This window comes from Lepidochelys olivacea (genome assembly GCF_965140295.1).
Source record: "Lepidochelys olivacea isolate rLepOli2 genome assembly, chromosome: 9".
Classification (NCBI taxonomy): Eukaryota; Metazoa; Chordata; order Testudines; family Cheloniidae; genus Lepidochelys; species Lepidochelys olivacea.
Window position 1 is genome coordinate 36,744,037 of NC_140419.1, and position 144,179 is coordinate 36,888,215.

General features: G+C 42.8%; 2 protein-coding genes across 2 annotated transcripts; both read left to right on the top strand.

The window, feature by feature from the left end:
* Positions 1 to 32,503: 32,503 nt before the first annotated feature.
* Positions 32,504 to 71,421, top strand: SERPINE2 (serpin family E member 2). Its single transcript, XM_084639032.1, has 9 exons — positions 32,504 to 32,660; positions 54,659 to 54,934; positions 59,590 to 59,817; positions 60,662 to 60,859; positions 65,776 to 65,974; positions 66,114 to 66,214; positions 69,375 to 69,461; positions 70,206 to 70,289; positions 70,770 to 71,421. Exons 2-9 carry the CDS (start codon positions 54,679 to 54,681, stop codon positions 70,805 to 70,807), a joined length of 1,191 nt encoding a protein of 396 aa, XP_084495158.1. The 5' UTR covers positions 32,504 to 32,660; positions 54,659 to 54,678; the 3' UTR covers positions 70,808 to 71,421.
* A 28,388-nt stretch (positions 71,422 to 99,809) lies between these two features.
* Positions 99,810 to 140,674, top strand: WDFY1 (WD repeat and FYVE domain containing 1). Its single transcript, XM_084639622.1, has 12 exons — positions 99,810 to 100,041; positions 112,208 to 112,275; positions 117,942 to 118,015; positions 119,255 to 119,309; positions 120,908 to 121,058; positions 125,660 to 125,772; positions 129,815 to 129,941; positions 131,913 to 132,018; positions 135,157 to 135,258; positions 136,431 to 136,561; positions 137,377 to 137,485; positions 139,242 to 140,674. The coding sequence occupies exons 1-12, from the start codon at positions 99,905 to 99,907 to the stop codon at positions 139,299 to 139,301; spliced, it is 1,233 nt and encodes a 410-aa protein (XP_084495748.1). The 5' UTR covers positions 99,810 to 99,904; the 3' UTR covers positions 139,302 to 140,674.
* The last annotated feature ends 3,505 nt before the right edge of the window (positions 140,675 to 144,179 follow it).

Consider the following 144,179-nt stretch of genomic DNA (forward strand, 5'->3'; position numbering starts at 1 on the left):
TATTAACTATAATGCCATCCATGCATCTAGTGGCATTGCAAGACTAAATGGAAAAAGAGCTGAAAATGGAAAAATTACTAGTGATGATAATGAAAGGGCAGAAACCTACAAACTGGGAAAGCTCTTGATCAGCCTGGAATAGATGAGCCAAGACTTTATCTGGACCTCAGACATAGCAAAGCAATAAGCAATTAGTAATTTCATTTGTCTACTGGCCGCTTGGAATGATAGAACTATTGGTCCAAATGCAACTGCAACTTCAGTGGAGTTCCACTCAAGATTAATTAGGCCCACTGCACTTGCATTTCTCAGTGGAGAAAAGAAAGGTCAAAATATTTTAAATTAAGCTTTCAATCCACCTGGATTTGCCTGGCTATCTCAGGTAGAGAAAATCAAAGCAAAACTATACCACAATGTTGAAAGCTTAGAAAGCATCATATATAATACTACCTTTGTGCTATTTTTGTGGAGGGAGCTAACAAACAAGTACATGTTGCTAGGTTCAGGAGAATAATAAAGAGGGGTTAGAACAGAAACCAGAAATTAAATAGAAATAAAATTTAGTCATACAAAGACCTCGCTCACAGATTTGCAAGAGGAAGGCTTAATGCTAAATTATAATGATATGACAGCTATGACTGACTGAACAACAAATTGGCAGAGGTTTTAGGGAACGGCAAAATATTGAGGAAGATCTACATGGAATCTTTGGCTCCAACTGCACTACTGAGATAGCTGGGAGAACTGGTTATCATGATGCCAGTGCATAGAAAAGAATAAAATATGGAGAGCTAATCACACACGTTTCATTTCTTCAATACTTAAGTGTGCCAAGGGAAAAAAAATAAACTTGCTGGTGGCTGCAAATGCTACAGGAAGAGTTGCTTCAAAATGGGACTCCTGTTATATCTGCATCAAAGGTATCAACAGATACCCAGCAAATGGGACATTCTCAAATATCTAAGGTATTTGTATGCCCCTCCCCCATTACAACAGTATCTGAGCACCTCACAATCTTTAATATACTTCTCCTCAGAACACCTCTCTGAGATAGGGGAGTGCTGTTTTTCTCATTGTACAGATGGGGAGCTAAAGGGTAAAGACAATGACTTGCCCAAGGTCATACTGGAATGGAACCTGCATCTCTGAATCCTAGGCTAGTACTTTAACTTCGAGGCCATCCTTCCTCTTGTGAATTATAAAGGCCATGTTGGCCATTTTAATAATCTGCAGGATTAGTTAACTTGCCCTTGTAGCATCTTTAAAGGCTTTAAGCTATCAGTACCTACTTGTGTGGCGGTTTGTCTAAATTAGTCATTTCTTTAATCGAAAACAAACTGTGCCTCACTTCCCAATCTTCTGCTTTAACGCTGAATTCCCTCTTCCCACCCCTGGTCTGTATTGTCTCTAAAATGTAAGCTCTACAGGGCAGGGATTGTTTCTTATGGTGTTCGTACAGCACTTAGTATAGTAAGGCCTCATTGTTTGGGGAAGTACAATAGAAGCACTAATAAGGGTTGTCACTAATACATCTATGGAAACGAAACAGATTGCTGGGTGTTTGAGGTGTTTTCAGAGAACCTCCACTGAGTACTCTACAAAGAATAGGGAGGTAGCTGTAACACTCCAGATATGCCAAGGGAAAGATTGAATGCCAGTGCCCAGAAAGGAGTTAACAGCAAAGCAGATGACTGATCAAGAGCATATTTGCATTTGGAGAAGGTGTGATTAGAGATGTTGTTGTGGTGCCTCATGATGCCATACTTGTCAATATCAGAAAACATGCTTAATGGCTGTCAGTTAGACACTGCAAATGCTGTCATGTTGCAAGCATTGCCCACCTAGTTGTGGGTGCTAAATCTGTTTGCACAAAGGCAATAATTTAAACGGAGGTGAGACGAAAAATGTGAAGTATCTAATGACACAAAAATATTGAGGTTTCAGCAGGACTCTAACGGAAGTTGCTATGAGGAAATAACAAGGGGAAAACGGCATGGTGCCATTTGCCACTATATGAGCTGTGCACATGTGATCTGGTACTATAGAGCACTAGTGCTCATTCAAACAACAGCTGTAGCATCAGCTACATGGTCTGGAGTACTATGAGCCAATGCTCCAGGGCAAGCCCAACTCTCTCCTCAAGAAACCAGAGGTTATAGTGACAGTGAATTGGGGAGTGTTGGGCATCACGTTGCAGCTATGTAATTGTGGTGTGGTGAGCAAGAACTGAAAGTAGAGTATCTCCCCATTTGTTTTCCCCGCTTCAACACCCTAGCCTTCAGACAGCAACTAGGACTAGCTCGTCTCTCAAAGGAATAAGCTACTAATTCCAAAAAGCTTCTGAGAAGAGACATTGACAGTAATACATAGAGTCACTTGGGAAGGGAGTTGTGTAAAAGGAGAGTTCAAAATATTGTATGCTGACCAGATGTGAATTACCAAATTAATATGCAATGTGTTAACCATTATGGGATGAAGCACCTAAAAGAACCCATATTGCTGCATGTGGTTCTAAATGAGACTTGGCACAAGATTTTGTTTGAGTTACATGGAATGAATTTTTGGTTCTGCTGGACTGTTTTCATTGTTTTAAAAATTGCTTATTGAAATTAGGAGCCAGATTTCCATAGGCATTTGTGTGGGCACCTAACTTGTAGGTGCAAATTGGGCATTTGTGTATACAGCCAGCAGATAGTTTGATGCCTAGATGATCATATGCATGTACAGATACCACTTTTTGGCCACACAGTTATTGTATTTATGCAAACAGATTTAGCACCCATAATTGGATGTGCATACATGCATACTGTCACCTCTGAAAATCTGACCCTGAAGATGTTACTGATTGAACATGTGATAGCTTTTCAGAATAACTATGATAGTGAATTGGAAAGATGAGTACAATTATGCAATAGTTTTATCAATACATGTCATGATGTACATCATGATGAACGGATACCCCAGATCTCATTCTCCACCTCCTTGCACATTGTGTAGCTATATAAAACAGTGCAAAATGAGTATAAAAATGCTACCAAATCAGAACTGAAGGATGCACTTGTCACTTACACTAAGAGAATCAGATCCATATTGGTTTACACCCACTTTGCACTAGCTTTGCACAGGCACAAATGACACAAGTTACAAGATAGTGAGGAATCAGAGCTCTGGTATGCAAATATAGCCAATCGGGTAGGTTTTGGTACTAAAGCCTGTATTTTGATTCTGTTTTTAGGACATATTTTGTGAAAAGAAGTAGTATATAGTATGTTCTTACTCTGTGCATGATTTTAATACAGCAAAAATGGATTACAAATTGTGAAATATTAGGCTACTCAACGTCTGTCATGAGAGAGCATGCAGAAATTGGGTACCTGGCGGTTTACCAGGATAATCTGTAAAGAGCTACCAGAGAAGACTGCTTTTACAAAAGATAAACCAATCTCAAACAAGCATAGCACAGAGAACTGCTAAAGAATGTGCTTATGCTAAAAAGTCTGTTCCACCTTGTAATTAGATGTGACACACTGAGTACCTTTCCCAGATCTGAAGAAGAGCTCTGTGTAGCTCAAAAGCTTGTCTCTTTCACCAAAAGAAGTTGTTCCAATCATATTATCTGACCCACCTTGTCTCTCTGACCGGAAGAGACTTGGAAAATGGATTTCCTAGAGGTAAGGGAAATTTACAGTGCTCTGAATGAGTTGATGCATGTTGATAACTGGATGCTCTTAAAAGTATTAAAGCCCAGTTACCAGCTTTCCTTCTGCAAGTCTTTTAGAAAAATACTGTAGCTGATATATATGAATACTCAGCAGCCAGTGATAATTCTTTTTAAACAAATGGTAATTAATTACTGTAGACAGGCAGACATAGAGCAATACCACTAGTTTTCTTTTGGCTTCTCACTCAAACTAGGAGTTCACAAGAAGAAAAGTGGAGCTGCATTGTGCAGCCCTGACTACCATTTGAGATGCATTTCTGGGCCTGCTCAGTAACTGCTAAATAAGCTAGAAATGGAGTGAAAGCAATATAAAATCTGAAAAGAAGGAAAATGTTATACAGCCATCAATTTAAAAGAAGAATCCTCTGTGGCTAGTACTGCTCAGCCTCAGGCCCCGCCCCCACTCCACCCCTTCCCCCAAGGCACCATCCCTGCTCCACCCCTACCCCTCCTCTTCCCTGTCTCTTTCTGCCCTCTCCCCCGAGCGCACCCCGTCCCCGCTCTTTCCCTTTCCTCCAAGCGCCTCCTGCATGCCACTGAACAGCTATTCTTCAGTGTGCAGGAGGCTCTGGGAGGGAGGGGGAGGAGTTGATCAGAGGGTTCCCGTGGACCCCCTTGGAGTACCCTTGCGGACCCCAGTTAGAGAAATGCTGAAGTAGAGTCATGCCCTTTCTACGGTGTCACAGACCAATACCATATTGTGGTAATGTGTAGATCCTCAAGCGCCATTGTGCTAGCCATTGTACAAATATATAACACAGATGTTCCCTGCCCCCACAGAGCTCATTGTGACAGGTATTGCAAACCCATGCAGTATCTTTGGGGGCCATTGTTTTAAATTTATGAATGGCTTATGTCTGTGTTCTACCCCATGGGGGAGAGTTACCACAACTCCTCCAAGATCTAAAATGAAGGGGGGAAGAGGGGATTAAGGCAAGTCACAGACTGAACAACCTCTAGAGAGGTACCACCCACTGGAAGGGTTTGGATATACTGGTTCTAACTGGGTTTTCCAGAGACTGAGAGAAAGGACTTGGGATATAAAACGGCGGGGTTTAAACTAACACGGGGCCTTCTTTTGATTCAGCCAACAGACAGGGAGACCCTGACCCTTGTGGAAGTGTTGGAAAGACTTTGGCATACCAGGACTCTTGGGATTGATGGATGACCTCTGGTAAGCTTTTAGCGTGCATACAGGAATTTATATAATTTGTAATGCTAAGAATAAATGATTGTGCTTTGCGAAGGCTGGTTTGTAACTCGTATACATAAGACAAAGGCCCAAATATCAGGACTGTCCCTATAAAATCAGGACATCTGATCACCCTATGGTGATGTATAGAGGTTACTGAATCTAAAAAAAAGTGGAGTTATCCCCTCCTTAGGTGTTACCACAGACTGCAAATCAATCTTCACAAGTTAAGATGCTGTTCTATCTCAGAAAATAAGACAATAAACCAGTTTAGCTTGATATTATTCAATAATTTCCTTCAAGAATGGGATTTAGATCATAAACCATTTAGTACTCAATCCAATAGATTCAAAAGCAGTCCAGCCATGATTAATAATTAAAAAGAAAAAAAAGACCCTTATTTGGTCTTTTACACTTAGAGCAATCACTTGCTTAACCCTTGAAGGGCAGAACACTCAGAACCAAATTATCCACATCATTTTAGCTGTTGCAGCACAAAGTGGTGCAAGGAGATGTCAAGCTTAACTAGAAGCAAGAGAGATCAAGCTAAAACCTTTTTATGAAACAGAAGAAAAGCACATCCCACGCCTAGAAGAAGCTGAATAAAAGAATGCAGGAGAGAATGGAAACCTGTAATGGTATTGTAGCTTCACAAAGCACTCAGGTCACATCATGTGGAGACGGTAGAAGGCAAAATATAACAATAGAAAAAGAACACAAATACTCCTAAGCTCTAGAGAAGTCACACAGAACATGACTGAAGAGGTGGATGCAGAAGAATGTAGCTTGGCATTTAGTTCCACAGTAAAAGGTTATTTTTAAGTGAAAAGTTCTGTTGAGTAGCAAAGAAAGAAAACAGGTTAGATAAGGGACCTACTTGTGTGCTGTAACAATTATGAAGGACAGCATGTTAAGCAAAATCTCTTAAAATACAGAAAGGAAAATAAAATGTAATTGACACAAAATATACCATAAAAGGCCTTTGAAGAAATAGCAAACAATAATGACAGAAGATGGAATAATAGGAATTTTACTGTAAGAACTAATGTCAGCTAATTATTTGGCAGGGAGGAACTGTTTAGTATGAACACTAGAAAGGACTAAAAAGCATGAGATCTGCTATCATTATCTGTAGCACTGTGGCAAAGTGAAGAAGTGAATGGATTTATAACTATCATAGAGAAGATGGAGCACCAATAGAAACAGACAGTAGATAGCAATCCTAGTCTAGTACTGAGTTAATTGATCTATTAAACTCTTATCTAGGAAAAGTGATCAAGGCTAGGTATGGGTTGGCTGACCTATGTAGGGGTAAATCTGCTGGTGTAAAGCTGAAATAGCCACCTTCAGTGCCAGCTATCACTCCTATCCGAAATAGTACAAAATATAGCAAACTCTCTCCATCCAAATTTAAGATGCCTTTATGTGTAAAGCTAATTCTGATGGTAAGGTAACTACCATGTGAAAAGACAGTGGGGTACAACATGTTAAATGTTGGTCATATGTGAACATGCAGGTGAACCTGGAAGGATGGCTAATAAGAATGTAGTAACTAGCGCTGGTCAAAAAGTATGTTTTGCAAAAAATTGATACAAAAATCAGATTTTGAAATGGAGCATTTTCAGATATTCCTTGCCCCACTTTTTTATTTTTCCATTTGTCTCTACATATAACTAAAAATAGAGCAGCTCTGGCAGAACAAAGAATCAAGCCTGAGTTTCTCAAACGATGTGTTGTATAAGTAAGTGAACAATCAGTGGCTAAAAGAGTTTGAAATGTTTATCAATTGCTCATCTTGAATAAACTAGTTTATATGTTGTGCACTTCCCTCCTTAAGGATCTAATCCAAAGTCCTTCGAAAGACTTCCCTTGATCCCTTCAGTGGGATCAGGTCCCAAATGATTCACTGGCATTTTATTTTGCTATACTATCTGGTCCAAATCCAGAGTCCTTGCTCACTGTTTTACTCATTCCTTACTCAGATAAAAATCTCATTGAATTCAAAGGTTTTTTTCCATGGTATTTCATTTTTCATGTGTTAGAGCACTGTAACATTCAGGAAGATGAATTCCCAGAACAGCACCGTTTTCATTTGCGTGGCTCAGATTTAATATTCAGTAACATTTTTCCTTTATTGCAGACATCTTGTGTGTCTTTAGGGCAGTGAGTCATTTTAGTGGTGGCACAGAACTAGATTTATTTATTTTAAATGCCAAAAAAATACTTTCCCAAATGTGAAACGATCACTGAGAAGAATTAAGACACTGGATGGCTGCCCTAACTTAAGTGAAAAAACTTTGTTAAACAGTTTTGTTCTGCTTCTCTTCAGCTATTTTCTTTACTTTCTTTGGTTCTTTTCCTTTATTTGCTCCTTTTCTGTCTCTTTTGGACAGAAGGATGCTCTGGGGCTCAGGAGATCTGGAGTCTGTTGCCAGCTCTGCTACAGAGTTCCTGTGCAACCTTGGGCAAGTCAGTTAACCTCTATCTCGCTCAGTTTCTCACAGTAAAATGGAATAATATTGCTCTGCCTCACGAGGGTGCTGTAAAGATATATCCATTAATGTCTGTGATATACACAACTATTAAGGTGATGGGGGTCATATAAATAGAGATACTTTCTGTTAAGACATATTAGTATTCATGTAAAATACCTTAAGTTGCATTTTTTTTTCAGATTTTATCCTGTAAGTGTAATTCAGAAGCATGTGCCACAGGTGTTTCCTTAAGAGTGATGCAAAGTGACCAATCGAGCATGCTGTTTTCATGCTGCTCCATTGTTGCTTGCAGTGTAGTTGTAGCCATGTTAGTCCTATGATATTAGAGAGGCAAGGTGGGTGAGGGGACCAACTTCTGTTGGTGAAAGAGACAAGCTTTTGAGCTACCCAGAGCTCTTCTTTAGGTCTCTTCTTCATGCTGTTCAGAGAGCTCAGTGCCTAAATTTTCATCTCCTAAATCACAATGGAGTGTGTTGTCACTAGGCTACCTAGGTTGGACAGCTTTTCTTCATTTCACCCTCTGGACTGTTCAGAATTACTCTTTCAACAGTAACATTCGTTCCTGGTAAGGCACAGCTCCCCAATGGATATTGCCATCTCCAGGTTCACCAGAAAGTCTGACCCTTTCTCTTCAGCATTATTTATCTTTTTATCATCTCTAGGCTAAGCTATTGCAATTCACTTCTAATTAGATTCCCTCACTGGGATCACAAAGGGTGGAACAGGTGCAGCATGTGGCTGCTTATTTGCTCCTTAGCATGGAGGTGGGAAAACCATAAATGCTCACTTTCTTTGGCTTCCAATGGCTGCCAGTAAGCCAAACGATTCAACTCAAGAATTTACTGGTCTATGTATAACCCTTAATATAATCTAGGCCTAATGTACTGTAATGGATATTTCACTCTATATAATAACACTTAGTCTGGTGCTAAACACTAATTATTTTTTGTAATACTCCTGTGATATAGGTAAGTAAAAATTAGCTTTGTTGTACACATGGGGAAACTGAAACATAAAGAGACTAGATGGCTTGCTTGTGGTCAGCCAGGAATTCTGTGGCAGAGCTAGGGTTATAATTCAGGAGCTCTTGACTCCTAGTCCTGTGCTCTGTCTACTAGATCACTGTGTCTCTTTCCCTGTGTCTGTACAAAGCAGTTAAGATTGGCCAGGCTCCCATGCTCTTCATCATGTGGTCTGTCTGAAGTGAGCCAGGGGCAGGACCTTCTTGCTGTCAGGACTCAAGACCCAGCTTTTTAAAGCTTATTTAGGCATTGCTCCACCCAGCATTGCATGGCCTAGGGTCCAGATCCTCAAAGGTATTTAGCTGCGTAACTCCCATTGATTTTATGAATGATAGGCACCTAAATACTTTTGAGGATCTGGCCTCAGTGACTTAGATGGCTAAGTCCCATTTTCAGAAGTAACTTAGGCATTTAGAAACCTAAATCTCATTGTAAATGGGATTTAGACTCCTATAGTCCAGATCATCAAAGATATTTAGGCACCTAACTCCCACAGTTAGACATCTAAATACCATTGGAGGATCTGGGCCTAAGTGACTTTTGATAATGGAACTTAGATAGCTAAGTGCAATGCAGAGCAGCAGCAGCAAATTCACATGGCTACACATGGTGGTGCATAGAATGGACTTCCATCTTGAATTGTCCCTTGTAAGTCTTTTTCCTTTGGCAAGAGTCAATGTGGAAGAATTTAGGCTTCTTAAATCCCTTAAAATTGCACCTTCCAACCTCATTCGTGGTCAGCCTTATTTTCTACTTCCTTCAAGCTCAGCTCTGTAAACCTTCTGTAAAAAGGTTATTTCTGCATGTTGGACATGAACATTGCAGTCATCTTGTTCTCAACTGCTGCAAGACTGCAACTTGCTGGGATCTTCTAAGTATCTCCTCATTTGTGACAAAATCAAACCAACAGATGTTCAGAATATACCATAAAACTTTTGAAACTGAAAACTGTTTAGTTTCCTCTCTTCAGCTGTTTTAATGACAATGTTTCTGCTCCATATAACAGAGTTATCACCATCACATTAAAAACTCGCACCTTAGTTGTCATATAGACATCCTGCCATCCAAACAGATACCTCTGAAGATGGTGAAATGCCATTGATGGAAGACCAATCCAGCATGTGACTTCTTTTGTTATAGAATCTCCTGCTGTCAACTGACTCCCCAGATAAATTAAATTATTCATCCATTCAATGTCATTATCATCTTTATGCAGCACTGGCAGGTCATTCATTTCCATTTTATAGGAAATAAATAGCTTTGGTTTTATCATGGCTGATCTTAAGCCTGATTGATTCTGCAGTTTTTTGCAGCTCTTCCAGCATTAGCTGTAGTTGGTCAGTAAGGCTATATCATCCACATACTCAGGATCCTCTAAAGATAAATCTTTAACTTATTTCTGGATTAAATTGTAGTTTACATCTTGGTGGGGGTCTGTTCCATTAATTCATAAAAATGCTCAGGCCAACGCTTAAGTTGTGTTTCAATATCCTGGCAGTATTTTCCTTTTTGTTCTTAACTGGTGGAAGCTGTGAGAATGGATCATAGAACTGAAAGGGACCTCGAGAGGTCATCTAGTCCAGTCCCCTGCACTCATGGAAGGACTGAGCATTATCTAGATCATTCCTGACAGGTGTTGTCTAACCCAATGGTTTTCAAACTGTGGGTTGCGACCCAATACTGGGTCACGGAATGTAAGGCACTGGGTCGCAGTGGCTCTGGTCAGCACCACTAACTGGGTTGTTAAAAGTCCCATCGGCGGTGCTGCCCAGCTAAAGCAGACTAGTCCCTACCTATTCAGACACCACGCTGCGCCCCGGAAGCGGCCAGCAGCAGGTCCGGCTCCTAGATGGAGGGGCCACAGGGCTCTGCGCGCTGCCCGAGCACCTGCTCTGCACTCCCATTGTCTGGGAACCGGCCAATGGGAGCTGGGCGGGGGGGCGATGCCTATGGGCCTATGAGCTGGACCTGCTGCTGGCCGTTTCCAGGGTGCAGCATAGGGCAGGAAGCCTGCCTTAGCACCCTTGCTGACCGGGAGCCGCCCATGGTAAGCCTGTGCCATAACCCTGCACCCTGGTCACCTTCCCCAGCCCTGAGCCTACCCCCAAACCCAGAGCCCCTTCCTGTACCCAAAACCCCTCATCTCTGGCCCAACCCCAGACCCTGCACCTGCAGCCCAGAGCCCTGACCCCCTCCTGCACCCCAACCCCCTGCCCCAGCCCAGAGCCCCCTACCACACCCTGAACCCCTCATTCCCGGCCCCAACCCACAGCCCTCACCCCTGCACCACAACCCTCTGGCCCAGCCCTGAGCCTTTCCCACACCGCAAACCCTTCATCCGCAGCTCCATTGGGTCACAGGCATCAACAATTTTCTTCAACTGGGTCACCAGATAAAAAGTTTGAAAACCATTGGTCTAACCTGTTCGTAAAAATCTTCGATGATGGAGATTCCACAACCTTCCTAGGCAATTTATTCCAGTGCTTAACCACTCTGACAGTTAGGAAGTTTTTCCTAATGTCCACCCCAACCTCCCTTGCTGCAATTTAAGCCCATTGCTTCTTATCCTATTCTCAGAGGTTAAGGAAACAATTTTTCTTCCTCCTCCCCATAACAACCTCTCACATACTTGAAAACTGTTATCATGTCCCCTCTCAGTCTTCTCTTTTCCAGACTAAACAAACCCAGTTTTTCCAGTCTTCCCTCACAGGTCATGTTTTCTAGACCTTTAATCATTTTTCAGAGGGGTAGCCATGTTAGTCTAGATCTGTAAAAGCGGCAAAGAGTCCTGTGGCACCTTATAGATTAACAGACGTATTGGACCATAAGCTTTCGTGGGTTCACTGAAACCCACAAAAGCTTATGCTCCAATACGTCTGTCAGTCTATAAGGTGCCATAGAACTTTTTGCCACTTAATCATTTTTGTTTAATTTTCTCTGGACTCTCTCCAGTTTGTCAACTTGCTTTCTGAAATGTGGCACCCAGAACTGGACACAATACTCTAGCTGAGGCCTAATCAGCGCAGAGTAGAGCAGAAGAATTATTTCTCGTGTCTTGCTTACAACATTCCTACTAATACATGCCAGAAGGATGTTCAGTTTTTTTGCAGCAGCATTACACTGTTGACTCATATTTAGCTTGTGGTCCACTATGATCCTCAGATCTTTTTCCGCGGTACTCCTTCCTAGGCAGTCATTTCTCATTTTGTATGCATGCAACTGATGGTTCCTTCCTAAATGGAGTACTTTGTATTTGTCCTTATTGAATTTCATCCCATTTATTCAGACCATTTCTCCACTTTGTCCAGATCATTTTGAATTTTAATCCTATCCTCCAAAGCACTTGCAACCCCTCCCAGCTTGGTATCGTCTGCAAACTTTATAAGTGTACTCTCTATGCCATTATCTAAATCATTGATGAAGATATTGAACAGAACCGGACCCAGAACTGATCCCTGCGGGACCCCACTCATTATGCCCTTCCAGCATGACTGTAAACCACTAATAACTACTCTCTGGAAATGGTTTTCCAACCAGTTTTGCACCCACCTTATAGTAGCTCCATCTAGGTTGCATTTCCCTAGTTTGTTTATGAGAAGGTCATGCAAGACAGTATCAAAAGCTTTACTAAAGTCAAGATATACCACGTCTACTGCTTTCCCCCTATCCACAAGGCTTGTTATCCTGTCAAAGAAAGCTATCAGGTTGGTTTGACAGAATTTTGTTTTTGACAAATCTATGCTGACTGTTACTTATCACCTTATTATCTTCTAGATATTTGAAAATTTATTGCTTAATTATTTGTTCCATTATCTTTCCGGGTACAGACGTTAAGCTGACTGGCGTGACGGGGTCAGGCCAGATGGCTACAGGAGAGTGCTATTAAACTGATAAGAACAGATTTAAGATTTTTATTAAAGCTAATGTTAAAATATATATATATATATATATATATATATATAATACATAGGTTGGGAAAAGAGTGTCTGTACATCTGGGTATAGTGCTTAGATTATCCATAAATATAAAGTTAGTTTTTAAAAGTCATATGATACAGAGAGTACATAATCAGCAATTACCCAAATTTAGGTGAATAGATTTAACAATACAATTTAGATATTAGAAGCCGAATACTCGGGTACATCACTCATGAAAATTTGTAAGGAGATTTGGTTATGGAAAGAAAAATATATCAATGAGAGATTGTCCCGCCGTAATTGAGAATTAGGTTGCTTGTCCATTTAGAAAATACAATCCATGAGGAAAATATTTCAGTTACTTTCCTGACTGTGCTTCTCATCGGCACTCCAGCTCATCCCTCCTGGTATTGCCAATGTCCAGTGATGTGTTCTATGTAGATGTCCCTCGACCACCTGATCACGTCTGACACCATGAGTTGTTGCATCAGCCGAGCGTAGCGTTGACCGATTCTGCTTTCTCTCAGCACTTGCTTGCTACTGGGGTCCCGTGCACCCAAAGCTCCAACGATCAGCCCGTGTGTCTGGACCTGGTAACCCTTAGCTTTCAAGGTTTCAGCCAGAGGGGCATATTTCTCTACCTTTCGAGCTCGGGCATCGTGGAAGTCTGGGGTCCTGTTCTCGATGGCACTGTGACGTCCACCATCATGATCTTCTTCCGGTTCTCGTTGGTGATGACGATGTCCGGTCAAAGTTGGCTGTTGGTTCCGGGGATGGCAGAGTTTACATCAACCTTCCCCACAGATGGCGGGATGGCTCTGGCCAGGCGATCTTGGATGGCGTTCTGTCGCAGCTGCCAAACTCTTGAATGGGGCTCGCAGCTACACAGGATGCGGGGTAGCATCTCATTGGCATAACCACACTTCCTGCATCACTTGTCCCGACTGCCGTGGTGGATGACTCCATTCAGTTGGACGCAGTTGAGACGGGCCCTGTGGATGAACCTCCAGTCGGTAAATCAGGTGAAGCTGCCCCTGGGGAGGAAGTGTTTGCTGGCGTCCCACTTGCATATCACCTCAAATGCCTTGCCCTGGTCTGGCTTCCGTTTCAGGTTTTCCACATATTGGCAGTGGATGGCGTCCTTCAGGGTCCTCTCCAGCATGGTTCTAGCTCTCGGAGTGATGATAGTGTGATCTGTATTCTTCACTTGTGGCACCAGGACTCCCAGCTCCTGGCGTTCCTCACACTATGTCCACTGGCAGCCGATACGCTCTCCAGTCATCGCATAGTGTTGCGAGCATGAGTCCAGAGCAAAGCAAAGTCTCCCCCATTTCTTCCAAATTCACCTTCCAGTGAGCCGCTCAGGTAGATGGCAACATCTTGGTTGGAGGGGGTCCTGGCGATTCACTTCTTGATGGCATCCTGCAGAGCACTCTCCACAATGTTCCTCACTATGGCATCCAGCCACGTCAGAAGGCAGAAGGCGGGAGTGATCACCCATTTGAGGGACATTGGAGCCGCCCTGCCTGTGCAAGATGTACACCAGTTCATTGCTGGCCCTCTGGGGAAGAAACATCCACTTCTTCACCAGCTGCCGGATGGTGCTGTCTGCCTTGTTCAGAGGTACCTTCGCCACGGCAGATCCCCTCAGGATAAATGAGATACGGGGGATCAGGAAGGTGTTCAAGGCATTGATCTTCTGCCATGGTGCCAGTAGGGTGAAGTCGATCCTGGCCACATCTTGTAGGATGTCCGCAATGGTATACTCAGATGACTGCTGGATGAGGAAACCCATCGCTGTGCTGAGATGTTGGTATGCCTGCCAGTCCTCGAGGAAGATCATGGGTTCACCTTGGATCTGAAAAGACGTCGCCTGGACCGAATTCCTTCTACTGCCATCAACGTGAAGGGATGCACACTTCCTGGCATTGAAGCGGAGTCCCTTCCAGTTGGCAGCCTGGCTGGTGATTTCACGCATTTGTTGGAGACTCTCGGGGTTGTCTCATCTCAGGACCAGATCATCTGCGTAGGCCATAATTTTCACTCTGTTGTACAGATTGAAACCACCTAGACTGCTGGAGATCGCTCGAATGAGCAACTCCATGGCTAAGTTGAAAACAATGGGGCTCGGGGGCAGCCATGCTTCACACTGGTATGGATAGGAATTTCGGTTGTCTCTCCTTCCATGGAGCGGATGGGAGTGGTGCAGCCTTCATACAGTTCCTGGACCAGTTAGAGAAAGTTTTCAGACATCCTGAACTCTTGCCGCATGGCAAAAATGTGTTGGTGGGACATCAATCCAAAAGCGTTAGCCAGGTCGAGCCATGCTATGGCACATTGCCTCTGTGCCCTCCTGGCCATGTGGATGGCAATCTGAAGGACAAAGTTGTCTTTGTAACAGCCTTCACACAACACGAAGTCTTTCTGGATGGAGCTCATGGAACTCCTCCGTTCACCGACCAGTCTGTGATCCTAGCCGCGAGGCAGCTGGCATACAGTTTGTACATGGTGAAACAGAGAGAGATAGGTCTCCAGTTGTTGAGGTCATCTCGCTGGCCTTTCTTGTAGACGAGCACCATCATACACGTCTTCCAGGAGCTGGGAGTACAGCGGAACTGATTGCATTTGTTGAAAATGGCAGTTAGTACCAGGCAGCTGGGGTCTCATTTCTTCAGGAAGTTGTATCGAATGCCATCTTTTCCTGGGGCTGTGTTTTTGGTCTTTGTAAGTCTGGCCTCTTCTTCCCATGATGTAAAATCTTGATCCAGGTCCTCTGCATAGTCAACCCGGGGTAAAAATGAAGGCGCTTTGGACGCTGCATGTCGTTCCGAGCTACATGGTCAAACACCCCCTTGAAGTACGAGAATAGTCTCTCTGACGGGATTGCACAGTAGGATGAGGGCCCATAAAGGATCTCTCTCATACCCTTAGGGTGGTTTGAGCGGTAGAGCTTCTGGATCCTAGCTGCTGCTGCTGGGTTGTAGCTGTGACTGATGTTCCTTCTCCTGGGTTCCCTCATGTTGTTTTGGTTCTGTCAGGACGCAGAGCTCTGTGCACAGTTGGTGTGTTCTCCTGAGTTCCCTTCCTACCAGATACGATTTCTGCAGACAGATCTTTAGTGAGTCTGTCTACAAGGAGGTCAAAGTCCTCGAAGGAGGCTGTACTCGCCAACTCCTCCATCCAAGCAGCTTGCCATGGTGTGGCGGCCCTCACCATGGGCTGCTGCTCAATCTCCGCAGGCTCAGGCTGGAAAACTGCTGTGGAATTAGCCTGTTGTGTTTTTCTCTCCTGGTGTTGAGAACTCCATTTGGCCAGATCTTCCAGAGCGAGGGCAGTGTCTTCCCTTACGGATTTTAGGGCAGCACTGGTCCTTTTAGGAAGGACAGTTTTAGAGGTAGCAGTACTGGCCCTTTTAGGGATGCCGTCTTGCTTGGGAGTTTCCGGAGCAATGCTGGCCCTTCTGTGGATGAGTTCTGTCTGGTGTGTCTTTGATGCAGTGTGAGCCCTTCTGGGGACAAGGTCCTGTTGGGTGGTCTTGGAGGCCATGCTGGTCTGCCTACAGGTGGGGTCCTGTTACATGGTCCGAGCAGTGGAGATAGCTCCTCCACTGGCTGGGTCTCATTGGGTGGCCTGTGAGATCGTGCTAGCTGTTCTGACGACAGGATCCCGTGAAGTTACCTGTGTGTGGGGAGGCGCTTACCCTTCTGACTACGGTGTTGTGCTGGACATACTGCAAGGAAGCACTAAGCTGTCTGGAGATGGAGTTGCCTTGTATAAGCTGCAAGGGAGCGCCAATCCTACTCTTGGCAAGGTACAGCTTAGGGATTTTCGAGGCAGCACTTACTCTTTAATTGGTAGTATCCAGTTGGGCTATCCCTGCCCCTTGGACCACCCTTTCCTCAGTAGATGGTTGGACCACCTCTTCTTGCTGTGGTTCTGGAGGAGTTGGTTGGGATGCAGTAGTCAGAGTGTTTGGGGAGTTGGAAGCCGGAGCTGGAGCATGTGGTGTTTCTGCTTTCGGAGCAGAGATGGGGTGGTGGCAACACAGACTGGTAAAGTTGGACTCTTCCAGTTTGGATGTCCTTTGCAGGTGACTTAATGAGACTTACATTTTATCTGCGTCTCGAAAGGCAGATCGCAGAGGGCACACCAGAAGGTGATCCGCTTGCTATGGATTCTCTTGAGGTGTATGCTGAGACTGCCAATGTACTGGAACCCTTGGATAGCAGAAGGGGAAGAGGAGTGTGTCTGTAGGGAGGGGATACTGGAGACAGATGCAGTCATTCTCCTTTTCTTCTCCCTTTGTTGGATGGACTTCAGTCATATCAGCGGATTCTCTGGATGGTTCTCGTTGCTAGGTTCGACTGGGCAGGCATCTAGTGAGATGTTGAGGTCCTGCTGGATGGTTTCTGAGGTCTCGCCAGTTGGGGTCGCTTCCAACACAGCAGGACAATGACCAACATCAGGATCCTGGGCAGTTGAGGAGGTGGGAGAAGTTCTCCTTCTAGCATCCTTCTCCTGAAGAGCAGGCAAGATGATATTTGTCCTAGCTGTGATGTCCTGGAAGGCCGTCCTCGAGGTGCAAGATTTCCCTGCAGCAGCATCTCCACAGGTTTTCTTCAAGGAGGCGCTGCTTTTCCAATCAATGCTGCTCATCTGCGATGTCCTGGAAGTGCTGAGAGTCTTCTTAGAGGCTGTTCCCCATTGGGCACTCCATGGAGCAGCAGCGGTCCAAGCAGCAGTTGAAGATTTCCGTGGAATCGGTAAGGGAGCGATCATCTTCTCAGTCTGTCCTAGAGTCTCCAAAGCAGCATGAAGATTTTCTTTTGAAGTAGCGGCAGTAGAATCCATCTTCAAAGTGGTAGTCTTCCTCAGGATAGGCAGTCAAGTCTTCTAGAAGGTGCAGTTTCTGCCTCAGTAATTAAACTGATAAGAACAGATTTAAAACTTCTATTAAAGCTAATGTTTAAGATCAAGTTTACACAAGTTAACACAAGTTAAGAAAGAAGGTACTGTACATCTGGGGTCAGGCTTGAATTATGAGAAATTACAAGTATTGGTTACAAGGTTCACGAGATACATACATAGTATATAACCAGCGTAGACCCAGATTGGGGTGCAGGAGTTTTTAAAGCATCAGTGAATAAGTAATCTTGGGGGTATGCCACCCATAGAATGTATTTAGAGTCCAAGTCAGTATTGGTGTAGCGAATAGGTACATGGGTGGAGTGTGTCCTTGGTTCATCAGGTTAAGGAAGTGGGTTATTTCCCTGACCAGCGGTCTCGTTTACTCCTCCTGGTACTGAAGGTGTCCCGTGATGTGCTCTGTCTCTTGACCACCTGATGATTGTTGGACACCATGAGCTGTCTCACGAGCCGGGTGTAGCACCAACCGACTCTGCATGCTCTAAGCACTGGCTCGTTGTGGGGATCCCAGGCATCCAGGGCTCCCACGACCAGGGTGTGTATCTGGACCTCGTAGCCCTGGGCTCTCAGGGTGTCGGCCAGCAGGTTGTATTTCAATACCTTCTGAGCTTGGGCCTCATGCAAGGTTGGGGACCTGTTTTTGAATGGCCCCGTGATGTCCACCATGAGGACCTTCTTCTTTTCCGCGTTGGTCCTGATGATGTCGGGTCACAGTTGGCTGTCCCGTTCCAGGGATGGCGGAGTCAATGGTGATCTTCCCGAGGGACGGCGGGATGGCTTTCACCAACTGGTTCTGGATGGCATTGTGGGTGGTGCCACCAGGCTCCAGAGTGGTGCTTACAACCACACAGGATGTGGGGCAGGATCTCATTGGGGTAGCCGCTCTTCCTGCCGTCCTTGTCCCGGTTGCCACGGCGGTTGGCTCCATTGAGGGGAACACAGTTGAGCTGGGCCTGGTGGACAAACCGCCAGTCAGCGAACCTGGTGAAGCTGCCCTAGGGAGGAAGTGGTTGCTGGCGTCCCACTTTCTGGTCACCTCGAACACGTTGCCCTGGTCCGGCTTCCACTTGCGGTTCTTGGTGTAGTGGCAGCGGATGGTGTCTTTCAGGGTCCTTTCCAGCATCGTTCTGGCATTTGGGGTGATGATGGTGTGGTCTAATGTACTCCCAGTTTCCGGCGCTCCTCACACCACTTCCAGCAGCAGCCAATCCTCTTTTCTAGACATCGCAAGGCGTTGCGGGTGCAGGACCAGAGAGAGGACAGGTCTCCTCCTCTCTCCCAAACTCAGCTTCCAGGGTGATGTCAGAGGGGGGCCCTGGCGATGCGTTTCCTGACCACGTCCCATATGGTGCCATCCACTATGCTCCTCACCATTAGGTCCAGGCATGTCAGGAAGCGGAAGGCGTGGGTGATCATCGTCACGTCACACAGGTCACCCATCCGAGGCACGTTGGCGCTGCCCTGCCTGTGAGAAATATTGATATCGGTGCTGGTCCTCTGGGGAAGGTAGAGCCATTTTCTCACCAGCTGCTTGATGGTGCTGTCAGCCTTGTTCAGGGGCACCTTGGCCATGGCCGATCCCCTGAGGATGAAAGAGTTGCAGGGGATCAGGAAGGTACTGAAGGCATTGATTGCCAGGGGGAAAGCAGGGAGGAGTCAATTTGGGCCACGTCCCATGGGATCTCTGTGATGGTGTCTTCGGGGGTCTGTTGGACGCGGATTCCTGTGGGTGTGCCCAGGTGCTAGTATACGTCTCCCTCCTAGAGGGAGGCCATGGGCTTGCCCTGGATCAGGAACCATGATGCCCAGACCAGAGCCCTGGCGCCGCCGCCACCGTCGATGTGGAGGGAGGTGCACTTTTGGGGGTTGAAGTGGAGGCCCATCCACTTGGCGGCTTGGTTGGTGACGTCAAGCATCCTCTGGAGGCTTTCCAAGCTATCGGTGACCAGGACCAGATCATCCACATAGGCCAGGATGTTGATTCTCTTGCCACGCAGGTCGAAGCCGGCCAGGCTGCTGGAGATGGTTCGGATGAGTTGTTTCATGGCCAGGTTGAAGATGATGGGGCTGAGGGGGAAGCCGCAGCAGATGGGGAGAGTGTCCATCTCTCCATCCGTGGTGTGGATGGTGGTGATGCAGTCCTTGTAGAGGTCCTGGAGGATCTGGAGGAAGATTTCCGGCATCCTGAACTCTCCAAAGGTGGTGAAGATGTGATGGTGGGGTATGGACCCAAAGGCGTTGGCCAGGTCGAGCCATGCTACGGCACATTGCCTCCTAGATCTCCTGGCCACCTGGATGGCCATCTGAAGAAGGAAGTCGTGCTTATAACATCCCTCACAGGACATGAAGCCCTCCTGTGCTGAGCTGACGGCGCCCCGGCACACTGACCAGTCTGTGATCCTTGCCGTGAGGCAGCTGGCATACAGCCTGTAGATGGTGGAGAAGAGAAAGATGGGCCTCCAGTTTCTGGGGTTGTCTCATTCGCCTTTTTTGTGGATGAGCACAGTCCTGGATTTTTTCCAGGAGCGGAGGGTCTGGCGAAACTGCTTGCATTTATTGAAGATGGCGGCGAGCACCAAGCAGACGGGGTCTCGCTTCTTCAGCAGGTGGTAGCAGATGTCATCTTTTCCAGGGGTGGTGTTTTTGGTCCTCGTCAACCTCACCAGCACCTCCTGTGGGGAAAAATCTCACTCCAAGTCCTCTGTGAGGTTGATCCGGGGTAGCAGGAAAAGGCACTCTGGACATCACACGTCCGTTTGGGCCTCGCGATAGAACATGTCCTTGAAGTTGCAGTAGAGCCTCTCAGACTGGATGGCGCAGTTGGATGAGGTCCCATCGAGGATCTCCCTCAGGGCTTTTGGGCAGTTAGTCCTGTATAGTTTCTGCATATGGGATGCGGCCACCGGATTGTAGTGGCGGCTGGCATCCCCTCGCCTGCTTTCTCTGGTGGTGGTGTTATGGCTCAGTGTAGGGAATCTGCGAGTGATCCGTGTGATCTCCTGGGGTTCTCTCCTCCCAGCTGTGATTTCCACAGACAGTTCTGTGGTCAGTCTGTCCATCAGGGTGTCAAAGTCTCGAAGTTGTCAGCCTTCGCAGCTCCTCTGTCCAGGCGGTTTGCCACGGCGTGGTGACCCTCGCTTGCGGTCGTCGTCCCTCCTGCCGTGCTGTCTTCGTAGATTCAGGAGCTGCGGGGTCGAACTGCGGCCTTGTTGTCTCTTGGAGTGGTGAGCAGCGTTTGGGTGGATCTTGAGGTGGGGGGTCTTGGTGCAGTGTGGGGGGGGCAGCTCTCAGTGTCTCTGAGGCAGCGCTGGCTCTTTCAGGAGGGAGGCAGGTTCTGGAAGCACCGGTGCTGGACTTTGTGGGGATATGGTCCTGTCCGGAAGCGCTGGGGACAGTGCTGGTTCTTCTGCAGGTAGTGTCCAGCTTGTGAGGTCCTCGATGGGCACAGGACTTTTTCGCGGTTGGGGTCTCGCTGGACAACCCTGGAGGAGATGTTGGATCTCCCAGGGGTGCGGTGCCGCTGTGGGATCTGGGGGCTGTGGGAGGCTCCTCCGTCGGCTGGATCTCGCTGGGTGGCCTGGGAAGCGGTGCTGGGTGCTCCTACGGCAGGGCAGTATGAGGTTACCTGTGGAGGAGCGCTGCCCCATCTCGCATCCATGTTGTGCTGGATGGTCTCTATGAGGTCGCTGAGGCGTCTGGTGAGGTTGCTGACTTGCAAGATGGCAGTAATCCCCCTCACGGCAGGGTTCAGCATGGAGATTCTGGAGGCAGGGCTAGCTCTTTTAGTGGCGTTGTCCTGTCGGTCGGTCCTCGAGGCGTAGGTCGGCTGGCAATTGGTCCCCGCTTCCCCTCGGCTGGCAGTTGTGGCTCTGGGGACACTGGCTGGGGTGCTGAAGCCAGAGCATTGTTGGGGGTTAGAGTAGGCACCCGCAGGGTGTCAGTAGAATTGGCCATCCCCATCGTGAGGGGTCCCTTGCATGTGGTTTGATGATACTTACATTTCTTTTGAGTCTCAAAGGGTAGGCCGCAGTGGCTACACCAGAAGGCAGTCTGCTTGTTGTGGGCTTTCCGAATGTGCTTGCTGAGGGCCCCGAAGGTCTGGACTCCATGGAAGGGAAAGCAGAAAGGGCAGAGGAGGAGGCCCGTAGAATTGGGTATGGGAGGTAGGTGTAGTCATCTTCCCCTACCTCACCCTCTCTGGGGCAGACCTCTGTTGTGCCTGCAGGCTCGCTGAGTGGTTCCTCTCAGTCTGGCAGAGTAGCTTGAAGAGATGAAGTTCTGGGGCGGGGGCTAGACTTGCTGGTTGTGATATCTCTTTGCCTGATAGGACAACGTGCAGCATCGAGATCCAGGGCCATGGAGTGTGTTCCCCTTGGAACAGCCTTCCTCCAGCCAGCAGGACAATAAGTAGCATCGGGGTCCTGGTTTGAGGAAGTGGTTCTTTCGGGAGTATCCCTCTCTGGAGCAGCAGGGCAGCGATCCACATCCTGGTCCTGGGTCGTTGGCGGGGCTCCTCTGGTAGCAGCCTTCTCAGAAGTAACAGGGCAGCGATTGGCATCCTGGTCCTGGGTCGTTGGCGGGGCTCCTCTGGTAGCAGCCTTCTCAGAAGTAACAGGGCAGCGATCGGCATCCTGGTCCTGGGTCGTTGGCGGGGCTCCTCTGGTAGCAGCCTTCTCAGAAGTAACAGGGCAGCGATCGGCATCCTGGTCCTGGGTCGTCATGGGGGCTTCCCCAGTAGAAGCCTTCTCAGGGGCAGCAGGGCAACGATCAGCATCCTGGTCCTGGGTCATCGCGGGGGCTCCTCTGGTAGCAGCCTGCTCAGGAGTAGTAGGGTGATTAGTAACATCTGGGTCCTGGGCAGTGGGAGAGGTTCTCCACGGGTCCTTCTCCTCCTGAAGAGCTGGCGAGATGTTGTTGCTCCTGGCTGTGAGGTCTAGAAGAGCCATCCTCGTGGCACAAGATCTCCCTGCAGAAGTATTCCCGGGGGTGTTCTTCAGCAAGGCGCTGAATTTTTTCATCCTTGCTGGTCGTCCACATCTTCCTAGAAGTGGCAAGAGTGGTCTTCGAGGTTGGTTCCTCCTGAGTTTTCTGGGAGGCAGTAGATGCAGGAGCAGCACCCGCTGAAGGTTTCTGCAGAGCCAGCAAGGGAGCGATCCTCTGTCTGTCCTGGAGCATAGTGGTCTTCCTTCCTAGTTCTGGGGTCCATGATAGAGAAAATAAATTTTAGGAAGTGAGTGTAGTTCTGTGATTCAGTCTATTAAACTGATAAGAACAGATTTAAAAATTTTGTTAAAGCTAATGTTTAAAATCAAATTTACACAAATTAAGAGGGAAGATACTGTACATCTGGGGTCAGGCTTGAGTTATGACTTTCAAGTGCATCCACTCTGCATCATACCTCTTTTTTTTCTCTCCCATAATCTGTTGGTACCATTTGGAATCCAACATAGTTTTTTCATTCTCCTTAGTCTCAGTTGTTCTCCTAAGATCTGAGAAGAGTGCTGGAAGGCAGATATATTAGTCCCAGGATAAGCTGGTCCCTTTTCCCTTGGTAGCTAAACAGGGGTTACTCTAGGTTAATTAGGACAACTGGGGCCAATCAAGGGCCTGCCAGAACCTGTTAAAAGCCCCCCCTCCAGCCAGATAGGGGTGCGTGATAGGAGCTGAGGGAGGAAGGTGAGCTACTGGAGAGCTGAGCAGTGCAGACACCGACAAGCATTAGGAGAGAAGCCACACAGGTACAGAGGTAAAGAGTGGGAGAATCCCCACCCAATAGGGTGGACGGCTCTTCCGGGCCCCGGAGGTCTGAGGGAAGAGACTGAACCAGGTGTCTGGTCTGTTGCCATGCCCGGAAGGGCTGCCAGAGACAGAGAGGCTCCTCTCCCCATCAGGGAGGCCAGGAGGAACTCTGCTCCAACAGGGTGTGGACAGTAAACCCCGGGGCATGCGGAAAATTCTGAGGGAAAAGAGGAATACCCCAGACTTCCGCTAAATGGAAGCACGGGACCCACCAAGGCGGAGAGGAAGCTTTGTCACACTAGTCTATAATTCCCTGGGTTGTCCTCATTCCCCTTTTTATAGATTGGCACTATATTTGCCCTTTTCCAGTCTTCTGGAATCTCCTCTGTCTTCCATGACTTTTCAAAGATAATCACCAATGGTTTAAATATCTCCTCAGTCAGCTCCTTGAGTATTCTAGGATGCATTTAATCAGGCCCTGGTGACTTGAAGACATCTAATTTGTCCAAGTAATTTTTAACTTGTTCTTTCTCCATTTTAGCCTCTTCTGATCCTACCTCATTTTCCCTGGCATTCACTATGTTAGATGTCCAATCACCACCAAACTTCTTGGTGAAAACTGAAACAAAGAAGTCATTAAGTGCACCTCTGCTATTTCCACACTTTCTGATATTATTTTCCCCCCCGCATTGAGTAATGGTCCTACCCTGTACTTGGTCTTCCTCTTGCTTCTAATGTATTTGTAGAATGTTTTCTTGTTACCCTATATGTCTCTAGCTAGTTTAATATTGTTTTGTGCCTTGGCCTTTCTAATTTTGTCCCTACATACTTGTGTTATTTGTTTATATTCATCCTTTGTAATTGAACCTAGTTTCCACTTTTTGTAGGACTCTTTTTTTTATTTTTAGATCATTGAAGATATCCTGGTTAAGCCAGAGTGGTCTCTTGCCATACTTCCAGTCTTTCCTATGCATTGGGATAGTTTGCTCTTGTGCCCTTAATAATGTCTCTCTGAAAAACTGCCAACTGTCTTCTATTGTTTTTCCCTTTAGACTTGCTTCCCATGGGATCTTACCTACCAGCTCCCTGTTTGCTGAAGTCTGCATACTTGAAATCCATTGTCTTTATTTTGCTATTCTCCCTCCTACCATTCCTTAGAATCATGAACTCTATCATTTCATGTCTCAAATGTACATTTCTGGTCATGTCTTTCATAGGCTTCCTTAATGCGATGAGCCATACTATTCCACCGTTGATTACTGTCTTCCTGACAGCCCCTCTTGACTGCTTGTTCAAGACGTTTTTTTTCCTCTATTGCCCATATCCTCCTGTCTTCACTGACTTGACTCTGACTTTCAAGTGCATCCATTCTGCATCGTGCCTCTTTTTTTCTCTCCCATAATCTGATGGTACCATTTGGAATCTAACATTGTTTTTTCATTCTCCTTAGTCTCAGTTGTTCTCCGTCAGCTCTGTGATAGAATCCAGAAACAAACTCTCCCTCTGCAATAGAAAGCTGTTCATCCAATGTGGAATATTTGTTTGAAATCACTACCACATGACTATTAGCAATCACTTCACCATGAAAGTTATCTATATGGTAGTGTTTTGATACAATAAATACCCATCTCTGGAACTTTATTAAATGGAACATCATTGTTATTCAGAGCTAATGATCATGTTCCGGAGCAAGATTAGCACCCCCTAAATAAATACATGTATATCCCAGATGAGTTTAGTCAAGGATTTCTGTACTAGCAAGTGATGCAAGGTTGCACTGTCACTCGATAGAGGTCAAAATCAATACTTACGGCAATTCTTGTGCTGAAACCAGGTAGCTATAAAAATAATCCATGTGCAGAAGCACATTCTAATAAACATGCACCATGATCTGATCTCTCTTCTAGTAAATTGTGTGATCCCTGTACCAGTTCAAATCCAGTTCTTTCATGGCCAGTTCGCATGCTTATATCTCTCCAGATGATATCTTCAGGGTGACATACTAGATACGTCATCTAACATAGAATGAAAAGCATCTTTTTCAGCATTAGGCCTTGAATTGTTTGGCACATTTGCAATAATAACTACCACATAGCACCATTTTCAGTTTGAAGGTAGGACATCAGGTGTGGAGAATAAGCCTGCCAAATCAGTAGTGCAGATTGTGCCCTCGGGGAAGAACCAGAGCAACACAGTGTGACCTATGCTGATAAATCACAGTGTGACAGAGTGCTGAGGCCTGACTGGTGGGTCAGCACTCTGATCACTGTAGCCTCAATTAGTTTCCCCAGTGATGACTGATTTGAGAAATTAGCTTATCAGAAGGAGAGATAAGGACCTAATTAGCCCTCATCTGGCTAATCTGATAAAAGCTAAGAAGAAAGTGTTAAGGAGGGTAGCTGAGTCCCGACTGAAAGAGCTCTCAAGACAGGGAAACCTCTCTTCCACCTCTGGCCCTGGAAATGAGGTACTGAAAGACATAGGGATTAAAAACTGTGATGTTGCACTGTACTGGTGTTGGTGGAAGGGTTTGGAATCAAATTATTGGCTGAAAACTAAAAGAAAGTGGGTGCGAGCAGGTTCTGGGGCAGCAGAGGATGGGGGCCTGGCGACAATCAAAAGTCCGACCCAATACTCAGGGGCGCAATGCCTAAATACCTTTACACGTTAGGGATTCAGTCTATGAAATCCTCTCTCTATGTCCCTTTGGAGTTGTTTTAAAGACTATGCACAAAGCTTTTCTGTTGGGACCAGTACATCTTAGACTATTTTGGTTTCTCTTGTTACACCTTTTAGATTGTTTGTTTGTTTTCTTTTTGCCCATGTTAATTAGTTCAAGTATTATTTGAAACTGAATATCAGATTGTGTTAGGTTGAGCAGCCCACATAGAAATAATGTCCTTGCTCTGATAACTGCTTCTAGTGAGCTACAGCTCACTTCACGAAAGCTTATGCTCAAATAAATTTGTTAGTCTCTAAGGTGCCACAAGTACTCCTTTTCTTTTTGCGAATAAACTAACACGGCTGCTACTCTGAAACTTGTCATTTTAATTACAATAGTAAAAAAAACTTGCTTCCAAAGTCTTTCTGTCCATCCCTTTCTCCCTTCACCACCTCCACCCTCTCCCCCCTGCCCGTTCCCCATTGAAGAGAGCCCTTAAAGGGACAACACCCCTTTCCTTCCAGATAGCTGGACAAAGAGTTTCCCTTTCTTTACTTCTGACTATCTGATGAACTAGTTTGAAGAGAACCCTCCAGCAAAATCAGTACCTAGTAAGATATAAAATCCTTTGTTATGCCTAAAATCTTTGGAAACATTTTTTAAAATTGGTGAAATTTCATAAACATGTCTTGTTATGGAGAGCACACAAAGTAAATTAGTGTTTCCTTTTTCTAAAAGCAATGAACATTGTTATGAACACACTAAACCTCTGTGACTGATTAATTTAAAATAATGTCTTTGTTTCAGTGAGTTAAATATGTAGTAATCTGGAATGATTACTTTATGAAGGCTTAAGAGTACATTTAAAATATAAAATCAGCTTAGAAATACTGATTAAGAAAATGTAAAACAGAGAAGAGTTGCATCATATATTCCATAATATTTAATGTTGTATTCAGCAAGACAGCTGACTCACCCTTACTACAATGTTTTTGCCAATAAATCTCTGACAACCTTCAGGGCATATCAAGAAACCTGTGACTGACATTTTTTATTCCCAAGTTTAGTGTTTTTAATTGGGTACCTTCTGCATGCCCAGTCTGCACCCATCTGGCATGCAGTGAAAAACATGCTCCAATTTCTTTCTGTGAGCCCGGGCTGCTGTCGGGCATAGGGGCATCAGTTTAATAATACTGTATTAGGGCCCCATTAATCCTAAAGACGGCCCTGTTTAGGACTACCATTTGCTTTGTTTGTGCTTAAGTCTGGGTCCACTGACTTTCTTTCACAGAGGCCAGCTAGCCCATTATTTTTCGTTAGTGCCAAGTCTGCTCTGTTACCTTCTTCTAGGTCTGGAGTTGGCTCCCTTACCTTCTCTTTTCCCCAGTAATCCAAAGAAGTAGGCAGGCCTTTCCTGCCTGGCAACACCTGTTAAGAAGGTCACAATGTGCCAAGTGTGAACACAGTGGATGACATGGGTGGAGTATACTTCAAAGTATAAATATAATCCTTAAATCTAATCCACAGTGGGTTCCTCTCCTCCATGACAGAAATGTGCCCCAACATCAAATCACAGGAAACAGTGGTCAGTCAAAGATAAAAGAATTACTTCCACTGCTCACATCTTTAATCCCAACTGGAAAACAAGATCCAGAGAAAAGAACTAGGAGTACTTGTGGCACCTTAGAGACTAACAAATTTATTTGAGCATAAGCTTTCGTGGGCTAAAACCCATTTCCTCGGATGCAGGCAGTGGAAAATACAGTGGAAGATCCAGAGAGTGGCCAGCTATACGTGTTGAGCTGGAACCCAGCTGGAATAGCTGCATGAATGTCATGTTAGGAAGCTAGAAATCACTTTTCAGTTATCTCCAGTGGACACTGAAGTCACCCAAAATAATATGTTTGATGACTTCATTGTGCCTCCAGAGAGAAACTCTACTCAGCCGCAGATTCTGAGGTACAAGCAGGCAACCCATTCTAATTCCATCCTGAGGCTCTCACACAAGATGGACTCTATCACTTCTAGGTTTGAAGCAGCACCTATATCTGATTGAGCCATAAAAATCTTCTGAAAAGGGACTAAGCGTCTTTTAAATGTACTCTCACCACAATTATACACACATATTCTGCTAATAACCCCTTAATGGATTTCAACCTATTTCAGGAAACCATTGTTTAGTAAGGGATCTCGCTGATCCTTGACTATGCCAAACACAGATGAGCCAATTAGCCTTCAAAAAACCTAGGTGATATTGCTCACTCCAGCTTTGTATTGAGTATGAACTCTAAAAAAGCAAAAATTCTTATCTCTGTTAACATAATTCTTATTGCTGCGTTTAAGTGTCCCACATTGGCGTTTTCATTTACAGGCCTATTATAACCCACGTCACTAATACTAATAGTTAGATTTCTTCAGATAAATAAGAACTTAGCTGATAAGTGATGTTATCTGATTCCTGTCAATGAGCAAAAGCATAGCAGCTAACAGTCCACTGTGCTTACAGATTAAGGGACAGAGTGGAAAACTTTTTAATCTTATCCTCACCCAAAACTCAGCCAAATGGTTTGGGGTCAAATCTTGGTCTCGTACACCAGTGTAAATCAGAGAAACTCCATTCAAGTTAACATACCCCATGAATGATGGATTTGGTCTTAGATCGGATTACTTGTTGTTGGGTTTTATTTATGTTTTGTAAATAGCTGCTGTGTGCTATATATTATATTTTGTCAGTAGTCTGGAGTATGTTATTTCTCAACCAGTGGTTCATGTCTCTGGGGGGTTACAGGCAATTAGGGGGTTGCGAGGTACTGAAAATTTTATTACAGTCTAAAGGACAGAAAATCTCACTCCCCCACTTCCTGCACACACTCTCTTCAAATTCAAGTATTCTCTACCAAGGTCTCAAAATGCATATAAATAAATTATATAGGCTTTTCATTGTAATCATTGATACTTTTTTTCTTTTATAGCAAATGCAAGGGGGTTGAAACATTTTTGATTTTGAATAAAGAATTGCCATCTGAAAAGGTTTAGCAACACTAATCTAAACCTTTTAACCTCAGCAGATGGCAGCATTCATAGATACCAAAAAATAGGCACTCTCCAAAATTAGGTAGTGGATAGACACAGGATGTAGTCTGACAGACAATCTTGTCAGTTTTAGACTTACTTGTATTTGAATCAATTTTCCCATATTACGTTGATTTTTTTCCCTTTTGAATCTGATAACATGTCACATTTTTCCATCATGACAAGAGATATTTTGCTATAAGTGAAATAGAAATTACTGACATTTTCTGAAGCCTTATTAGTGGCTGTATGTGACTTTAACCCTGTCCCTTCAAAATGACTAGGTCTCATCTGACAAAGCTATCTGGTTCTAAGTATAGCCTTTTAACATTAGATATGAGTATGAAGTTTTCTTTTATATACATATGTTTATATTAAATTCTGGTGCACATAAGTACCTTCATACAAATGAATTCAAATAATAATAAGACATATATTCAATTCAGACCTATATACAAATTCAGGGCAAAATCCTGTCATCCTTACTAAGGGAAAACTTCTGTTGAAGTCACTGGAGTTTTTGCCTAAGTAAGGACCTCAGGATTTGGTGCATTAATTTTAGCCTACATACAAAATCAATCAGTGCTAATACAAAATAACTAACAGGAGTGATTCATGATGTTTTCTTTACATACCTGCACGAGTGTTAATAATTTACTTTATAATAGGTACAAGTACAATTATGTAAGGCCATTAATGTATTAGAAAAATAGTGATTACTTATCTGGGCTAGAGGTGGCTGCCCTCTTCTACACCATCTTATACTGACAGTGCACTATGGCAACCAGAAAGTGGAAGGAAGAAGGCTGCTTTCTGGCAGCATAAGTCCAAGGCTTTGCTTACGCTGAGCTGGGAACTGTGCTACCCAAACTGGGTTTTAAATACAACTGAAAACCATTTCATGCTAATTTAGTTGAAACACTCTTGGTCTTGTTAACATCTGTGTTTAAACTAGAAACAGACCTAGAGTGAAAAATTTGGATTCAGATCCAAACTTTGCCAAAGTTTGAGGATATTTGAAGCTGGGGTTTTGGTTTGTCTTTAGAGAGTAAGGGGTACTTGCTAGTGGTCCACACAGCTGGCCAGTCACTTGGTTCTGGCTCCCCCTCCTCCTTATTCCCAGAAGCTAAATTGCATTAAAGTGTTGCTAAAAATCCATTCCTAATATTAGTTTTCCACATAGTTTTTACAGGGATGTTCTGTAATCATGAAAGGAAGGTGAAAGGGTCTGCATGATCACTCAGAAGGAGAAGAATGCATCCATGAGATTATCTCCATATTAACATTTGGTCCACATGAAGAAAGAGTTTGAGAATCAGTGTGCGTGACAAATGTCAAACTACTTGAAATTCAAGGGTTTTTGCATTTTCCTCTAAATGGGTCCATTTTTGTAGAAAATGTCACTAAAGTGTGCACATTTTTAAGGGGGGAAGAGCATTTCTGAGTGGAAATAAGCAAAAATGGGCCATGTATTGAACAATGGTGGCATTTGTATTGAACACTTGCAAAAATACTAATTTTGGTTGATACTGCTAATAAAGCAAAACATTATGGAACATTGTCTGTCCCCAAATCCCAGTCCTTACTGCCTCACCCCTGGCTCCCCTCTCATGAGTTGTTCTGGATGAGTTGTTCTGGAACTGGGGGCATTTCAGAGATGGGAGAGGAGATTCTCCACAGTGCAGACTGGTACAGAGATTCTGAGCTGCTCCAGACTGTGGAACAATCCATAAGCAGCCCTGAGGAGGCTGCCATAAATTAAAGCATCCTCTGGCTGTCCTAGTTTATGCTGGGTTGTATATTGGCTCCCAGAGCAATACAGAAATCCAAGAGCATAAAGATGGTTTAAAGCAACTTTGTCCCTCTCTCTTGCTGGCCTGCATCTCCTTTGATGAGCCTGTAAAATGAAAAAAATTGTAACTTTCAAACAGCTCTAATGTGTAACAATGACTGCTACACTCCACTACGCTCATAGGATGCCTATTTGTTTAGTTTGCAAATGACCCACGTGGTATTAATAGGGCTGTCAGGATCCTCAGGGCTGTCAGCCAATGTTAAGATTAATGTACATTTCCCAGTATAATACTTCCTCCTTGTCACACTGCCATAGATGGCATCAAAATGTAAGGGAAGGGCCAAAGCCCCTTCAAACCAGGAAATTAGCCAGCTCCCGTCACTAACAGTAGCACCTGTGACATAGAACACATGAGACTGAACACACACACCCAGGGTGAGTGTCTTAGCGTGACAAAGTGTGTGTGTGAGACAAGGTGGCTGAGGTAATATCTTTTATTGGACCAGCTTCTGTTGGTGAGAGAGACAAGCATTGGAGCTTACACAGAGCTCTTCTTCAAGTCTATTTACGAACTCTGTGCAAACTCGAAAGCTTGTCTCTCTCACCAACTGAAGTTGGTCCAATAAAAAATATTACCTCACCCCCTTTGTCTCTCTAATGACCTGGGACTGACATGACTACAGCAACTCTGCATGCTTTATTCACTGCTGGACTAACAGGTTTGGGAGGGGAAATGATAATCTCACCTGCAAATAAAGTAAGGAAGTTAATAAGGCAAGAAGGGAACAGTTAGGGACAGGCAAGGAGGATTCTCTGAGGCTAGAGATGGGGGAATTTAGGACAGGAGTGGAGTGATTGCACACACAGGCATGAGGGGAAGAAGTCTCTGGGAAGGGTTTCTTACCCAGGCAAAAGGGGAGAGTATTTTGGATTGGGGTTCTCCTAGGCAGGTGGAGTGGTGAGTCTGAGGTAAAGGTGGGCAACCTCTCACACATGCAAGAAGGTGAAGAATGTGGGGCAGGGAGGGAATGGGGAGGAGTTTGGAAAAGGTGGGTGGTTGCTTCCTTTGTCTGGTAAGGGTGGAGTATAGCACTATCATGGGTAGGGAAGGAGAACAGAGTGGAGGCACTATTGAATATTTTACTTCCTAAAGTTTCTTCATTTTATTAGAGTCTATTTTCAAACTTTTCCTAGCAACTGTAGTGTCGGGAATTTTTTGAGATTTAGATTGCATAGCTTCCATATTGCCCATGTGCTTCAATCCCTCTGCTCTTTCTTGCTCTGCTGTAGAACTACAGGGGGGAAGGGGTAGAGTTTGGAGAAGGGGTGGGCAATGATATAGGGTTTTATATTCTGAAACCTGCTGCTCTTGTGGGGGTGTGGGGAAGGCTTGCTGCTGACTCCACATCATGTTTCTATGCAGGAGATGTGAGCAGGGACCTTCACATTGGGTGTATGGATACCAAGTCCTTCCTCCGGGACAGACTGCAGCCCAGGAGCAGTGGTCAGGTGAGGGGTGATGTCCCAGCCTCCCCAGACCAGCAGTGGTGGTCTGTGCTCCAGCTACCTCACACAAGGGTTGAAGGCAATGGTGGGGGTCGGGAGGCGGGGGTTGGGGGGGAGAGGTATGGATTATTTTAACATGGCACTGGGAGGGGGGGAGTTTGGGGTAAGGCACAAGGGGGCAGGCTGTTTCTGGGTGGCGATGGAGAGTAGGGGAGTGAGTGGAATAGGTTTATGGGAAGGGTGGGGGGGGTCTCAAAAGAGCTGCTTGGGATGAGAACAGGAGTCAGGATCTGTCTCGGAGAGGACGAACCTGGCTCAGAGGGGCGAGGGTAAGGTGAAGGCCAGGTGTGGACCCGTGGAGGCTGGGGGCGTGGTTTCCCTCAGAAGGGGCGGGGCTTGCGTAGGCGGAAGCGTTTTGGCTGGGGCGGGAGCGGGGTCTCGGCGAGAGGGCAGGATTGGGGCGGGGCTCTGCTCGCGCCGCCCGCTCCCCTCAGGCGGGGATAAATCGCGAGGGCGGCAGCCGCGCTGCTCAGTTGCTGAGGGGATTTAAAGGGACCGGAGCCGCGGCGGAGCCTGGGCTGCGCACACCGGGCACTCGCAGCGAGGAGAGTAGGTGAGCGTCCCGCTCGGGAAGCCCCGGCCCAGCCCTGGGGCAGCCGGAGCCCCACCCCCCTGTGTGAGTGCGTGGGCTCCGTACAGTGCCCGCTGCTAGCCCCGGGGCGGGCGCGGTCCTGCCCGGAGAGCCGGCTGTCTCGGTGCCCTGGAGTCGCGCTGAGCCCGCTTCGAGGATGGGGGTCGTTACCCGCCTCCTGGCCGCCGGCGCCCCCTCCCCCCCCGATTCCTAGGGTCCTGCGTCCCCTGAGCCTGCCGCCCTGGTGCGCGGTCCTCTTCTCCCCTGCAGGTCCCCGTGGCCCCGGGAGTAAGGGGTCCGGCCCCCGCGGCTGCCCATCGCCTGCCTCCGCTGGGGGAACCTCTCTCCCCACCCCCACTTCCTATCCCCCCTGTTACCGTCCCCTGCTGGCGCAAGGCGGCTAGCGCTGGAGAGAGCGTCTGAGTCCTGCCTCCCATCCGTACCCTGCCCTTTCCTGGCCAGAGACTTTCCTGGAGCTGCCCTGCAGGAGGGCTTCTCTACACTCAGCTCTTCCCTACTGGCGCTAAGGTTCGGTCAGCCGCATTAAGGGTTGTGCCCGTGGGAGCCTAGTGTAGAGGAGATGCTTACAGCTGCCTGTGCTTTTTGTCACCTCTGTTGCCTGACACAGGGGTGTTGGAACAGTTTTTATAGTGGGGGTGCTGAGAGCCATTGAACCAAACTCTAAATCCTGTTATTGACGGAATCCACTTCAACCTAAGGGGTGCTGCTGCATCCCAGGCTCCCCTAGTTCCACCCCCTGTGGCCTTAGAGTGACATAGGGGTAAAAGCACCAGCAGCCACATGGGAGCTTTGTCTACGTTACAGCACTGTGACTACTGTCAGTGTTGAAAACCGTGGAAAATTGCTTGTAGAGGGCCTCGGGTAGACACTGCTGAACATCTGTGTTGGTGCTAATATCGGAATAGTGACAGTAAGGAGGCCCATAAGACTATGGACTAGATTCTGCTCTCACTGACTCCCAGTGTAACCCCACTAAAGGTAATGGGCTTATATTGGTCTTAAACAGATGTAAGGATGAAGAGAATAGGACCTCTTTAGGAAAGGACAAGAGAGGGAGCTATTGGATAAACACTTGGTACAAATATTACAATGCAGCTTTGTATTGTGTCTTGTACTGTGTCTTCAGAACACTATCATTGCCATTAAAGAAGAATTACGAAGTTAAAATAGAAAAACGAGAGCAGAGGTGTACTCTGAGGTACAAGCGGGAGGGAAACATTTTTTCTGATTATACTTGGAAATAGATGAGAATCTGAGCTGGAGATTTATGGGAAACTGTTCTAGTCTATCAGGATAACACCCTAATAAAATGACGGTTCAGTTAACCTATGGGAGTACTGTATGTGCCAAATGGTAGACTGGATAAAAACTGAATGTTCCTAAATGTGTGATTATTCTTTGGTACACTTTTAAAAATCATTTTAAAAATCATTTTTGTCTAAAATATTTATCTGCATCTTCAATAATAATTTAAAAGCTTTTTTCTCTAAAAAGAATTTAAAATTGAATGCATACAGCTAAAGTGTTGGGCAGCCACCTTTCTGATGGGGGGGGGCAATAACCAACTGGCCCACGGGGGAAATCTTGGGTCAATAACACAAGGACAAATCCTTAATCTTATGAAAAATGCCATGTGATCTTTGTCTATGCAACAGACAGGACTTTTTATGTGTGGTTTATTTTTTTAAAGATTTATGACCACCTCTTCTGTATAGAGCTGTCCAAATTCCCAGAGAAATTTTGTTCAGCAAATGTTTTGGGGAATAGGTGGAAAGTCTTCTCAACATGGAATATTTATTGACAAATATAAATATTTTTGACAACTCCCACCCACACCAACTAACTAACTAAACTATATAGGAACAAGTATTAACAAATGGGCTTTTAACAAAAGATTGAAGTTTGACTTACACTTTGAAAATATAAAGTACTATGCAAGTTCTAAATATTATGTCGTTCAACTGAATAGATTATCCTGATCTCTAAAGTCTTTTCCAGTATTTTTAGTGCCACCACTTGCATAAATTGTTACATACTCAATAGTAATATGAGGGAACTGTAGCATGACGGGGGTACTTCTTAATGCTTTATTTTTTTTAAAGTAGATAGTGTCTGTTTAGTTTTTGAACCAAACTTCCAGGAATCAAATGCCCTAAATTAAATCATAAGGCCTAATGCTTTACACTGTCATGTGGGTTTAATGCCAGATCTTGCTCCCTGAACCAGAAGCGGCTACTGGTCCAACTCAGTGATGGATGGATGGTCAGGATGGGCAGGGATGGTGTCCCTAGCTTCTGTTTATGACAGGGAATGGATCACTTGTTGATTACCTGTTCTGTTCATTACCTCTGGGGCACCTGGCATTGGCCACTATCAGAAGACAGAATACCGCGCTAGATGGACCTTTGGTCTGACCCAGTATGGCCGTTCTTATGGTCTGACTTGCTCAATAGCAACTCTTTCAGCCAATTAAAGAACAGTGTCTACAAGCAGTGAAGGAAGTCCCTTTCAGACCTAAAGATTTAATCATAATCTCAGACATGGGCTGGGGTGTTTTGTTTTTGTGGTGTTTGTTTCCCCAATGAATGTTTTGTCAGATATTGTTTCTTTAGTTTTAATATTATAAGCAGTCATTCAATCACTGACTATCTTCTACTGTGAGAAATAGAACACTAGTAGGAGAAACTGCAGCACAAGTTTAAAGGTCAACCATGAAAGTTACTCTTCTCAAGTAACTTTTCTTTTCCCAAAGGTGGCAATATGTTTATGTAAAAAGTTGACTTAAGCAGGTGATGAACTAGTGGGGGAGAAATACAGGAAGAAAGAAGACAAGGATTTATCTTGGCTGGAGTGGGGTAAATGATGCTTTTTTAAAAAATGAAGTACAAAAGAAAGACCCTGAGTGCATATCAGAATAGCAAATTGTAGTTAACTAGTACCTTTGTTTTGCATCTTTAGAGTCTCACAAATTTGCGGATATCCATGGACAATGTTTGCGGATCGGATGTGGATATAAATTTTGTATCTGCGCAGGGCTGTACTTATCTTGATAGACATGGATTATCCTCAACACTTTCATTTTGGTGGAAGTTGTGGATGCTCAGTATGTTTCAGGATCAGGCCCTTTGGCTTTTGTTCATAGTAGCCAGTAATGTCTTGAGTAGCAAGTGTGCAAATGCAGAAGGAGCTGTTTTACATAACTCAGTTAGTTAGCAAGCCTAATGGCATCTCTGACGTGGTTTTGGAAATAATTTGAGATGATACTCTTAACTTGTTAAAATGGGCCACTTTCAAGTTTGAGGCCCCAAAATGTAATCTCCCTGTAACTGTATGTTTACTGTCATACTGTTCTGTTACCCCTTAAACAGACTTTGTATCCTGAGCTGCTCTTCAAAAATAATCCAAGCAATTAATTCCTCTTGTAATCCTGGAGAAAGTAGGTTGATAGCAAAGAAAAAGAATGTTTTTCTGAGTATTCCTCTGACCCCTCCAAAATGCAGGTTTCCTGTGAATTTCAGTGAAGTGACTACTTACAAGCAGTAAGCAGATGTATATAGCAACACTGTGTGTGATTTGGGGAATGGGAGAATCTGGTGCATATACTGGTGATCAAAATACTGCTGCATACCTGTGGAACTACCAAATATACTTTGAAGACCCAGAAAATGAGGAACAGCCCAAACTGGAGAGAAAGATGATTGATTAAATAAATGAATTCTCGTGTGTATAAAATTTGCAAGTTGCAAGATTTAGCATTTCTGATGGAAAGATAGTGTGAAATAGGGAAAGCAGGTGTTTGGTACATCAGTAAACTTGGGTGTAAAATGAGCATCTACTAATAACAGTTGAGATCTGCACAATGGACAGGTCAAAACTGGCCATTTTAAGATGTTACAAAAGCTGCCCCCACCAAAATCTATTTTGTTTTTTTTCTGTTGCATCCATTACTAAGGTATTCAAGTGCAAAAAAATATGACTTTTTCTCACTCAGATCGGTGGAGATTATAGTAATCGGTATGGATGGTTGCTTACATGTTACACCACATACCTTAGCTAGGTGATGAGGTAAATTCATGTCAGTACAACAAAAGAAAATTGCATAAGGCTTCAAAATAATAATCAATCTCACGTACGGGTATATGCAGAAATATTGCTGTTCCTACTGTTTATCAGTGACAACAAGTAAACTAGGTTAACGTCGCAACAGTCTACAAAGGTGTTTGTTTTTTGTTTTTTAGCATACATCTAAAGTCCTGAGATTTGGTCGTGGTCAGCAGTTCAACAACTGTTGTAGAACAAGTATATCATGCTTTGCAACTGGTATGTGTATTTGTGGAGAGGGGGAGCCATGTAGAACATAGTCAAACATAATTCAGACACCAACTAGAATGTGGAAAAGTAATTTATTTGATAAGTCTACTTTATCCTTGGCCAGTTTATAAATATGAACCAGATTCAGTTGTGTTTTGATTACTTGGATGTCTTGCCTAATAAGAGACAAGGTGCACGAGGTAATGTGTTTTATTGGACCAACTTCTGAACAGTCCAGTGAAGGTATTACTTCACCCACCGTCTGTCTCTGATATCCTGGGACCAACATGGCTACAACAACATATACATTCATTTCAGATGCCTGTGGATGGGGGCTGGCTTGGGTTAGATTTGAACTTGTGGAACTAGAGGTGAAAGACTCTCAGTATCTTAACAGTTCCATGAGCCATCCAGTCTTTTTAACACTGATAAAATAGTATTAAGCAATTGGATAAAAAGAGAGAGTCCCAGTGGAGGCTTTTTCTTCTTGTGAATCTTATTTAGGGTTGTCTAGACAGTTTTGATTGCTTAATCACAAACATGTATAACATAGGTCCTTTTAGTATTCATTGGGGGAAAACCAAAGGCAACCATCAAAGAATTTTCTGTTAATTTGGTATACTAAACTGAGTAAGTAATAGTAGAATTCACTATCAAAGGTCACATATCCTGGGAAAGAAGAGGATATAACAGATTAATCATCTCTGTAAGTGATCTTTAAAGGGTTGCTGTTTTTTGCATTGCATTAGATGTCCCTCGCCCCAAACAGTCATAAAACTTTAATTTGAAATAACTTCACAGCAGACGTTGCCAGGATACCTACTTTAAAATGACATGTAGATTAGACAGCCGACGTTGACCACAAACCAATTCTAAACTAACAAACTGAAAAATCTGTTAAAAGCAAAATGTAGAATACATTTTTCTTTTGGCTTTGAGGTGGAATGTAGCATGGAAGAGTCAACCCTTTTTTTGTATTTGTTTATTGAAAGTTCTACCATTACAAGATGAGGAGAGAATCTTATTACAGAAATAACTTTCTTGATATTTCCGTAAGATATGTCTGAATGTTTTCAGTGTGTGAAACTTAGCTGGATATATTCAGGTTCCCTTGCATGTTCAAGCACGCCCTCTACCGGTTGAAACTGTTACAAAAATTTTAAAAATCTACTACTAACTTGATTACGCACTGAGATCTGTTGAAAGGCTAACTGAAATGTGGCTTTTTGGGAGGGGGTGGGTTGAGAAGGTAAAGCTGTAAATCTCCTGGGTTCTTGAGCACAATCTGTGTAGATTGTTTAGATATGTTGAAAATATCTTGCTGGACAAACATGGGAAATCTTCTAATCTTAGTTTGTATATTCTGATTTCTTCAGTTTTTGTGAAAATTATATACAGTAATGCTTATCCCACTAATTACATATTACACACACACAAAAATTGCTAAAAGAACACCATAATTTCAAAATCAAGCACTCAAAAATTAGGAAATGCCAGAAGTATGATTGCCCATGCGTATGCTTCTGCATTCATATGCATTATGACACAATCTTTAATTATCTGATCATATTATTTTTTTCTACAGGGGAGTAGGAAGTTGAAATTTTTGGCCCTCAGGGAGTGGGGGAAGGAAGGAGAGCCCCTGCTACCAAGCATGGGGGTGCCAGAGCATTTAAAAGAAAAGGACTCAATTTTTTTTTAAATAGCATGGGCAAAACAATGTATTTTTTGTTTAGCCTCATTCTTGGAAGCGTCTGAAATAATAATAATAATTAATAATAAATAAATCAGCTCCAACTATTAAAATTGGCAAAGTTTATAAGCAACTGAAAACAGGGGCTTACAGTGGAAAATATTGGGAAACCATAATCATTCTTGAAAGGATTAATTTGTACTACATGAGTTGCAGTGTGGTATAAAGAAAGAAATGTGCTTTTCATTGTGAATGAAGTTAGTAGCCTTGTAACCAAGGCAGTAATGTCATAATACAAACAAGTGCTGTGCTAGCTTTCTCTATCAATGCATGCCTGTCCTGCCCTGTTCTTCAGTTATGGATGGTTCAGATAACATTTTCACAAAATAGCAAAGCAGATTTTTACTTTACAAAGCAGGGGTATAAAAAAATCTTAGTGTACATAGAAAACACTCCTAAATAAAAATATTATTTTTGTTATGCTTGTAAGTACCTACAGCAGAAGGTCTCTAGGCACCACATTGATGCATCTGATATGGATTAAGAACCTTCTTATGGATATGAACAAGACAAACTTTCATGCTTATACTTCAGGTCCTTTCAGAAGCCTTTGATACAGTTGGCCATATGGTGCTGCTGATCACATGCATGACAGTGCTTCTCTCACAACTGCAGCTCAAAATTGGTTTTGATTATTTCTTATAGACTGTTTACAATGTTGTGATGAGTAGTTCCTTGCCAAAAGACTTAGTGAAGTTTCACAAGGCTTATACCCATCTCCTGCTTTCATTATTTTTTGACTGCTTAGAGCAGTTGAGATATCCTATATTGCAGTGCCACCAGTATATTGGAGGAGCCTAGCTTTTCAGACACCCTTTGTTCCTGAGTGTTTGTGCAGTCCTTGGCACAACTGGGTAAACAATACTGATTGGTCCTTTATATGATAATTGTTGGATCTACTACACAGCACAAATAGCTTGCCTTCTCTTTTTAGCATCCGCAATCATGGCTCTGGCCCAGCTGTCTGTCAGTGGGGGGAGGAAATCACCTAGGATGGAGACTACTGACCTTTCTGTAACCAGTTTCGTTCATGTATCTCAAAAGTTTTAGAACCAGAGCAAAATAGCTGCCTCAAATCTGAACTCCTGCTTTGAGGAATTGGAGGGAACGTCAGCCTTGTCCCCTGAGGGAAGTATACAGTTTTGGGGGGTCTGATGGGTCTTGTTGCTTTTCCAAACCTCACCCAAACCCCGCTGCCTCAGGCGGGGAGGCCAAAACTGAAGCCCGGTGGCTTCAGCCATGGGTGAGGGGCCTGTAACCTGAGCCCTGGGCTGGAGCTGAAACCTGAGCCCTGCTGCCCAGGGCAGTGGGGCTTGGACTTTGGTTCTGGGCCCCAGTAAATCTAACGCCAGCCCTGGTGACCCCATTAAAACGGCGTTGTAACCCACTTTGGGGTCCCAACCCACAGTTTGAGAACCACTGAAATACTCCATCTGATGGGGAAGAGAGGGCAGAGCATTTTTAGCAGAGGGCACTTTCCTAAAGAATTCCATTGTAATGGTTGTAAGCCTGTCCAGGCGCATGGTGCAAGGCCCACCTTTTTGCAAAACCTTTTACATCCCTGTAATAAAGAATGGCCTGCTATAATCCCTCAGGGATAGGTAAGGAGGAATCTCCAGTAGTACCTGTATTGAGGAATGGAGGAGAGAAAGGGTCTTAAGAAAAAATTCAATGCATTCTTAATCGTGTGTCTTCTACCTAGTAATTATAGCAGTGGTTTCCCAAGAATGGACCCTTTTTGGTACATTTAATATTCTTCCTGCTTACAATAATAAACTAACCACCAAAACCAGCTTGCTTGTGGCAAGTTATTTTACTTTTTATTTTCATGAGCAAGTAAGGTACCACTCAGTTTTTGTCACGAGAAGAATGGGTGAGTGTAATTGTACCTGAGTTAATAAATTTTTATGCAACATTATATAGAATTTCAGTAACAGGGTTGGTGGAGACAGCCCCATTATTGGATGTCTTCTTTTTTTATTGCTTAAAAAGCAGATTAGTCAGGACTGAACATTGTGGTACAATGGAGTGAAAATAAACTCTCCAAAAGGAGAGGCATTGCAGTCAAGATAATCAAATCATGACTCCAAAGTTAACCTTGTACGACCACCTTCATTTATAAACCTGATAATCTATTGAATAATCTGTGTTTAAAAAACAAACAAGATATCCGCCCTCATCCCCCAAGACCCTCTTTTCTGTGTGACAATCACTGTGTAGTCTGTCCAGAGGGAGCCTTATTAAGGAAAGTTTGCATGTAACCAGAAAAGGTAGTTTCCAAAGTTTGTTCCACTTCTTAAAAATTTGCTGCTTTTTTTTTGACTGTTCATAATTCAGGTTAAAAATAACTTGTTTCTACATGAGACAAGGTGGATGAGATAATATCTTTCATTGGACCAGCTTCCATTGGCGAGAGACACACGAGGGTCTAATAAAAGGTATTACCTCATCCACCTTATCACACTAATATCCGGGAACCAACAGGGCTACGACAACACTTGTTTCTGAATGCACATTCTCTAAAAACTAGTCACAGGATGATTTAACATGTTGGCATGGAGCAGTATGTAGTTACTAGAAGCCATTTATGCTTGTATTATAACTTGTGACTGGTCTAAATGTTACAAGCTCCAGTTGGATTAAGCTTAAAAAAAAAATCCTAGTTTATTTAACTGCAAGGATCTCCACAATATTATTAAGTCAACCAGCAGTCTTAGGAAAGAGAGATACCAGCATTTCTTTGTTCTTACATCTAGCAGCCAGCATATTTTCATCCTAATCATTCCACTGTTGGAAGGACAAGTGACTGGAGGAATCCTCACCCCTGGATTTGTCTTGTTTGGTTTGTTTTGTTTTTAATATAGTGTAAAGGCAAGTCTACACAACAATCGTAAGTAAACCTAGTTTAGGTTGACTTACAGCGGTGGCTGATGTCCACACTAACCTTCTGACAGTGGTGTACGTCCTCACCAGGAGCGCTTCCACCGACTGATGGGAGCAGTGTGGGGGGCTGAGAGCCGGGGCTCGCAGCTCCCTGTTAGGAGCCCAGCTGCTGCCTGGTGCTCCTCACATCAGGTAGGGAGATCTGTGCCCAGAGTCCGGTTGGCAGCTGTGCCCCTGGTGGGGAGCCAGGACCCTGGTGATCAGCAGGGCTCCCAGCGTGGCGCTTGGGTGTTAGCCCCAGCCGGAAGCCTTGGGTAGCAGCTCGGCTTGGAGCAGAAACCCAGCAGCAGCCCACCTGTGGACCTGGCTTTCTTGTCAATTTCACGGCTCTAGCCAATAGTCGATGTAAGGAATGCAGTATTTACAAACACCGTGTCACCCTAACTCCACCAACATAAACCCTATGCCTCTTGTGGAGGTGGAGTTACTATGTTGGTGTTGTAAGGCACATACATTGGTGAGAGCAAGTCTGTAGTCTAGATACTGACATAATTAGGTTGCCTTATGTTGTCCTAATTTTCTAGTGTAGACCAAGCCTCATATATCATTGAGACTGAAACCCCAACCTGGCCCCACTTGCTCTCAGCATCAGCATCTTCTTGGAATCCCATCAGAGGCAACGGACTGGATAGATGTGCATTTCTCCTTCACTAACAGAACCTCTTCCCCCATCCCCACCCCAATGTGGGTGTGGAATGTGGTAAAGAGAGGTTAAATAAGATTATCCCCAAAATCTTCATCATTGGCTGTGACACTAACATGATTTCCCCCCCTCCCTCCAAAAAATGTCTTGGAGATTAGCCGGAAAAGATGGAAAATAACACGATTTTTGTGATCACTGTGTCAGACTTCCTGACTGAATGAGGTTATGGTGCTTCAGTAGTTTGTTCCGTCATGTGTATATAGTAGGGCTCCGTTGGCTTTCAAGGGAATGGTGTGGTTGCCAGATTTTTTTGATCCTTGGCCTGTGCCTGGTCACTACCATGACTGTAACCTGGTAAGAGTCAAAACATAGTTAGATTTCAGATGAATAATTTTTCATCAAATCACAAGTATTTCCTGGTGAGCATTAATGTGGTCGCTTCTGTGGTAGGCTAGCCTGACATACCAGTTTACTTTGAGTCTTTGTTAGGTGAAACGAGAGTTGAAATGGGGGTTTTCAGTTCTGGCTGGATTTTGAACCAAGTAACACCTTTTTTGGGTCTAATTAAAGGGGATCTGCAGAGAAGTGAGGGGAGGTGAGAGAAGACTTGTGCCTCTGGTTTATTATGATGCATGAAGTCTTGCAAGATGTGAGGTTTTTGTTTGCACTCAAAATTCAGCCTTTCTTAGAGGCTATGGTAAACTGGTAGGATTAAGTCATCAGTGATAACATACAAGATAGCCAGATTAATTAAAATGGGGCTGTTTACAAGTGCCTTGTGTGGTGCTTTTTAAAATTTTTAACACAAATATCTTGAAAACATTTGTAAAAAGAGGTGTCTTTCCCTAATCTTTTCAGCAATTCCGAATTGCTGGAGACTGGATGCTAGATGGGGAGGGCTCTAAGTTACTACAGAGAATTCTTTTCTAGGTATTTGCCTGGTGGGTCTTGCCCACGTGCTCAGGATCTAACTGATCGCTATTTTGGGGGTCAGGATGGAGTTTTCCCCCCAGGTCAGATTGGCTAAGATCCTGGTGGGGGTTGGTCTTCCTCTGTAGCATGGGGTATGTGCACATTTAAACTAGTGTAAATGGTGAATTCTCTGTAACTTGAAGTTTTAAACCATGATTTGAGGAGTTCAGTAACTCAGTCAGAGGTTGGTCTATTTCAGGAGTGGGTGAGGTTCTGTGGCCTGCAATATGAAGGAGGTCAGACTAGATGATCATAATGGTCCCTTTTGACCTTAAAATCCATGGGTCTAGGAGAGTATTTATTCAAATAAGGGCTCATAAGCAACACTGCACATCTGAGTAGTTTCAGCAAAACCAGAAAGGACTAGATTTGACTTTCTGGTCCTTCATATATCTAATGGAGGTTTAAGGGAATATTTCAGACTGTCTTTGTGCATCATAAAGAAACAAAAAGAGCACAAGCACAATTTTTTTGTTTGTTTTCCTTGGCATGTCATCTTAAAACACTGAGCTGTCTAGAAGCTAGTTAGTTAATCCCTGTGCACATCATACCAGCAGCGTTTGAGGCAGTTGTAAGTCCCATACCATTGTGCTGGTGGAGTTGATTACATTAGTGAAGATGGCAATATAGTTCAGTTGATGCCATCATCCCACTAGAGTCCAATGTTTGAGGCATCTCTGAGTATAAAAGTCCTGCTAGCAATGAAGTTAGTCTGCATTTACTCTGGTGTTACTGAGAGCAGAGTTTGACACTTGAATTGTCTGTCAATTCAATATTACAGAAAGTTTTACAGAACACTAATCTGCTAGCCTTTCATCTCTGAAGATAAATATTTGAATCCTGGGTTACATCCCAAACAAAGATGAATTATGTTCTCAACTTCCAGATAAGGGCTCTAAAAATCCACCAGTGAGAGTTTTGTATGTTGAGTGGTATGATCATAAAGTTGTGTAGGTGCAGGTCAACTTTCACTTTGGCAGATCTGCTGTTACAAGTGAAGCTGAAAGAAAATGGTCAGAACACCCTTCTTGACATACCTGTATGTACAGCTGCTTCTCTTGATCAAGATTTGAAAGGGCATGCCATACTATAGCTGCAAATCATTTGTCCTGTTTATCATAGGTCTCAGAGACAGATGAGTTTGTACAAAGCTACTGTCAGGTCTGCTTATGCATGAGATCCTGACTAACCAGCGTTCTTTTGCTTATCATTAACAGAATATGCAAGGGTTGTGTCAAGTCACTGTTGTCTTAAAAGTTATTTAGTGATGGAATACAACTTGCAAGGTCATTCTAAAATATGCAGTAACGCAACACTAGTAATAACTTTATGCAACTATGAAAAGTAGCACTGTTTCAAACACAATCTTAAATGTTTTAAAAGAACAAGATATCAAGTCACAGATCATACTAAATCTTGTGTAACCTGCCCTGCTTTCAGCCAGAGAAATGATGGCTGTCTGTCTCTTGCAGAATTCTCCTTTATATCTGCCATACCTTTGGCTGGTACGGAGTTTGGGCTTCTTTCACTGCAATAGTATTTTGTACTTGCAGTATCTTCCAGACGAGGATCTTAGTTCATTCTACGATTAATTTAGCTTTATGCCTTCTTGGGGTAGGAAAGCTTTTCCATTTTATAAATTAGGAAATTAGTATAGAGCTTAAGTGACATCACAATGGGAAGCCAGTGACAGAAATGACACTAGAATCCACGTTTCTATAAACACAAGAACAGAAGGTATTTCAGAACCCTAAGGTGTAGAATCATGGAAATAAACACCTAACATGTTTGGTACAGTGTGGTTCATTAGGAAACACACAATTTAATTTCTCTGTACATTTAAATGTAACTTACATTTTCAAATCTGTTGGGGCAAAAATTGGACAATTACATGTTTCCATATATAACGGGCAGAGCTGGTATAAATTTTCATGGCTCCATTTAAATTAATTGAGGTATGACAATTTATAACAGGTGCAGATTTGCCACAAATTTACTTATCCATCATATTTGATGTTCAATGAAATAGTGCTTTCTCCAACTGACCTAATTTTCCAGCCCCCACCCAGTGTTTTAAATAGTCTCTTGCTTTTTTGGGGAGGGGAGGAAGACGGGTGTGTTGAATAAACCTCCAAATGCTATTGAGTATTGAAATTGTATCCTCTTCCTTTCACGTATAACTGAGATTTTTACTCAAGACTGCAGTGTAATCCCAAACTGGCTAAACCATCCTCTCAGAAGATTTGTTCCACTTTATTTTTTTATTTTTTAAATGAACACACCATTTTATCCCTCCTGGGTACTTGTATGGCTGCTATTACTATAGTAATGAGAGTCTCACAACCTCTTACTGTATTTATCCTCACAACTCCCCCATGCAGCAGGTAACATTGTTATCCTCATATTGCCCTTTCTGTCAGTATCCATCTGTTGTCACTTGTCTTCTACTTAGGTTGTAAGCTCCTTGGGGCAGGGGCCATCTTCTTTTTCTTTGTTTGCACAATGCCTAGCACTGTGGGATCCTGGTCCATGACTGCCTGCTAGCATACAGTAACGCAGTACTATTCTTAGTTACTGTATAGTACCGTATATACTCATTCATTAGCCCGTTCGTTTATAAGCTGACCCCCCCCCCCGATGGATAGGTACAAATAGTAAAAACTGCATGACCCTTTCATAAGCCGACCTTATATTTCAGGGGTTGGCAAACTTTGGCTCCCAGTCCATCAGGGTAAGCCGCTGGCGGGTCAGGACGTTTTGTTTATCTGGAGCGTCTACAGGCATGGAGCCCCTCAGTTCCGTGTGTCCGCGGTTTGCCATTCCCAGCCAATGGGAGCTGCAGGAAGTGCCTGCTGACGCTCCAGGTAAGCAAAACGACAATGTATTAGATATTCAGTTCAATGATTTCATAGAGTTTAAAATCATCAGATTTTGGGGTAGGCTCATTTATAAGCTGACCTTCGCTCTTTGATGCATCATTTTTTTACCAAAAATATTCTGCTTATGAACAAGTATATACGGTATGTCATGTGGTTTGCTGCACAATAAGAAGTCTGAAGCAGAAATCTTCTAACTTTCCAAATTGTTCAAATCAAATATATTGATCTGCATATACTAGACCAGTTTATGCAGCCAGCAAGATATTATCCCTGTTAAGATTAATGTAGTAAGTGCCATAACTATTTTTTAAAGCTAGCAATCAGCTTTTCTTAGCAACATTCTACACATACTAAATTTTCTAGCTACTGAGTAGTAAACAGCATACTTTAAGAGATGCAGCAAGACAGATATACTGCACCTGACTCAGCAGTTTTTTTCAAATCTGGCAAATCTGAAAAGCTGGTGATTGTTGCTTAACAAATTACAATTTGTGAGGCAACAATAATGTCTTTGGGTGGCATATGAGACCTTGTTTTGTCATTGCCTGTCCCAGAGTATTGAATATCTAAAAGACAAAAGGGAGGAAATAACACTGAGGGGACACTGGAAAGCCCCAAAGAAGGATAAATGTTGTCTTATATCTTTTGAGGGTTTGGTTGGATTTGTCCACATTTGGTGAGCATTGTGAAAGACAGGAATTTTGAATGCGTAGAGCTGATGAGCCATGGTGGTAAATGGCATGCCTAGAGATGGAACAGAAATAGAGGACTAAGAGAAGGAGACTAATGGTGCATGAGCCTGGCAACTTTAGCGGGCAAGGAGATAAGAGCCCGAGAATTTTAGGCAATTGAAGAGTTGTGAACAGCCTTTAACTAGCATGAAGAAGAGCTTGCCAATAGGATATAACTGCTACTAGCAGTCATGGCAGCATATTCCTGATGGATTCATCCTGCTCTGCCTTGCTTCACCATGTAGCTAGATTCTGGTCTTACTGCTTTGAAGGAACAGTTGTTCTGTGTAGCACAGCCTGTCTCAACCAATATTTACAAGTTTTGTTGAACATTTTTCCTGCAGGACTGGACAGAGGGTTAGCAGCAAAAGTAAAACGTCTGTCTTTAGCTTCAGGCATTAGAGCCTTGTAAAAATATTAACTTGAAATAAAATATCTGGTATCCTGGCAAAAGTTTGTAGTGCAACTGTCATGAGAATTTAAATTGTAAGGTAGCAGAATGGTTGACACTCTGATAAGAAATAAGCAGCATTGTGCTTCAGATTCCCTAAAGAATTCATTTTTGAGTCTGTGTAATCTTTATTCAAGAAAAACTCCTATAGGCTTTAACTCTGTAGCCCTTCTTGGAAGGGTTCAGTCATCCTGTCAGTAGTTCATGCGGATTTAAATCGAGAGTTGGAACTGTTTTCCCTTGTGTTATAAATTAGTATATCATGGCAAGAATACATTAGGATGGAAAAGTCATTCTCCAATGATCTGACCCGTTTCATAGTTGCACTTTTTGGTTCTTTCAGAAGGACGTATTTAGCTTTAAATGGCAGATTTTAACTGTGGGTTTATTTCATCCTAACACAACTGTTTTATTATGTTTGCCGTCCACTGTTTAGCTATGTCCAGATAATCTGTAGCTGCAATAAAGGCACTGACTAATAAAAAGGAAGAAATAAGGGGGCACTGATTTGCTTGTGCATTACTATTGCCTACCTGGTCCAAAGATACTTGGCTGTCAGACTTGTTCCTTGCTGCTGTGGTGGGGGTACTTTATGGCCTCAGACTCATCGTGTGACTCTTCAAAGGGTTGGCATCAGAGACTCAACAGGCCTAGAATGTCCTGCTGTCAGAAGAGCCTATTTTTGGTCTTGCTCTTACAGGAGTAATCAATTATTTTTTGTCAAGACTCTGGACCTTGGACCAAATTTTTTGGTCAAGATATAAACAATGATAAGTAAATAAAAAGATTTCGGGGTCCATTCAAAAGTGTCTGGTGGTGCGGATTTTGCTCGCGATCTGCTTGTTGGCTACCCTGTGTTACGCTCTTCTTGATTCTTGGCCATTTTAACACTGTCTGAATAGGGAAACTCTGACTAAACTAAAGAGAACTAAGTTAAGAAATATTTGGGGACTGGAGGGAGCTCTGAATTTGTGCTGTCCACTGTATGAGGATGAGTGAATTTGACATATTCTCAGGAGACTGAGATAGATTGATGGCTCCAAAACATTGCAATTCCATTGAGCTCTTGTGTCCAAGTGTGTAGTGGGGGAAGGGAAATATCCGTATAGAAATTAACATTGACATTTAGTGTGAGAGAGAACGAACAAGTGCCATGTGCGCACAAAACAAGTGTGGTATTGAATTGGGATGTGAGAACTCAAAGGAGTATGTCCTGTATCTTTTTAATCAGCCGAAGAGCATACATACCACATTGTTGCTCTTACAGTTAATCTTTAAATGTACAGTACCTTAACTTCCAACTAGAGTTAAATGTGGGTGGTAGTTTGAATTTGTCTGGACTAATTAAGTAAATCAACATGCTATCGATCATTCTAAATAATGGTATTCAGTAAGGCATTAACATAAAGATGTTTTCTGTAGGATTCCCAGGGGCAGATGCACCCCTCATAAAATCACTAGCTTATGGCATTTTAATTGTGTCTCGGTTGAGAGTTGTAGCATAGAGGTAAAGTATTGAATCTGCATGGACAGTTTCACTCTAAATGGGGTTCCTTGTCTAGATGAGAGTTAATTAAGACTGGCAGAGTGATTTGAGGAAGTCTGCATTTTGGGGGGTTGTACTTCCTATAATGTGTCAGCTCTGTGGATCAACAAGAATGTTGGCCCTTGAGACCAACCAGCACCTTTCAAAAGCCCTAATGTCTATAGATATTGAAATAATTAACGACCCTCAATGCAAATCAGTTAAGATAATTTTAGTTTCTCTTTAATCTATTATATGTCCTGGGTGTTTTGCTTCATAAGTGAGTGTGCAGTGATCTTTCTGTGTGAGGTGGATTATTGACTACGTTGTTGTCATCTCATATTTTGTGGAAAATTACATCTTGATCCTATTTACACTCTGTTTTTTTGTCTCCTAGGATGGTCAGTTCTACTTTTTGTTCCATAACATTGCAGAGTTGAAAATGCTGAAATCCATGCCAAATTCATTCATAATATGTGGAAGTCGTTTCTGCCATGAATTAAAACAAGCTCATTAGTAAAATTAGTTTGTGTGTCAGTCTACTGTTATGACGCTGTTTAAAGTTGTTCTGGAGCAGGCTGGGTACAGCAGGGGCTAAATGATGAATGCGATATAGTTAAGATTGCAACATGCTTTTAAGTCTAACACAGGGCCAGTCTTAGGGGAAAATGGCACACTTGGTGAACTTGCATTTTGGTGCCCTTGGCCCCCATGGCTTCCCCAGGCTCCTCTTCCTCCCTTTGCCCCAAAGGTCTTCTCCCCCCTCCCCCACGCCCCAATCCCTGCACCCCCTTCACTTCTAACTCTTGCATCCCCTTCCTGCACCCACGTGGAGAAACTGACCTGGATGCACAATGTAGCTGGCATTGCTGCTCACTCCCCCCCCCGAGACTGCTGCTCCTCTGCCTCGCACACCCCTAGGGGTATGTGGGGTGGCAGGGGAGCGAGGAGCAACATCAGGGTTCCCTGTATCCAGGTCACTTTCCCCGCCTGGGCTACGTAAGGAGAGGGCACAAGAGCAGCAGCTCCTGATGCCGCACAGCAGAGGTGGGGAAAGTGACCTGGATCTAGGGAGTCCTGGTGTGTGTGTTTGGGGAGGAGACTGTGTGTGTGTGTGTGGGTACAAACCACTAACAAAAGCCAAAGCTGGACAAAACACTAGCCATGTGCTGCTCCCACTAAAAGGGAACCATCACACTATCTCATCCTTCACATTTCTCATATGAACTACCAGGGCTTGAATTAAACTTTTGTATTAAATTGGGGCAAATTTAAAAACTATTTAAAAATAAAAAATACGAAAAACTTTAATACATTTTATTTACAGTGTCCTTATTCATACTGTTCTTGCTAGTCCTTCCCCCAGGTAGAGAGGCACAGAGACTAGGATCAGGACCAGCTGTGCCTCCAAAAGACAAGGCCAACCCTCCAAATCAGACCTGACCTGCATCCCTCCCCAGACCGAACTGGATCTGACCTGCATCCCTCCCTAGTCTGAACCCCCCGAACTGGACCAGACCCATATCCCTCCCTAGACCAGGGGTGCTGGTGAGGGGATGGGGCAGGAGGAACTGGAGGAGGTCCGGTCTCCCCCAGGGGCAGTGGTGGGGGGATGAGGCAGGGGGCACTGAGTCTCCCCCAAGGGTGCTGATGAGGGGATGGGGCAGAGGGCACTGGGTTTCCCCCAGGGGCACTGGTGGGGGGATGGGGCAGGGGAATCTGCAGGAGGTCCAGTTTTCCCCGGGGATGCTGATGGGGGAATGGGGCAGGGGGCACTGAGTCTCCCCCAGGGGTGCTGGTGGGTGGAGGGGGCAGGGGACAAACTTTTACTTAGTCAGCAGGCACCTGCTAAGCACAGCCCTTTACCATTTCAGTGCTTGTTTGTCTGTCTGTCTTAACAAGGAAGGTTAGGCAGGGATGGTGTTACTTCTGGGGAAGTTGACATAAGAGAGACTGTAAATTGTTCACTGAATCATAAAAGCAAAAAACAAACCTGACTTGACTCTGAGAACATGGACAATCAATATTAAGCTCTCTCTTCTATATTTGCTGCAAGCTGCTACAGTGCTACATTCATGCTTAAACAGTATGGAAGAAAAATATTGGTGTCCTCTTAAAGCTGTGTGAGCTATTTATAACAATTTATCTGATGAGCGAATCCATTTTTCTGTTCACAAGCGAATTCTAACTTTTTTCGTATTTATGCATTTCTAATTGTCTGAAGAGTCAATATGAACATATTTCAGCATATGGATTGATTGTGAACTGTACTTGTGCCATATCTACTGAGACTGGTGATTTTTGTCACATGGTATTGTTTCTGTTCCCTGATTGGATGAATGCAGAAAACTGGGATTTCATTATACCCATCCTGATCTCTTGCTTCTCTCAGAGAGAGGATTAGGACAGTTTGTGGAGCTGGGAGGAACTAGGCTGACAGGATTAGGGAATTTTTAGAATATTTTAAAATCTTTCTTTACCAAGCTCCTTGAGTCAGGCCTTGCCTGGCACATAATTGTTAAATAAATAAAATTACCTGTTGTAGAATTAGTTCTGGGATCCGATTTAAGAGTAATTGCATATTGGCATGTACATGCATGGTCCCAAGCCATGCAGATTGCAGCAATATCCTTATCTGTTTATTTAATTGCCTCTGATTGGAGTTTTTGCCTAGTCCTGCAAAGTGTAAAATCCAGTGTCCTGTTAATATTGTTTAAACGTGTTATGCAAAAGCTTTGGTTTAGGGTTTTGGCAATATTGTTCAGTGACAATGTATTGTTCAGACACTTGATCTTGTTCCATTTACATCACTGTTTCACCTATGTACCGAGTGCATTTACTGAGTTCCTGTTTTTTGTCAGGGTTTGTCAGTCAAAAAGATGCATGTAGGCCAGGAGGCAAGCTTAACATGGACATTACCAGCATAGTTTCATTGTCATAACCTGGCTTGCCTACAAATGGCAGGACATAGTGACTTACATCAAAGAAACAACACCTTCACCACCACTCCTCCTCCCTCTTGGTCTGGACAAACTTTGAAAAGGAGGAAGTCTATTATTTCCTCATCTACCCAAAACAAAATTTGACACTTAAGTTTGTTTACAAATATATTAGTACAAGTAAACCCTACTAGTAAGAATGTTCATAAACAAAACTAATAGTCAACATGATGGATTGAAATTCAGCTTCTAGTTCATCTAATTGACTGAATAATTTTTCCTATTATTGGTCCAGCTCTAGCCTATGTCATGGTTCTTGGGGGAGGAGGACAAGGGGAAAAAAATCTTACCTGTACAGGTCAAGGAAACTGTACTAGATTCTTGCTATCAACTGTGTTGTAACTAACATGGTGGTTGTATTGTATTGTGATGTGGATAGGATCTCAGTTACCTCTGTAGTTCCCCTTAAAAACTTTATCAACTGCTACTGTTCAAATCCAGTTTAGTCTGCACTATGCTCAGAGAGCTCCAACTCACTGTTTTGCAAACTAATAGTTGCTTTTACATCAATCCTTTTTAAGAATGGTTCTAAAAATTTTCAAAAAAAGTTTAAAGTTTAAAGGGCCACCACTTTAGGTTGATAGGCAAGACGTTTAAAATGAACATAGGCAAACGGTTCTTCAAATCCTAAAATAAAAAGCTATCTCCCCTCCAAACTAAGGACTGTAACATGCATATATACGTGAAATACTGAATCTGAATTCCTTTTCTAGATAACTTAGTAAACCAAGACCCATGAATTTCTCTCTGGATACATCTCTCTGGATACACTACAAATACAATTGTGCTGGGGGACTAGGTTGGGTCATGGCTATTCTTGGGTGCATTTAAATTGTGCCTTGGTTCCATCTGCGGTACAGGAGGAAACCATGATTGAATTATATCCCTTGAACTATGCTATAGCCTTGACAAATACAGCATTTCTGGTTCTTCCGTTTCCAAGGTTTTAGCAGAGTTCAAGTACACTGATCGATCATTGTTGCTTTGCACCTTGTGCAGTCATTTACACTCATGCAAGATGGGTGCAAACTGTTCCCATTCTGACCTGGTAGAGTTTTACATCTCCTTTGTAATCCGTTTGCTCTAATGTAAATGACTATTCAAATTTCAGTACAGTGCTGATTTTGGACATTGCCAGATTTGCACTGAAAGTCACTGTGTATATGAATGACTTGTACAATTAGTGCTCTCTGGAAACTGCAAATGCAACAGAGGTCAGGATCTTCAAAGGGAGAAGGAATGAAACCATTCATAGAACTTTTGCATGTACTATACAAATTATGAGTTTTATTGAGTGTATATAACCTTTATATACATATATTATAAAGACTTATTAGATAATGATTTTTGTAACTGGTCTTCAGTAAACCAGGTAACTAGTGACTTTTGTATGTTCAAGGGCTACTGCTTTGGAGCCTTCTAAGTAGTTTTTGGAATACACACTAGTCCATATTAGTGCAAATAATAAACAAGTCTCCTATGGTGAGGGAAAAGAAGGTTTTATAGTTGGAACAACTAAGACCTCAAAAGACAGTAAAGGGTGATGTACTAGTGCATTATTAACGTCCGAAAAATCTGAGCTCTTCAAATATGCAAGTAGGATGATGCATTTCAAATATGCAAGAGGAAAAAAGATGATCAGTTACTCCATAAATTATGCTGGACCAAGTTATCACTATCAAGTTGTATTCAATGACACATCTATTTTATAACCTCTGTGCTCCTACAAATAAAGCTTCATAGGAGAGCTATGTTGTCTTATGAATAGAGCTCTGGTTGGAACTCAAACCTGGTTTTTATTCCTGGCTTGTCATTGGCCTGCTTGGTGACCTTGGAGCACTTGCCCTCTTTGTGCCTCAGTTTCTCCATCTGTAAAATGGGATTGATGATACTGACATCCTTTCGTAAAGCACTTTGAGATCTGCAAATGAAAAATGTTATATAAAAGCTAGGTAGTATTTATAATACAGAATAATTCAAATGCAGTTATGCTTTACTATAAGCTAACTGGGTGACTCTTAGTAGAAAATCATATTTGGAAAAACTAGAAACCCAATACCAGCTTTTGAGAAGTTAGCAAATATTAGTAATCTTTCTTCTCTGTGAAAAATGCCAATTATGCCTAAAGTTAACCAATAAAAATGTAAAGTAAATTGGACTACTGTATTTCAGAGTTAACTGCAGGTGTCAGGTCTGTTTTCAAATCACTTGTCCTCCTTCTCTTGTGTGCATACATGCATCTCTGCTTTTGATGGACAGTTGGCTATTGTGTGTACAAGTGCATCAACTATCCTTGTGAAGATGTTATGGTGTATTTGCCTTAATCAGAAGTAGTGCACTCTAAATCCAATTGTATGAGTGTTGTGATAGTTTGATGTCTTAAAACCGGGATCAGAGTCTATTAAGACACAGGTAACTGAACTTGGACTTAGTCTGTTTTAGTGGAGTTTTACCTGCAGCATAAAATAAGCATATGACTCAGCACAATTGTCATTCGTTCTGCTTCTGGAAGGCTCTGGACTTGGAATAGTAGGGGTACTGAACTTGAGGTTTGAGGCTTATTGGTAAAGCTATGTAAAATTTTCACAAAACATCCACTACATATGCCTGACTTTGTCTAATGTTAGAGAGACAGCTACAACTACACTGCATTTAGTGCATGTAAGTGTAGCAGAGAATTTTTATGCTCATGAAAGTGGTCTTTAACTTTTTTGTTTTGTTTTGTTTTTGTTTTTTTTTTTGTCTCCTTTAGGTTATTTTTGTTTAGAAATCATGAACTGGCACTTCCTTCTCCTTTTCACCGCTGTGACTTTAACATCTGTGTGGTCCCAGTTCAATCCTTTATCTCTTGAGGAACTTGGCTCTGACATTGGAATCCAAGTTTTCAATCAGATAGTCAAAGCTAGACCTCAGGAGAATATTGTGGTTTCTCCACATGGGATTGCATCTGTACTGGGAATACTTCAGCTGGGTGCTGATGGCAAGACAAAGAAGCAGCTGACAACTGTGATGAGATACAGCGTAAATGGTCAGTTTTTATCTGTTGTTATGCAGGTTTTTTATACAGTGATTCATAAACTTTTAAGGCTGGAAGGACAATATATTTTAATGGGGGGTTCTTCAAATTCTGCTACATTCTTTGCATCACAAGCCAGTTTTAGTAAACAATGATCAGCACGAAGAGAAGGCCATACCTCCTAAAATGTCTCCTACAATATAGGCTACCAGATAAACATGGACCCAGTTTAGGTAGAAAATTCAAATTCCATCCCTTCTCACTGATGTTGGTGCCATGCTTTGGGGTGACCTATAAACTATTTATGTGGAGGATATGGAAAGATATATGGGGATAATTTGAGTCTCTTGAGCTCAGAAAATCAGTTTCTGCCATTTCAAGTACTCCTCCAACAACAATACAATCTACTTGGTCCAGCTACATGGCATTACGTGCAGCTTAAGCATCTCTTGAAGGACACATTTGATCCGGATGTGCTTGGGAGCACCGGAGACTCCAGAATTGGTGATGTGTAGAGAGCTCTCTAGGTTCACCTGAACATCTGTAGCCTGTTATGTCTTCCTGACCCAAAAGATCCTCCTGAATTTAGATTGCCTGTACCATGACTGGAACAAAGATTGGTGTGTGTTGTTGACCCCTGGCCTGTGGGGAAGTGCCTTGCAAACCATTTAAAAGCTCTACTATTGATCTACAGTTAAGACTGATCCAGCAGAAAATTATTTCTTCTTCAAGTGCTTGCTTATGTTGATTCCATTCTAGGTGCGTGCGCGCCCACGTGCACAGTTGTTGAAGACTTTTGCCTTAGCAGTATCCGTAGGGTCAGCTGTGGCACCCCCTTGAGTGCTGCACCCATACATTGGTATATTAGGCGCCACTGACCCAACGCCCTCTTAGTTCCTTCTTACCTCCCATGAGGTTGGAGTGCCTCGTCTCGCCATTCGCAAGAGCACGAGCGGTTCTTCATAGACCTTTGTTCTACCTAATCTGTACATCAGTGGTCACCAACCGGTTGATCGTGATCAACTGGTTGATCTTAGAGGATCTCCCAGATGGCCAGATTCCTCAAGGGCCTTGAGCACCTCTACCCACATGTCGAGGACCCTGTTCCCCTGTAAGACTTGAACCTAGTGCTATCACGGGTTCTCCTTTCGAGCCTTTGGCTTTCTGTCCTCTCCTTCTTCTGTCTTGGAAGATTGCATTCCTGGCCACAGTGACTTCAGCCCACCGTGTCTCGGAGATTCAGGTGCTCACCTCCGAACCACCCTATATGGTCTTCTACAAGGACAATATCCAGTTGAGACCCCACCTGGCTTTCCTGCACAAGGTGATCTCTGTTTCATTCAAGCCAGGACCTTTACTTACCAGTCTTCTTTCCAAGGCCGCATAAGTCAGAAACGGAGCTTAGATTGCATGCCTTGGACTTTAGGAGGGCTCTAGCCTTCTACATCAACAGGACCAAGCCATTCCATAAGTCTACACAGTTGTTCATTGCAGTGGCTGACAGTATGAAAGTATACCGTGTATCCGCCCAAAGAATTTCTTCTTGGATCACTGCCTGCTTCTGCTATGATCAAGCGAAGGTGCTGCCCCTGGCGATTGTCACCACCCACTTGACCAGGGCACAGGCCTCTTAGGCTGCTTTTCTGGCCCAGGTGCCTATCCAGGACATCTGCAGGGCGACCACTTGGTCATCCATCCATACGTTTACATCCCACTACACACTTACCCAGCAGGCCTGGGATGATGCTGGCTTCGGTAGGGCAGTACTGCAAGCTGTGAAACTGTGAACTCTGAGCCGACCTCCATAGATACTGCTTTTGAGTGACCTAAAATGGAATCAACATGAGCAAGCACTCGCAGAAAAAAAACGGTTACCTGCCTTTTATAACTATTGTTCTTTGAAATGTGTTGCTCATCTCCATTCCATTACCTGCCCTCCTACCCCTCTGTCGGAGTTACTAGCAAGAAGGAACTGAGGGGGTGTCGGGTCGGCAGTGTCTAATATACTGACACATGAGCACAGCACTCAAGGGGGCGCCACAGCCAACCCTACGGATACTGCTAAGGCAAAAGTCTGACAACTGTAGGCGCGGACACACCTAGAATGGAATGGACATGAGTAACACATCTCGAAGAACAACAGTTACGAAAGGTAGGTGATCATTTTTGTTGTTGCTGTTCATACTGGTTCCTGTGTAGGTTACAGTGTGTGGCCTTGCCAAAATATATTTCTGCTGGAGATTTGGGTCTCGTAGAGCCACACTGGCTCACATGTTTTGGGACTGTCCCAGGATACAGACCTTGTTGGCAGTTTCAGCCAAGGGGCCAAGAAATGAATGAGACTAAACAGTCCTTGTAGCTTTACAGATAATCTCTGCAGCACAAAGTTGAAGTCCAATGCCAGCATAGTATGGGTAGATTGCAATGCCTCTATCCCTGTTGTACTACAACAGCCTTTAATTTAAGATTTCAGAAATTATTGGGCAATAAAATTATTTTTATATTTAGTTTCTTATAGGCCTCTGAGCCCATTTAGTTGGCGGGCTCTCTTTTGGATCTTTTGATGCTTTTTTGGCTTTGCTTCTGTTTCTTCTGTCAAGATCCCAGACTCTCTAGCCTTTCCCGGGCCGCCTTTCTATTCAAACATCCCTTTCTTTCAGTCTCTGTTCCTGACATTGGCATAAATCCCTGTTATTCCTCTACCAGTTCCTTTCCTCTAGAGAGTAGGGTGAGAGTACTTGCTGCTTCTTAGCATGCCAGTGAGGCTTAGCAGCAGCACAGAATGCTGGCACTTACAGAATCTTAAAGGAGCTGTGTTTATGAAATGTGAAACCTTCCAAAAGGTGAGTACATTTTCAGACCTATAAAGAATGAGCAATGTTGATGTTTTCCTGTAACACACTGTCCCCTCCTTAATTGCTTTGCTGTGCAGTTTTCTGTGTTGTGTACAGCTAAATGATTTAGTGTTGCTTAATAAAATATCCAAATGTTGAAGATTCAAATCCTTTTATGGGGTAATCTTGAATTTAAAAGCATTTGAGTTTTCTAAACATAGCTATTTGCAAGAGTTTCAATGCTTCAAAATTAATGAATTTATTCAGTTTTGGTTGACTTAGTCTAACAATCCTAGACACATGAGACAAACTTTTCTGTAGTGTGACCCATATCTTAATATAAAGAGTCTCATGGACCACCACCTTTTTTATGTTTGCATGGACCTCCTCTTCTCTTGTTCATGATTGCCTAATAACCCTGTGACAGCTACAAAAGTTGCTTACTTGGAAAGGTAACTCTAGGGACGTATTTAAAGCATTTTTAGCTATCTTTTAATGCAATTTAGTATCTAGAAGCAAGGAGGAGAGCCAGTACCATGTGCGCAGCCAGCTCTCCCTAAACCACCAGCAAATTTCAGTGGATGACTAGTGGGGTACAGACTAACTTGAAAACATCCGTTATGGTATGCTCACCAAAAGAATATGTCCATAATATTGAAGACTGTGAATACACGGAGATCATGTGATCTGTCTTACTAAAGGAGTCACAGTAATGTAACCAGCAGGGCCAACTATTGAGGACTTATCCTACATGGAGCTGAAATGGTGGTTGTTGAATCTTTTGCTTTCTTTTTTTCCCTTCTCAGCTCCTTTTTTGTGTGGCTTGTTTAGAAGCATTAATGACCGAACTGAGGTGTGACCAATGTAATAGTTTTCCTGTGCTGCTCTAAGGGCATGTCTATACTTACGGGGGTCATAACACCTTCCTTGGAAGACCACTCTTTCATAGAGACTTTTATGGAGCATATTGCAACCTATTAATAGTTGATACCTTTGGATAAATACTCTGCTTCTGATTAGATGTTGGAGTCTAATACTGAATTTCCTTACTAGTGTAGCCTAGTCTTCAGATTTAATTTTAGTTTGTTCCGGAAACTTTCCAAAGGTCGGTCTCTCTCTCTTTTTTTGGTTAGCACACAGTTTCCAGAAAACTTTTTTATATCCACTCCATTCCTTACTGAATGGAATGGAGGGATCAAAAATGACTACCTTAGTTTTTCAGTTTATGGTCTAGTCCCCCCCCCCCCCATGACTTCTGCCTCTTAGGCACAGGAATAAGGGTAGTTCCCCTGGTCCTTCTACTCTGAGTGGCCAGAATGAATATTCCTATTCAGTTGTAGCTGCTGGGAAGATGAGGACTCTCATCCACAAAATAACATTGTAGTATTGTGTTAAGTTGCAGTGCTGTAAACATGTCAGCATAGGGTCAGGATGTTGCAGCCTAATTTATGTTGTGGCTCTCTAGTGTAATTGATGACAGTTTAACTAGATTGTTTTTGTTTGTTTGTACCTATTCAGGAATAAACATTTTAACTGTATTGTCCATGCCAGAAAGTTATTGATTAATATACCACATCAGGACTCTGATGTACAGTACAAGGATTAGACAAAGAGCCAAATTCTTCGCTGTGAAGTAGTGTCCTTCAGATAAGTCAGAGATCCTGTTGCTCAGATGAGTGTTCAAGAATGTCTGTCAATGGCATTGGTATTCTTTCTTTACCCCATCATGTTAGTGTGTGTGTGGATGTCCGTAATTACTGGTACAAGTTAACTCCTTTAAAGCTTCTCTTTGATTTTCCTTTCTAAATAAAACTTGCTGTTATTTCTAACTAGGAGTTGGTAAAGTATTAAAGAAGATAAACAAGGCCATAGTCTCAAAGAAGAATAAAGACATTGTGACAGTTGCTAATGCAGTGTTTGTAAAGAGTGGCTTTAAAATGGAAGTGCCTTTTGTTACAAGAAACAAAGAGGTGTTTCAGTGCAGTGTCAAGACGGTGGATTTCGAGGACAAAAATGCAGCATGCAATTCCATAAACCAGTGGGTGAAAAATGAAACAAGGGGTAGGTATTGAATTTTTTGTGTAACTATGTTAAACACTTATTTTATATACACACTAAAGTTAAGAGAGAGGTAAAAAGTTTTTTAAAAGTGGTGGGAAGACACTACAGCATCTCAACTTATCCCTAGTATATATATTTTTTTTAACTTGGGTGCACCTTGCCTAACTACTTGGAGATGCATGGTATCTATTGTCCTTTAAGAGTCACTTCTATGAAGCTAATTCCAGTGATGTTGTTTTCATAAACAAAGAGAAACTGCAAAACTTACCACTCCCATTATTCAAAATTATCTACATATTGCTGAGGCCAGAGTTCGGGTTTTATATTACAGCATAATTAGCTTGTGTTACATCTTGGTATCTGTTGGGAGATGAGTGACATCATGGGGATGCTTGCAGTGTGTCATTGATTGTGGTAAAGGCAATAGATGGGTGGCAACAAGTGTTGGAGATTTTTCCTTTTAACTTTCATTTCCAGGCTGTGGCTGATTCAGCCTTAATTGTTTACTAAACTAAGCACACAACAAATGTTGCTAAATAACGCCCTACCTGAGCACAACTCTTAGATGGGTGCTAGAGTGTTCCCTTGCTAGTGAAAACTAAGATCCTAATACAGCTGCCACTATACTCAGTAAAATGACTCCACTGATGTCAGCGGGCCCTGAAATGAGCGGAGCTATAATTCTTCAGGCTGGAGTTAGCAGCCATCTTTGCTCCAATTCAGAATGAATGTTACCTAGTGAATTACAAAGTACATTGGCACTTCTGTTTCCTCATGACCAACTGGCTTACATTGTGACAGAAAATGCTCAATTTCCCCACTTCCTTTTTTATTTTATTTTCAGGTATGATTGATAATCTCTTATCTCCAGACATTATTGATGGTGCTTTGACCAGGTTGGTGCTGGTAAATGCGGTGTATTTCAAAGGCTTATGGAAATCTCGTTTTCAACCTGAAAATACAAAGAAACGCACATTTAATGGAGCTGATGGGAAGACTTACCAAGTACCTATGCTGGCCCAGTTGTCTCTGTTCCGCTGTGGTAAGCTCAGGAGCTAGTTTCTTGTAAATGAAACACAAAACTTTTTGCACTGTACTCCTTTCAAAATGTAGGCAAAGAAGGTTAATGTATGTGTTTGTGGGGGGGATACATAGCATTCCTGTTTGAGTAGATATTTGTGTTGAAAGCTACTGTTGGTTAAGTGGGAAAACTTTTCAAACTCGTATCTCCTGTGGATTAAACCTTGAGAACTGTGAATGGTCTGCACCTTTGGAAATCGGGTGACTTTTATTTAGGTGCATTGTTTTAGATGCTCCTGTTCAAAACCTTTGGCCAAATAGATAAGAAATAAAATGTGTCCTGTCCTTAATCAAAAACCTATCTAAAGTAGAAAACCTTAGAATTACTTTGTTTTTATATTGTATTTTACCCATATATTGTGGGAAGGAATATGCTTTAAAAATCTGCAAATAAAAATTAAAATACAGAGTTCTTTAATAGCAGGCCATAATAAGTGTAAACAAAGCATGCTTAAATTCACTTTAGATTCTGAAGTAGTGGACAGCTGGAAACAGCTTTTCAGACAATAGCCATTAAACCAAGGGACTGAGTAGCACAGGGTTAGTATTTTAGTTGTTTACCTCTGGAGGCCAGCATTTAAATTCTAAATTGGGTTGCAAGTGAAAAGGAGTTCACTGGATTCAGCCTAATTTCTATGTCTGTCACAAAACCAGAACAGACGCCCACATGACTGGCAGCCTCTACTCAAGAGTGCCAGTACTGAAATGAGAAAAGGAGTACTTGTGGCACCTTAGAGACTAACCAATTTATTTGAGCATGAGCTTTCGTGAGCTACAGCTCACTTCATCGGATGCATCATCGGAGCTGTAGCTCACGAAAGGTCATACTCAAATAAATTGGTTAGTCTCTAAGGTGCCACAAGTACTCCTTTTCTTTTTGCGAATACAGACTAACACGGCTGTTACTCTGAAACCTGAGTACTGAAATGGGTTTTGCTGGTCAGGCTCACAGTGCATTGGCAGCATTTTTAGAAGTGTGTATGCATGTTTTCTGCCTGTGGTCTAAGATGAGAGACATGCTATTTGTAACTTGCTTTTGTATGCACTAAACACAGTTACAATGAATAAATGTAGAAATATATCTGAAAAAATAATGTTACTGGTAAAGGAATGTACCATCAGCTTGCCAAGAGGGCAAACATAAATGTATTGCCTCTATTTTTTCGCTTATAAGTGATCAGTGTTAAAAATGTGCTCGTTTAGCCAACATAGGAGCTTAAAAATAGATCACTCTCTGGTTTAAAAAATATGAAACTATTTTGTACCTTGGCCATGTCCTGAAAATCTTTACACATTAAAGCAAAAATTAAATGCTTAAGACAGATAAAACTTGAGAGCTGTGAATGAAAATCACGTATTGAAATATTTAGGATCTATACTTCAGCAAATGACCACACGTCACGGTCAGGTCTTGCTTACAATTCTTGTATTACCCTAAAATTCATAGGGCCAGAATCTGATGTAAATAGGGAGTAACTCTTCTATTACATTGTTGTAACTGTGATTAGAATCAAGGCCATTATTTTCAAGGCCTTTAGATGGAAAGTATTAAGCTTCCTGTTTCAGAATTGAAACACATGTTTCAGGTTAGGTGTCTTAATACAGTTGAATGCAGAGGTTCTCAGATTTCTTAGTAGTGTGAGAAGCATCTGAGGAGCAAAAACATCTTGTAGATACCCTCCATCCCCATTTTCAGCTCTGAAGATCACAGCATCCTATGGCAACTACAGCAACTGTTTGGAAACCTAGTATGGGAAAGTAAAGTGTGTGTTGCTCTTTTTAAATGTAATTTAGCCATTGTGAATGAGGGAAGCTGTCAACATGTAATCACCAGGCTCTCTGCGGACCACTAGTTTGAGAACTACAAGCTTAATGTAAAGGAGATAATGAGACAGAAAACATTTTCTTTAGTTGAGCTGGAAAAGGAGGTGAGCTAGAAAAAGAGGTAAGGTAACTGCTCCCTTCTACCATCTCTGTAATGAGCTGATTTCATGCAAGCAGTCTTAAGGTTGCAGAGTTCTGCTAACAAGGTTAATTTTCTGGTACAGAAATCCCTCATCAATTTGGGTTGGCATGCAGATGGGGATTTTGATCCAGAGTGGGAAGTGTAGTGAGATGTTGCTGCTGTGTAGTGACTCTGTCCCAAATATCAGTCTCTAGCACATTGTGATCTGTGCACATAGACGAGCTCTTCTCATCTGAGAGACTCCTTTAAGTCTGCTCTGATGAAACTTGTTCTTTTGGCACTTGTCTAAAAAGCCATATTAACTGAAAAAAGGGTGGAGCAGGAAGAGGGACCCTATTCAACTAGGGTAGCCAGCTGCCTGGTTTTTGACTGGAAAATCCAGTTGAAAAAGGGACTTGATTGGTGTCCAGTCAGCAGTACAGTCTGGATACCCAAAGTCCAGTTACAGGTGGCAGCAGAGGCACTGGGTCATCACCTTTGCCAACCCCTATTCAGCTGGGGCTGCCTCCTACCTGCATCGGATGGCTGCAATTCCCAGCCCGGCTTTGCGAGTCCCTCCCAACCTAGGGAGAGGGGAGTAGGAGGTAAGAGGGGAAAAGCAGCAAACAATGAGGAGATGTGGGAAGAGGAGTGAATGGGGTGGAGCCTTGGAGGGAAGAGGTGGGGCGGAGGAGGTTCTGGCACTCCTACTGGTGTGTCTAGTTTTTAAATATTTCAAAGTTGGCAACCCTATAAAGGGACTGTCCACTCAAGACAATGTTACAACAGAATCTAAATGCATAGAGCATAACACTGAGGGAAGAGTTTCCTTCGTGGTCTTACAAGTAAGTGCTTTTCAGCTAAATATGTAGGCAGCATGCTGTCCACCCAGCTGATGATGGTAAGAATTCTAGTTGATAAAGGATTCCCTGTCACAAAAAGGAATCTCTTTGATTAGGAAACCAACCTATTAGAGTCTATCAGCCTCCAACGTGTCTCCAGAAAAGTAAAGAAAATAATTAGCTTTAATTATTTAATTTAATTTAAATAAAATGCTAGTAATTAGACATAGGAAAGACTCTCAGATTGCTAATGGATCTTCAAGTTGCAATGCAGTCCTCTGAGATGGGACATCTATAGATAAACTGCTAGCTGTAATCCTCCATGACTAACACCTGTGATGTTTTGTTAAAGTACCAGTTAGTGTCTTGATAGTTAAAAGGGTCTTTTAAGAATTTTAGCATGAGCTGAGCTGGCTGGAGGCCTATTATGGTGTGTAATGCTTTACCAGCAATAGGAGCTACTTGTGGAAATCTCTTTACTCTTGAATAAATTTCAGGATGTCTTTTTATTGCTTTCTTTTTGTGAGAAGAGATGTTATTGTGAAACAAGTTTGTGATTAACTTAATTTGTTAACTTCTTCCTTTTTTCTGTTAACTATAAAATAAGGAGAACTTTAGTCCATTTCCCAGATAGATTGTGTCCTGGAACATATAAAATGGTTTTCAGTTTCCTTAGCCTTTTTGACCACTTATTTTCTTGTAACTCTGTCTCCATATGTATTCTTTGCTGATCAAGATCCATTCAAGTAGCTAGACTTTTTTTTTTCTACTTTCTTTTCCAACTGGTAAACAAGCCTGTTGTGCTTTTCATCAGCCCTGTTAGTGTTATTGCATAGTACTTTCAGTTTCATGTCCTAATATCCCATAACAGAACAAGGAAGAGGATAGTCTGGGTTTTTTGTTTGTTTCCAAGTGGTATGGAAATAGTATGCTACTATGCTCATAATAGTATGCTACTGATGTAATTATGGTCTTTAACTAGAGTAGTTATGGTCCCTGGTGGATTACCAGCAGCAGTTTGAATGCTAGCATAATTTGTATGTAGGTGTTTATGCTGGAAAGTTTTATTAGGATGCACCATTGGATTTATGTCTAGCCACAATAAACTGCTGCTAAAGTAGCATCACATGGGACAAAAAAATCCAATAATCTTTTGAACGATCCCATACTGAAAACTGCCTTTTAAAACACTAACAGGATTTTGCATCTTTTAATAATAATGGAAAGACCCCTATTGACTTCAGTGGCCTTTGGATGAGACCCCATGTATATTTACCCACTGAATATGGTCCTGCACATTACAGATAGTCAGTGGCCTGCTACAATCTGTTGTGCATCATGTGCTTACAAACTGCTGGCAGTCCTATCCTGGGCAATATCTAAGTTCCTAAGCTTGTCTTTTTTTTTTTTTTTTTTTTTTTTTGCTACCCTCTGTTCTTATTGTTATCTGTGTCCTTTACTTGCCTACCTTACTGTTTCCAGGGGAGTCTCCTTGGTGAACTGTAGCAGTAGGCTCTTTTACTCTCAGTTCAGAAGCAGCACAAGATTCAAAGGGGTTCAAATGCAGATGTTGTGGCAGTTGGCAGAGACTGTTAAAGACTCTTTCTGATCCCCAGTGTACCATAGTCCTTAGAGGAAAAGAAAACCTGCTTTACAAAAGGAATCTCGTGCTCTCTTTTGGATGGTCTTTTATTTCCATCATGTCTCCCACCCACTACCGTTTCAGTAGATGCTGATGAGACTCTGAAGCAGGCTGCAGCATGGCTATTTATATTTTCAAAGGAACTCCAACAATCCACCAAGTAATATTCATGTAACTTGTAGAAACTAATCTGAGACACCATAGAGTAGATTTTTTGGCTCTATCTGCATTGCATTATCAAATGTAACATTTATATAGACTCCATGCTTGTTATGTAAGTGAACTCTACTGGAAGATGGTAACCCAACTGTGACATTGAGACTTTACAGTTACAATAATATTAAAGCTTTGCCAATAGGTTTAACATTTTTACTCACTACTGCTTTTGAATATCCGAGGTTGAAGGCTTTTAACTGAGAATTATGACTTCTCTCTCTCCCTCTCCTTAGGCACAACAAGTACCCCAAATGACTTGTGGTATAACATAATTGAATTGCCTTACCATGGCGAAAGCATCAGTATGTTGATTGCTCTGCCTACAGAAAGCACTACCCCTCTCTCTGCCATCATTCCTCACATCAGCACAAAAACAATACAGAGCTGGATGACAACCATGATACAAAAGAGAGTGCAAGTTATTTTACCCAAGTGAGTACTAATATCTTCCAGTCTCTTCTCCCCCCCCCCAACCCCCAAAATAAGGAATTCTTCTATAGTCCTTCTCAGCACTTAAAGCAACATTTAGTCATAATTCTGATGTCTCTTCTATTTTGCATGCTGCAATCAGGTTCACAGCAGTAGCAGAAACAGATTTAAAGGAGCCTCTGAAAGTACTTGGCATTACAGATATGTTTGAGCAGTCAAAGGCAAACTTTGCAAAAATAACAAGTAGGTTGTCTTGTTTAAATTCTTCTTCTTCCGGTTTTTGTTCACGTTTTCTAGAACTGCTGTTTTACAATTGCAATTATTAAAACAACCTGCTGCTTTGAAACATTTCCACCAAAAGGCAAACATCTAAATTAATAACAAAGTTAACCATATGGTGTGTCTTGCGAGAAGTAAATAAAATGTTATGAGGCATTTTCACAGTCAGAGTCGTACATTTTCTTCAATATTTTTCCTTTTGGCTTACAAAAAAATCATGTTAGATGAGACCATAATGGAAGATGTAATTGAGGCACTTTTTTTCTTTTACAATTTGTTCTATAAACTTTGCATCAACAGACTTGAGAGAAAGGAAGGATGTCTGCCAAATTGATGGTAATGTTGAGTAAAAATGGAACAGTCATTGAACTGCCTAATTGATCCATAAACTTTTTTCTCTTTCTGACAATGGAGCACTGACTTCTAAAAGAGAACTGGATGTCTTGTGGCTATGAATTTTATGTCACCATCAGATTTCTGATTAGTTACTCGGGGGGGAAAAAAAAACATCCAAAACAAAAAGACCTTGCTTGTTAACACAACTCATTTATATCTCTTATACACTTCTCCACTTGAAATAAGAGATTAAGTTCCTTTTAGGGCTATCGAACGGTTAAAAAAATTAATTGCAATTAATTGCAGTTTTAATCACACTGTTAAACATTAACAGTACCAATTTAAATTTATTATAAATATTTTGGATGTTTTTCTACATTTTCAAATATATTGATTTTTATTACAACGCAGAATACAAAGTGTAGAATGCTCATTTTACATTATTTTTATTACAAATATTTGCACGGTAATAAAAGTGCAATGTACAAGTCGATGCATGAAGAGGTATATGACTGTATAGCATATCAGGCACATAAATACCTTGTAATGCTGGCTACAACAGTGCCATACAAATGCCTGGTCTCACTTTCAGGTGACATTGTAAATCAGCAGCAGGCAGCAGTATCTCCCGTAAATGTAAACAAGCTTTTTGTCTTAGCAATTGGCTGAACAAGAAGTAGAACTGAATGGACTTGTAGGCTCTAAAGTTTTACATTGTTTTGTTTTTTTTGAGTGCGGTTATTTAAAAAAAAAATTCTACATTTGTAAGTTGCACTTTTATGATCAAGAGATTGCACTACGGTACTTGTATGCGGTGAACTGAAACATACTATTTCTTTTGTTTATCCTTTTTACAGTGCAAATATTTGTAATAAAAATAATATAAAGTGAGCACTGTACACTTTGTATTCTGTTGTAACTGAAGTCAATATATTTGAAAATATAGAAAATATTTATAATTTATATTGGTATTGGTTAGCAGTGCAAGTAAAACTGATTAATCACGATTAATTTTTTTAATTGAGTTAATTTGTTTTGAGTTAATCACGTGAGTTTACTGCAATTAATTGTGAGCCCTTGGTCCTTTATTTTATTGGAAGCAAAGTGTTCTATTTAAACAGTTTTTAAGGTACTCAGGATGAATTTAAATTGTATTACCTGTTGCTATAATTTCTGTATTTAAGAAAAAATTACTCTGATTACAAATTTTCAGTTTTACCTTTAAAACCACAAAATAAGCTCAGAATCTAAGATTGTACCAGTAGTTTTTAAAAATTATTTGTGTTGCTGCATCTTTAGGGTAAACTATGTCCTCCAGTCACCTAGACATTTTCTATCCCATTTATTTTATTACTGTCATCATAAACATAATGCACTTAATCAGTGAGTGAATTGTGCCACTGATTTCTGCATCACTAAATAAAGCCAGGGCAAAAGATTCTGATTTTGGACATTGTCCATCACCATGTGTTTGTTTTAATTATATACACAAGCATGTGCTAATACTGCAATGGCATGTATACACAAATGCCATAGCAGACTTGTTTAGTGTGTTAAATTTCATATTAGCACTCTTTCTGTGCTTTGGCTAATGTATGTGTTAACTAATAGCAACATTGTGCCTGTGTTAATACTTCTCAATTTAACAACTGATATACTACGGTTATATAAGAAACAGTCACGCAGAAGTCCCACTAATCCATTCCTTTACATGAAGCATATTGTATGCTTTCTCTGCTTGGTGTCATCAGATTGGCTGCTTCTGTAGTGATCAGATCCAGCAACTGCATCTTAACAACAGGACAAAATCCTCTTGCTTACACCATGATTTCAATCTTTACTAGGATTGCCAGGTGTCCAGTTTTTGACCAGACCACCCAGTCGAAAAGGGACCCTGGCTGCTCCGGTCAGCACTGCTGACCAGGCTGTTAAAAGTCCGATCAGCAGGGCTAAGGCAGGCTCCCTGCCTGCCATGGGTCCACACAGCTCCCGGAAGCAGCAGCATGTCCCTACTCCAGCTCCTATTTCATAGGGGCAGCCAAGGGGCTCAGCATGCTGTCTGCGCCCCAAGCGCTGGCTCTGCAGTTCCCATTGGCCAGGAACCATGGCCAATGGGAGATGCGGGGGGCAGTGTCTGAGGAGGGGGCAGCACACAGAGCTGCCTGGCCGCACCTCTGCGTAGGAGCCGGAGAGGGCACATGCCGCTGCTTCCAGGAGCTGATTGAGGTAAGTGCCGCTGGGAGCCTGCACCCCGACCCTCCTCCCCTGCGCCTGCCCCAGCCCTGATCCCCCTCCCATCCTCTGAACCCCTCAGTCCCAGCCCAGAGCCCCCCCGCCGCTGTGCTCCAGCCCTGATCTCCCTCACGCCCTCCAAACCGCTGGGTCCCAGCCCAGAGCAGCCTCCTGCATCCTATATCCCTCATCTCTGGCCCCACACCAGAGCCTGCACCCTCAGCTGGAGCCATCATCCCCTGCACCCCAATCCTCTGTCCCAGCCCGGTGAAAATGAGCGAGGGTGTGCGACAGAAGGAATGGGGGAGATGGAGTGAGAGGGGGGCAGGGCCTCTGAGACAGCATGCAGCGGGGCAGGGCAAGGGTGTTTGGTTTTGTGTGAATAGAAAGTTGGCAACCCTAGTCTTTGCTAGAATTGTAGCAGCCTTCTCATGCTCTGCTATACAGTTGGTCTACCAGATACAAGAAACTTACTACTTTGGAAAACTTTACATACAGTATAACAAATGTATAACTGCATGTTAATACAAGTGCTGTTCTTGTTTTGGTCACACAGGAACAGAGAGCCTTCATGTATCTCATATTTTGCAAAAAGCAAAAATTGAAGTTAGTGAAGATGGAACCAAAGCTTCTGCAGCAACAAGTATGTAGTTCTCTCTCTGGTTTAATTTAATCCTTAATTAAAAGTAACTATACTAAAACAAATTAATTAGATTTTCTCTGAAGTGGGAAACCTTTTGTGAACGCTTAAATTGAGATCACTTCAGCAGAAGCACGTACTCAGAAAGGACAGTAAAAAATCAAGTGAATTTTACCATTGAGAGGTGGTTTTTTGTTTTTGTTTAAGTGAATTTTATGTCAATACAGAATTAGTTAAACATAGCCTTCCACAAATTGTAAACAGTCTCTTCACTCCACTAGCTACCTATAGAACAGCATCAAGTTTAAAATTTAGTGGCCAAATCCTTGACTCCTAATATGCCTCCTTGTGCTGTTCCAGAGGCACGCATTTATGCCACACTGCTCTAAGATGGCAGCTGGGTTTTCCTGTAGGGGAACAATCTTGAATTTTGATGTTAATTATTAGTTCTTCTCTTTTTTGAATGGATTGTGTGGTTCTGGTGAGCAATATAAGAAGGCTCATTTGCAATAGATAGCATTGGATAAAATGGCCTCCTGTGGCTGACCCATGCTGCCACTGGTGATTATAAAACAATTAATAAACTGATGCATGATAGTGAAATGGAACATCTAAAGGAGCAAACAAATATCGAATGCAAATCATAAACCTGTTTGATGCTTCATATTTGCACTGTTTGTAGTGTGATAGTGTTTGGCTTGTTTAATTTTCCATCCCATTTTTCTCTTCTTTCACTTTCTTTGGAAGCTGCAATTTTAATAGCCAGGTCTTCCCCTCCTTGGTTTATAGTAGACAGACCATTTGTATTTTTCATCCGTCACAATCCTACAGGTAAGCAAAGTTTGTATTATTTTGCGTGCAAGTTGAGTTCATACAGTATAATGACTACATGCAAACTGTAATTTCTAGGTGGGAAAGCTTGAAGCTGTCCAGTAGGTGCTGCTAAAACAAATACAAAAGATGCTTCTGTATTATGCTTTTAACTTTGTTTAAAATAAACCAGAAGAACTGGAAAACCTACTCCACAGGAGGTCAGACTAGATGATCATGATGGTCCGTTCTGACCTTAAAGTGTATGGGAGGGTCTTGGGAGAATCTATATTCGTATACACTCCAAACTCACCTAAAAACAAATAGTTTGTTAATCTACAGTTCCCCTAACCAAAACAAAGAAAGCTCATGGAGTGTGAAACAGCCTTCTTACCTAGATTTTATTTGAATGCATTCTGTAAATGTATTTTTCAGTGAATGCTCTACAATACTTACAAATTGGATATATGTAGTAATATTAGTCTTTATTTAATCCCTTAGGTGCAGTCTTGTTTATGGGACAAATAAACAAACCTTGAGTACGGAAAAGGTTTTCCTTAAGAAGCAAAGTAGAGACTCATTTGATACATCCTTGCTAGTTCCGTTAAATATTTTCGTACACTACTTTCACTTCACTCAAGAACTAGTTTTTAGCCTGCTGTGACTAGATTTTGAAAAAAGAGTCAATGTAGTTCTGGTTTTGTGGGAAAATACAAATTGAAAACTATGATACCTTTTCAAAATGTCTAAAAGATTCTTTGAACTACTGAATGGTTGCCTATGCTAACAAACTTACTGAGCTTTTTCTGTCCTAAGAATTTTATGCATAGTTCTTGTGGGAGGGTTTTAACAAGAGCATGACTAAACAAACCATTTCTGTTAGCATTGATTTTTCTGTGGAAAATGTCTTTGGGTTTGTAGATGTCCCTTCAACACTATTTTTGCCCTTGAATGGCTTGATGACTGGGTATCTTTTGTGGAACTAGATGAAAAGCTCTAGCAGTTTATTTTATATAATGCATGTAACACTGAGGTAAAGTTTTAAAGAACTAATGTCTTGATAACACATTTGCATTGATGTCCTATTTTACTGTAATGTAAACTTGTCATTGCTAGTATTCACTTTGTATTGGATTTAAATTTTATATCTGTTTTTGTACAAAGGAAAAATAAAATGCATTATGAACAGTCAGAGAAGCCAAGGTATCACAGCAATGTGCTGGTGAGCATTTGTGGGCAGGACTCCTGGGAGCCACTTGTTAAAATTCTACCACCAACTGAAAGGATGGTTTTCTTGATTTCCCTAGCCTGATGGAGCTAAGCCTCTCTGCAATCTGCTAAACGAGTCCTGCCGTGGATGACTTATCCCTAAGGCTTCAAAAATATGTTTGAAAAGCAAATATTTTGTCTTTGCAGTGCCCCAGATTGCACCTAATGGCAGGTGTTTTCAAAAATGTACCGGAGGAGGAGATCTCAGCTCCCCCCTAGGAGGTCCTTTCCCACACTTCAAAGGATGCAAGTTAAACAGTATTATTATCAACACCTGGAGGATATCATTTAGGAACAGTGTATCAGCAAAGTGTTCCAAGGAAGAGCACGTGATGGGTTTGCTTATCACTGAGTTGCCTTCCTACTTGTTCGAGAGCATTTTTGTGTAATTAGTTGGGGTGGGGCTGGAAGTATGGAAAGAGCAGATTCTTGAGTCCCTCATATCACCTCTCTGTGAGCAAATGTATCCCTGTGACTTGGGGTCTGCTCTGGTGCAAGGCAACAGAGACTCAGTGTGGATAAAATGCTCCCATTCTGTTGCAGTAGAGTCCTACACACGTGCATTGGCGTAACTGTCTGCATAAGGTGCAGAGTGGTGGAGAGTTGGGCCCATTGTGTTTATCACAAGCCTAAGAGCATTTAAAACTTGTGTGAACTAGTTTGTTAACTTAGCAGTTGAAGAAAATGATAGTTCCACATAACAAGCACATCTGCATCTGTCCCGGATTTAAATTATCAGCAGTATGAGATATCAGGACTGGGTCTCATTAAAATAAGCTGTCAACATTGATAACTGCTTATTTGCAATAGCAGGAATAAGGAAATATCTGATCATTTATGTCTAGAAAATGATTGTGATTTTCAGGAGATCTTATGTGGAGAAGTCGTACCTATATAGGGAAGTAGCACTATATGCTCTGTGCTGTGTGGCAGACAACGGGTAATAAAGCTTGTAACTTCTGAGAGTCCGCTTAAAGAAGAATACAAGAAATTTAATAAAGCACTGCTGGCATAGTCAGTAGCATTTGTAACCCTTCTGCCAACATGGGCCAGGTTCTCTCCCGCACCAAGATATGCGCAGAACAGGAGGTAGGAAGGGGGCCTTCAGAGAGCCGTTGTAGCTCCCAGACTCTGAGCCCTGGTCTACACTAGGACTTTAGGTCGAATTTAGCAACGTTAAATCGATTTAAACCTGCACCCGTCCACACAGTGAAGCCCTTTATTTCGACTTAAAGGGCTCTTAAAATCGATTTCCTTACTCCACCCCTGACAAGTGGATTAGCGCTTAAATCGACGTTCCCGGCTCGAATTTGGGGTACTGTGGACACAATTCGATGGTATTGGCCTCCGGGAGCTATCCCAGAGTGCTCCATTCTGACCGCTCTGGACAGCACTCTCAACTCAGATGCACTGGCCAGGTAGACAGGAAAAGAACCGCAAACTTTTGAATCTCATTTCCTGTTTGGCCAGCGTGGCAAGCTGCAGGTGACCATGCAGAGCTCATCAGCACAGGTGACCATGATGGAGTCCCAGAATCGCAAAAGAGCTCCAGCATGGACCGAACGGGAGGTACGGGATCTGATCGCTGTTTGGGGAGAGGAATCCGTGCTATCAGAACTCCGTTCCAGTTTTCGAAATGCCAAAACCTTTGTGAAAATCTCCCAGGGCATGAAGGACAGAGGCCATAACAGGGACCCGAAGCAGTGCCGCGTGAAACTGAAGGAGCTGAGGCAAGCCTACCAGAAAACCAGAGAGGTGAACAGCCGCTCTGGGTCAGAGCCCCAAACATGCCGCTTCTATGATGAGCTGCATGCCATTTTAGGGGGTTCAGCCACCACTACCCCAGCCGTGTTGTTTGACTCCTTCAATGGAGATGGAGGCAATACGGAAGCAGGTTTTGGGGACGAAGAAGATGATGAGGAGGAGGAGGTTGTAGATAGCTCACAGCAAGCAAGCGGAGAAACCGGTTTTCCCGACAGCCAGGAACTGTTTCTCACCCTAGACCTGGAGCCAGTACCCCCCGAACCCACCCAAGGCTGCCTCCTGGACCCAGCAGGCGGAGAAGGGACCTCTGGTGAGTGTACCTTTTAAAATGCTATACATGGTTTAAAAGCAAGCATGTGAAAGGATTACTTTGCCCTGGCATTTGTGGTTCTCCTAGATGTAGTCCTAAAGCCTTTGCAAAAGGTTTCTGGGGAGGGCAGCCTTGTTTCGTCCTTCATGGTAGGACACTTTACCACTCCAGGCCAGTAACACGTACTCGGGAATCACTGTAGAACAAAGCATTGCAGTGTATGTTTGCTGGCATTCAACCAAAATCCGTTCTTTATCTCTCTGTGTTATCCTCAGGAGAGTGAGATATAATTCATGGTCACCTGGTTGAAATAGAGTGCTTTTCTTCAGGGACACTCAGAGGAGCCCGTTCCTGCTGTGCTGTTTGCCTGTGGCTGAACAGAAATGTTCGCCGCTGTTAGCCACAGGGAGGGGGGAAGGTTGAGGGGGTAGTCACGCGGTGGGGGGAGGCAAAATGCGACCTTGTAACGAAAGCACATGTGCTATGTATGTAATGTTAACAGCAAGGTTTACCCTGAAAGAGTGTAGCGACTGTTTTATAAAATGTGTCTTTTTAAATACCGCTGTCCCTTTTTTTTTCTCCACCAGCTGCATGTGTTTCAATGATCACAGGATCTTCTCCTTCCCAGAGGCTAGTGAAGCTTAGAAAGAAAAAAAAACGCACTCGCGATGAAATGTTCTCCGAGCTCATGCTGTCCTCCCACACTGACAGAGCACAGACGAATGCGTGGAGACAAATAATGTCAGAGTGCAGGAAAGCACAAAATGACCGGAGGAGAGGAGAGGTGGCGGGCTGAAGACAGGGCTGAAGCTCAAATGTGGCGGCAGCGTGATGAGAGGAGGCAGGATTCAATGCTGAGGCTGCTGCAGGACCAAACCAGAATGTTCCAGTGTATGGTTGAGCTGCAGCAAAGGCAGCTGGAGCACAGACTGCCACTGCTGCCCCTCTGTAACCAACCGCCCTCCTCCCCAAGTTCCATAGCCTCCACACCCAGACGCCCAAGAACGCGGTGGGGGGGCCTCCGGCCAACCAGCCACTCCACCACAGAGGATTGCCCAAAAAAAAGAAGGCTGTCATTCAATAAATTTTAAAGTTGTAAACTTTTAAAGTGCTGTGCTTAAAGTGCTGTGTGGCATTTTCCTTCCCTCCTCCACCACCCCTCCTGGGATACCTTGGTAGTCATCTCCCTATTTGTGTGATGAATGAATAACGAATGCATGACTGTGAAGCAGCAATGACTTTATTGCCTCTGCAAGCGGTGATTAAAGGGAGGAGGGGAGGGTGGTTAGCTTACAGGGAAGCAGAGTGAACCAAGGGGCGGGGGGTTTCATCAAGGAGAAACAAACAGAACTTTCACAGCGTAGCCTGGCCAGTCATGAAACTGGTTTTCAAAGCTTCTCTGATGCGTACCGCGCCCTCCTGTGCTCTTCTAACCGCCCTGGTGTCTGGCTGCGCGTAACCAGCAGCTAGGCGATTTGCCTCAGCCTCCCACCCCGCCATAAACGTCTCCCCCTTACTCACAGATATTGTGGAGCACACAGCAAGCAGTAATAACAGTGGAAATATTGGTTTCGCTGAGGTCTAAGCGAGTCAGTAAACTGCGCCAGCGCGCCTTTAAACGTCCAAATGCACATTCTACCACCATTCTGCACTTGCTCAGCCTGTAGTTGAACAGCTCCTGACTACTGTCCAGGCTGCCTGTGTACGGCTTCATGAGCCATGGCATTAAGGGGTAGGCTGGGTCCCCAAGGATACATACAGGCATTTCAACATCCCCAACAGTTATTTTCTGATCTGGGAATAAAGTCCCTTCCTGCAACTTTTGAAACAGACCAGAGTTCCTGAAGATGCGAGCGTCATGCACCTTTCCCGGCCATCCCACGTTGATGTTGGTGAAACGTCCCTTGTGATCCACCAGAGCTTGCAGCACTATCGAAAAGTACCCCTTGCGGTTTATGTACTCGGCGGCTTGGTGCTCTGGTGCCAAGATAGGGATATGGGTTCCGTCTATAGCCCCACCACAGTTAGGGAATCCCATTGCAGCAAAGCCATCCACTATGACCTGCACATTTCCCAGGGTCACTACCCTTGATATCAGCAGATCTTTGATTGCGTGAGCTACTTGCATAACAGCAGCCCCCACAGTAGATTTGCCCACTCCAAATTGATTCCCAACTGACCTGTAGCTGTCTGGCGTTGCAAGCTTCCACAGGGCTATCGCCACTCGCTTCTCAACTGTGAGGGCTGCTCTCATCCTGGTATTCATGCGCTTCAGGGCAGGGGAAAGCAAGTCACAAAGTTCCATGAAAGTGCCCTTACGCATGCGAAAGTTTCGCAGCCACTGGGAATCGTCCCAGACCTGCAACACTATGCGGTCCCACCAGTCTGTGCTTGTTTCCTGATCACTCACGGGACCGCGCTGACGTCGCCTCCTCGCCCGGTATCGCGTTGCCATGTTCTGGTGCTGCATATACTGCTGGATAATGCGTGTGGTGGTTGATGTGCTCCTAATTGTCAAAATGAGCTCAGCGGCCTCCATGCTTGCCTTGGTATGGCGTCCGCACAGAAAAAAGGCGCGGAACGATTGTCTGCCGTTGCTCTGACGGAGGGAGGGGCGACTGACGACACAGCTTACAGGGTTGGCTTTAGGGAGCTAAAATCAACAAAGGGTGTGCCTGTACATCAAGGAGTATTTCAGGCAGGACTGCACGGAGGGTTCCAATAAGAAATGGTGCACCTAAGTTATCGTTATTGGAACAAGGAGGTTAGCCTGGCCTCTGATTGATACATGGCTAGATTTACCTCGCTGCACCTTCTCTGTAAGTGACTGCAGTGTGATCTAGAAGAATGAGTCCCCTAGACAGGGGAGGGGGGGAAGCAAATCTGGTCTATTTCTTGTTTTGATCCACTCCATCTATCTTTTACATCTTTGGCTGGCAGCAGACGGTGCAGAAGGACTGCATGCCATCCACATCTCATGGCTGCTCGGCAGAAGATGGTACAGTACGACTGCTAGCAGTCCGTATCGCCTGCCCGCTCACCATAAGACGGTTCAATAGGACTGACTGCAGGACTAAAGAGAATGACCTGCTCAAGTCACTCCAAATTTAGTCCCTGCGCCCATGTCTGCCCAGGCGCTCCTGATCGACCTCACAGAGGCGACCAGGAGCACCTCAGACATGACGATGACGGCTACCAGTCGTACTGTACCATCTGCTGCCACAAGGCAAGGGGTTGCTGCTACTGTGTAGCAATGCCGTACCGCGTCTGCCAGCATCCAGGAGACATAGGGTGACGGTTACCTGAGCGGGCTCCATGCTTGCCGTGGTATGGCGTCTGCACAGGTAACTCAGGAAAAAAGGCGCGAAATGATTGTCTGCCCTTGCTTTCACGGGGGGAGGGAGGGTGGGAACGGGGGCCTGACGATATGTACCCAGAACCACCCGCGACAATGTTTTAGCCCCATCAGGCATTGGGATATCAACCCAGAATTCCAATGGGCAGCGGAGACTGCGGGAACTGTGGGATAGCTACCCACAGTGCAACGCTCCCGAAGTCGACGCTTGCCTCGGTACTGTGGAAGCGCTCCGCCGAGTTAATGCACTTAGAGCATTTTCTGTGGGGACACACACACTTGAATATATAAAACCGATTTCAAAAAAACCGACTTCTATAAATTCGACCTAATTTCGTAGTGTAGACATACCCTGAAGCTGTTACTAGTCTCACTCTTTGGCAGGGCCCTGTGTTTCTGGGGTGGGGAAAGGAGTGCTCTGAAATTTTAGTCCCTATATACTACAGTGAGGCAGACCTGTTTTCAAACCTGTATGTTAGTACAGCTCTCAAAGCAGCTAACTAGGCTCAGCCCCAAGTGCCACTGAACCTTGACTCCCATGTGGTTCTCTTTTTGTGTACATTAAGAGCAGTAAACCAGAGGGCCTGAATGAAGCTGAGCTGCCTCTTAAGAGAGTGCCCCTTCTTTTGCTCACCTCTTAATTCACCCCAAAGATGTTGCGAGGAGGTAGATCTTGCCCTATGATGGTAGATAACTCTTGGAAGAAGCCAGATCTCGTTGCCTACAACCCCCAAAGAAGTTGAGGGGGAAGTCAGTAGGAACCAGATCCTCTTCCCTATCTCTGTCCATGATGCACTGAATTACAGGAGCTGGGTCTAGCTACTCCAGATGCCTAGTTGTGTAACTGATCCTAATTTGTTGTATTGGTGAACCTTTTTGGCCAGCAAGCCTCACCTCCATTAGACGCAGTCTAAAGGTAAGGATGGAAATAAGGAGCCTGAGCACAGAGAGGAGCCAGATGAGGCTCACGTGTGTTAGTTGCTTAAATGGAAAAATTGAATTCTAAGCCCTTTTAAACCCACAAATGTAAGTTAGCTCTGCTCTTCCCTGTGGGACTTTCCAATTTTTCCAGGCATCTGACTAGAAGTTAAAGAGTTGGTCAAAAATTTCCATCAAAACTGTTTTTCAGCTATAAATTGGGTTTTCAGATAAACAATTTTTTTTTTATCAAACAGGACTTGGGCAGGAGCTATCAGTGAGAATAAACAGTATGAACTTTGTACGATAAGAAGGGTTTGAATTACGGGGGGGACCAAAAAAGTGTTCATGTCTCCAGAAATGAAAAACAGCAACTTTACTGTGTGTCCTAACTTAGCCCTCTTCTCCCCTTAAACTACTTCTTTATCCTTCCCTTCCAAAACTGCAAAAAGTAAACAAAAAACCCTTCTCTTGGCATGGGATGAAGTATTTGAATCCTCAGGCACACCGGAAGGCTTCCTTTGAAAATCAGAAGAGGGGTCAAAATTGGATTTTCAACAGAAACCTTTTCATCTTTAGTTGTGGAGTCTGTGACCTCTTTGTTCATAATTTAGTGACATGTCATTTATTGAATCAGACTGGGACTAGTGAACAATTTTCCAAGTAAAAGCAGCAGCACAGAGCTAAACAAAGACAGTGTCAGTGAAATCTACCCATCCGCCTACAAATTTTAGGATCCGCAGTCGAAATATTTAGTATCTAGGACTCGTTTCTTGAATTCCACAATTCTTGATGCTCCCCGTTGTAGAATTGTTTCAGTAGTAACACAAGGCTGAAAAGCTGATTGAAATGTCTAACAAAGGTGATAAAATGAGTCTGAACAAGATATATTCTGTTTATTGACTTTCTCCAAACCCTTAGTCTAAAAGAGGGATAAGCAGAAGGTCTGGGAGAAGGGAGAGAAATATGTATCTAAAAAGTTAGTGGCTGGATTGGCCACTGTAAAGATTATAGATCCCTGCAGAGTCAAGGGTGTTTTTGTGATGATAAACCCCTGACAGCAACAATACTGTTCCCACAAACACAGACTTTGAGTTCAGTGAGTTATTTCATATAAAATATCCAAATGGCCACTGATAGAGTGATGCTTTAGCACTGAACTGTGCTTGTGCTTTGTGCTGTGTTTTTCTCATTAATTCTTATTGCACCATAGTCTCTTCAGTCTACTGGCTGTTTTCCCAGTTCTTTAAGGCTTTTTGAGTATCCACCCAAGACCTTCTGGAAATTGGAATTTTGATGCCTTCATGTTTCTGGACATCCATCTTAACTTCACTTAAAGGAAGAATATTGAGGTGGCTGGGCCCGAATCACACTTTTTCTCCCACTGCCCCTGTTTGTTCCATAGCCCATCTAATTCTCGATCTCTACCCCACAAAAGACTCAAAGGATTCTGTACCCTATTTTCTTTTCTTCAAGGGGCACCACGCTGTCTGTAGCCCTATAGATGTGTGCAATCCCACAATAACCAGCCTGCCTACATCCCTGTGATGGTAGAAAAATAATTCTGCCTCTGTATTCAAAACAGAGGTTGGAAACAGAGTGACCATATGGAAGCGAACTTGCGCTTTTAATTACAACCTACCTCTTATTGGCATCCTTTAGGAAGGAAACTATTTTCCTTAGAGGTGGTGTGTCGTAATGGATTGATCACTGGCCTGGGCCTCAGGAAATGTAGCTTCTATTCCCAGTGCTGCGGCGGGGTGACCTTGTGCAAATATTTCACCTCCATTTTCCCCATCTCTAAAATGCAGATGATGATACAGAGTTCCCTTATAAAGCACTTTCATATCTACTGATGAAAAGTGCTTAATAAGAGCTAGGTATTATTCAAATGTGGATGGTGCGCTGGGCAGAGAATGAACATGGGTAAATAATTTTATCTGCATTTTTTGGGGTGAGTCTGAGGGGCAGGAAGAAGAAAGGAAACAGAGGGAGAACAGTCAGTGACTGTTTCCTGCAAGAAGGGCTACAATCAAGAAACTCTGGATACGAAAGTGCATCCTCTTTAGAAAGCAATTAAAGGTAGTGAGGCTGGGTGGCTACATAGGATTTCTCATAGTTAAATGTGTCTACTAGAAATGAACTCATTTGTTTTCTGAAAAGGAAATTTTGTTCATCTGGTGGATCGTAAAGTTTTTCATAATTTCAGAGGCTTAAAATATTTTCTCTCATGCTTTTCTTAAATCTTATTAAATTTTTGAAATATTCTTGAGGTCTTGCATGCTGCATATGCCATCAGCCTGGCCCACTTAAACCTAGTTCTATTTTTATTTTTTAAGTCTTGGCCATTAATGGGGAAAAAAGCAAAATTCTCAACCTGTGTAAATCTGATATAGCTCAATTGATTTCAATGAAACTATGCTGATTTACACATGCTGAGGATCTGGGCCAGAGAGTTCAACCATGGCAACCAATTTCAGAAAGTTACTTCTCTTAAAATGCTGTTTGTCACCTGGCAATATAGTACTGTAGTAGACCAAGGCTAATAAAGGTTAAAAAGAATAAGAATTTCAGATCCACATCTAGGAACAGAGCTGCAACCTCCACTAAGGAGTGGAAACAATAACTATTTTCCCATCTTATCGCACTTTAAAAAATGGAAAGTGCTTTAGCTGTAAACTTGCAAATCAAAAAATGTTTAATAATTCAGGTTCTAAGTTTAGGCCTCTAATCTGAAGTATGGTTCATTTATGGTTTGAGGCAGTGGTTGCAGTTTGTCTGGTGGTGATTTGCATTATCATAGTGGCTGGAATGCCATTAGTCTAGGCGCTGTACAAACAGTGCAAGATAGTCTCTGCTCTGAAGAGCTTTCAGTCTAAATAGACACACCTAGGCAGAGACAAGAGGCACAGACAGGTGAAATCACTCAGGTCACATAGCAAATCAGAGATACAACTGGTGGGATCCCGCTGTCAGTCCCAGGGAAGTGCACCATCTACTGGTGACATTATGGAGATGATCAGACCAGACACCACCACTTCTGGACTACAACCCTAAATTGGTACGTTTGCTGATTATGCTTCTCTGTGCACTGTTGATATGTGTTTATGGGCTGAGTGAGGTGTTTTTAGCTTCTAGAGTAATAAAAGTACCTCAACATTGTTTTCCTCCCAAACTTGTGGGCCCGTGCTACATTCAGATCCCTCTGGAAATCTTGCTGGTCCAATTTTAGCTCCTTAGTGAGAGAGGCTGGGAATCCTCCCACACACTTTTTTCCACCTGCCTGGACTTCAAGACCTTCCAGAACTTTCATTTCCATTCCTATTTCTCAGTGACCCTGAAATGCAGAGTCATCAAATCCAAGTGTACTATCTACCAAAAGAGTGTTTATGCAACAGGATGAGACCATCCGATTTCTTTTATGAAGCACTTAACACATTTTGGGATACATCAAAAGCAAATACTAATGAGCCAGATTATTTCCTGTGCCAAGATCCACTTCTTTCTAGAAAGAGGAGTGCCTACTAAGGAGCTGGTTTTGGTATCTTGATTTACAAGCCATATTTGCATCAGCACTGATATAATTTGCACCAGTTGGCTATAGACCCTAATGTACCATGCAGTAGCTGAGGGTTGCTGAAATGCAGCTCTGCTCTATACCTAACATGCTCCACTAGCATTATGCCACCTGAACTCCCCTTGTTCCAGGGGAATTCTTAGCTGGGCAGTTAGTCAGTTTGTGGCATCTGAGAAACACAAAGGTCACCAGAATGAGGGGAAAGAGTCTGGCCCCATGAAATGTAAAAGTGTGTGAGAGCAGAGTGGCCAAGTTGTCACCAGTACATTCCAGATACGTGTTGGGATTCCATGTGAGACCTCTTTCCACTCTGCTTCCTGAGAACGCAGTTCGACTCCAGCCTTCATCTCTCAGATATCTTTATTTGCCATACAGCAATGCTATGCTGAGTTGATCAGACTCAAACGCAGGGGGGATAGATGCAGGGTACATCACAGATCCAAAGTTGCACAGAAATCTTCTCCCTTTATATACATTACCTATCTCATTGCATTTACTATACATTGCATCACACATTTTTGGATTGGCTTGGTTACTTGGCAGGAACCAATCCCTGTGCAGCATGCACTGACCATGGTTCAGCTTGCTCTTTACCTCATCTCTACATTCCTAACTTCCCTTGTTATCTATTTCATCATAAATAGATCCCTGCATGTTCTCCCTCTTATCTTAGTTGGCTCAGACATTCTGTCGTCTTAGCATGCTGACCTATTTACTTATCTTATTTAAAACACAAATATTGTTTTCAGCCTAATTTATTTCCTTCCCTAATCCTGTCTTCCAAAAGATGAGGCCTCTCTCCCTGTGTTAATCACTCATGTCAGGCCAGACCTCACTACAGTGTCCCTGTTCCAACCCTACCTGGCTGTAACTGTTAGGGCATGATCCAATTCCTGTCAGATGACCACTTGTAGAGGGCTTTACAGTAACAGAACTGCCTCCAGCCCCAGATTTCCACTCTGCCTGTATATCTGAAGTGCTGCTGCTCTTTCACTTTCTGGTTTTGGCCTTTTCCTTTCAGTTATTAACCTGACAATTAATAGCCTACACATTTTGTCAACTTTGGTCCCCATCGCCATAGGATGGGATCATCCTCCTGGGGACTGAGCTCTGCTGAAACAAATAATTATATACTTTAAGCATGTGATTAAGGGCTCTGCTGGATCAGGATCATAGTGCTTAGTTCCTTATAGAATTAATGCCTATCTGAGCAGCATCTTTCATAGCAGAGTGTCTACTCATGCCTAGCATACATAAGGAGCTAGGGAAGTTGAAGAATTTGCTCTGTAGTTTCAGTGACATTTCATTTTTTCTTTTTAGAACGAAACTTTTATTTTTAAATCATCCTACAAGAACCAGGTTCAATGAGCCAATAATGTTGGTGAATTTCCTGGCCTTTGATGGCTTTATCACATGTGGTAGTACTTAAACATCCACTTCTGTATTTAATATTATCTTCTTTTATTAACACCTCTTCAGGGAGCTAATAAAATTTGCCATCTGTAAAGTGTATAGAGACATACCCTTTATAAGATTTGGTATGTATAATGAACAAGGCATGATTATAGCACCCTCTTGTGGCCAAGGTATGAACTTGCTTTGTATTTAACTACTTCAAAGAAAGCCTTGACTTACAATTAAATGGTTTCAGAGTAGCAGCTGTGTTAGTCTGTGTCCGCAAAAAGAAAAGGAGGACTTGTGGCACCTTAGAGACTAACAAATTTATTTGAGCATAAGCTTTCGTAAGCTACAGCTCACTTCATCGGATGCATTCAGTGGAAAATACAGTGTGGAGATTTATATACACAGAGAACATGAAACAATGGGTGTTACCATACACACTGTAATGAGAGTGATCAGGTAAGGTGAGCTATTACCAGCAGGAGAGTGTGGGGGGGAACCTTTTGTAGTGATAATCAAGGTGGGCCATTTCCAGCAGTTGACAAGAATGTCTGAGGAACAGCGGGTGGCGGGGGAATAAACATGGGGAAATAGTTTTGCTTTGTGTATTGACCCATCCACTCCCAGTCTTTATTCAAGCCTAAGTTAATTGTATCCAGTTTGCAAATTAATTCCAATTCAACAGTCTCTCGTTGGAGTCTGTTTTTGAAGTTTTTTTTGTTGAATTGCCACTTTTAGGTCTGTAATCGAGTGACCAAAGAGATTGAAATGTTCTCCGACTGGTTTTTGAATGTTATAATTCTTGACATCTGATTTGTGTCCATCTATTCTTTTACGTAGAGACTGTCCAGTTTGGCCAATGTACATGGCAGAGGGGCATTGCTGGCACATGATGGCATATATCACATTGGTAGATGTGCAGGTGAATGAGCCTCTGACAGTGTGGCTGATGTGATTAGGCCCTATGATGGTGTCCCCTGAATAGATATATGGACACAGTTGGCAACGGGCTTTGTTGCAAGGATAGGTTCCTGGATTAGTGGTTCTGGTGTGTGGTTGCTGGTGAGTATTTGTTTCAGGTTGGGGGGCTGTCTGTAAGCAAGGACTGGCCTGTCCCCCAAGATCTGTGAGAGTGATGGGTCATCCTTCAGGATAGATAGTAGATCCTTGATGGGTTGTATCCTATGGAGCCCTAACCACAAATTAAAGCTGCTCTGCACTAACAATGAGTGCAGAAGGAAAAAGATACAAGAAAATTCAACCACAACACTTTTTAGATTTCTCTTTGAGATTCGTACCTGCTGCCATAAGGAATGAGACAGCACAAGGTCAAAAACAATGGTGACAGTTTTCCAAATATTTGTTTTATTTTTTGCCAAAATCCTATTTTTGTTAGCAGTGCAACTGCTATAATGGATCAGACCAATGGAACAGCTAGTCTAGTATCCTATCTCTGACAGAGTGGACAGTACCAGGCCAGCTGTCTGAGGAAGAAGCTAGCAGCAGGTAGTTCTGGGGTAATCTGTCCCCAGGAAAAGGTTCCTCCTAACCCCCAGTAGCTAGTAGCTGACTTTTACCCTGAAGGATATTGGTTTCAAAGCTCTTATCTGCTGTTGTCATGGAGCCATAGTATCAGCGCTATGCCCCCAGCTTTGGGGAACAGTCTCTAGGAGGAATCTCTTCAGGGCCTTACTGCCTCCTTAAACTGAAGCTCAGGGGCTCCAGCACTCTTGTTTCACACTGTGAGCTCTGTTCAGCAAGGCCAACTGAGATAGACTCCTGGAAGAGACTCGTACACTCTTTGGGGATTAACGCGAAGCATTCACGGCAACACTCACAGTGTTGTCAAAGCAGTAGTGCCTATAAGTCAGAGTGCAGGATAGAAAGTCCTTAGGTTGGCATAGAGGAAGGAAGGTTAGAGCATAGCCCAAGTCCTTTCTAGTTGGCCCGGAACCCAGCTGAGTTCTGTCTTTCTCTGTTTTACCTCCTTCCTCAGATCACAGGTGAGAGCCCAGCCTCCTTTCAGTAGCCAACTCTTAGCCCCCAACTTCACACCTCTCCAGCTGGGGGATATTGCTGCACTTCCTTTCTGAGCAGTGGGGAAATCCGTATCCCTCTAGGTCATTGGTCTCTTGGTATCTATGGCCTCCTGGTTGGATTTGCCACTGTCTTCTCTCATTCTGCATTGATATGGAGTTGCCTTGACCGGTCCTTTTTTTAATGAGGCATTCAGGCTCAGACAGCTAGATGACAATTATACCTATGTCTTTTAGCCTGCCCAGAGAGCAAACAGTCCTTCCCCCTGACCCTGGATACTCCTGTGAAATATGAGAGAAACTGAGGCGCATACACAAGATGCATAAAAAAAATTACAGGAAATTCCCACTTTGTCACAATTGCAACTCGGCTATTCTTGTTATCCAGAGAAATATCCAGAAAAATATTTTTTTCTCTGTATTTGGTCAGAATGTAAGGAGGAGGACACCAAAATTGTGTCTTGGTTTTTCATCCACATTTTATTTTCACTGAAATTTTCTGCCTAGCTCTACTCACCATGCTGTTCTAACCTGACTAGGGAAGTTGTTGAGCAGCAAAAAGTCTGATTGATCTTTAGCTGTTATAGGGCTTGGCTTCACTGTAATGCTTCAATGAAGACCCTACCTATGCCAATGGGAGGGCTTCTCCCACTGGTGTAGGAAATCCACGTCCCTGAGAGCTGGTAGTTAGATCGATGGGAGAATTCGGAAGTTGAGAGTAGCAGACTGGAGCCTATGACCTAGAACAGGAGCAGAAGACCGAGTCAAGGGGTAGCAGAGGAGAGTCAACTGGGTGGTGAATTGTTTAGGCATGGGAAAGAGGTCAAAGGTACAAAGAGGGCTATGGGCAGAAATGCTGAGGGAAGGCAGTAGGTGTGGGGTGAGGCTCTCTCTGGCACAGACTCCTAGGTTGACAGAAGGCTAGTTTGACTCTGCCCTGTGCCAACCTGGGTAAATCCAGCTCTCTGTATTTTATGCAACTACCATGTCAAAATAGACCAATGTGTTAGTGTCATTCTTTGCCTGGTATGTGTCATGGTTTCAGTGAAATATCTACAGGGGTGAGGGTGGTGGAAGCAAGTGCTGTCTGTCCTTTTATATTAAATATACAATGGCTGGAAATGTGCATGTTAAAGTTCCAAATTTCCAAAATAGTGACACAGACAGCCAGAGTAGGGAGAGAATCATATTAGTATAGTGTAGAAGGAAAAAAGATTATGTCACCAGGAAAGAGGAGAGAGACAATTCACCGAGCAAAAGGAGGTAACAGATAAAAGGTTCAGTTATTACCATAAAGCAAAGATGATCATGGTACAATCACTATTCTCATAATAAAGTTCTTACGTTGCAAAATGCTCAGCAAGCCAGACTGCCTAAAATGCCAGTGCCTGTGTGCTTTGCTTTCTCCCTGAAGACTGACCAGTGTATTGCTTACAGTTATTAGTTACCATGCAGCTCCTTCTAAGCAAGCATGTTTATTCTTAAGATAAAAGCATTACAGTGTGTGTGTGTGTGTGTGCATATATATAATATATGAATGAACTTATATATTAGGACTGTCAATAATTGCAGTTAACTCACGTGATTAACTCAAAAAATTAACCGTGATTAATCGCACTGTTAATAGAATACCAATTGAAATTTATTAAATATTTTGGATTTTTCTACATTTTCAAATATATCCATTTTGATTACAACACAGTACAAAGTGTACAGTGCTCACTTGATATTATCTTAGATTACAAATATTTGCACTGTAAAATGATAAACGAAATAGTATTTTTCAATTCACCTCTTACAAGTACCGTAGTGCAATCTCTTTACATTTGTAAATTTCACTTTTTCATGATTGTTTTGTTTTTGTGTGCAATTATGTAAAAAACCAAAACTATGTAAAACTTTAGAGCCTACAAGTCCACTCTGTCTTACTTCTTGTTCAACCAATTGCTAAGAGAAACATGTTTGTTTACATTTACGGGAGATAATGCTGCACACTTCTTAACTACAGTGTCACCTGAAAGTGAGAACAGGTATTCATAGGGCACCATTGTAGCCGGCATCACAAGATATTTACATGCCAGATGCACTAAAAATTCATATACCTCTTCATGCTTTGGCCATCCTTCCATAGGACATGCGTCCATACTGATGCCGCTCGTTTAAAAAAATGCGTTAATTAAATTTGTATGTCTTCTGCTCTGATTTACCTGCATTCTACCATATATTTCATGTTATAGCAGTCTTGGATGATGACCCAGCACATGTTTGTTTTAAGAACACTTTCACTGCAAATTTGACAAAATGCAAAGAAGATATCAATGTGAAATTTCTAAAGATAGCTACAGCACTCGAACTAAGATTTAAGAATCTGAAGTGCCTTCCAAAATCTGAGAGGATGAGGTGTGGAGAATGCTTTCAGGAGTCTTAAAAAAGCAACGCGCTGATGCGGAAACTACAGAACACAAACCAAAATCAGCGTTCTGCTGGTGGCATCTGACTCTGATGGTGAAAATGAACATACATTGGTGTGCACTGCTTTGGATCATTATTGAGCAGAAACAGTCATCAGCATGGACGCATGTCCTCTGGAATGGTGGTTGAAGCATCAAGGGACGTATGAATCTTTAGCGCATCTGGCATGTAAATATCTTGCGATACTGGCTACACCAGTGCCATGCGAACGCCTGTTTTCACTTTCAGGTGACATTGTAAACAAGAAGCAGGCGTCGTTATCTTCTGCAAATGTAAACAAACTTGTTTGTCTGAGCGAATGGCTGAACAAGAAGTAGGACTGATTGTACTTATAGGCTCTAAAGTTTTACATTGTTTTATTTTTAAATGCAGGGGTTTTTTGTACATAATTCTACACTTGTAAGTTCAACTTTCATGATAGAGATTGCACTACAGTACTTAGGTGAATTGAAAAATATTTATTTTGTTTTCTACAGTGAAAATAATTGAACACTGTACATTTTATATTCTGTGTTGTAATTGAAATCACTATTTGAAAACGTAGAAAACATCCAAAAATATGTAAATAAATGGTATTCTATTATTTAACAGCACAATTAATCACAGTCTTAAAAAAATTAATCGCATGATTAATTTTTTTAATTGCTTGACAGCCGTTATTGATCATTATTCATTCACATATGCCAAAAAGTTTACCAGAGGTCACCCCCAGCTCCAGCCGAGGGCTTTGGTAGATTTTAAAAACCCACAGCTGTTTTTTCCCCATGGTTAAAGTTCATATCTATCTTAGAACCAGAACCGAGACTGGGCAGATCAGCTATTTTCTTGATCCTTTGATCTTGGTTCAATCAGTAGCACAAACTGGATTCAGTCTATGCTCCACTAGGATTAAAGGCCAACAATTTGCCCCCAAAAACATTGACTTTTCAAGAAGCTCCTGGGGAAGTTCAGAACCATATCAGAAATTGGCCTATGGCTGTTCTTTTACAAATGCATTTATGTGCAGTCGTCATTCCTGTAGTACATTAGGCTAAGCTATTATTTCTGGTATTTGGTTAATTAATCAGCTTCCAAAACAGATATTTAGTTGCTAAAGTATTGAAAACAGTTTCACGTAAAGTGCAGCAGAGAAAGGGCTCTGGATGCTTAAAGTGTATACAGGGCTTTTATGACTGAATTAAGATTCTAGTTAGGTGAATAGCTCAACTCACCTCCCTGAAGACAATTTCATCAATGTTTGTAAAGCACTTGAGTAACGTGATGACAGCACCATAGAAAAACCTTTGGGGAAATGAATAATTCTGAATTCAGGATGGTGTGTACTAAATAATGCATAGGGCTACACCCTGAATCTTAATCCTCCCCGTGCTGTCAGACATGGCCGAGGGCAAAATCTTGTTGTGTTCTATAACTTAACTTTTTGACAACAGGTTCTTGACCTATCCCTCAACCCCACTATAGAGATCCCAGCACACTGCCTTTCATCTGGTCCTTGTCCTTTGCCTTGTCTGGCTTGGGTGACCCTACAAGGAGTTAGGGCTCCCACCAGCATAGTGCTCAGGATTACTGGACTACACCGGCCTTTCCACCATGTCAAGGTGCAGCCCCAGGGAAGGACACATTGAATGAGGAGTACAAAAGAAATATTGAATAGCTGCTCCTTCAATGATCACCATCCATCCTGTGCTCTGAATGAGGCAGAGGTCCTGGGGAAAAAATAGTATGTAATTAGAGACTACATGTTAATGCACATGCTTCCCTCGGTCAGAATTAAAGTTCTGGCATTAATTTGGGCATTCCCTAACTTAAACGCCTAACTTTTCAGCCTCAAATGTCTTTTAATGTAGACTTTTAAAATGAACAGTTAATTGTTATTTTGACTGAATTGGCTTCAAAGGATGCAGTACCTGCGTAACTGAGGGCAGATCTGAACTGCTGCTTTTTTCTGTCTTTGCCTGTAAATAACCTCCAGTGATTGAAAATTTGGTACCCATGAAGCAGACAGACAGCTGCCTCCAGATTTGTGTTTTGTAATGTAACTGAAGTTCAGAGGTTTCTTCTGCTTTGTGCTTACCTCTGCTCCTGTCCGAAATGGACAATGTTAAGTCTCCATTGCCCCTTCCACCCAAGGACCCGCTTCTCCGTCCCCCCACCCCTCAACTATCTTGAATAATTTTGTATTATCTGCAAATTTTACCATGTGACTGCTTACCTCCTTTTCCAGATCATTTGTGAATATGTTGAACAGCACTGGTCTCAGAACCGACCCCTGGAAGACACCACTGTTTACCTCTCTCCATTCTGAAAACTGATAATTTGTTCCCACCCTTTGTTTCCTATCTTAACCAGTTACCAATCCATGAGAGGACTTTCCCTCTTATCCCATGACAGCTTACTTTGCTGAGGAGCCTTTGGTGTGAGGGACCTTGTCAAAGGCTTTCTGAAAGTCCAAGTGCACTGCATCCACTGGATCACCCTTGGCCACATCTTTGTTGACCCCCTCAAAGAATTCTAACAGATTGCTGAGACATGATTTCCTTTTACAAAAAACATGTTGACTCTTCCCCAACAGATCGGGTTGATAATTCTGTTCTTTACTATAATTTCAGCCAATTTGCCTGGTACTGAAGTTAGGCTTACTGGCCTGTAATTGCCAGGATTGCCTCTGGAGCCTTTATAAAAAAAATTGGTGTCACATTAGCTCAAGTCACCTGGCACAGAAGCTGATGTAAGCCATAAGTTACATACCACAGCTAGTAGTTCTGCAATTCTGCTGGTGAGAGAGACAAGCTTTTGAGCTTACACAGAGCTCATCTGCAGGCCTAGGAAACTGGCCCAGTCTAACGCCGTTTAGTCCTTGCACAGGGGACCTATTAAGAACATTTCCCTTTGAGGACTGAGCTAACACCTCAATCTGAAGTTTGGGAGCACTGGGCTGCTGGGAGTGATGTCATTAAGAGGAGAGAGTTTCACCATGCATGGTCATAAAAAAAAACCATGAAAGAGTTAGGGGTATTAGGTCTGAGGAAGACTGAGTCAGGAAATATGAATTCAACTTCTAACACTGCTACTGACTCTTTGTTGAGTTTGGCCAAAAATTTAGGGCTAAATTTTCAAATCTTTTAGTTCACTGTTTTGGGTGCTGGCCATAAGTGTCAAAGTGGGAGCTGCTGGGGGCTGAGCAGTTTTGAAACTGTGGTCCTAGTTACAAGGGCTGAAAACAACTTGAAAATCTGGCCCCACAGCTCTCCTGTTGCCTCAGTTTCCTCTCTCATAATAAAGGGAATCAACAATGCTTATTCATCTTTGTAAAATGCTGTAGGCTTTATGGATGAAAAGACCTATAAATAAATAGTACAATATTTTTACACTACCTTTAGAAATCTATTAGATTAACTCTATTTCAGGGGATTGCATATTACACTCCCTCTGTAGCCCCCAGGGAAGACAGGTTGTGGTTTGATCAAACAGAACCTGGATCCAAAGTAAAACTTGACTGATAAAGTTCTGAAAACCATACTCAGTGTTGGCAATTACTGACCACTCTGCCACTGATAATCTGAAACTAAATTGGCTCTACAGTTTTGTTGACCCAACCAAGAATAATCCTCCCTCTTCTCTGTTGACTTCTTTCTCCTCATCCTCTGCTTATCCTTCCCCCCTAGTTACCTGTGGTGGAAGATTGAACAGCCTTACTGCCCTGTAGTTTCTGGAAGCTATATACAGAAATTTGCTTCAAATACTGTTTTTGTTTGTTTAAACTCAGGAAAATGGTATGTGATGTCCGAACTGGATTGTGTGTGAATGCGTGCACACCACTGTGCTCTCCTGAATGGAATGAAAATTGCTCAGCTGTGACTCTGGTTATAGGCCCTGTTCTGCCAACAAGTCCGATGACTTCAGAGGCCTTTTCTTTTGGAACACCAAGGTCTGAGTTCTATTCCCACTGTCACTGTGGTGTTCGAAACAGCCATGGCACATAGCATGATGACAACCATGAAGCACTAGAGAACAAGATCTTCTACTTTAATCGCATATGGTCACTTGAGGCTCACTAATTCAAGGACTGTCTTTCCTGCAGCCTGACTAAACTGGACCCATCTCTTGGTTCCTCCTCTATTGGGTTCAAAGTTACTTTTGAAATTGTAGCGGCTATAACTCTGGTGCAGTGGGAAGTCCTGAAATTCTGCAGTCTGTCCCAAGGGTCTGTGAAATCCCTCAAAAGTCTGAGGTCAGGCTGGCCTCTTTGGGTACATCTACACATGACTGACCTGGTCAGCTGACTTTGGCTTGCAGGGCTCAGGCTCTGGGGCTGAAAAATCACTGTGTAGATGTTTGCGTGGGAGCCTGAACTCTGGGACCAGGCAAGGGTGGACTTTTAGATCTATAGACTCCCTGAGGGGTTAAAAATCGAGCCCCACAGCCCAAGCCCTGTCAGCCCGAGTCAGCTGACCCAGGCCAGCTGCTGCTGTTCTTCTGCAGGTCTTTTATCCCTGTGTAGATGTGCCCTGTCTCCTACTTAATAGTCGGGAGTGGGACAATGACTGACCTTCTTTCTTCCCATCCTCTCACACAACTGGGAAGTTGAGCTGGATCCAAACTTCCTTTCCTCTCCTTTTGTGGGGTTTGTAAGGAGGCTGGTTTACAGGGCAAGACAATGAAGAACACATTGACCTTTACTGCTCCTAAGCCCTGGTCTACACTAGGAGTTGAGGTCGAATTTAGCAGTGTTAAATCGATTTAACCCTGCACTTATCCACACGACGAAGTCCTTTTTTCGACTTAAAGGGCTCTTAAAATCCCCCAACAAGAGGATTAGGACTGAAATTGGCCTTGCTGGGTCGAATTTGGGGTACTGTGGACACAATTAGGCGGTATTGGCCTCCATGAGCTATTCCAGAGTGCTCCATTGTGACCACTCTGGACAGCGCTCTCAACTCAGATGCACTGGCCAGGTAGACAGGAAAAGGCCTGCAAACTTTTGAATTTCAGTTTCCAGTTTGGCCAGTGTGACAAGCTGCAGGTGACCATGCAGAGCTCATCAGCAGAGGTGACCATGATGGAGTCCCAGAATCGCAAAAGAGCTCCAGCATGGACCGAACGGGAGGTACGGGATCTGATCGCTGTATGGGGAGAGGAATCTGTGCTATCAGAACTACGTTCCAGTTTTCAAAATGCCAAAACCTTTGTCAAAATCTCCCAGGGCATGAAGGACAGAGGCCATAACAGGGACCTGAAGCAGTGCCGCATGAAACTTAAGGAGCTGAGGCAAGCCTACCAGAAAACCAGAGAGGCGAACGGCAGCTCTGGGTCAGAGCCCAAAACATGCCGCTTCTATGATGAGCTGCATGCCATTTTAGGGGGTTCAGCCACCACTACCCCAACTGTGTTGTTTGACTCCTTCAATGGAGATGGAGGCAATACGGAAGCAGGTTTTGGGATGATGATGATGATTGATAGCTCACAGCAAGCAAGCGGAGAAACTGGTTTTCCCAACAGCCAGGAACTGTTTCTCACCCTGGACCTGCAGCCAGTACCCCCCGAACCCACCCAACGCTGCCTCCTGGACCTGCCAGGTGGAGAAGGGACCTCTGGTGAGTGTACCTTTTAAAATACTATACATAGTTTAAAAGCAAGCATGTTTAATGATTGATTTGCCCTGGCATTCACGGCTCTCCTGGATGTACTCCCAAAGCCTTTGCAAAAGGTTTCTGGGGAGGGCAGCCTTATTCCATCCACCATGGTAGGACACTTTACCACTCCAGGCCAGTAGCACGTACTCGGGAATCATTGTAGAACAAAGCATTGCAGTGTATGTTTGCTAGCATTCAAACAACATCCATTCTTTCTCTCTCTGTAGCACTTTAGAGACTAAACAATTTATTTGAGAATAAGCTTTTGTGAGCTACAGCTCACTTCATCGGATACATACTGTGGAAAGTGTAGAAGATCTTTTATACACACAAAGCATGAAAAAATACCTCCCCCCACCCCACTCTCCTGCTGGCAATAGCTTAGCTAAAGTGATCACTCTCCTTACAATGTGTATGATAATCAAGGTGGGCCATTTCCAGCACAAATCCAGAGTTTAACAAGAATGTCTGGGGGGTTAGGAAAAAACAAGGGGAAATAGGTTACCTTGCATAATGACTTAGGCACTCCCAGTCTCTATTCAAGCCTAAGTTAATTGTATCCAATTTGCAAATGAATTCCAATTCAACAGTTTCTCGCTGGAGTCTGGATTTGAAGTTTTTTTGTTGAAGAATTGCAACTTTCATGTCTGTAATCGCGTGACCAGAGAGATTGAAGTATTTGGTGAGTATTTGCTTCAGGTTGGGGGGAAATACTCACCAGCAACCACATACCACACAACAGAACCACTAACCCAGGAACCTATCCTTGCAACAAAGCCCGTTGCCAACTGTGCCCACATATCTATTCAGGGGATACCATCACAGGGCCTAATAACATCAGCCACACTATCCGAGGCTCGTTCACCTGCACATCCACCAATGTGATATACGCCATCATGTGCCAGCAATGCCCCTCTGCCATGTACATTGGTCAAACTGGACAGTCTCTACGTAAAAGAATGAATGGACACAAACCAGATGTCAAGAATTTTATAATATTCATAAACCAGTCGGAGAATACTTCAATCTCTCTGGTCATGCGATTACAGACATGAAAGTTGCAATTCTTCAACAAAAAAACTTCAAATCCAGACTCCAGCGAGAAACTGTTGAATTGGAATTCATTTGCAAATTAAATACAATTAACTTAGGCTTGAATAGAGACTGGGAGTGCCTAAGTCATTATGCAAGATAACCTATTTCCCCTTGTTTTTTCCTAACCCTCCCCCTCCCCTCCCAACGTTCTTGTTAAACCCTGGATTTGTGCTGGAAATGGCCCACCTTGATTATCATACATATTGTAAGGAGAGTGATCACTTTAGCTAAGCTATTGCCAGCAGGAGAGTGGGGTGTGGGGAGGTATTTTTTCATGCTTTGTGTGTATAAAAGATCTTCTACGCTTTCCACAGTATGCATCTGATGAAGTGAGCTGTAGCTCACAAAAGCTTATGCTCAAATAAATTGGTTAGTCTCTAAGGTGGCACAAGTACTCCTTTTCTTTTTGCAAATACAGACTAACACGGCTGTTACTCTGAAACTTCTCTCTCTGTGTTATCCTCAAGAGAGTGATACCATTCATGGTCACCTGGTTGAAATAGGGTGCTTTTCTTAAGGGACATTCAGAGGTGCCCGTTCCTGCTGGGCTGTTTGCCTGTAGCTGAATAGAAATGTTCCCTGCTGGGGATGAGGGAGGGACAAGGGGCTAGCCATGCAGTGGGGGGGAGGCAAAATGCAACCTTGGAACGAAAGCACATGTGCTATGTATTTAATGTTAACAGCAAGGTTTACCGTGAAAGAGTGTACCCATTGTTCTATAAAATGTCTTTTAAAATACCACTGTGCCTTTTTTTTTCTCCACCAGCTGTGTGTTTCAAGGATCACAGGATCTTCTCCTTCCCAGAGGCTAGCGAAGATTAGAAGGTGAAAAAAAACATACTCGCGATTAAATGTTCTCTGAGCTCATGCTGTCCTCCCACACTGACAGAGCACAGACGAATGCATGGAGGCAGACAACGTCAGAGTGCAGGAAAGCACAAAATGACCAGGAGAAGAGGTGGTGGGCTGAAGAGACGGCTGAAGCTGAAAGGTGGTGGCAGCGTGATGAGAGGAGGCAGGATTCAATGCTGAGGCTGCTGGAGGATCAAACCAATATTCTCCAGCGTATGGTTGACCTGCAGGAAAGGCAGCAGGAGCACAGACCGCCGCTAAAGCCCCCGTGTAACCAACCACCCTCCTCCCCAAGTTCCATAGCCTCCTCACCCAGACACTCCAGAACGCGGTGTGGGGGCCTCCGGCCACCCAGCCACTCCACCCCAGAGGATTGCCCAAGCAACAGAAGGCTGGCATTCAATAAGTTTTTTAAACTTTTAAAGTGCTGTGTGGCCTTGTCCTTCCCTCCTCCACCACCCCTCCTACTGCTTCTCTCCTCCACCACCCCTCCTGGTCTACCTTGGTAGTTATCCCCCTATTTGTGTGATGAATGAATAAAGAATGCATGAATGCGAAGCAACAATGACTTCTATTGCCTCTGCAAGCGGTGATCGAAGGGAGGAGGGAAGGGTGGTTAGCTTACAGGGAAGTAGAGTAAACCAAGGGGCGGGGTGTTTCATCAAGGAGAAACAAACAGAACTTTCACACCGTAGCCTGGCCAGTCATGAAACTGGTTTTCAAAGCTTCTCTGATGTGCACCACGCCCTCCTGTGCTCTTCTAACTGCTCTGGTGTCTGGTTGTGTGTAACCAGCAGCCAGGTGATTTGCCTCAACCTCCCACCCTGCCATAAACGTCTCCCCCCTTTACTCTCACAGATATTGTGGAGTGCACAGCAATCAGTAATAACAGTGGGAATATTGGTTTCGCTGAGGTCTAACCGAGTCAGTAAACTGCGCCAGCGAGCTCTTAAACGTCCAAATGCACATTCTACCACCATTCTGCACTTGCTCAGCCTGTAGTTGAACAGCTCCTGACTACTGTCCAGGCTGCCTGTGTATGGCTTCATGAGCCATGGCAATAAGGGGTAGGCTGCGTCCCCAAGGATAACTATAGGCATTTCAACATCCCCAACGGTTATTTTCTGGTCTGGGAATAAAGTCCCTTCCTGCAGCTTTTGAAACAGACCAGAGTTCCTGAAGATGCGAGCGTCATGTACCTTTCCCAGCCATTCCACATTGATGTTGGTGAAACATCCCTTGTGATCCACCAGTGCTTGCAGCACTATTGAAAAGTACCCCTTGAGGTTTATGTACTCGTCGGCTTGGTGCTCCGGTGCAAAGATAGGGATATGGGTTCGGTCTATGGCCCCACCACAGTTAGGGAATCCCATTGCAGCAAAGCCATCCACTATGACCTGCACATTTCCCAGGGTCACTCTCCTTGATATCAGCAGATCTTTGATTGCGTTGGCTACTTGGATCAGAGCAGCCCCCACAGTAGATTTGCCCACTCCAAATTGATTCCCGACTGATCAGTAGCTGTCTGGCATTGCAAGCTTCCACAGGGCTATTGCCACTCGCTTCTCAACTGTGAGGACTGCTCTCATCTTGGTATTCATGCGCTTCAGGGCAGGGGAAAGCAAGTCACAAAGTTCCATGAAAGTGCCCTTACGCATGCGAAAGTTTCGCAGCCACTGTGAATCGTCCCAGACCCGCAACACTATGTGGTCCCACCAGTCTGTGCTTGTTTCCTGGGCCCAGAATTGACGTTCCACCATATGAACCTGCTCCATTAGCACCATGATGTCCACGTTGCCAGGGCCCGTGCTTTGAGAGAAGTCTGTGTCCATGTCCTGATCACTCATGTGACTGCGCTGACATTGTCTACTCGCCCGGTTTTGCTTTGCCAGGTTCTGGTGCTGCATATACTGCTGGATAATGCATGTGGCGTTTAATGTGCTCCTAATTGCCTAAGTGATCTGATCGGGCTCCATGCTTGCCGTGGTATGGCATCTGCACAGAAAAAAGGTGCGGAACAATTGTCTGCCATTGCTCTGACAGAGGTAGGGGCGACTGATGACATGGCTTACAGGGTTGGCTTACAGGGATTTAAAATCAACAAAGAGGGTGGCTTTGCGAGGAACTGAATGGCCCCCTCAAGGATAGAATTCAAAACTGGGTTTAGCAGGCCATTGATTTCACGGAGGGAGGGAGGAGAAAATGAATACAAAACAAATCTGGTCTCTTTCTTGTTTTGATCCATTTCATCTATCTTTATACAACTTGCTGGCAGCAGACTGTGCAGTACGATCGCTAACCATTGTCATCTCCTGGGTGCTCGGCAGAAGACGGTGCACTTTGACTGCTGGCCATCATCTTCTGCTGGTTGCTGATTAAAAGCCAGTGCACTGCCGGTAGGACTCAATCCCCATGAGACTAAACTTAAAAGGGAAATGATTTGGCTGAGTCACTCCCATGTTTGCCCAGGTGCCCCGACCTCATCGAGATCGGTTAAAATAGCACCCAGGACTACGTCAACGACAGCTACCAGTCATACTGCACTGTCTGCTGCCAAAAGGAAATAAACTGCTGCTGTGTAGCAATGCAGTACCACATCTGCCAGTACCCAGGAGACATACGGTGACGGTTAGCTGAGCGGGCTCCATGCTTGCTGTGGTATGGCATCTGCACAGGTAACTCAAGAAAAAAGGCGCAAAACGATTGTCTGTCCTTCCTTTCATGGAAGGAGGGAGGCAAGGGGGGCCTGATGATATGTACCCAGAACCACCTGCAACAATGTTTTAGCCCCATCAGGCACTGGGATTTCTACCCAGAATTCAAATGGGTGGCAGAAACTGCGGGAACTGTGGGATAGCTACCCACAGTGCAACGCTCTGGAAGTTGCCGGTTGCCTCGGTACTGTGGCCACACTCCGCTGACTATACGCACTTAGAGCATTTGTGTTGGGACATACACAATCGACTGTATAAAAACGCTTTCTACAAAACTGACTTCTATAAATTTGACCTAATTTCATAGTGTAGACATACCCTAAGAGTGGACAAAACTAGCATTTAGGAGATCAATGCACTTAGGCCAGGTCTACACCAATTTTTTTTTTCTGGTTTAGCAATGTCATTTAGGGGTGTGATATTTTTTTTTTTTTTAAAAAAAAATTCCTACATCTTTAAAAGCCCTCGTATAGATGCAGTTATACTGATAGGAAAGTACACTGGCTGATATCACTTATTTCATTCACTGACCTAGCATAACCTTTACCAGAAAAAAACCCACACTTTTTTGCTGGTATAGGCTGTCTCTACACTAGGACGGGTTTGCTGGTATAGATGGTATAGCTATCCTGGCAATACTTTTAAGCGTAGACTAAGTTTTAGACAGCAGCAGCCACACAGTTCCATGTTAAAATTGAGACTTTCACAGATACAGAGGAACCACATCACTGCGCGTTCTGCTGGGTCTGTATCAACCTCTCAAGGCTAAAATATGAGAGATGCAACATGGAGCAATGATACAAAATAATATGAACGGCACATGAAATTTTACATACCACAGAATAAATTACTGTAGTGTAAACACTAGTGTTTCTAATATCAATTTACTGATCCAGCGTGGCTGACATAAATTATCTACCCTACCACTATGAGACTTCCAAATGTGGGCGTTGGGTGTAAGATGTAGGACAACTGTCAAGTGCCAGGATTTATTTGGGAAACTCCTAATGAGGGCTGGGGCACAGGGGTTGAGAGGAAGCATGGAAAGGCCTTAGTACTCCAGGCAAACTCTGCACAGTGGTGAAGCACTGATAATGCAGAACACAGACAAATGTCTAAAGGAGGAGAAAATAGCAGGCATGCTATTGAATATTTAGAGACAGCATGGAATGGGTAGGTTAAAAGGGGGAGGTTGGCTTTGTGTCGGTGTCAGATCATATGTGTTAGTTGTCTCAGGCTCGCACAGGGAGGATAAGAGATCAGCTACTGCTGCCAGTAAAGGGAGCTCTCCTTTATCTTAGGAGATAGAGGCCTGTGTTTAGAACCAAAGGAGACGAGCCTGGTTCCCAGTGCATGGATGGGCTTCTGGGGCACCTGCCACTCTTGCTCCCATTCTGGCAGTGTCTGATGGGTGGCTATGGCTCTCAGAGAGGTACTGCCCTGTGCACAACAGACCCTGCCCTGGAGAGCTCCCAGCCCTATGGGGAAAGCACAAGGTTGGGTTGGGCTGGCTGCTCACAGTTAAGGTTACCAGCTTTGATTGGATGAATTCCTGGAGATTTCATCACATGACATTATCTTTATTTAAAGATTAATCCGTAATTCCTGGAGACTTCAGGACACTCCTGGAGGGTTGGCAACCCTACTCATGGTCCATCGTCCTCTGCTGCCATTGGGGGCCTGTGGGAGGCTGGTGCTCAGGGCCCTGTGCCAGCACCACTGGCATCTCAGGTTCCTGGATCATCCAGGAGGTGACTTCACCCTTATACACACATCACGCCCAAAAGAAAATTCCCAGGTTTTCTATGAAATACGACCCCTAATCTGCCCAGCGCAGGTGCAGAGAGCTATTTGTAGGAAAGCTCCATCACGCTACGTGCTGCCCTGGGTCTTTTAGAGGCCCTGCTTCTCTGGAGAATACGCAGTCCATCCTCGGCGTCGGGACCTTTCAGAGGCTCCTCTACTTCAGAGTATACGGGAGCCTCTGACTGGCATTGGGCCTTCCGCTCTGCGTTGCTCGTCCGATACGAGGGGCGCTCGACTCCTTCCGGAAGCGTCACTACTCGTGATATTACGGGATCCTCCAGCGCCCAGTCCTTCCGGTGGCGCCGCTACACCTGATATTACGGGCACCCATCGTGTATTACCCCCCCCCCCCCAGTCCCCTCCGCCGAGCAGAGCCTTTACCTCTGTCTGTCACTCAGCGGAGGGGCCGCCCCCGGCGGAGGCTCCGCACCGAGATGGCGGCCGAGATCCATGCCAGGCCGCAGAGCAGCCGGCCCGTCCTGCTCAGCAAGGTCGAGGGGCACCAGGACGCGGTGAGCGCCGCTCTCCTCATCCCCAAGGAGGACGGGCTCATCACAGCCAGCGAGGACAGGTGGGCGCCGGGCCACCCCACCCTGGGAGGGGACCCCCCAGCCCCCCGGTTCGAGGGCTCCGGCTCTCTCCGGGGAAGCCCCCTCGGCTCACTGCCCAGGGCTGGCCGGCGGCGTAAGCCGCAGGTCGCTGCGTCTCAGCCCTCGGGGGGCCTGCCCCGCCCCGCCCCCCGGCTACCCCGAGCAGCCCGCCCCTCGCGGTGCCCCCTGCAGGAGCAGCTCGGGGGGGGCTGGCCGCGCTCCGACCCCTCCCGGCTCTGGCAGCGCCGCGCCCGGGAGCAGCCGGGGCGCGGGGGAGGGGGGATGGCCGGGCTGCCCCTCGTGCCATTCCGGGGTGCCAGGGCTGTGGGTCAGAGCCGGCACTGAGGCGCCGCCTGCCTTCCCAGGCAGGGCCGGGGCGGAGAGGGATCGGTAGGAAAAGCGTGTTAGTCCCGGGGGGACCCCTCCCCGCCAGAGGAGTGAAGGGCCGGGGCTGAGGCTTCGCTGACGAAGGCGCCGAGAGCTGGCGGGTCAGGGAGCGCTTTTCGGGCGCGGGGAAGCAGCGGGCTGCGGGCGGAGTAAGGCGCCCGTGCTCGTCAGTGAGCCCTGGGCTGCAGCTTTAGTGTTGCTTCAGGAATCCGGTGCAGGTTGCCGGAAAAATCCGTTAGACACCTCAGTCCCGAGAAGCGCCTTTGTCCGTCCTGAGGAAGGTGTGCAGGCCTTTTCTTTAAACAGCCGCTAAAGAGTCCGAGGCTGTTCGCCGGTACGCTAGGGATCGCTAGAAATCAGAGTAACTCGGCTCAGACTTCTCTAGCACGGTATGCATCCGATGAAGTGAGCTGTAGCTCACCAAAGCTTATGCTCAAATAAATTTGTTAGACTCTAAGGTGCCACTAGGACTCCTTTTCTTAGTGTGAAAAGGCACTCTCTTTAAGGCATAAATTTTGCCAGAAGGCACAAAATAGAGACTGTTGCCACTAGCCATAAAGAAACAGTGGATTGCAACACTGATTAGGGAAAATGAACCACTTGTTACACTGGGAGTGGTGAATTGTGAAACTGAGCAAGAGTTGGCTAGCATACTGCCATTTGGGGTTGGTTAGGAATGAGAGGCACTTCTGAATATTAGAACCAACAAATACTTCAGACAACCTGTTTTGAGGATCTTGATGCACTTTGTGAACATAAATTAAGCTTCCTAATTCTCTTCTGAGGTAGGCAGGCAGATATTGTTACCTCTTTTACAGAAGGGTAAATGGAGACATGTGGAAAGGTTAGATGGCTTCCCTGAATTAATGCAGAGCTAGGATTAGATCAGGCTTTCTTTTAATCTCTAGATCACATTGCTTCTATGATTATTGGGAGGGGAAAGCAGCAAAACTTCTGTTGTGAAAAATACCTATTTAGTTAAAGAGAAGAACAGAGCCACTGGGGATTGTTGGGCTGGAAGGGAGGTACAGCCCATCAAGGTTGTCTGCAAGATGCTGTTGTGAAGTGGTGGTAGCTGGAGAACTTTCCAGCAGTTGGGAATGAAGCAGAAGAAATGGGAGCTTCTTTTTTTATCCAGTTCAAAACATTTCATTGTTTTCTGCTCTAAAGGAAAGTTATAGTCTAGACTGGATAAGGGCAGGGATAATTATGAGACTGGAAAATATCCTCACATCAAAGCAGCAGCTCTCAACTGGGGGAAAAATAAGTTACAGATAAGGACCATTATTTGTTATAAACATTGACTCAGTTTAAAACAACAAATAACTCTGCATGATATATATTTGCAAGCATATTTGTTTATAGTGATTTCCTAAGGGAGGTTCTACAAACTGTGTATATTGTAACAGGAGTTAGGAATGGGTTTAGTAACTTAACAGTACTAAACACTAAATGGGTTTAGTAACATAATACTAGTAAAGGAGTGACTAGCATTTCTCAAGGGAGAAGACAGAAAATGTGAATCCATATTTACTTTCTGTTCTGAGGAGGATAACATGAATGGTTTTTTTTCTGCTTAGCCTATCAAGAACTTCTTTAAATTCTGGAAAGAATTCAGATTCTAACATGTATTTTGTTGTAAGGAAGAAGTTGAAGACTGCATAAGGGAGTCTTGTAAACAAGTAGTCTTTGTTTATTGTTTGGATTAACATATGCAGAGCAGAGACAGAATTGCCTTTTGTGAGGTGGTTGGGAAACCCACTTCCATTTGATAAAGTACATTAGAATCTCTAGATTTCAGAGTAACGTTTTAGTCTTGGGCACATTTAGTCTTTAGCCCAGCCCTCGTGATCATGGAGAAAAGTTCAAAAATGTGAACCTTGAAGGCTCAAATCAGAAAGCAAATGCAAAGTATCCAAAACTGTTATTTCAAAATCATGATTTGGGGGATCTGACTCTGATTTTTAAACACTTAAGATTGGCATTGCTGGATTTAGGAGCCGATCAGTGGGACATGTGTTTCTAAGTTACTTGCGTGGTTTTAAAAATACCACCCATAGGCAGCTAAATGTGGATTTAGGAGCTCTGGGGTGGTGCTGCAGAATGAGGGGTTTGGGGTGTAGGAGGGTGCTCTGGACTGGGACCAAGGGGTTCAGAGGGCAGAATGGGGATCAGGGCTCGGGCAAGGGGTGGGATGCGGGGGGGTGGGGAGGGGTATATGGCTCCATGCTGTGCTTATCGGAAGCAGTAGCATGTCCCACCTCCAGCTCCTATGTGGAGGCTTGGCCAGGCGGCTCTGCCGCCGCCCCTGCAACTCCCATCAGTAGAGGTTCCTGGCCAATGTACTGAGAGCTGTAGAGTTAGTGCTCAGGGACAGAGGCAGTGTGCAGAGCTGCCTGGCCGTGCCTCCCCAGCAACAGGGTCTGGGAGTCCCACGCGGCCAGGCAGCTCTGCAGGCACGCTGCCTCTGTCCGCGGACACCACCCCCGCAGCTCCCATTGGCTGAGGTTCCCAGCCAATGGGCTGGGAGCCGAGTCAGCACATGGGGAGCAGGGACGGAGGCAGTGTGCCTGCAGAGGCGTCTGGCTGCGCCTGTGTCAGCAATGGCAGGGACAGGAGCTGCCTGAGGTGAGCCCCCACATGGACTTCAGTTTTTACCATGGACACATAGCCGACTCCAGCACTGTGTGCTGGGTCTGGGATGTGATCAGAGCAAGCCTGGGCCAGTTTCCTTAGCCCTGTTCCTTGGAGATGGGGAAATCTTGTGTCCCATTAAATACCCATGGGGGAAATATTCTGGATCTGTGGTGAAGCCTGACCAACTCAACTTCCTCCCGCACTGCTCACTACAGCTGCTCTCGCACATGTCTCTTCTAATGCTGCTTAGGTGGCAGTGTGGAGCCAGCATTAGTGTGGTGGTCATTTATTTCGATATGCTTCCATGCAAAGGACATAAGAGGGACAGTGATTTTTCAACACGTTATCCCTGCCAATCCTGAACAGCATTTTATGGCACTCTATCTCTAGCCCCAGAGCTATCAAAGGCCTGTTGCAAACAGTGGTGGTGGTGGAACTTCGCACAAAAAGGTTGCAACTACTTTTTGTGATGGTGTTAGGGTTAATAATGGGGTTGCTGCTTGCTCTCCCTATAATAATCTAGAGCTTGCTCAGATAGATACTGTATCCCCAGTTCATACCAAAACATTCCACCTTTTTTAAAGTCCAAAATGTCTTTTTAAAAGTGACACACCAAAGGCGGTAAGGAACTATAGCTCAAGACTGAGAGTCTATAAGCAGTCCTATAATCTGTTTCATTAGTCCAGGGAATTATTGTGTTGGTTCTTGGATTCTCAGGTTTCAGCATTTGTTGCATTAGATTATATGTAAGAGAGTGCTTGCTCTCTTGAGAGTAGGGGGAATATAAGATTGTCATGTATCTCTGAGCCACAGCTTATTATGGTATCAAACTGTTTGTTTGACTTCAAACTTTGTGCTCATCTGCTTTTACTTCAGAACAGTGCTTGAACTTTGAGACATAGGAGTTGTACAGCATAGGTGGCTGTTCCATACAGTAGCATCTCACATCTGCTGGCAGCAAAAAACAGGGATAACAATGGGAGCATTCTATCCCTCTGCCCCTCCCAGTTTAAGCAGCATGCCTCTGGAGTAGATTGTGGTGTAGTGGATAGTAAAACTTGATACAGGTAACATTAACATCAAGTTGGCTATGAACTAGTACTCTCCTCTGTTGTGCTAAGCATGTTTAACTATGACTGTACTAGGTAGGGCTTTATTAGCATTCAAACATTCCTTCAGGAATGTTGTAGGTTATTTTTTTAAAGGCAGTGCAGTGCTTTCAGTCAAGTTTGAAGTTTGTTGGACTAATGTGTGACTTTCCTGCCTTAGTTCATGCATAATATGCAACAGACCTTCTGTGGGTCGTGGAATTTTGCTATTGAAAATGTTCTGCAAAGAGGGAGATAGGGATCCTAGAAGAGTGAGCATTTGATCATTGTTCCATCATTGCTCCTATTAGGATTTCACTAATTACTTGGGGTTTTTTGTCTTGTCTTGAAATGAAAACCCCCAAATGAGAATTCTGGCACTTATGGCTAATGTAGTGCCCATCTTTTAAAGAAAGGAAGGAGGAGGATCCCGGGAACTACAGGCCAGTCAGCCTCACCTCAGTCCCTGGAAAAATCATGGAGCAGGTCCTCAAGGAATCAATTCTGAAGCACTTAGAGGAGAGGAAAGTGATCAGAACAGTCAGCAAGGATTCACCAAGGGCAAGTCATGCCTGACTAATCTAATTGCCTTCTATGACGAGATAAATGGCTCTGTGGATGAGGGGAAAGCAGTGAACATGTTGTTCCTTGACTTTAGCAAAGCTTTTGACACGGTCTCCCATGGTATTCTTGCCAGCAAGTTAAAGAAGTATGGGCTGGATGAATGGACTATAAGGTGGATAGAAAGCTGGCTAGATTGTCGGGCTCAACGGGTAGTGATCAATGGCCTCATGTCTAGTTGGCAGCCGGTATCAAGGGAAGTGCCCCAAGAGTCAGTCCTTGGGCCGGTTTTGTTCAATATCTTCATAAATGATCTGGAGGATGGTGTGGGTTGCACCCTCAGCAAGTTTGCAGATGACACTAAACTGGGAGGAGAAGTAGATACCCTGGAGGGTAGGGATAGGATACAGAGGGCCCTAGACAAATTGGAGGATTGGGCCAAAAGAAATCTGATGAGGTTCAACAAGAACAAGTGCAGAGTCCTGCACTTAGGACGGAAGAATCCCATGCACCGCTACAGACTAGGGACCGAATAGCTAGGCAGCAGTTCTGCAGAAAAGGACCTAGAGGTTACAGTGGATGAGAAGCTGGATATGAGTCAACAGTGTGCTCTTGTTGCCACCAAGCCCAATGGCATTTTGGGATGTATCTGTGGGGGCATTGCCAGCAGATGGAGGGACGTGATCGTTCCCCTCTGTTTGACATTGGTGAGGCCTCATCTGGAGTACTGTGTCCAGTTTTGGGCCCCACGCTACAAGAAGGATGTGGAAGAATTGGAAAGAGTCCAGCGGAGGGCAACAAAAATGATTAGGGGACTGGAACACGTGACTTATGAGGAGAGACTGAGAGAACTAGGATTGTTTAGTCTGCAGAAGAGAAGAATGAGGGGGGATTTGATAGCTGCTTTCAACTACCTGAAAGGGGGTTCCAAAGAGGGTGGATCTAAACTGTTCTCAGTGGTAGCAGATGACAGAACAAGGAGTAATGGTCTCAAGTTGCAGTGGGGGAGGTTTAGGTTGGATATTAGGAAAAACTTTTTCACTAGGAGGGTGGTGAAGCACTGGAATAGGTACCTAGGGAGGTGGTGGAATCTCTTTCCTTAGAAGTTTTTACGGTCAAGCTTGACAAAGCCCTGGCTGGGATGATTTAGTTGGGGATTGGTCCTGCTTTGAGCAGGGGGTTGGACTAGATGACCTCCTGAGGTTCCTTCCAACCCTGATATTCTATGATTCTATCGTGTACAGCACCACTAACAGGAAACATCCCTCCCAAAACCAAAAACACTCTTGTTATGGAACTTGCTCAAAGTCACAGTGAGTCAGTGACAGAACCAGAACTCAGGAGTCATCACTCTCCCATGCTCTGAATGCTTATCATGCTGACTCTCCAGCCTTTCACAACGCAGAGCAAAGGCATAAGCTAGTAACTCTAGAGTAGCTGAAATATTGAAATCCTGGAGGTTTTTAAAGAGAGTGAACTAATGTAACTTAGATATTCAAAGGTTATAATATGTTTCAATATTATCTTGTTGCACAGTGGTTATGTATTTTCTTTGTGTTATGGAGGGTGTTCATGGAGGCAGTGGCCTTGTTAAACTAGCTTTTCAAATAATGCTCTAAATGCAACAGCCTGAAGAAAGCTGCTTGGGATGAAACTTTGGCTTGGCTTATGGCTGAAATTATTAAATACGCTTCGATTTTTATGCAAGTTCCAACTTCCCAGTAGTGATGGTTTCTTGAACACGATGCTAGCTATATTCTCAGTGCTAAACTGTTTTTTCAGCTACAGTATTTATTTGGTAATTCTCTTCCGAAAATTTGCCACAGGCTTTTCAGTAGCAGCTGTGATGAGTGAGTCAAACACATCAGTATATAGACTAACTATGTATCTTTTTTTTAACATCACAGAGCCACCTCCTTAAACTTATGGGTTCAGCTTGCACTTCCTAAATAATTTTATTTATTAAACTTTGTGTGGCTTTTATTTTTTAAGCCCTGGTTGGGAACTTACAGGGCATCACTTCTCAACATTGTAAATGGTTGTGGAGGTAGCCAAAAGACCCTCAATGCAGATCTCACTAATGTGGGTTGATCATATCCTTATGGCACTATAGCACAACCTTTGAGTTACTGCTATGCAGGTGGAACTTGGGTGCAGAAAGAGAACAGTTCCCTAATATTCTATTCCTGTGGGGATATTTGTTCAATGATTATCAGTTTCAAATCAGTTTTTCAGCAGATGCAGGAGGTTGAGTGCTACTCTTGGTAATGCTGTTGTAGGTCATAGTGTAACTCTGAACTTGTGTTGATGCAAATGAGAGCAGAATCCAATCCTGAAACTAACACTGCAGTTAGTTTTTTAAATTGGTTAGTCTCTAAGGTGCCACAAGTACTCCTTTTCTTTTTGCGAATACAGACTAACACGGCTGTTACTCTGAAACCTGCAGTTAGATCGTGTTTGTCTGTTTATCCAAGCACCTGTGACTTCTGTCACAAGACTGATAAATCTCGAGCAAAGAAAACTATTTGTAATATGAAAGTTTCCAAGGGAACTGGAGAATACTCAACAATTTCTTGCTAGTTCTTGTTTCTGTAGGCATTTGTCTGAGCTTTTGTATTTACATGAAATACATTTGAACTAAACTAATTTGCAAAGTAGTCTTGAATTTCTTTTATAGTTCGTATGTAAATCAAGGGGCCAGTTCAGGGACCATTAGAATTCATTTGCATACCTTTCAGTGGCTTGTTTGGGACCAGGATTTGGCCCTGGGGCAATAGTTTAGATAGTGGAAGAAGTGTTGCTTCTGTAGCCTATATAAATGCAGCTGTAAATTAAGGTTGCATATATAAAGATGTATCCATAATTTCTGAAAGTAGTGCATGGTGGCTGAAGACTTCTGTCTTCTAAGATTAACTTTGAAAGAAGCAATATTGATTGTAAGGTTTTGAAATAGGGACTGCATCTATGTACAGAAGATATAAAGATTGGCCCACTTGTTGGATGCTATCCTGTGACTTGGGAAATCAGAGTTCAGTTCTTTGCCTTGTCTCGGCCTTCCTGTGTGAGCTTGGGCAAGTCACTTAATCTCTCGGTGCCTCAGTTCCCCATCTGTAAAATGGGGATAATATGTTTCTATCTCATGAGATGTAGAGGATAAATGAATACATAAACTGAGGTGCTCAAATACAGTAGCGATGGAAGCTATGTAAGTTCTACCAGTTCATGTTTACAGAGCACCTAGCACAATTTGATCCCAATATTTATTCAATCTTCTCAAGGCTACTTTAACTCAAATATGAAAATCACATTTTAATAACTAATGTGAACTTTAGTTCAGTTCAGACATGCTGATACTGACCAGTAATTAACATTTCCTGACAAATAGTTTATTGCATCTTTTCATTTCAAGTTTAGGCTGCAAACTCTGCTGTTCAGGCTCAAGGATGCTGGTTGAATTAGATTTTTTTTAATACTCTGTTCTGGAAACATGTCAATGGTAGTGTTCCGTTCAGTTTGCTGGAGATTTACGTTGTTCAGTCTGCCAGCAAATTGTGCCTGCCTTGAAATTTTTGTTAGCCTATCAGAATTATTTGAAGCAAAAGTCATTAAGTGCTACTTCTTTTAAAGCAGAGGATGGTGTTTGTGGTGTACCAATATTTGCACACTCAGACTTGTTAATGGCACAAATGCAGATTTACTTTCAGTTGTTGTTGTTTTTTCCAGACTCCTGGCCCTTGCATTTCCCCCCCAAAAAGTAGCCTAATTATTCAAAGAGGAGTAATTTGAATTTGAAAATAAGTTGGAGTTTAGCTGCACTGCATGAGTTGATGGAGTTCTGCAGAATTCCAGAACTTTTCCTTGGTCTTAATGTCTTCAGAAGGTTATCTCAAGTGACAAAATGTTCAACCAATGAAACACCAAGTGAGAAACTCCAATTGCTCAAATCTTGAGGACACAATAAATATGGTTTGTAACAGCTTCTGAAAAATACTTCATTTTAAATTAACATTTCATGCATGCTATATACCACACAATGAGTACAAACTGAAATTCACATATGGGCGTAGCTATGATTTGTAATATCTCTAGAAATCAGTTTGTCACCCTGGAGGGACTACTACTTTAGTGTAGCCACTTTTCACTTTATATTACATCCCAGAAAAGTATCCTTTAATGATCACTTGAAATAAACAATGTAACAGAATATTTTACACTTCTGTTGTATCTGCGTTAATGGATTAGCCTCACAACATCCATCTAAAATATTACCTCTGTTTCATAAGGAAATCTGAGATCAGAGAAGTTAAGTGATGCTATCTACAGTTACAGAAGAGTCTATGGAAGGATAAGCAAGAACCAAATTCCCTGGAGTTCTAGTTCTGTGTATTAAGCATTGGACCATTTGTTGAATAAAATGGGATTGAGAATGGATTGATAATGAAAGAGCTGGGATTCATGAGTGATTTTGGCTCTAATGTTGTGGAACTCCTGAAATGAATAGTGTACATAAGAGGGGTGTGTGGAAAGATCATTATTTGCTATAGGAGCACTTCATTCTGGTACCTACTTGTATTAGAATTGGCATCACCTACCAATAGGGTGACCAGATAGCAACTGTGGGAAAAAATGGGACAGGGGGTGGGGGGTAATAGGCGCCTATATAAGGAAAAGACCCCCAGAATGGCACTGTCCCTTTAAAAATGCAACATCTGGTCACCCTACCTACCAAGAAGTTCACTCTACTGTTCAGGAAGAGGAAGAGCATTGCAGCTGCAGACAGCTAAGAGAGAAAAGAGAAGTGGAGAAATCAGTATTGGCTGTATAATTAGTCATTGCTGACAAGGGTTTCTTCAGATTTTGCTATGCTTCATAACATTATACATTTACGGTACTAACAGAGGGACTGGAGCAATAATATTCTCATCAGTCTTGAATGATTGCAAAATGCAAACCTGTCACTGGTGGTTTAATTCTTATCTGGATTTTCTTTTAAATCAAAATGAGAAGAAACTTTCTAAGAGATTTCTTTGGCTGACCTTTGCAGCCTGTCTCCAGCTATGTGGCCTTCAATGAGAGGAACTGTATCTTTGTAACATACTATATGCACCACATTCTCAAGAAATTATCTGACTAGCAACACACTGGCAATGTTATGTCTTCATGGTACTGTCTTCAAGAACAGTGAAATATACAAGAGACCTAAGAGGAAACAAAGGCTATATATGCTTGCAAAATCTGTAATGAATTTTCTCAATTGTTATGGTTACTGCAGTTCACTCTTCTGTCATTTGAGAACAAAGATAATTGAATTACTTTGGTCAAAAGTGAAAGAGGCTTGAATTAGTGCAGCTCAAAGCTGCACTTAGAAATTCTTCAAACCTTTTTGGTGAGTGTGATGAAGTTGCATAAAAAGCAGCAGGTAAAATGATCTGAACTTTCTAAAAGCTATGGAAAAAATAATGGTGGTTATAGATTTTTTTAATAGCAGTGCCCAAATGGAAGGAGCACGTGGACTTTTTGGGAACAATGTTATGAATGGTTCAGATCTGCCCTATTAAATGAGGGAAAACAACCCCTGCTTCTGGAAAGCATAATTTCTGGATCTTGCCACAGTCTGTGGATGGTGGTAGGGGAACCATGTCACTTACTCCAAATAAGGCACATTTGTGGCAGATAACATATCTAACTGAGGGATTTGAGTGGAGTACAGTATGGTGCATGGGATGACATGTTAAATAAAAATTGAACAGCAGCTCGATGTCCAGCCTTCCTGGGGGAAATTGGGTATGTGGTCACATATGATATAACTTTAATAATGCATATGCAAAGTCGCCGGTGTTAGGAGATGCATTGGCAACTCTAACTTTGCCACGTCAAAACTTTGGCATTCATACCAGTATGAACTGCAAACTAAATAGCTTTTTTTATGTAAAATTTTTGGTTGTAATTCTAATATAATACACTGTAGTCCAGCCTTGAAAATACACCAATCCAAATGCCATATCTGTTTGTCCTCTTTCTTTCTTTTATTGTAGTTAAAATTAATTTAGTTGTCTAACAGTCTTGTGTGGGTGAGTTTAAAAAGTAAGCTTGCTGTAACTTGTGACAGGACATAACTCTTCTAAAAAGCAATAAAATTGCCATTCCCCCTGCCACCCAAAATAATCAACCAACTACATCCAACATTTGTGAAAACAGTGCATGTCTCTCTCTTTTTTTAATTTGAATATCATATTTCGTGGTAGTCTCTTGTAAATGTGATTTCCTCATTCCCTCATGGTGTAATCTGTAACTACCATCAAGATAACAGTATAAATGGAGGTCCAAATTACTCTCAGCCACAAAAGAGGAGACTAGCTAACAAAGCCTTGGAAGAGTAGAAGTTAAAACTGGACAGGAAAAAAAAATCTACTTGAATCTTTCAATTTTTATTTTTAAATCTTCTGCCGAAACTTTTTTAAAATGTCGTGTCTCAAATATTTTAAACTTTCTTTAAATATATATCATATAAAAATATGGGTTTTCTACTTCTAGCTGTTCTTCCTCCTCTTCTTCCCCCACAGCCCCAAAAAACCTTCAGGGCAGGCACAGGAGCAACGGTACTAAATTTTCTGAAGATCACTTTTTCAGCCCTTTCCTTTCTTTTTAAGGACCTGATACTGCACCATTGGATTCAATGGGAGCAGGCCTTATGTGCGCAAACCTGCATATTGTCTCCATTTCTGTTCTGTTTTTGTTGCTAATTTAAACAGATCAACAGTTTTTATTTGCATTTTATGTACAAGGGAATTCCCCTCAGCAGTACGTGATCTCATGCTAGTGCATGAGACCAAGAACAACTAACAACAAAATAGGAAAATTGGTCATACATAAAGTAATCCTAAGATTGTGCATGGAGGAGGAAGGGGAACGTGCAGTGGAATGGACTACAAAAGGAAGGGATTGAGCCACCATCACTGCTACTGTTAAATACAAGGGAGCAGCCCTGAAAAATGCAGAGAATCAGATTGGGTCACCCAACTGATCTTTTTGACCTACTGTCTGTTAGTTTGAATGTAATTATGTATTATAAACATAAATATGATGATTATGTATAAAATGTGGTCTGGTTTGACAGTAGGATGACCTGATGCTTCCTGGATCAGGCTTAAATCTCTTCTTTTTGATTCTGACTGACAAAGAATATATAGAGATGTGATGAATTATTCTCTGATGGAAGGGTTGAAATAGTCTTCCTCAAAGCCTGCCATACCTACTCAGATAACATTACAACTGCTGTGGAGGAAACTGTTCAGAGTACTCTCTGAAGGCATTATCCTGTACCATATTAAAATGGGGTCGTAGAAAAGCAGAGGGGTTACTTGAGTCTTTATAAAAAAAAAACACAAAAAACACCCCACCAGTATAGGTGTAATGATTGATATACAAGCTTACAACTTTTCTTTTTCTTCCTCCTTTCTCCTACATCCTGCAGAACAATTCGAGTATGGCTGAAAAGGGACAGTGGCCAGTACTGGCCCAGCATTTACCACACAATGTCATGTAAGTAACACTATACGTAAATGTTATGATGTATTAGTGTTGATTACTAGGTTCAGCCAAACATAGAGTCCATTCTGTGGCTATGTTGAATTCTTAATGTTAAAGAAAAGTAATTGTAATTTATTTATGCTTAGGCTATGTGAAACCCCATTTGAATTAGAATAATTTCACACTAATTGTAGATAAGCTCAGAAACAGAAATATTTGCTGAGTTTTTAAGTTTCAGTATAAATGTACTAATTTTTTGTCAAAATAGTTCTTTAGTCTTATGTTTTGTTTTAAAGGGCATTGTGCCAACTCATATAATGGGGAACATCTTTAGTAATGTCTCATAGTTTGGCAACATTACACTTATATGCACTTTTTAAAGGAACACTCTCAAATTCTTTAGGTCTGAATTTGACTTAAAGTTTCTAGGGTGTGTGTGTGTGTTTGTGTTTGCTGGATTCTGAATGTTTAGCCTTAAAACTCTTAATGAGAAATTAAAAACTGAAAGAGCATCTTGTTTATCTATGTAGTATTATTGGAATCAGAAGTTGCTATTGCACATGGTCCTGCTAGTGTATTTAAATATTTAGGAGTTGATCACAGGGGGTAAATGCTTACTGTTAGTTGTGATGCATCACTTCTTAAAACCTGAATGTATTGCCCATAAAATCTCTTCTGCTTTAATCTTTCTGCCTAAAGAATCACTACTTAAATGTAGAGCTGCTGCCTAGATGCTTTACATAAATGGTATTAAACCATGACAGTCTAGGATATACACAAACATAGGGCCAAGTGCTGCAGTACAATCAAAGCTACCATTGAAGACAGTGCAAGTTTTGACTGAGGACTGCAGGATTTGGCCCTTAACGTTCTGCTCTGTTTTCTCTGGTACAGTGCACGCCAACTAACAAATCTTAATTACAGGCTGAGCTGAACTAACCACTGAACTTGTGCATCAGCATCATTTTTTCTCAACCATTAATTTTTTAAAATAAATTTTGGGGTAGTCATGAAGGTCAAGAGGACTGGAAAAAGCTAATGTTTTTGACAAAAATTGGGTTGTAAATTAGGATCCAGGAAACTGTAGGCTAGTTAGACCGACATCAGTCCCAGGCAAAATCCCAGCCTTGGAAAAGCTGATCTGGGATGCAGTCAGAAAGAATTACAGGATTGTAGCATGATTAAGCTAATCAGTATGTTTTTACAGAAAAAACATCTTGTCAAATGTACTGGTTTTTGAGAGTTTGGTTGATAAAGGTGGAAACATAGTATGCTTAGACTTTTGTAAGGCATTTGATGTATTCCCACATAACGTTCTGTTTTGGGGAGGAACCTCTTGAAGATCAATGCAGCCCGTATTGAATGGATGACTAATAGCTCACAAAAAGTAATTATAAACAGGGAATAGTGATCCAGTGGAGGTGTTTCTTGTGCGGTCTGTCTGGGATCTGTTCTTGGCCCAATGCTATTCAATATCTTTGTCAATGATTTAGAAGAAAATATAAGATCATTGCTGGTAAAATTTGCAGATGACACAAATTAGTGGAATGGTAAATGATGGGAACAGGTTAGTTACAGGACCTGAATCATTCGGTGGGCTTATTTGAACATGCATTTTAATGTTGCCAAATGTAAGGTCATACATCTAGGAGCAAAGAATATAGGTCACACTTGTAAGATTGGGGACTGTATCCTAAAAGCAGTGAGACTCTAAAAGGTTTAGGGGTCATAGAACACAACCAGTTGAAAATGAGCTTCCAGTATGATGGTGTAGCTAAGGGGATGAATGTGATCGTAGGATGTATAAGAGGGATAATATCAAGAAGGATTCGAGAGGTGGTATTATCTCTGCATATGGCATTAGTGAGACCATTACTGGAATGCTGTGTCCAGTTCTGGTGTCAACAGTTTTTAAAAAGGATGTTGAAAAACCGTGTAGGTTCAGCAAAGAGCTACAAGAATGAATCAGGCAGGGTGGATTTGATTTAAATCATGATTTTAAATCACTAGTCAGAAAGACTCAATTTAATCATGCATTTCTACATAAAAGTGCATTCTTGTTGGTTGTTATAACCTTAATACATATTCTTCACAACTCAGGTAGATGTAAGTTTCATTTTTAGAAGGTACACACTGTACATTTTTAAAATAGTTTAGTTTGAAAACTTTTCAGGTTAGTTTTACAGCTGTATCAGAAGATGAATGATTGTTTGGTTATTTCATTTACCAAAGGTAATTGAAGCAGATATTTATGAAGTCATTGGGAGGTGAACTATCTCCAATTCAACAAGTTAATTATTAATATTTGGAGGATTTTCTTGCCATGCTGAATTAGGAGGAGAGAGGTAAGGGAGTGACTCTGTGTACACAAATTTGCAGAGGGACAATAGGATTGAGGTCTGTTATTTCTCACCTCTATATTTTATTTATTTAAAAACATTTTTGCTATTAACAAGCATGTTATCTCTGGAGACACAAATCCACAGTTTGAGAACCGCAAAACTAAGCATCTGATGGTATCTTCTAGACCAGGGGTCTGCAACCTATGGCACGCGTGCCAAAGATGGCACGCGAGCTGATTTTTTTCTTTCTTTTTTTTTAATGGCACGCTGCTGCCTGCCAGGTCCCAGCCGCCAGCCCTGCTAAGCCCGTTGCCGCACTCAGGCCGGGACCCCGGCAGGCAGCAGCGTGCCATTAAAAATCCTGCCCGCCCTGGCCAGGTCTTCTCCGTGTCCCCCTTCCCCCCACCTTGCGGGGGCAGGGTAAAGAAGCTTGGTTCTGCCAGCTGCTGCTGCAGGGCAGGCAAGCTCCCCCTCCACCGCTGTGCTGGCTTCCTGCCCCTCCTCTTCTCCCTCCCTGCTGCTGATCAGCTGATGGCCCTTGCGAGGGAGGGAGGGAGCGGAGCCGCAGCGGGCTCTGGGGAGGAGGCAGAGAAGAGGTGGGGACAGGGCCTTGGGGAAGGGGGGTGGAATCAGGGCATATCCCCTCCAGCCCGCTGCCGTGAGCCGCTCTGGGCAGGAGGCTGGGACCATCCCCAGCCCTCTGCCCTGACCCCTGCACCCTGCCATGACCCCAGCTTTGACTCCTGCACCCTCCTCACACACCCCACCAGCCCTCTGCCCTGACCCTGGTACCCCCACAACCCCAGCCTTGACTCCAGCACCCCCACAAATACCCAGCGCCACCATGTCCTGATTCCTGCACCCTCCTCACACATACCCAGCCCCCCCATGCCATGACCCTCCCACATTCTTATCCCCACCCTGAGCACCAAACGGGAGCTCCTGCACCCCTCTGCCAGGTAAGCACTCCACACCTAAACCTCCTGCCCCAACCCTGAGCCACCTACCTCATACTAACTCCTGGCCAGACCCTACACCCCAACCCCCAGCCTGCTTCTTCACCCCCAGCCTTGTGCTCAGTGCACTCCCACCCTCAGCTCAGTGCAGAGAGAGAGGAAGAGAATGGGCTAGAAGCAGGGAGAAGGTAGGTATCCACTCTGTGTGGGCAGGGCCGGGATCCCAGACCAGCAGCGGGCTGAGCAGTGCCGGCAGCCGGGACCCTGGCTGGCAGACGGAACCCCAGACCAGCAGTGGGCTGAGCCACTCAGCCCATTGCCGGTCTGGGGTCCCAGTCCCCGGCCCCGCTCAGCCCGCTGCCAGTCTGGGGTTCTGGCTGCCAGCTCCTTGCTGGTCTGGGGTCCTGGCAGCAGGCCCCGCTCAGCCTGCTGCCGGCCTACGTGAACGGAACCCCAGGCTGGCAGCGGGCTGAGCGGGGTGGTGGCGTAAGATCAGGATTTTAATTTTAAATGAAGCTGCTTAAACATTTTGAAAAACCTTGTTTACTTTACATACTGACAATAGTTAGTTATATAATATATAGACTTATAGAGAGAGACCTTTTAAAAACGGTTAAAATGTATTACTGGCACATGAAACCTTAAATTAGAGAGAATAAATGAAGACTCAGCACACCACTTCTGAAAGGTTGTCAACCCCTGTTTTAGGCTGAGCACTTAGTCCCATTGGGTAGATAGAAAGATTAACCTAAATTTATACAGAAGCCCCTAGAACCCCATAAAATTGAGTACCTAATCCATGAACTATTGGAACTCATTTACAAAACTTTTCTTAAACATTATGTGAATATATTGTCTCATACTATAGAATTAGAATTTATAATCCCTATTCCATGATGAGTTATCTTTGAGTTATAATGTATCTTAATTAAAACTATCTTTAGGTACGGTTTTTTCCTCAAAGCACTTTATCAAAAAAAATCTGATTTTAAAAAAAAAAATTAAATCATTTTTATTCACCCTGGATTCAGGGTCTGGAAAACAAACCTTCTAATGAGACTCTAAAAAAGCTCTATCTATGTAATTTATCCAAGAGCAGTTTAAGGAGGTGATGTGATCATAGTCTACAAGTGCCTATGTGGGAAAGAGATTTGATAGCTTTTTTTATCTAGCAGAAAAAGACATGAGATCCAGTGGGTTGGAAGCTGAAGCTAAACACATTCAGACTAGAAATAAGGTCCTCGTTTCACAGTGCGTGTAACTAACCAATGGAACAATTTGGTTAGCAATTATGTGGATTCCCCATCTCTTGAAATCAAGACTAGATAGTCTAAAAGACTTACTGTAGCTCAAACAGAAGGTTTAGGCTTGATACAGAAATTACTGGGTGAGGTTCTTTGTCCTGTGTTATGCAAGAGATCCAATTAGATTATTGGAATGGTCTTGTCTAGCATTATGTATCAAAGGAAACTGGAAAAAGAATCATTAACTTTAAGTTGTGTTAGATGTGCAAAGAAATATCTGCCAAGGTATTAGAGGAAAAGCAGTAAATCAGAGCCTCTCCCCCACAAAAAGATGTGGCTAGTGTTGCGAAAGATTAATCATTTTGGTGATGTAGAATTTGTGATGAAATGATTTGTCACCCTTATTTATTTTTGCATTAAATTTTATTACTCTTTCATTGTCTGTCTTGTAGCTCGGTTCACCACATTCTCACTAAGTACGTCTAAAGACATTCTTCCCTTTTTTGAAGTTTCTTCTGGTTTTGTAATGGGCTCTCAGAATAGACTGCATATAATCAGATGAGAGAGAATCTTTTTGCAAGGCTGCCAACAGAATCACAAAATATAATTGTTTACCACAACAGATGTGCAAGGTTTGAAATGCATGGTCGGACACGAGGTTAACATGCGATCAAATATTATTTCTGCCCTGAAGTCTGCCTCCTCTAGCAGTACCTTATGCCAACTCAAGAAAGGTCCTGAATAGTTGCTCTGGTATGCAGTTCAAAGACTTTGAACTTGAGATAACATAGCAAGCTTCGCTTTTAGATGTCAGCTTCTGTGTATGAACTCTTCAAGCCAGATTTTCAGTCCTGGTCAAATTCCATTTGTTCATTCCAGTTTGTGGCTGGAATTAATGGGGTGTGTTTCCTTTACAGCACTACTATACCTTGCTGTAGCCTAGCAACAGGGAGTTAAATCTTTCAAACAAAACAAAGACACACACAATAAAATAAGACCATCTCTTCAGTTGGAGCCTGACTGTGAATCTGTTTATCAAAACCAGGCATCTTCCTTCCTAGAGGCCAAAAACATTCAGTGTTAATTGTGATATGATATGTACTTTAACAATTGTCTTGTGATGGTCTTCTTGGCAGCTCCTTGTTCAGCTATGTCTTATCATCATGACAGCAGAAGAATATTTGTAGGCCAGGATAATGGTGCCATTATGGTAAGTTTTTGCTGCTGCAGTTTCTTTTAAGAACACAAGTTAATTGTGAAGCTTCTTTGGTAGTGGCTGAATAATTGCAGACTTGACTGAATTGTCCATGAGCAGTATATATAGCCAGCCCTTTATTTTATACTTAAATCAAGCTATAGAATAACTGAAAACTGTTTGCATGTTTTAGGGAAGTAATCTCAGTTTCCTTGCTGTGGGGCTTTGTGTCCTTGTGTTTGATTCTAGTCCGTAGTTCTTGCACACCTAGCTCTATGGCATTAGTGTTCAGCCCTTTCTCTGTCCTTTGTGTGGGTCACCCAATCATGCATCCCTCACCTCATTCCTTGGTGCAGAGGCTACATCCTTCCTTGTCTCTCCTGTTTTCTTGTCGTGTTTTACACTCTTGTTTTTCCCCCTTTGTTGCCACATGTACTTTCTCCCACAAAAAATGTTGCAGAGGGCAACCCTCTGTTACAAACAAGGGGAGAAAAGGGTGGCGGGAACACACAACTAATCTCAGAGAAGGGATGAAAACTTGTGACTGCCAAAAGCTTCACTTCCATAAGAAATCCGTAAAAATACAAGGTGATGCAGGTTAGGGTAACTGTTAATACCTGATGAAATTTCTCCTTTTTTCCTTCCAACACATTGTCTTTGGTCGACTTGATTCCGAATGCAAATCCTCTGTTGAAAAGATGAGTGATTCATCTTCATGCAGCTGATACAAATAAATCTGCACTTTAATCTGTGATCAGCCTGGTACTGAGTGTAGTATCTGCCAGCCTGTGGCTTCCAAGGGTTGGTCTCCACTAGAAAATTAGATTGACCCAGCTATGTTGTTCAGGGGTGTGTAAAATCCACACCCCTGAGTCACATGGTTTAGCCAACCTAAGTCCCTGTGTGTACGCACTATGTTGATGGAGGAATTCTTCCACCAACATAGCTACTGCCTCTTGGGAAGTGAATTAACTACAACGATGGGAGAACCCCTTTCTTTGCTGCAGTAAGTGTCTATACTGAAGTGCTTCAGTGGTGCAGCTGTATTGTTTCAAGTGTAGACAGGCCCCGAGGACAAACCTATCTTTTTGTAGCGGGATAGGTGGTTGTTGGCTGCCAACTTAAGTCTGTTGCTTATATGAGGTTATTCCTGTGTTCTTGGTGGTAAAGATTTTCCTCAGTCAGTCTGATTCCCATTTCAACCTGAGAGGATGTGCCGTTTTACTTCATCTAACTGTGTTTCCTTGATATTAGGAATTCCATATCTCAGAAGACTTCAATAAGATGAACTTTGTCAAGACGTACCCAGGTAATACAGCATGGGGTCTTCACTAATGTGTTTACTTCGCAGATGAGATTTTTAAAACATTCGATACATTGGGAGGCACCTTCATAATTGAGCCTAGACATTGACTCTAACTTTAATAGTAGGAAAGATATCGGTAAATTACTTGTAATTACCTTTTAATCAAAATAGGATCAATTCGTGTAGCCCAAGTATAGGATTTTAGAATGTTTAACGTCTAAAATTATTTTTTGGCCATAGTCTTACTGCAAAGCTGCTGGCTTCATTGTGATATAGTTGGCTATGGAGAACATTCCTTCTGAAAAGCTTTACGTTCAGAACCAATATAAAGAAAACAAAACACTCTGACGGTCTGACCCAAATCTTTTAGAAGTTTGTGAGTCGGAGGTGGTTGCAGTGTGAAGGTCATCACAGGTGGGAGCTAGGAATCCCCAAAGGATGGAGAGTAGGAGCTGTATTAAAACCTCACATAACTGTAAGGTAATGTGCTGAATGTCTCTAACTCTGGTTATATTGTTCAGCACTGATCAGTGGTTATACATTTGTGGATGCTTTAATCTGCAGATGACTTTCTAAAGGGGGGAAAACTGATGCAGTACTGGTGTCTGATATAAGGAGAGGGGGAAATTCTGCTCTTTAAAAACAGTTTGGTGGTATAGTCCTAATAGAGGGTAGTACTTACGTAGGTGCAATAATTAGGCCAAAATGCCTGTTACTAAACACTGGGACTCTTGGGTCTTAGTTGAGGTAGTAAGAACTGAGTAGTACAGTAAGAATTGAAATCATACAAGATCCCCATTCATTAGGTATTTCTGGCAGAAGAGGGGACTACTGTATTAAAACTAATGTAGATGAAAGATACAAGGTTCTTTCCAAGCATTATTTAGTATTCCTTCTAAAGAATGTACAGCCAAATTCAGTCACTTCTATTCCACGGTTATTAATTAATAACTTGACGATGTACAGAAGACTTTGTACTGACGGCTAAAAATATAGGAAAACAAAATACAGCTTGTCTTATGACTTCCTATCATCCTCTAATGGAAAAGGGTGCTCTTGTTTAAAAGAGACCTTGTTTTTAAAAGCTACAAAAGCCCCTTTATCCTAAAAGCAGATGACTTTACATTTCAGTCCAAAAGAAGTATATCTAATACACCCTCCCCCTATATTCTTTCTTCCATTTCTGTCTCCTCTACATCTTCTTTCTTAAATGATCTCAGCACTGTACAGAGTGCTCTCACTGGAGTTGAGTTGCCAGCATGCCCTCAAAGGAGAGGGACCCTCACATTTCTGTGTGAGGGAAATCACTAAATGAAAGGACAATTCAAATGAGCTGACTTCTTTTTCTGACATGCCCGATTCATTAAAGGCCAATCACTGAGATGGAAAATGCAAAATAAATTGAGAACTTTGCTAACCTTATCAAACTTTGGGGCTGCAGTAAGTGTGACAGAGAAAGTAAAATTCTTTCTTCCGGCAATTACTTCCCCCCCCCCCCCCGCCGCCAAACACTTTCAACCTGTGTTTCTAACTGTGTAACTGAAGATTTGATTGAAATACTTCTATCTGAAGTGCTTAGATCCTTTCCTTTATTTCCACAGCTCATCAGAATCGGGTGTCGGCTGTCATTTTCTGCCTGGCAGCAGAGTGGGTTATCAGTACTGGCCATGACAAGTGTGTCAGCTGGATGTGCACCAGGAGTGGGAATATGCTGGGAAGACATTACTTCACCTCTTGGGCTTCATGTTTACAGTATCCATCAAAAATGATCACGTTACTAACAAATCACAAGACAAAATTTTATCATTACAAAATCCACTGCAGTATAGTTAGCATAGAAAGTATTAAATAACTAATACTAAACTACACTTGGCAAAATTCAGTCGCATCTTGTGATGCTGTATCTTTTTTTTTATTTTTCAGTGTATTTTTTCACTTATTTGAATTTAGAGTTCGCAATCTACAATGGCTCCCCCGGTTAATAGTATGATTCTACTGTTCAGATTCTCTAAAATGCATAGCTTCTAGCTTACAAAATTACAAGAATACATCTTAAAGATACTGAAACTTCTGTTCTTCGGTTTCTCTCCACAGCACGTATATAACTTGCTATCCTGTTTATCCAGGTCATTCTTCTGTCAAAGAAAAATTTTTAATTAAAAAGACAATCTACAAATGCTCATATGATTGTTGGCCTCCTATACACATTTAAAAATTGGGATTAGACTGAATTGTTAGTAATTAAACAGAAACAGGTAGCTTATATGGTATGCAGATTTGATTTAAGAAGATGGAAATAGCATGGCATCTTATGCACTGAAGGCACACAACTTAAGTATCTTATCCAGAAATTTAATACGCAAAGTATGAACGTTGTCGGCATCTGCTATGTCTCTCCAAATTGAGGCATAGTGTAAGTCGACCTCTATTAGGTTGATTTACAGCCACTGCAGTGGTGCATGTCCAAACTACCCTTTTTGTGTCAGTGGTGCATGTGCTAACCAGGAGCGCTTCCACTGACTTAAGAAGGGGAAAGTTGAGAGCTGAGAGACTGGACTCTCGTCTCCTTTGGTAGCTCCCTGCCAGGACCCCAGCTTCTCCACCGGCTCCCGGTGTGCTGCCCCTTCACCCCCTCGCCCCATTGCCCACAGGGAGTGGAGGACGTTTTCAGCTGTGAAATTGACAAGGCTTCCAGGCTCCTGCTGGGGTGCTGTGGGGGCAGCTGTAAAATTGACAAGACAGCCAACAGCCAATGTAAAGGACGTAAGTGTCTTCATAGACACTGTGCCGACATAAGCCTTTCCCCTCTCGTGGAGGTGGAGTAGTTATGTCGGTATAGTAGTGCACTTACATCGGCGGGAGGAAGGCTGTAGTGTAGACACTGATATAATTAGGTTGACATAAGCCAGTGGCTCTCACTTTTTTACTGGTGACCCCTTTCACATAGCAAGCCTCTGAGTGTGACCCCCTCCTTATAAATTAAAAACACTTGTTAATATATTTAACACCATTATAAATGCTGGAGGCAAAGTGGGGTTTGGGGTGGAGGTTGACAGCTCGTGACCCACCATGTAATAACATCATGACCCCCTGAGGGGTCGAGAACCCCTGACATAAGCTGTCTTATGTCAACCTAACTGTGTAGTGTAGACCAGCCCACAATCTATATCCCAGAATAAATCTTACAAGAGATATATATTGTATGGGGTGTAGTTATCTACCCATCAGCCCTTACGTAGCCCCTTTCATTAGGGCTATTTCATGTCCTATTAATATGTGCCATATTTTCGACAATCAATTCAGATTTAGCTAGTCAGAACATAGAGATAAAAAAGAATGAACTAGTTGATCTTATGGTTCTTTCTTCCTTTCTCTCCTCCCTGTCCCGCAGTAGGATTGTTCCCTACTGTGTATTTTCTAGTCTTCTGTCTGGGTCAGCTTTAAATTCCAAAGTGACCAGGCCCACTGCTTCCCTTGGAAGCCTGTTCCTCTGCTTAGTGGATTTTGTTGTTGGAAAGCTTTTCGTGATGTTAAGCCTTAAGGTTTCCTCTCATTACTCCTAATGATAGGCCATTGTGCTGTACTTAGTGACTCTTCTCTCTGCAATTGCAGACTGATGTGCCAATTTCCTTTGCCAAACTACATATCTTTTTATCCTACTAAATCTGTCAGTTCCTCCAGCTTCGTGATCATGTTTGTCTGATTTCTTCTAGACTCACTCCATTTTGTCTGTTACAAGGTTCAAGGAATGAAATGCTTAGGTGGGAACATAATTCATAAGCTGCATAGCCAGAGCTGTTTATAAATGGGGTCTAATATCTCTTAATGTGATGCCTGTGTATCATTGGCTTAAACTAAAGTGCATCTTTTTTGCTGCTTAATACTGCAAGCTTGTGTTGGATTTCTTGTCGTTGGATATTTTAACATTCCTGGTTTTGTTCCTTTTATTGAATAGGTGCGTCCAGTTGTGGGGCAAGGCCGGAAGCAGGGGAGATGAAGGGGCAGGGCCCAAGCTGGAAGGGAAGAGGCGGGGCCAGAGCCTCTCCTCTTCTGGCAATGCTGTCTGGTGCAGCACGCAGTGGCTGCACTCTCCCAGGCAGCCTCTGGCCACGCTGCTTGCCTGGGACAGCCCAGGCAGTGTGGCCAGAGGCTGCCTGGGAGATTGCATTAGTGGCTCCACACATGCCAGGGGGACGGGAGCAGAGCTCCCCCTCCCCCTGCCAGGTAATGTGAGATGGGGAGGGGACGGGGAAGGGGACGGGGAGAGGTTGGGGCCCCTGGGCTGGGGGCAGAGCAGGGGGCGTCACATGGGGGGATCATGTGGTGGGGTGGGGACAGGTCACATGGGGTGGTCACGTGCCGCCCCCCCTTAGCTGGTGCCCCCTTTGTGTCCCCGCTACTAATTGCCTCACTCCTCTTTAAAAATGGTAACCCTCCAGCAGTATAGTTCCCCAAACCATGTGCCAAGGGATTAGCTCTATACCAAATAGAGAAGAATGCTTCATGCTGAATTGCCAGCACTGCTTTGAAGCATGTGTGTTCTTTTGAGGTCTATGCACTGATTTGGCCTACCACACTTAACTTGCAAAACACAATACCAAAAACTGAAAGTAGCTCTGTCTTCCTACATTTGTTTTTTCTTGGCGATGCTCTGTTTCACACCAGTCTCTTCTCAGTGAGGTATGTTGACATAACAGTACAGAACTGTGCATAATAAGTGCTCATTACAAGATCTATTCACAAAACAATCCGGTGTTCTCCTCCAACCCCCGAGTTCTCATCCATAAGCATCCAGTGGAAACTCTGGTCACTAACTAATCCTTAATCATTTCAGTGAATATCTGGAACAGATTGCTCCTAGGAAAGGGGGAAATTTAGAATACTTTGTTTTTAACAGAATGTTTTCTTTAGCTTTCCATGGCATGGCCTTTTATTTTCTTCAAAGGAAATTGCTTCCTGTCAACACATTGTGTGCTTGAATCATTAACAGTGGGGAGCAAATGACCAGCTTGTCAGTATGTACGCTTGAATATTCAGCACAATCGTGAAAAGCTTCTATGATGCATGAGTTAATCATCTTTTACAAAAGCTTACACAAATATAAAATATTACGGAATGGATGTTCCTTAGTGTTGTGTCTGATTAAACAAAATATTATAATTATATAATGGACGCATAGGATGAAATAATGCTGATAAGTCTGAGACCTTGCAATTAACAGCCTGTCTAGAAAGGCTTTTCAGGTGCAGGATTGTTTATCTTCAGATGCTCATTCTTAAATCCCTCATGCTTGTTAACAAGACATTGGAAACACAGCTTTCTCACTATTGTGGTGACAATTTTTTAGTTATACTGCACTTCTTTCTACACAGTAAACCCCTCTTAGTTACCTCTTGTCTTTCGGTGGTGGCCTCAGCAGAGAGCAAACAGTAAGCCTATCTCAGGGGCTGGGGAAGTCCCTTCCAGGTGCCAGCTGTTTTCTGGATGGAGCAATACCAGCTGCTCTTCAGGCACCACTTCCTATGTGAATAGTAAAACTTTTGAAAAGGAACTTGTATGTTTGCCGTATATCATTTTGATCATTCAGCTTACGTTACAAAACAAAGGGAGGGAAAGGATTTATCCACTTCTGTTGTAAGGTCTCTGGGGCAGGGGCAGTCTCTGGTTTTGTACAGTGCCACACAAAGGGCCTTTAATCCTGATTAGGGCGATATAAAGTACTACTGGAATACAAATAATGCAAATAGGAGGTCAGTAGATACCTGCCATGGAAGGTAGGGCTAATTAGAATTTCCAGGTACTCTAATCCTGAGACACAGCTCTGGCTTCCCTTAGGCCCTTCCGTAGCAACAAGACTCTCTTATTTTCCCCCCTTTCCTTGACTGAAGTAAACGAGTAATTTCTGATCCTGTTTGTCATTAAATCTGAATATAAGGTACCTTACATAGGCAAGACTCAGTTCCATGAGTTCTTCTGCACTTTCAGGTAAGTAAAAAGTGGATTATTGATCTGTGTCTAAACAAGTCTCCAGTCTAGTTCATAAAATATTTTGGCACCTCTTGAGTTTCAGGAACATCCTTAATTGAAGGTTCAATTATTCTTGCACTTTTTAAACTTCTGGTGAAAGCAAAGCTGAATATTTTTTTTAACGTTGTTTCTTTGTTTACAGGTTTGTACTACATCAGCACTCTAGTATTTATGTTTATGGGACACTAACGATCTTTTCAGTATGGTTTTTGTTGGTTGTTGCTTTAACCGGTTTGTTTTTTAGTCATGCTGGCAGAGTATTCTTGCTGTAAAGAGAAGCAAGTGAGACTGAAAACAGTTGGTGGTGTTCCTTGACTTATGTTCAGATATGACATTGAAACCCAGCATGCCTTCGTTGGGGACTATTCTGGACAGATCACACTGCTGAAGCTTGAACAGAACACTTGCACGGTTATCACAACGCTCAAAGGTCATGAAGGTAAACTAACTTTCCCCCTTCACTTCCCTGGCTAATTCAGTCTCTGGTAATACAACTTTCTGTCAGCAGAAGATGGGAAATGTAATCAAGAGCAGGTTCTTACCTAAGCTCTCGAGTTCATTGCCTGTCACCACTTTCTGAACAAAGCTTTCTCCATACAGAGAAGTTTTCAATAAAACTCATACGTCTTAAATTAGCAGGATATTTAAGTAGCTAAGAACTCTGCTTGTTTCATAGGGAACTCTGGGCTATGGTTCATATGGGAACTCTGCTGTGAATGACATTGCCATCATCCTAGGCACCAATTATAGAACATGAGCTTCAAAGTAACTGCCTTAAATGGTGCATGTATATATGCCTAGCCCATCTTACAAAATGGCCCACCTTACAAAATGTCAGCCTATATTCACTAACATGTAAAGGAATGGCTCCATCTTAGTGTCTAGAATGTTACCACTTTAAGGCAGTGTATCTTGTACTTGTTTGTATAGCGATCAACATTGCTATCACCGCATGCTTTAATCAAATGTAAGAAAACTTTGCAAAGCTGTCTAGAGGAGTTTGTAAATTATGGGATAAATTCTCAAGTTCATGCACTGGACATGCATTTCATATCATAAGGTGTTGGTAGAATCACATAGGGCCTGTGTATTGAGTAAAAACTAATTCTTGTAACCTGATGTATGGCACAATATGTGCAGTGTTAGGTTTTGGCTCAGTTTTGCCTGACCCAGTTCTATTTAAGATGTATAGATATTATGGTGGTGATTGATGTAGATTCTTAGGTGTTTATCTAGGGTGTGCTTCAGGGTGAGGTTATTGAGGCAGGGGTATGCTGAAAGGAATAACTAAAGTGACTTTTGCTTTTTCATGACCTCATATGACTTAGAATCCAGAATAGCAATTTATCGGCCTGCTGTATTAACAATGCTGATCTATTGGGTCTCAAGGCTGTGGTCCTGTGGAAAATGCCAGTTTCTACTTACCTTGTTGCTGGCTGTAAATGTTAGTCGGTAAAGGTTTGTTTGGTTTGTTTGGTTTTTGTCTGTCTGTCTAATACTGAATGGGCTTCTGCAATGCAGATCACCATGACCATGAAGTGAAACAATACAAAGATATCTTTGATAAACTTTGGTGGAGGAGTCAAAACAGAAAACGGGGAAGTTCCCCTCCCCCCACCCCCCATATTTAGGACAGAATAATAGCAATTGGGTTGTGCTTGCTGGAACAGTGTGAAAATAAGATAATTATTTTACAGAATTCTTTGCCTGGGCTTTCCTTATATTGATCTCAAGCTAAATAAGTGACATTTGAATTAACACTGCTACTTAATGAGTGTAGTGTGAATTAGTCTATTGTATTCTGTTGATCTAATACTTAGAATTCAGTGAGCTATAAAATATTAAATCAAAGCAGATTTTTCAAGTGTCCTTTTTCATGTAGCTTTGTATGTCATATAAACAGATGACTTGGTGCCACACTGAATTGTTCTTACCGCTCATGTTCCCTCCGTGGGTCTGCTATTGCTGAGGTCTTGTCAACTTGAGTTTCAACAGTTTAATTACATTGGTTTAAAAATCATCCCTTTTAATTAAACTGGTCAAAGCCCAGATGGGACTCTTTTTTTGGTTCAAGAGTGGTTTATTTCAGCTTACCATAATGGAAAGAAAACTGGCTTAAACCAAAATAAGTGTCCACACAGCCTTTTGTATTGATTTAAAACAACACCTTTAGTTAAACTGGTACAACTTGTGTGGACAAGGCCTGAGAACTTTCACAAAATGCTTATATTTAATAATGAATCTTGTTGCTCTGTAAGACGGGGTCCCATGTCCAGGAGACCTCAAAGGTGGCTGCTTTAACTAAGCTTTGTTTCTTTATCCTCATTTCCTCCTTACAACTCTTTGGCAATTCACTACAATTGAATAGCAGATATGCACCAAAACAGCATGTTGGCTTTCAAAGTGGTCTGTCTGGGAATGAGTACTTATTACTTTTCTTAATATCCATGAAAATGTTTCCAAAGGGATCCTGGTTTAAAAATAAATAAATCCTGTTCAGCCCTGCAGCAACCAAACAAATCTTATTGCTATTAATTATAAAAGCCAGAAAGGAGAGGCTTGATTTGAGGCTGTAATTAATTAAAACAAGATGAATATCAATTGAGCTAGTGGCCGAAAAGATGCCACTTGAACTATGGAAAGATGCTCTATAAAAGTACACATTCCTAAAGGAAGGAATAGAATATTGCATCCAGTAACTTGATGATGTAAAGCAGTCCTTATTGATCTTTCAGAAAGTCCAGTTTTGTTGAAGGTTTAAAACAGGGATGGACAAACTTTTTGGCCCGAGGGCCACATCTGAGTATGGATATTGTATGGCAGGCCATGAATGCTGACTAAATTGGGAGCTGGTGTGCAGGACTGGGTAAGGGCTATGGCTGTAGGTACGGGCTCTGGGTTAGGGCCAGAAATGAGGAGTTCAGGGTGCGGGAGGGAGCTCTGGACTGCGGCAGGTGATTGTGGTTTGGGGGGTGGGGGGAAGTGAGGGCTCCGGCTGTGGGCTGCAGTCTCTGGGGATGAGGGATTTCGGGTTCAAGAGGGTGCTCCGGGCTGGGACCGAGGGGTTTGGAGGGTGGGAGGGGGATTGAGGTTGGGGTGGGGGGTTGAGGTCCTGGAGGAGGTCAGGAGGTGCAGGTTCCAGGCAGCACTTACCAGAAGCAACAGCATGTTCTCCTCCGGTTCCTACATGGAGGCATGGCCAGGCAGCTCTGCATGCTGCCCCATCCGCAGGCACCACGTCTGCAGCTCCCATTGGCTGTGGTTCCCGGCCAATGGGAGCTGCAGAGCCAGTGCTTGGGGAGGGAGAAGCATGCGGAGCCCCCTGGCTGCCCTACGTGTAGGAGCTGGAGGGTGAACACTGCTTCCGGGAGCTGCATGGAGCAGGGCTAGCTCCCGACCCTGCTCCCTGGCTGGAGCTCGAAGGTTTGATGGGCTGGATGCAGCCCACGAGCTGTAGTTTTCCCACCGCTGGTTTAATATGTGTCACCCGCTGAATAGTGTCATTCTACTCCTTTCATTTTTTTGGATGAGACGGTGGTGGCCTAATGTAGTACCATGCATTTTGTGTTCAGTAATTACAAAGCCAGTGTGTTAAACTGAAGGGCTCTTTAATAAGGAGTATAAAACACATACAAGAATATCTTTGTAAAAAACAATGGAGCACATACATTTTGCCCTGCAATATGTCTGTCCTGTGACTGATAGTTTCTCACTGCCATTAAAATATTTGGAATAAACTGTCAGAGCACAACTGTATTCAGAGCTAATTATGTAAGAGGTCAGTGTATGATGACTGAGATCATTTGTATTCCTCTCAACTGCCAGTTTTATGCATTATTGTCTTGTTAAAGTATTGGTGTTATGAACGAATTGCTGCCTGCTCTATTCAGTTGTCACAGTGGCTATGTTCACCTTACAAAGAGCCCAGTAAGAATGGCATTAAACACAATTTGTTAGGCTGCTGATGCATATACTTGAGAAAGCTGTTAACCTAATTCATAGCTCATCTGTCATTGTTAGAAAACCCAACTCATTGCTTAGCATCTTATCTTGTTCTTTATTAGATGTTAGTATTTAAATTTCTTTCAAACAAAAATGGCTTTATGTGAAAACCTGAACTTTCCTATGCTCAAATAAATTGGTTAGTCTCTAAGGTGCCACAAGTACTCCTTTTCTTTTTGCGAATACAGACTAACACGGCTGTTACTCTGAAACCTTTCATGAACAATGAGCATTTTAGAAATATGCATTAGTTCTACCAAACCAAATTATCCCATTGCTCACCATCCTTTGTCTTTTGAAGTTTGATTGTCCAACTAATGATAGTTCAGTGACTTTAAACTGTTAGGCTGCGAGTTTCTTTACTAACTCTCACCTTTGATCTAACAGAAGCATGAATGAAGAGCTGTGAATGAGCTCCAAAGCTTATCTCTCCTAGTCCAATAAAAGAGATTACTTCACCCAATTTTTTTTTTTTAAAGGAAGTGTTGCTTCCCTGTGGTGGGATCCTGTTCAACGGCTACTCTTCTCTGGAGCATCTGATCACAGCATTATCCTGTGGGATATTGGTGGAAGGAAAGGCCGAACACTGTTGCTTCAGGGCCATCAGTATGTAGCAGTGACTTCCTGTTCTATTTTTTTCCAAATACTTAACTAGTTTGTGGGGTTGTAGAAAGACTAAATGTGACAAGCTCCCAAGTATTGTGAATAATAACTAGACAAGATAGCATATTTCAGGGCATTCTCTTAAGACAGTGATGCATGGGAACTGTGGGGAACAAATGTCAGAGCAGCATTACTGTCATAAGGGGCCTTTTTGTTCTCTTGGCTATGACTTAAATGTGGGAAGTAATGAGATCAGAGAATAAATATAGTTCACAGAATAAAGAGATGGGTGAAAATACTATGACTACCCTTGTTTGCAGTGTTGTAGCTGTGTTCCATCTAATATTGTAAGGTTTTGCTGCATGGAGGTCAAATCCCACTGCTATAATGTACCCTTCATTAAGATGCTTGTGCAGGAAGGGGGTGGAAATGTATAATGACATCCGCATAGTAGCGTGTGTATATATAGAATCCTTTGTTCTATTGCTGCTTCTTCATCTTAGACACTAGTCATGAAATCACAGAATTATTTTACTGGCATAGTTAGTATTTTTAAAGTACCTATGCTGACTTCTCACAAGTGCACATGAATTCCCACTCTTCTGTGCATTGACATGCAACTGTTCATTTTTACATATTGGCTACAATAGTGTAATTTGACACCTACGTGACTGGAAGACCTTCCACTGCTTCTTTCACTCCTCCTCCATGTATCCTGTTGGGAAGATTGTGTGTATCAGCTATTAGTTTTTTCCTGTCTAATCTCACACTGGACAGAAGGTGGCGGAATTTTTACAAAGTGTGGGAAATATCATTCCATTTCAAAAGCAGTCTTTTTTTCTTTCTGAACTAAAAACTGAATTTTCACTGTTTTGCAAGCTGTGACTAAAAGTGAGGAGATCCACAACAGATTTCCGTTCTGGACAGCTATATCAAAAACAGATTCTTGTTTTTCTGTAAGTCAGTTTTCTTCCTTGAAGAAAGTCAATATTCACACAGCGAGTGAACACCATACTTAAAGGAAACAGGAACTTGTGGGGGGAAAGAGATTAAGAAATTGAATCACAATAACTAGGCTTGACAGGATTAGATTTTTATTGGTAAACGTCAGTAAACGCCAATTTCCACTACATGCGCGCAAACAAGGAAAAAATACTTCCATCAATAATAATCAAAACTTACAGGGAAGCAGCATTTTTTGTACTTTGTCTGAAAACTATTTAGTTTGATTTAAAGATATTTATCTCATTTATTTGACGTGATTTTGACAATTTGTTTTAACTGTTAAAAGTTTATAACTTTTTGAATCCACATCTACTGTTGTTAATTTATTCTAACCACCCTGTGGTCTGACTCCTCCATAATTTCCTGCAACTAAAAAAACTTAAATAGATGAAAATAAATATCAATCTTTTAAATTGAATTCTGCCAACCCTAACAACTCATACATCAGCAAAAGGGTTTCCAGTAGAATCTTTAAGGACATAATTCCTTGATGGCTATTTTCTCACAATTGTCTCCTGATAATTTGGTGTTCTGTTGCGTTCCAAGTGTGGATGAAGAAGGGGCGTATTTGCAGTTCTGCTCAGTTCAGACACCTGTCACCTGAGATGCATTCCGTTTGTTAGGCTTCACTAGCAAAACACTGACATGATGCTGTATCTTCAGCTTACAGGTCAAACGAGCTGCTTCCTATGCTAACACTTTGTTCTATCGCAGCTACTTCAGTGCTGAAATCACACTTGGCAATGAGGGTACCAAGTCCAGCTTCTAAACTTTGATTCTCCGTTTCAAGCACTTTAGGTTACTACTTAGTGGTCTTGCTTTAAAATAGTTCTACGGCTGACAGTGCCTGGTTACTGACATTGTTTTCAGCTTTCCAGGTGACTCTTAAAAATTCAAACCCAGACCTGTTAGGGATGTTGCTTTTGCTTAATTGTTTGGAAGAATTAATAGTGGCCACTTCATTTCCAGTGACAAGGTGCAGGCCATTTGTTACATCCAGCTCACGCGGCAACTGATCTCATGTTCAGCTGATGGAGGAATTGCTGTTTGGAATATGGATATCAGCAGAGAAGAGGTAAGCACATGTGCTAGATCAGAGGATCTGGTACTACCGCTTTGTGAACTCTGCAATGGCTATGCTTTCCAGCTTATTCTGTCATCCTAGATCAGGGCACCCCAAATTAACCAAGCATTGGTAACTGTCCAGGAATCGGCGTTCAGTGCCTCAGCTTCCATGAAAAGTATCAGATTACCATAAAGATAAAGGCAGTGACAAAGTCCACGAAGACCCTTGAGATTTGTTCAGTGCAAGTCTGGCCATGTGGACAAAGGTGAAGCTTTGCATGTTGAAACCTCAACTCCCCCAGACCACACTTCCATATTAAAGACAAGGATGGACCACATAATAGATCTCTGCCATGCTTGACCTAAAGGTACAGCCTCTTCACATCTGTTCTCGTTAATATAATTGGAAAGAATCCTGTAGGGTACTACAGGAGGCAACTCCCTAATGCAGACTGTATTGAATTCCCTGTAGGATTATGCAGACTTGACAAAATATTTGCTTTGAGTTATCTCAGTAAAATGGTATTGTAGTTTAGCCCTTCCCCTCTCTCCTCAAAAAGGATATTAAAAGTATAGAAGTCATTCACGGAGTAGCCAGATTTTAAAGAGCCCTTGATCACTAAATAAAAGTGACATAAAATGAAGTATTGTTTATGCATGGCTTGAGACCTGTTCTGTGTTACATGTTCCTTAGTGTATTGTGAAATAAAGTGCTATAGAAAAATCTGTGTAGCCTGTGAAGATGTAGTTTCTTGCCACCAGTACACTAATGCTGTCAGGCCAACCAAAAATGGCTTGGTGATAGACTGCTCTTACTGCTTTTTCTCAGTTCTGTCTCTGCACACCCTGTTTTTCTTTGTAAGGGATCTTCAAAGCCACAAGCACTGTTGTCTTCATTATACATATTGTGGTACCACCTAGGAGCCCATGTTGGACCAGAACCCCATGGTGCTAGGTGCTGTGCAAAGGGAACAAATAAGAGACTGCTGCTGAGTGCTAAACAAAGGGCTTGCCTACACCATGTGATGTAGTCTGACATCAGCATGCATGAGAGCACTTCTAAGGTCCACACAAGCCAGTTAGGTCACGGCATGCTGGTGCACAGTAGAATCTACACCTCCAGCTGGTGTGCACTAACGCACAGCATAGACAAACCCATAGATTCCTTTTTCTCCTCCAGAATCTGTTAACTAGTTTAGGATCGGTGTAAGGCCATGTCTACACTACCACTTTTCTCAGTATAATTTCTTTCACTCATGGGTGTGGGGGGAAAAAAACACACACCGAGCGATATAAGTTACATTGACAAAAGAACACTGTTCACACTGGCGATGTTGGCGGAAGAGCTTCTCCTGCCAACATAGCTACAGCTGCTTGTAGAGGTGGGGTTTTTTATGTCAGTGGGAGAGCTCTCTTGCATTGGCATCGAGCGGATATATGAGCAATCTCACAGCAGCGCAGCTGCATCGGTACAGCTGTGCCACTGTAAGCTCGCTAGTGTAGACATAGGCGTAGTCATTACGTGGTGCTGTAATAGAGCTGAATACACTGCCTTTGAAAATTCCTCTAGAGCAGTGAGGAGATGATTTTTATGGAGCTTGTTTTTTTGTTTACCAAGTTAAAGAACAAAGTATGGACTAGACAAAATCTTCATGCACTAGAGCTTTTTAGACCCTTGTTGGCAGCATGGTGAGGAAATTCCCAAAACTAGCAGCATAGATTTTAGTGGGAGTTTGGATTAAACTTTGGTAGTTTTTAATAATGTATTATCCGTTGGTTTGTACTGTACTTCTGTAATGGCTTATCTATTTTCTGCCATTAAATGGAGATTGAGAAATGAGAAACAGAAGCCACTGAACCAATAGTGGGAACCCAAATGGGCAGGAGATGAAAACAATGGCCCCTGAAACTGTCATCACATCATTATTGAAATGGAGACAGTCTTTCATTTTCAATATTCACTCACTCTTAATTGACTTGTTGTCCATCAAGAATTTGCTACTCTTTTACTGATGCATCTATTTTAGGAAGGTCCACCAATGTGATGGAAAAAGGAATGTTAATGGATGTCACTTACTGTGTAGTCTATTGAGAGAGAGCATTATGGAATGTGGAGAGACTGAATCAGCAGTCAGTGTGCGTAGTCATGGTTATTCTGAAATTTGAGATGGGAAGTGATTCATCACAGAACAATAATATGCCCAAGAGAATAGAAAAAGAGACAAGTGCAATACTGCAGTGGTGTGAAATTTAAGGGCGTTAAACTAACCTTGAAATAGCTTTCAGGGTATATGGTCCTTATCAGATGCATGGGAATATTTACCCAACACATAAGGAGGTGCCCTAGAACTATTCTGTATCATCCCACAAAAGTACCTTACTAAAAAGTGCAAGTATTAACTTCAGAGTTATGCTTTGAATACTCTGCTATAGCACACTAATATCTGAGAATGTTAGTACTACTTAGCATATCTATATCTCGCATCATCCAGAGAGCCCAATATAGTCAAGCATTATTTCTGGATAAGGAAGCAGAGGCATGTGTATACTTAGAGTGAGGGCAAAGGGTTGGGGGTTGCAGCTGATAAGTTTTCTTAATTGCTTCAAATGCTACAGCCCCAGGAAAAGGACATGATGAGAATGACTGACAGCTTCTGAGGGAGTAATTGATTCACTGTAGAGTTTCTGTATCTTAGATTACTTTGTAGCCATTCTGAATCGTCCTGGCAGCAAGACCCGGGGGTCTACAACCCCAGCAGCAATCCAGTAATTCAGATGCATCTTAGCAGGTTTTCTCATTAGGGCAGGAACAAGAAATGCTGTGGGGTAAAAACTGTGAGAGAGAAGAGCATAAAGATCTTTGTAACAGATAACTATAATTATGACTCTGCCTTCTGCACACAGCTCAGCACTGAATTCTCAAGTTGCTTTTAGAGTGTGGCCAACTTTCGCACTGAATGTGAAGCAATTCAGATTTTCTTGTGTATTGTTTGTAATGTCCATAGCTGATAGAGGGGGCTTCTCTTGAAATGTATTTAAATTTCACTATATATCTTCATTTGAAAACAAAAATGAAAACCCGAGCTGTTCATAACCTTGCTGATTTTGAACATGTGCTAAGAGTATTTATTTCTCCCTCCCCCACTAGGCTCCTCAGTGGTTAGAAAGTGATTCTTGTCAGAAATGTGAACAGCCTTTCTTCTGGAATATAAAGCAGATGTGGGACACAAAGACACTAGGGTTGAGACAGGTGAGGATGTGGTTGTAAATCATTCATGGTGCTGTTCATTGTGTAAAGAATTTGGTGTCAGTGGTGTTCTAGCTTTATACCTGACTTGCTGTTCAGCACTTCTAAACTTCATCTCCAATCCGTTTTTGAAAAGGAAAAAATGAGTAGAAAGACATACTATAAAGCAGCAGAGGTCATTGGCGTCTGCGTTGCCAGCAAAGTGTTGTGAATCAGGAAATTTCAACTTGGTGCTGAGAAGTTACCAAGTACAGTGGGAAAAAAAGCATTAAATTGGGTTGTCCTGTGTGGGAATAATGGGGTTTAAAAAAAGTAAAACCTGTTTTGCGCACAAGTGTGCATGTAAGAAAGAGCTACAGTTAGTAAATACTGAATGCACAAAATGGCCTACAATCTTATACTGGCAAATTACTACCAAAATGTCAGCCTTAAATTGAGCACCTTACGGTGTGCTGAAGCACTAATGGCCTTGCCCTCCTTCAGTTACGCCAGAGTGAATCTCTTGTAAATGTTGAAAGGAACTTTCACCTCCTGAATGTTCCAGGAGAAATCCACTCATGCTCATGCCCCTCTTCACTCTCCCCTCTTCCCCCCCCCAACCCTTGATGATAGTGAAGGCAAGAGTGTAAAGAACATCTTTCATTTTGTAAGGCACTTGCCCTCAGATCCCTTGGAGAAAAGGGATGTAGAGCAGGGGATCTCAAACTGGGGGTTGAGATGGTAATTACATGTAATTACCTCAGGGGGTCACGAGGTAATTACATGGCGGGGGGTGGGGTTGTGATCTGTCAGCCTCCACCCCAAACCCTGCTTTGCCTCCAGCATTTATAATGACGTTAAATTAAAAAAAACAAAAACACTTTTTTGTATGTTTATGGGGAGGGGGGTCACACTTAGAGGGTTGCTGTGTGAAAGGATTCACCAGTACAAAAGTATGAGAACCACTGTGTAGAGTATATGGGTAAAATCCTGTCTCTATTGGAAGTCAGTGGCAAAATTCCCTGGGGCTGGCATATAACCCAGGGATTCTTGGTCCTTGGTTACAACTGGTTTTGAAAGGTAACTATCATAGGATGTTACATAATTTCTTTGGTCATCCCTCCTGATGATTTGGGAGTTCTCAAGTAGCGCTTCGTGTCCTGAAATGTCCATCTTATTTTAATTCTTCTTTGAAGCATCACTGCAGAAAATGTGGTCAAGCAGTGTGTGGCAAGTGCAGCACTAAGCGGTCCAGCTACCCAATCATGGGCTTTGAGTTCCAGGTCCGTGTCTGTGACTCTTGCTTTGAGTCAATCAAAGATGAAGAGTGAGTATGCTTAAAGATCTGATGTTGTTCCATTACTGACTTTATACACTAAAGGCTGAAACTTTTGGAGGAACCTAACTGGTAGCTTTTAAGTTCTCTGGTTACAATTCTGGCAGCTCTGGCTCCATCTGTTTGTAATCAGCCTTTTTATTAAATGTCAGAAACTACATACCATGTTTATAATCAATATGTAAATAAGGAACTCTTACTTATGTATCCGATACCTTCAAGTTCTAATGTGCAGCCTTCTCACAGGAAAGAATATACATAAGTTACCAGCGTGGAAATATTATTGACCTCTGTCTTTCACAAGGCAGCAAACATTGATGCCTCACAGTCAGGTTAACTTGCTTGTATTACATTGGTGGTTCTTTTGGGGCTTCTTTGCACACATTTTGAAGGGGAGGGGGGTGGGGAGAAGAGGGGCAGCAGCCACTTGCTTAATCTAGTAGCCAATACAGCTGGAAGAAAAGTTGAGAAGCTTGTTGGAAAGTAGACTTTACAGCTGTTAAATGTTAGAAGTAAAGAACTGTATTCTCTACCATGTTCCTGTTTTCCTTTGTGTTGTGTTTTGAGGGACTTCCAAATATCAAGTGGGAGCCCAGGTAAGCACGTGTCACTCCTATAATTCAGTGTACTCTGGGCAGAGCTTACTGATTATTTCATTGTCATGTAGGTAGGCGATGTTGTCAGGTCTGACTTATTAGCTTTTCAGAAATTTCCCTGTAAATGCTTTATTTTGTATTGCTGCAATGACGCCATCCAGTTTTAATGTCTAATAGATGGTTTTTATTTAAGCGGTTTTCTTTTACTAGTCGTACTTCCCTGGCAACCTTTCATGAAGGAAAACACAACATTTCCCACATGTCTATGGACATTTCTAGGGGACTAATGGTGACCTGTGGAAGTGATCGGATTGTGAAGGTAGGATTTCTCTTCTCTGCAGGTTATATAACTTGCTTTTTTACTTTGGGTTTTACAATATTAAATAGCTTATGCATCAGTTAAGGTGACACTTTCTTTTGCCTTTCCTAATGGTTGCAAACACTTAATCAAGCTGGCAGTTTGATGCTTTGTGAACAGGAAGAGTTAAGCTTGAGTCAAAAACTTAGCAGTACTTGATTATTGTAGTGAAGGACAAAGACTTTCTAATAATCGATTCCACTACTACTGTCATTCAGCCTCTATATGGTGAATATGCCGGAAATCCCCATGAATTAAAAGGACTGTATAGTTTGAGTAACAGTGTCTGTAAAGCACCATACATTAAGGAGATATTTGGTCCCTGCTCCCAAGGAGTCTGAAATCAAAGGGTTCTGTGGTGCAAAACAATCCTATTGAAGCTCAATGGGGAACTACTCAGGTCGCTGAGGTTTGAAGGACTTTCCCTAAATTATATGATAGTTCGTTTGTGTTACACATGGTCCAAGTATGAAGTTTCTACAGGTAACTGGGCTCTTCACAAACCCCAAGAGGGATGGATGTGCCTTATTCAGAGTTCCCTATAATCGGTGACCTCCTAGAGATCATCCAGTCTCTTAGTGAAACTGTTTTCAGACGCGTACTAATCTGATTAAGATATTAAATTAACTGCCATTTAGAGTCTGAGGCTTCCAAATGAGAAACTTAATCTGAGCTATCTCTTGCTGATAGCGTACATTCAGCAAAGGGGTTTGTCAGCACATGCCCAAGGACTTGCATTTTAAAATGCTTTGTCTTAATACCCCTTGTGTCACTCCATTTGAGATGACTGTAGAGGAAATTAAATGTCTGGATGCTGTTTTGGGATTTAACTGTGGAACAGTGATTGCTTCAGGCTCACAAATATCAGATACTCTATTTGAGAAGTAAAGATTGTATTTCAGCACTGCATCTTGAGGAATCTCTGTGTACAATTGCCATGATGCAAACATTATATTAGTGTTGCCTGTTTGGTATTCCATCTTCCATCTGACACTACCAACTTCCTACTGTCTGATACCTATCTTCATTTCCCCCTGTTCTCATGTCTCACTATGCTTTGTCTCCTCACTACTGTGGCTGGCTGGGCAGATGAGAGAGGATCTTGACAGTGCCAGTATGTTTGCCTAGTGCCTGCAGGTGTATCCTGGAGTGTTGGAAAGCCTGGAACGCTTCTGTAACACACATTAGAGAAAGCAAGTGGAATGCCATAAGCAGCAATTCAGAGCACTGCTCATATAACCCTTGGGCAACATGCCCTATTTTTGGCTCTAATGCAGTGATACTCAATTTCCTTAAGTCATAAAATCTTTTTATAATATGCTATACTGTGGTTATACTTCCTGCAAATACTAGTAATGAAACAGCCCAGTAACTTTTATACTCTTTCATAAGCCTGTGTGTAGGGAAAAACAGTTTTGGCTTTGGAAACCCTCTTCATTTAATGTTCTGTAGCTCTGTAACAATGTGCTGTGCAAGCTAGAATCCTTTCTTCAAACATAGTTTGGCTATGTTGGTTCACAAGGCTAGTATAACTTTTAGAAGGTGATCAAGCTGAAAATAAACAGTGCTATTTCAAAATCCTGTTGAATGCTGATTTTTTTTTTTTTAGGGCATATTGTTACTCTAATCTTTTGGCTACATGTGTAAGTCTTTATACTCTTGATTTTAATACTATATGATATGCTGAGTAGTTTCCCACATGTTGTTTTTCTTATAGATATGGGACATGACGCCAGTAGTTGGTTGCAGCCTTGCAACCAGCTTCTCCTCACACTGACCTAGGACCTGACAGGTTCATGCACCTTATGTACAGCAACATACACCGAATGAATGAAATCCCTCCTAGGAATATCGTCACAAAAGCACTGATTGCTGGATCCTTTTTCTCTTGCTCTTCCAGGATGGACAGTCACCTTTGTAGAGCAAAGCTCTTCTATAGGCTACAGTGGGAATCACCTTGATACAGAAATGCAATTTCCCAGCCTGTTGATGTAACATAAAATGGCTTACCTGCAACGTGACACTGCGATAAAAGGATCTGTCATAACTTGGTTTACATGTAGTGTTAACAATGTGCTTTCTCTGCTGAAATATCTTGTACAGTAGCTAAAGGATTACCAGAGTAAAATGCGTTTAGTTTTTTCAGGTTTGTGCAAATAATAAATAACTTACTGTCCCTTCCAATAAGCAGTCCCCCACTGAACTCTTTGTCTGGTGTGCAGCTGTTTAGGCTGCCTCCAAAAGGAGTATTGGTTATAACTTTGGAAGAAGGAAAGACTGACTTATTTTTTTAAGCAATGTTTGAATAAAGGGGCAGGTGTTCCCTCTCTGTTGGAGTGGCAGTAAGAGTAAATGCTTGACATGAGAGATCCTGATCTACTGGCTTTCTTGGAGTGTTGTCTGCAAATTCAGTTATTGGTAAAACTACTTCAAAATAATCTGTTCTGTTCAGATAGCTTGAGAGTTTCTGTAAATAATCCCAGGCTCTTAGACATGCTGAAACTATATTTATTCCCTCTTCTTGGCTAACGTATAACGAGTGAACTTTTGTAGCTGTTATTTAGTGGATAAGCTGCACATTCTCAATAGTGAAGGCAGCCCATGATATGTCACAAAACATATGCTCATTCAGTATGTTTACAGTGCTGTTAAAATGGGGGGCTATGCAAGCCTGTTATCTTAGTAATCGCTAAAATAAAAAGCCCCTCCTACATTAATGAACTAATTTTTTATGTGGAAAAGCTTAGTTCCCCATTTATCATGAAGAAACTATATGTAGCTATAGCATTAACTTAATTACCACCTTGTCTTTGTTTTGAAGAAAAATTAATGTTAAACATTTCTAAAATTTCTCTTCTGAAGCAATAACTATGAAGATACAAAATATTTCTTGGGAATAGTTGGCCTGAGTGCAGATGAGGGCTGTTAATCTTAAATGCTATGTGCAGTGGTGGTCCTTGCTGTTATACGCTGAGTGAGGCAGTCTGACATTTTCATGGATTGCATGATTCCAGCTGGCAGTTAGGGAAATATTTCCCTTGTATGTTGCTCTGTCAAGTACATGAATTACCTATGTTCCATAAATGTTAGGATATATGTAATGCCATAAGGTTGTCTTACAAGAGCTTATTAAACAGTTTGAAAATGAAATTCATGTAACTTTATCATGATGTACCATGGAGTCGCAAAGGAGATGGGAGTTTGTTGGATTTTCACAAAAGCTGATGTTATAGTGTGTTATGTAGTGAGGGAAGAAATATGTGCAGGTCAGCTCTTTCTGCTGCCGTTGGAAGTGACGTGCTCATTCTTGCAGAAAAATTGATGAGCTATTGGAATGAACTGCGATTTTAGCCTTGCAGCAACAACCAAGTGGTGCTATTGTCACTGCTGAATTAAAATCATTGTCATATACTTTTGATACAAAAATTTTGCATTTATAGCCTGCTATAGCTAGTGTATGCTAATATCATGGGACTGTAATGCGTCATGATCTTACTCAGTTTTCATTTCAAAAACAATAATATGGTAGATTCCATGCTACTAAATACTATCTCTGGTATATTCTTGATTCACATATTTTGGAACTGGCTTTATGACTTACCATTTTATGGGCCCTCTCCAGAAATATTTTGCTAAAGGATTTTTTTTAACTTGATATTTCCTAATTCTTCATACTTCTCATAGCTTCCCTCAGAAACTGGCATCAGGCTAGTGTTTGATTGTATTATCCACTTAAATTTGAAATCTGAATGAGTAAACGCTAATTTAGAGCTTTTGGCAAGTCTGTATTAGGAAGAGATACATTTGGGGGCCTGATTTCAATGATCTGAAACTGTATTGAAAGGAATATGTTGAATGTTTTACATTTGAAGAGTTACATTAATTAGTTCCATTCCTTGCTACCTGATGGAAGGTTTTAGTTTTGGAAAGACTTCTGTTTTCAAGTTATATGAAATATCATGTGTGCCAGAAAGGACCTGAAGTTAGGTAATGAGCTAATGTAAATCAGGGAGGAAACTGACATTTGGTTTTTTTCACACACATGTTGGATCAAACTCTTTTGTTCCAATCACCTGGTTTAAGAGTAAAGATTAACAAGAAGAGATCTGTGAAAACTTTCTTCTCCATGTTTCTCTCTACCCTAAAAATCCAAGATGGGTTATGTATTTGCAATCCTTTTAATCAATATCTTATTTAGATTAAATTGCAGCAAAAATAAAACTTGGGGAGGTTTGGAGCCACACTGTAAGTTCTGTGCCCCAAAGATTTGGGAGTGGGGACGCACACCTCCTATTAATATGAACAGGAGCTATGTGCCTGCCTCGGGAAATTAAACTATGTAGATTTGATAATGAACTGTATGATTAAACGCTAGCTGATTTAATTTCAATCTGTCCCCTACGTCAATCTATACTACTGGGATTGCCCCTTTCCAGCAAAAAAAGAGCTAGTACCCGCTAGCATCAGCTTCTTTGGATGTTCTCTTGCAAAACAGATTGTCAATTTGGCTATCTAGCACCTCTCCCATATTTAGCATTTAACTTTTTCCCCTTCCCTGTGGATAATTCCCCCATCCGTGGCAATCATATTAAGGTTTTACCACTAGATAATCTAGAATCTGCTACATAGCTTTTAAATTTAACAAATATATTTTCTATAATAAATATATGAAATTAACATAGTTATAGCATCACTTAGATATAACAAGGTGATTATGGCTGGCAAAACACCAGCTGGTCACAAAAATAAACCTTGAGATTTAACAAACTAATAATGCACTGAAGAATATATTGCTTGTGTAAAAACACCTAACCTATTTTTGAAGAAATATACTGTTTTGTGCAATTTAAAATACAATAACTATTCCAGTGAGTTCAAATGTGCAATTATTCAGGAGATTTATTTTGAAGCATTACCAATTTCTTTTGTATGGCCTTTTTTCATTGGAGCAAAGGGTACCATTAATGTATTGTAAGTTCCTTACCAGCTGTGTTTCTACAAAATACTGTACTCCACATGGTTTAGAGATGCTAGATAAATCTTGCTCCCTCTTTGGATTTTTAACTTCGAATACATGTATAATAAAATTTCTTGATAGTCACTTAATTTATTCTGATGACCCATCTTCAGTTGGTCTTCATTGTTGCAGCAAATATTGGTAAATAAACTACACAGTGTTCTTGTGAATAGGGGTGGATTAAAGCAGGATCCAGGCTTTTGGCTGGAAGGCATCCTTTAGATCCACAGTTAGAATCAGATGATTTGTAAAGGAGCCCCATAACCAGAGACTAGCACACATTGGCAGGATGGAGCCTGTAGCACCATTGAGCAGCTGGCTCTGCAGAGTGGAGTGTTTTGAGAACACAGACTTCTCCCTCCCTACCCACTCACTTCTGTTGTCCAGTTAAGCCAGAAGAGGAGAACACCTTCTCCTTGCCCCTAATGGAGTTGCTTCATTATACCATGCTGGGAGATCTTGCTTATTAATTAGCTTACTGTCAAGAAAAGAGCCTTTCCAAACATTGGAGAGAAGGCTCAAATCATGTGCATCCCTTTTGTATCAAGTATATGGGGGAGGGGAAAGCATTGCACTTCCGTTAGATTTCAAATTATTTTAAAGGATATTAGTTTTGATGTCACTTACAATGTCAGATTTTAAGCCGCCTTGATTTGAAATGCATGGAATGGTGGTCAATCTCTTCCATAGCTGGATTCCCCTTCCTTTTAGCAATATGGGTCACGATCCCCTGACACTTGTTAATGACCCCCAGGTTGAGAATTCTCTCCCGACAGCTTTGTGTACTGAAGCATTTACCAGAATGGGTAGTGTTAAAGGCTTGAGGGTTCTTTCCTACGTGAAATGTAGCCAAGCTCTCTACTCTGTTGGTATTCAGTGCATAAGATGCAATCAGACTAAGCCTGAGGACCCTACATTTTTATTTTATGCTGTATCTTTCTTCCTGTTGGTTCTGAGAAGAATCTTTTTAACCATGCAATACAGTACCTCTAATGTTTCATCAACAAGACTATTAAATAAAATGACCAGTTTAGCTTATGATTTCTATTACTTTCTCCCCACCCCATGCGAGAACAATATTGATAGGTCCTGCAGCAGCTCTGGGCTGTATGCAAACATGTCTTTGCTCTTTTTCAGTTCAATAGGGAAAAAAAATTGCCTGAGAACATAAGGTCAGCTCCCACCTCAGCCTTTCTGTAAATTATATTTCAGCTAACGTGAGCTTATTTAATGAGATCTACGGTAACCTCTGCTCGCCATGTCGTAAGGTAAGTTTGTGTTTTATTTGTAAATGTGGTCATACTTTTTAAAGTACCTTGATCTGGCATTTCAGTGCTAAGCTTTCAGGTTCCACCCTCACCATATATTATTGCAAAAAGTTTAGTACTTTGGTGTGTGAAATAGCCCATCAGGCATAGCCTTAAAAGAAATGCATACTTAGAATACCAACACTCATCCCAAACAGGATTCTAAATTACAGCCACTTTTCCCTTGTGCACTAAATAGGTTATGTTCTGTCATATCCACCACCAACCAACTTTAGAAAAGAGTTCTTCAAAAAAATTTATTTTTACAAAATTTAAAAAAATCCTAGATAAAGACCGGCTTAGTTAATCATGAGAAGTAATTTTCATGTAT

Excerpts from the sequence above, each read along its gene's own strand:
- WDFY1 (XM_084639622.1), top strand. The coding sequence starts at position 99,905 with ATGGCGGCCGAGATCCATGCCAGGCCGCAGAGCAGCCGGCCCGTCCTG. Across the intron at positions 135,259-136,430 it reads AGACACTAGGGTTGAGACAG|CATCACTGCAGAAAATGTGG; the intron begins GTGAGGATGTGG and ends TCTTCTTTGAAG. Across the intron at positions 137,486-139,241 it reads GAAGTGATCGGATTGTGAAG|ATATGGGACATGACGCCAGT; the intron begins GTAGGATTTCTC and ends TTTTTCTTATAG.
- SERPINE2 (XM_084639032.1), top strand. The coding sequence starts at position 54,679 with ATGAACTGGCACTTCCTTCTCCTTTTCACCGCTGTGACTTTAACATCT. Across the intron at positions 65,975-66,113 it reads GTGCAAGTTATTTTACCCAA|GTTCACAGCAGTAGCAGAAA; the intron begins GTGAGTACTAAT and ends TGCTGCAATCAG. Across the intron at positions 66,215-69,374 it reads AAACTTTGCAAAAATAACAA|GAACAGAGAGCCTTCATGTA; the intron begins GTAGGTTGTCTT and ends TTGGTCACACAG.